Source organism: Periophthalmus magnuspinnatus, chromosome 3 (genome assembly GCF_009829125.3).
Source record: "Periophthalmus magnuspinnatus isolate fPerMag1 chromosome 3, fPerMag1.2.pri, whole genome shotgun sequence".
NCBI lineage: Eukaryota > Metazoa > Chordata > Actinopteri > Gobiiformes > Gobiidae > Periophthalmus > Periophthalmus magnuspinnatus.
The window spans coordinates 1579234-1701129 of record NC_047128.1 but is presented as its reverse complement, the minus strand read 5'-3'; the positions used below and the strand labels follow the sequence as shown (position 1 = coordinate 1701129).

Genomic DNA, 121896 nt, shown 5'->3' with positions numbered 1-121896 from the left:
CAAATGAAGCTCACCGAGGCTGGAGCAGGTACAGCGGACGATTTGGAGCAAAGTTTCATATTTAGAATTCCAACTGCGAGTATCATAGCAACCAAAGAGCCAATCAGGAGCGAGGCTGTTGAAGGTAACGCCCCTTCCCATCCACACCACTGGTTTAGCAATAAGTGTGCACTTAACAACCCTGTCAATCAAACCTGTTGACCTCGGGTAAAGAAGGACCTGATGTGTCTGTTATTAATGTTCATATCTTGATTTACAGACACGATAGTGAAATAAAAACCCCAGGATCATGTAGAGGGTTAATACGAACATTTAAGACCAGAATTACTTTTTGTTTGGAATGCTCTTCGTATTGGGAAAGTGTCCATTTCTATTTACAGTCTATGATTCTGACTCTGTAGTTTGATCATTGTATTTTGTGTTTCCTTTTCTGACACGTTCGCACATTTTTGATTTCCAGTTCAAGGCCTTTTCAAACCCGTTGGTGCAGTTCTCATAGTCCTCAATGGCCTGAGCGATCTCCTCTTCTGTCGTCATCACAAACTGACCTGCAACACAAACCAGAATTCCACTTTTATTTGGGAGAGACGACCTGAGATCAAACTCATTCACATATCAGCTCTGTGGACAGCGGTATCCGGCTAGTTCTAGTAACATTTTACATTTTACAGGAGGACGTATTTGTGTGTCAATGTTAATGCTAATGCTAATTTCTGGTTTCTGTCTTTTCTGGTCGTGGTTCTGCCTTCCACTTCCTGACTGGAGACATTTCATCACCAACCGAACCAACAGAGGGGAGAGAGGCTTTTCTGTTGTGTTCACCTGGCTCCCCCTGGTGGCTGCTGTGATGCTGCAGGACACACAGGAGGGACACTTTTGTCTTGAGGGCTGTCCCTCCCCTGACTCAGATCTGCTGACCTCACCTGACCAGTCCTTCTGTTAAACTGCACTGACACACAAGGGAGACTCAGACTCATCCATCTGTTTGTCCATCCGTCTGTCCATCTGTCCATCATTCTTGCTTTATCTGTCATGTTCTGTAGTTTGGTGTACTGAAAAACTTCAACTCCAAAAATCCATTTGCAAAGAAAAAGAAAAAGGTTTATTCTGTGTAGAATGTGTCTCTGGACAGACGCGTCTCTGGACACAGCCTGACCGTCCCTCCGTGTCTTTTCCTGCGCCTCTAAGTTTGAGTTTATACTGGACTTTGAAAGCTGCGTGAGGCCTGGACTCTGGCACAGACCTAATGCATTTAAGACGGATAGATTACACAATGGCGTTAAACTCATTTATCTCCATGGCGACAGGCCAGATGGCACCACCAGACCCAGGTCCAGCCTGCTGCCCACGAGTGGACAGATAAACACAACATCACGGACACTGTTACAACTCACTGAACGCAGTGGGGTGACAGTGGCTCAGTCGGTAGAGCGTTTGCCAACTGATCTGAAGGTTGGTGGTTCCACAGATGAATGCTGCCATTGTGTCCTTGGGCAAGACACTTAACCCCCCTCGCCCCCAGTGTCTGTGTGCACTGGTGTGTGAGTGTGTGAGTGTTTCCTTGATGTAAAGAGCTTTGAGCCTAGAAGATGGAAAAGTGGTGTATATTTAAAAAAACATGATCTTACCTTTGTGTACGATGGGCTCTCCAGTCGGCTCTGAGGCCACCAGCACAAAACGACAAACTTCAGCGCCCTCAAAAACAGAAACATCAACAAATGTCTCATGAACCTGGACTAAACCAGGACTAAACCAGGACTAAACCTGGACTAAACCTGCACTAAACCTGGACTAAACCTACACTAAACCTGGACTAAACCTGGACTAAACCTGGACTAAACCTGGACTAAACCTGGACTAAACCTGCACTAAACCTGGACTAAACCTGCACTAAACCTGGACTAAACCTGGACTAAACCTGGACTAAACCTGGACTAAACCTGCACTAAACCTGGACTAAACCTGGACTAAACCTGGACTAAACCTGCACTAAACCTGGACTAAACCTGGACTAAACCTGGACTAAACCTGCACTAAACCTGGACTAAACCTGGACTAAACCTGGACTAAACCTGCAATAAACCTGGACTAAGCCTGGACTAAACCTGGACTAAACCTGGACTAAACCTGGACTAAACCTGGACTAAACCTGGACTAAACCTGCACTAAACCTGGACTAAACCTGGACTAAACCTGGACTAAACCTGCACTAAACCTGGACTAAACCTGGACTAAACCTGGACTAAACCTGCACTAAACCTGGACTAAACCTGGACTAAACCTGGACTAAACCTGCACTAAACCTGGACTAAACCTGGACTAAACCTGGACTAAACCTGCACTAAACCTGGACTAAACCTGGACTAAACCTGCAATAAACCTGGACTAAACCTGGACTAAACCTGGACTAAACCTGGACTAAACCTGCACTAAACCTGGACTAAACCTGGACTAAACCTGGACTAAACCTGCACTAAACCTGGACTAAACCTGGACTAAACCTGCACTAAACCTGGACTAAACCTGGACTAAACCTGCACTAAACCTGGACTAAGCCTGGACTAAACCTGGACTAAACCTGGACTAAACCTGGACTAAACCTGGACTAAACCTGCACTAAACCTGGACTAAACCTGGACTAAACCTGCACTAAACCTGGACTAAACCTGGACTAAACCTGGACTAAACCTGGACTAAACCTGCACTAAACCTGGACTAAACCTGGACTAAACCTGCACTAAACCTGGACTAAACCTGCACTAAACCTGGACTAAACCTGGACTAAACCTGGACTAAACCTGGACTAAACCTGGACTAAACCTGCACTAAACCTGGACTAAACCTGGACTAAACCTGGACTAAACCTGGACTTTGGTACAAACTGTGCTCTACAGACAAACCCGCCTCACCACATTTAAAGATAAATAAAACTGAAGCTGGTCATGTGACTTTCCCCTTAACCGCGTCACAGTTTCAGTTTTGAACCTTGAGGTTTTTTGAACCAGAAAAGTTTCCGTCTCTAACGGTTAAACTCACGACTGTCACCACAGCCCTCACTTTAAGTTCAGCTGATTCTGCTCTTTTAAATGGATTTATAAACCAGTTCTATTGATGCTCAGATACGTTAAAGATTTACATTGAAAATTAAAAATAAAATAAATCACATTGCTCTGGAAAACAACGTTTGACAGATAATTTATGAATAAAATAAGTGAGTGAAGATCTCTCCTAGTTTTCTGTAAACACCATTATATTTTTAGTTGGTTGATCGTTTATGACAATCAAAGCATCAGGACTGTCCACAGGGGAGCTGATCAGCTCAGAGAGCTGCACACGACAAAACAGATTTGACTGAAGGAAAAGGAAATGGATTTGGCAAAAGTCCCAAAATAAGGTATTTGATGTGGATGAATTGTGCTGCACAATAAAGTTGTTTTGCTTTGCCTCACCTGATTTTGTACTTTTACACAGTCTCCATCACAGAACAGCACTGCCGTGTGTGGCGCCACCTGCTGTGGACCTGAGACAAAGAGAGACACAACAACATAATGAACATTCTTGTCCAGTGAGTGTGGCAGGGGAAACATAAACTTATGATCCACGATTTTCAAGTGAACAGCTCCTTTTTCCTTTAGTTCAGTAGAAGATTGACAACTACAGGACTGAAATGATCCAAATGATTCGAGAAATGAAGGTGTGTGGAGTTTAAAAACACAGTGGAGCACTTCCTGTATCACCACATGATGACATCACAAGGTGGAACAGAGTGTTTTTAGTTTGAGAGAAGAAAAAAATCAGCCTAAATACAGTGATGTGATGCCACGAGATCAACACAAACTTCACAAAACACATTTCATAAACGAGTGGTAAATGAGCAGCAAACTAATAAATAAATACATAGAAAAATCACCAATGATCATTCAATTTGTAAAACTACTAGAATATGAAGTACACTAACAACAATAAAACAACAATAACAGCAACAAAAACAATAACAACAACAAAACAACAACAGCAACAACAATAACAACCAGAAAAACAACAATAACAGCAACAAAAACAATAACAACAACAAAACAACAACAAAACAGCAACAACAATAACAACCAGAAAAACAACAACAACAAAACAACAATAACAGCAACAAAAACAATAACAGCAACAAAAACAATAACAACAACAAAACAACAACAGCAATAACAATAACAACCAGAAAAACAACAATAACAGCAACAAAAACAATAACAACAAAACAACAACAGCAACAGCAACAAAACAACAGCAACAAAACAACAACAGCAACAACAATAACAACCAGAAAAACAACAATAACAGCAAAAACAACAACAAAACAACAATAACAGCAACAATAACAACAAAACAACAACAGCAACATCAACAAAACAGCAACAACAGCAAAACAATAACAACAACCAGAAAAACAACAATAACAGCAAAAACAACAACAAAACAACAATAACAGGCACAAAAACAATAACAACAACAAAACAACAACATCAATAAAACAACAACAGCAACAAAAATAACAACCAGAAAAACAACAATAACAGCAATAACAACAAAACAACAACAGCAACAAAAACAATGACAACAAAAACAACAATAACAGCATCAGCAATAATAATAATAATTATAAAATAATAATCATCACACAGACAGATAGAATGGAAAAAAAAGATATAACTGCACAACAACAGAGATTAGAAACAAATTTGAAACATTTTTAATTAGACAAGATCACCAATGTAACAACAACAACAATGACAACAACATTAATAATAATAATAATAAATATAACTTAAATAAAAATAAAAATAAACTCGAAACAAGAGAGATATTAGGCAAGGCAAGGCAAGTTTATTTGTACAGCACAATTCGTACACAAGGTAATTCAAAGTGCTTTACAGAAAAAGAAAGACATTAAAATCACACAAAAATAATCACAAATAATCATCATAAAATTACCATTAAAGGAGAAGAGGCAGAATAAAAACCTTTCAGTCGTCTGCACAGATAAACAGAACCATTTTGAGCCTGGATTTAAACATTGTCAAACTCGAGGCCTGTCTCACATCTTCAGGAAGAATGTTCCAGGTTTTAGCTGCATAAAACTGAAACGCTGATTCTCCATGTTTAGTCCTGACTCTGGGACCAGCAGGAGGCCGGTCCCTGAAGTCCTCAGAGTGTGAGATGGTTCATGTGGCTCTAACATGTCGGAGATGAACTTTGGACCTCGGCCATGGAGAGACTTATACACAAGCAGAGCTGCTTTAAAGTCTATTCTTTGAGCTACAGGAGCCAGAGACCTGAGCACAGGACACATGTGCTCGTACTTCCTGGTTCTAGTCCTGACCCGAGCAGCAGTGTTCTGGATGTTCTGTTCTGTCTTAAGGCTCGTTTAGAGAGGCCAGTGAGCAGGACGTTACAGTCGTCTAACCTACTGGACACAAATGCATGGATAAGTCTCACTAAGTCTGGCTTTGACAGTAAACCTTTGATTTTTGACATGTTTTTTAGATGTAAAATGCTGCAGATGTTATTGATTTGATGTGGCTGTTAAAGTTCAAGTCTGACTCCATTATTACCTCTAGATTTCTCGTCTGATTTGAAGGTTTTAGAGAGAGAGACTGGAGGTGACGCTGACACTTTCTCTATGTTTCTGTGGCCAAAGATGATGACTTGAGTCTTGTCTGAGTTTATCTGGAGAAAGTTGTTTTTCCTCCACACACTGATCTGTTGATGCAGTGAATCCACTGGTCCATATTCACCTGCTGCAGTGAGACATAGATCTGACTCGTCTGCAGAGTTGTGTGTGACACATTATTGCTGTGTATTAACTGGCCTAACTGCAGCATGTAGAGATTGAACAGCAGGGGTCCCAGGATTGAACCCTGGGGCACCCCACAAGTCAGGGACATTTTATCTGATATACATTTTCCAATTTCAACAAAGTACTCCCTGTTTTCTAAATAGGACTTGAACCAGTTTAGTGCCGTACCACAGATGCCCTCCCAGTCCTCCAGTCTCTGTAAGGGGATCCCATGATCCACAGTGTCAAAAGCAGCACTCAGATCTAACAGGATCAACACTGAGACTTTGTCTGCATCAGTGTTCAGGCGGATGTCATTTGTCACCTTGATAAGAGCAGTCTCAGTGCTGTGGTGGGTCTGAAACCTGAAAACATCAAAGGAGTTGTTCATTTCGAGGAAGTTAATAAACTGTTGGTAAACAACTTTTTCAAGGACTTTGACTAAAAATGGCAGATTTGAGATTGGTCGATAATTGTTCAATATTGTGGCATCAAGACTGCTCTTTTTTAGGAGAGACTTGATAACCGCAGTTTTCAAAGCTCTTGGGAATGTTCCAGATTGAAGTGACATATTAACTATGTGAGTGAGCGATGACAGCAAACTGAGCACAGACTTTAGAAATTTAGTGGGTAACACTTCGAGGCAGCACGTAGACGAACTCAGACTGGTGACAATCTCTTGGACAGTTTTGTCAGTTACAGGTGTAAAGTGAGTCAGCTCTAAGTGTCTAGGTGGGTGCTGGGTTGTTATTTGTGTTGTGGAATTTATGGCATTTTTAATGCCCTGAACCTTGTCATTAAAGAACACTGCAAACTCATTGCACTTAGATGTGGAAATTAGTCTCTAACGGCAGTGGAGCTGGAGGGTTTGTTAATCTGTTTACCGTTGCAAACAGGATATTAGACACACTTGAACCGTTAAATCTGAGCGTTGGAAACCTTTGGAGGATTGTGACCTTTGAAATGTTTGCTGCTTCCTTTTTGACACTCAGGCCACAGTGGGTTCTCAGGCCAGGATATATATATATATATATATATATATATATATATATATATATATATATATATATATATATATATATATATATATATATAACATTAAAGATTTGGCCTGTAACATGTAGCAAAGCATGAATATGCAAAGCTCATTGTGTAAATTGTTTTCCAAATGCATTAATTAACTTAATAATTAATTTATGAGATTTCAGTTAAATAAACACAGAAGAAAAACAAGGTTTAAAAACAAGGTTTAGCCTCACGTATTTTAATATAATTTGGTCATGTTCGGTGGGCTGGATTAACAAGCCCAAAGGGCCGTGTGTGGCCCCCGGGCCGTAGTTTGCCCATGTCTGGTCTATATGAGTCCGCTCCAGTTTCACTGCTGCCTCAGGCTTCAAAATATTTAGAATTATTCATTCCTCTGCTAAATGTCTCTTCTATGGAACCAGGACCTAACATGGGGAATCATTTCAGTTTTCTGCAGGTAAAACCCGGATCATTCTTCCTGAAGATGTGAGACACACCTCGACTTTGACAATGTTTAAATCCAGATTCAAACGGTTCTGTTTATGTGTGACTGAAATGGTTTTATTCTGCCTCTTCTCTTTTAATGTTCATTTTATGATGATTATTTATGTTTTGTCCATCCTTCCATTTCCACGTGTGAGCCAAGACCCACAACATCCAGACCTAAGATACTATTTATGTTTTGAGTTTTTTTTAAATTGTCATTTTCATGTACTTCTTATTCTGTAAAGCACTTTGTACAGAACAATTGGACCACAAAGTAATTCAAATAAACTTTCCTTGCTTGAAAGGGTTTATTTTGTATGGATAGTGACTCAAGTCTGAGTTGATTTCAGGCCATGACTTGCATTTCCCCACCTCTTCCGAGAAGACTGAGTGCATAAAAAGGCTGGTGCAGATGATGAGAGCAGACAGACTCGACACACCCTCTGGACTACGATGATGATCAAAGCTTTTCTTCTGCTCGTGGGGCTGTCAGCTGGTGAGGAATGGACTTTTATGCTGTTGTTGTTGCTTTTAAAAATATATATATATATATTTACTAAATACAAAAATGGCTGCCATATTTGAACTAACTTAATTCTGTTAGCTAATTCTGAATGTAAAAAAAACCTGCTTTTTTGTTCAAATACATATTTGTTGATTTTTATGCAGTGAGTTCTTCTGTGCTCGATCAGTCAGAACAATATAATGTATGTAATGTATTTTTAGATACAATGTATTTTGATTTAAGTCCAGACATAATGTTGATTTTGTCACATCACTGATGTCAGTTTTTTAGATGTGTGATTTCAAATTCACGTAATTTATTAATATTTAGTGAATTTACTTTTAAGTGTGTTTTCGTCTGCAGCCTACTCACTGAAATGCTACGTGTGTGTTGGGGACAAGGACTGCACTAAAACCTTGGACTGTGGCTCAGTCCCCATGGCCGATCGATGCTTCAGTGGTGACAAGGAAGGTAAAAAAAAACCAAAAAAACACAAGGAGCTCAAACTCCATCTGATCTGATGCATTCTGAACTCTTAAAGCCACAGAGGTGTGTGAGTTTTTATTTGGCCCGAGCCCATTCAGGGCGTAGGGCCGATCGCAACGATGAGTCTTCAGTCTGTCTGCACCTGTCTGTCTGCACTGGTGTGTGAGTGTGCATGTGAGTGTGCATGAGTGTGTATGTGAATGTGTATAAGTGTGTATGTGAGTGTGTATGTGAGTGTGCATATGAGTGTGTATGTGAGTGTGCATGTGAGTGTGCATGTGAGTGTGCATGTGAGTGTGTATGAGTGTGTATGTGAGTGTGCATGGGGGTGTGTATGGGGGTGTGTATGTGTGTGTATGTGAGTGTGTGTGTGCGTGCATGTGTGTATGGGTGTGTATGTGAGTGTGTGTGTGCGTGCATGTGTGTATGTGGGTGTGCATGTGAGTGTGCATGTGAGTGTGTATGTGAGTGTGCATGTGAGTGTGCATGTGAGTGTGTATGTGAGTGTGTATGTGAGTGTGTATGTGAGTGTGCATGTGAGTGTGCATGTGAGTGTGTATGTGAGTGTGTATGTGAGTGTGCATGTGAGTGTGTATGTGGGTGTGTATGTGAGTGTGTATGTGAGTGTGTATGTGAGTGTGCATGTGAGTGTGCATGTGAGTGTGTATGTGGGTGTGTATGTGAGTGTGCATGTGAGTGTGTATGTGAGTGTGTGCATGTGAGTGTGCATGTGAGTGTGAGTGTGCATGTGAGTGTGCATGAGTGTGCATGTGAGTGTGCATGTGAGTGTGCATGTGAGTGTGCATGTGAGTGTGTGAGAGTGACTCACTGAAAAACTGTTGGCTAATGCTAATGCTAATGCTAATGCTAATGCTAGCTCATGAGTAATGTTATTTGAGAGGGACGTGTTTAACAGCACAAATCAGCTCATCTGTTGTAGATCCAGATAAGTACAGTTCTTTATCCTCAGATTGTGTTAAAAAGCTCAGATTAAAGTCTAACAGTCTAACACATTCTCCCCAGGGAATGTGGACGACATCATTTCAAATTTGTGACTGAACTCAAATGAATTGTTTTGTTGTTCCTCAGGAGTTTACGCAAGAGGCTGTATTCCCAACGCTCTGTGTAAGAGCCCCTTGAGCTGTTGTGAGGGCGACTTGTGCAATGGGAGCGCCCCCACTGCTCCCACTGTGGTACTGCTGCTCCTCTCCTCCGCCGTTTTCTCCCTGTTCCTCTGAAGGTTCATGGCTTCTCATCGATTTAAAAAGCATGTTTTAAATTCCTCTGCATTAAGTGAACGCCTTAATGAGACGTCCGAGCAACAGCCTAATAAAAGATTTGCTTTGGTCTTTTGCTGTAAACAATTTAATGTCACTGTTGCTTCATTTAAATGCAATAAAAACATTTTTTTTTTAATTCAAATAGCTATAACATTATATGGTTTAGAAAAAAAATAATAAAGAAAATATCCACATACAAAATCAGGACTTATACAAGATGTGTGGAGTATATGTTAGCATACTGCATACTATTGTGTACAACGACAGAGTGTATATATAAATGGACATCGCTAACCTGCTAGCTACTGCGATCCAAACAGGAAGTGATCATGGTGCACTTCCTGCTCCATCGACTCTGGCTCCAATTCACTTTCTGTGTAAAAACTGTCCCCTCTCTCTGTCCCTGCGTCTGTCAGACTCGTCATTTTGGTCTTAAATGTTCGTATTAAACCGCTCTACATGATCCTGGGGTTTTTATGTCACTATTTTGTGTATTGTTTACGTTGGTTGCTATGATACGCGCAGCCGGAATTCCAAATATGCAACTCTGCTCCAAATTCTCCTCTATTCCTGCTCCAGCCTCGATGAGCTTCATGTGGAGCTGAAGCTGTGGTGACGTCACACTCACGTCTTTAAACAGTCTGTGGTGTAAATGTGTGGCTAAAGGGACAAAAAAAAGCTTTACTCACCAACTTGAAGTGTCCCTGATAAAATGTAAACGACTGTGGTCCACTCTGTAACACAAAAAATAAATGTTTGGATTGTTTAAACTTTGATTTTCAAGTTTGCAACGTAGTGCTGTGGTTCAGATGACATCACCACATTCGACAGGCCAAACATATTTAACACAACGACACATAATCATAAACATTAAAGAGGCAGAATAAACCCCTCTCAGTCACAGCAGATAAACAAGAACAGAGTCTGGATTTAAGCACTGTCAAAGTCGAGGTCTGAGTCACATCTACAAGAAGAATGAGCCAGATTTAAACAGAACAAAACTCAAACACTCATTCACCTGGTCTAGTCCTGGTTTAGTCCTGGTTTAGTCCTGGTTTAGTCCTGGTTTAGTCCTAGTTTAGTCCTGTTTAAGTCCTGGTTTAGTTCTGGTTTAGTCCTGGTTTAGTCCTGTTTAAGTCCTGGTTTAGTTCTGGTTTAGTCCTGGTTTAGTCCTGGTTTAGTCCTGGTCTAGTCCTGGTCTAGTCCTGGTTTAGTCCTGGTTTAGCCCTGGTTTAGTCCTGGTTTAGTCCTGGTTTAGTCCAGGTTTAGTCCTGTTTAAGTCCTGGTTTAGTTCTGGTTTAGTCCTGGTTTAGTCCTAGTTTAGTCCTGTTTAAGTCCTGGTTTAGTCCTGGTTTAGTCCTGGTTTAGCCCTGGTTTAGTCCTGGTTTAGTCCTAGTTTAGTCCTGCTTTGATTCACCAGGTTTAGTCCTAGTTTAATCCTGGTTTAGTTCTGGTTTAGTCTTGATTTAGTCCTGGTTTAGTCCTGGTTTAGTCCTGTTTAAGTCCTGGTTTAGTTCTGGTTTAGTCCTGGTTTAGTCCTGATTTAGTCCTGGTTTAGTCCTGGTTTAGTTCTGGTTTAGTCCTGGTTCAGTCCTGGTTTAGTTCTGGTTTAGTCCTGGTTTAGTTCTGGTTTAGTCCTGGTTTAGTCCTGTTTAAGTCCTGGTTTAGTTCTGGTGTAGTCCTGGTTTAGTCCTGATTTAGTCCTGGTTTAGTCCGGGTTTAGTCCTGGTTCAGTCCTGGTTTAGTCCTGGTTTAGTTCTGGTTTAGTCCTGGACTTATGTACTTGTACTTCCTGGTTCTAGTGAGGACCTGATCTGTGTTGAAGTACCTCAGTACTTCATGTACCATAAGTCTTCAGAGTCACATCTTGAGTAGCTGTATTCAGGTGCAGATACTCTTTCATTTGGTGTTATTCTGAATACTTTTACTTTTCTTTTTGTTTGTATAATTTATATTTCCGGTGGTGTATTGTGGTGAGGCAGGTGTGGTTTTAACTTCTCCAAACAGTGATGGAAAATGCAGAACAAACAGTGAAACATGAAGCTGTTTCTCAGGCTTTTGTTGTGTATATTCACCATAATATAACGCAACTCTGTAAAAGTACTCAAAGTATTGTCCCATCACTGAATATAGAGATGGAGTGTTTTGGTTTATTTTTTTCTCATGGCTGATGCCAATGCCGACACATTAGATCTACCAATATGTTGGACCAATTTTGATCATTTTCCCCAAAAATGTGTGATTTGAAATGAAAAGTAGCTTCAATAATGTTGTATGTTTTTGTCTGCTCTGCACAAGTGAGTTTAATAAGGAAAGAGTCTCAAAAGAAGGGTATTAAAGAGGGGTATTTACTTTTATGGGGTATTATTCCTGAAGCACCTTAACATGGTGGAGGGGTTTGAGCACCGGAATGATCCTGGGAGCCATGTTGTCGGGGACTTTGTGCCGCCGGTAGAGTCACCCATGACAAACAAGTTCTAGGGGACGGGTCAGACTAAGAGCGTTTCAGATGCCCGTTATATTGAGTGAAAGCGCCAGGTCAGCTGTGTGGTGGATAATGACAGTGACACCTGGACGGGCGTGACCGGGAAGAACGACCTCCCTGATCTGAACCCGAGTGCTGTTCTCTTATTGGACTTCTGTGCTAGCCAGTCTGTCCATAACAAACACCATGTTCGAACACAAGGGTGTCCATCAGTGGATGTGGCACCAGGTCAGGTCAGAAGCCGAAGATCTGCTTTGTTGTCGTGCGATCTGACCTCCGGCCGCCCGTCTTGGACACTCGGGTGAAGAGAGGGGCTGAGCTGTCAGCCGATCAAGGAGGAAGCTGGACACACCGGGCAGGCTCACAATGTGTTTGGGCAGGCCCAAACACATTGTGAGGGTCTGTTGAGAACGTCTGTTGGAGCCCTCTGTCAGGGGTTCTTCAACCAGCACCTCGGGGAGAACTTCTCCCTGAGAGGCTGGGAACATGGATTTGGAGTGGGCCATGTTCTCCGTCTCTGTTGTCAATGCAACCGCTCATAGCTGTCCTAAGGTCTGAGGAGCTTGTCGCTGCGTCAACCCCTGAACCCGGTGGTCGCCAACGAAAGTAAGGGATGCCGTCAGGCTGAAGCAGCCCAATAGTCAAACCTCAGATTCAGGAGGAGCAGTGTGGTTTTCGTCCCGGTCGTGGAACACTGGACCAGCTCTATACTCTCCATCGGGTCCTCGAGGGCTCATGGGAGTTTGCCACAGTCCACATGTGTTTTGTGGATCTGGAGAAGGCATTCGACCGTGTCCCTCGTAGTGTCCTGTGGGGGGCGCTGTGGGAGTATGGGGTCCGGGGCTCTTTGCTAAGGGCTGTCCGGTCCCTGTATGACCGGAGCAGGAGCTGTGTTCGCATTGCCGGCAGTAAGTCAGACCTGTTCCCAGTGCATGTTGGACTCCGCCAGGGCTGCCCTTTGTCACCGGTTCTGTTCATTATATTTATGGACAGAATTTCTAGGCGCAGTCAGGGGCCGGAGGGGGCCTGGTTCGGAAACCACAGGATTTCATCTCTGCTGTTTGCAGATGATGTTGTCCTGATGGCTTCTTCGAGTCAGGACCTGCAGCACTGGGGCGATTTGCAGCCGAGTGTGAAGTGGCTGGGATGAGAATCAGCTCCTCCAAATCCGAGGCCATGGTTCTCGACCGGAAAAAGGTGGTTTGCTCTCTCCGGGTGGGTGGTGAGTCTCTGCCCCAAGTGGAGGAGTTCAAGTATCTCGGGGTCTTGTTCACGAGTGAGGGAAGAATGGAGTGGGAGATTGACAGGCGGATCGGTGCAGCGTCTGCAGTGATGCGGTCGCTGTATCGGTCCGTTGTGGTAAAGAAGGAGCTGAGCCGGAAGGCGAAGCTCTTGATTTACCGGTCAATCTACGTTCCTACCCTCACCTATGGTCATGAGCTCTGGGTAATGACCGAAAGGACAAGGTCGCATCTATAAGCAGGTGAAATGGGCTTCCTCCGCAGAGTGGCCGGGCGCACCCTTAGGGATAGGGTGAGGAGCTCAGTCACTCAGTCAGCTCGGAGTAGAGCCGCTGCTCCTACATGTCGAGAGGAACCAGCTGAGGTGGCTCGGGCATCTGCTCAGGATGCCTCCTGGACGCCTCCCTAGGGAGGTGTTCTGGGCATGTCCCACCGGGAGGAGGCCCCGGGGAAGACCCAGGACACACTGGAGGGACTATGTCTCTCTGGCCTGGGAACGCCTTGGGGTCCCACCGGAGGAGCTGGAGGACGTGTCCGGGGTGAGGGAAGTTTGGGAGTCCCTGCTTAGACTGATGCCCCCGCGACCCGGCCCCGGATAAGAGGAAAACAATGGATGGATGGATGTATTAAAGAGGGGGTATTTACTTCTATGGGGTATTAACTGTAACACGTAACATATTTAGATTTTTATTAAATTTTTTGTTTTATAAGTTTTACTTTCATTTTTGTCACTCCAAGTCCAAAGCCCCGCCCCCTTCACAGCGCTATCACATCACAATCAGCGTTAATGAAACTACTGCACATCACACCAGGTTTGTGAAGCTGTAGTGTGTTGTTTTGTGTCATGTTTTTGTATATTTATGGAGGATTGTCATGTGGGAGCGTGGGTGACGTAGGCTTGTGGGCGGAGCCTTGGACAAATCTTAGAGCTAACCATAAGGAAAATTTGAATAGGGCCCGGGAGAGATCTCTAGATTACTCAAACATGCATGGATGACTCTAAAACTTCTGCACACGTGTTTTTAATGAGGAACAGCGTTAGAACATGGTACAAAGCTCCAAAAAGTTGATTTTGCAGGATATTTTCTCCTTAATATAAAGTTTGGCTGATAGATAATTTCCAAATGAGACATGACCTTCGGACTTTACCTGGAGGAACCGCCTGAAGGTGCTGAGCGCTCGGCTGCAGGCTGATGTCCAGGTACAACACTGAAGTATTTGTGGAAATTTTGGACTAAATAAAAATACAAAAACATCAGAAACATATTTAAACAAAGACTAAGACTAAGTGACAAACAAACTTATATCGTTTTTAACCTTTGCACAGAACATGAGGTTAATCCAGCTCTGATATATTAACAAAAGTGATTTAAAGAGCCATTTTCAGCAGTCTGTGATTCATGGTCCTGTTTAAGAGTTGGAGTTTCCACAAAAAGGTGGAGCTAACTGAAAAACTGTTGGCTAATGCTTGCTAGCTTGTGACTGACTAATGTTATTTGAAAGGGACTTCTGGAGAATTGTTGTTTGGGAGCATGAGTGACATAAGCCGTGTCCTAAATCAACTGCTGCACCCATCGAAGGACCCGGCCAACAAAGGGTGCTCCTCCGTGGACCACAAAGGCCACGCCACAGAACGTACGTCAACCTCTGTCTGCGCGCTTACGTTACGTCGCTTCTTTTAGCTTTATATTCAAATTTTAACAGTTGAGGTGAGGTAAACCAGTATTTGCATTTAAAAGTGTATTCCGTAGCGGCCGTGGACTCCATTTTCTCCCATAGAAGACGTGACGCGCGGTGCATGATGGGATATAGAAGGGCGCGAAGTCTGCTCGGATGCACACTTCGTTTACGCCGATCTCCATGGAAACGCAGGGCACATCTGTTGGCCGTCGAATTGGGACGCGGCTATAGGCTACAGCTAACCGTAAAGAGGGTTTGAAAAGGGGCCGGGAGAGATCTCTAGATTACTCAAACATGCATGGATGATCTAAAACTTCTTCACACATGTTTTTGATGAAAGAACAACGTTAGAACAAGACAGAAAGCTCCAAGAAGTCGATGTTGCAGAAACTTTCCTCTCTAATATTTTCCTTTCCGTTGTGAAAAAATAATAAAGGACTTACTCCGTAGCCCAGGGCGTCTCCTCCGTGAATGACCGCTACGCTCGCTCCGTCACGCTCAAACCTGGAGATCTCCGACGCTCGGATCTCCTGGTACACGGGGGCGGCCATCTTGTTTTCCCCGGGGAGGTTTAACCAAATCTGCAGCCCCCACACCGGCTCGTCTGAGGTGGGCACCCGGGCGTGGACCAGGCCTCGACCCGCCGTCACCCACTGGAACAGAACACGGACAAACTATCACCAACTCTACGACTCTGGGAACACAGGTTTTAAAGGCACACTGTGTAACTTTTCTTTTGGAAGGCTGGACTCCATGAATACTGTGTTGCTTTGCTTCAAAAGTTCCAGAGTACGGCGTTAAAGTTCATTATAAGTGTTTTTTTTGGGTTAAAATACACTGGAAAAGACGTTTTAACTCTAAGCGGGGTCGCCTCATCACAGATCTAACCTGTAACATGGTTTTTTCCTTGTCTCCATGGAGATAAACAGCACAAGGAAGACAATTTTCGTAAACATTTATTAAAGAAAATACTTATATAACTATTGATACTTTGAAGCTGATGTCATTAACATTCCCTGGAGGTGTGACGCTAACTAGAGGTACTGCTCTGTCTGAGGCTTAGATAATCTGAGCTTTAGAACTGACTTATCTGAACTACAACAGATGAGCTGATTTGTGCTGTTAAAAAAGTCTCTCTCAAATAGCATCACAATCACAAGCTAGCAAGTATTAGCATTAGCCAACAGTTTTTCAGGTAATCACTCTCACATTTTTGTTGAAAATCAAACTCCTAAACAGGATAATTTTATATTTTTTGTCAAACCTTTTTGGTAGTGTTTGCTAATGTGAGCATTGTGTCACCATGGTAACTGCTGAACAGTGTCCCTGTTTCATAACGGATCAATTCAAAATGTTATTAATTGTTTTTAAATGTGTGTGCTCTAAATGTCACAGTTCTGCCTGTTTTCATGTTTATCCTCAGTCCACGTCGTTTCCCAGCCTGTTCCACTCCTTCTTTTCCTACCTTCCTGTTTTTCCCTGCAGCTGTCGTTCATTTGCTCATCAGCTCAGCTCAGCCCATATGCACTCGCTCTGTTCAGTCAGACCCTGTTAGGATGTTGATCAGTCAAGAAAGACACTCAAGCTCTTCATTTGAAACACTTTCGTTTGCATTTCTGCGACTCCGTTTGAAGGACCTGTTTCCGAGTTTGTTTCCCCAAAGACATTTTAGTTCATATGAAATAAGATGTTCATTCCTCAGTTGTTCATTTCCTGATTTGTCATATTAAGACTGACCGGTTTGAAGGACACGCTCTGTTGGATTTACTAAGACTTATGTTTGACTGAACTCTGTGTTGCATTTGAGTCCAGTTTACTATATATGGGTCGTCTTTATTTGAGGGACTTACTCCACCCAGAGCCCTGAGGTCAGAGGTCAGCTAACCAAGACCAGAGTTGACGGAGCCTTTTCTGTGTCTAGACTATGGATACATTTTGTTCACAGTGACTGATATTGTCATTTTCTCATAGTCTCATTTCCACGATGGCGCCACGTACGGTCGCCCTGGTGATTTGGTGCTCCATCCTCACCTCCTCCATCACTGTGTGGTTCACTGGGGCCAGGGACAGAGACTGCAGCACATTGTGTCTCTGCTGAGAAGGTGATTGGCTGCTCCTTCCATCTCTACAGGACCTGTCTCCAGGACTCGGGGGGAGCAGGCCGTAGAGCAGCTGACACTTCACCCTGGACATGGACTATTTGAGCCACTTCCCTCTGGCAGGAGGCTACGGTCCATTGGGACTAGAACCTCTCATCATAAGAACAGTTTGTTCCCCTCTGCAGTTTGTCTCATGACACTTTATAATATCTGCACTAAACTGGACACTTTATAACACCGGTCACTTTAATAAGTCATGTCTGTTGTTCTGATGCTGCTGTTTTTATATTTTCTATCTTTAAGTATTTTAATTGATTTTTAAGCATATCTTTTTAACTTTGTGCATGCCCTTATTTGTATTTGTATTTGTTCAGTGTGTTTTATGTTTTATGTTGCACTTTATCACCGAAGTAAGTTCCTAGTTTGTGAACTGTGTTCACAGACTATGGCAATAAAAGGATTCTGATTCTGATTCTGATTCTGATTCTGATCTTACTCCTTACAAACTAGTAGACAAATGGTGCATGATGTATAAAAAACAAACAAATCAAATTAAAATATTTTATTTCACAATTTCAGAATTTATAACAAATCTTGAATAAAAATAAACTATTTACATATTTATGTATTAGAAAAGGACCTTGTCTGGAGGAGGGGTGGTGGAAATGACACAAATGAAGGACAGGAGAAAGGAGGCTCTGTTTCCTCCCCTGTAGAAGGTTTTATTTTATTTTTATTTAACCTTTATTTTACCAGGTAGGTCGGCTGAGAATCTTGTGATCTACTGAATCAAAGGCTTTAGCCAAGTCCACAAAGACAGACACACAATATTCTTTTTTATCTATGGCACTTATGATGTCATTTAAAACCCTAAGTGTCGCAGAGATACACCCATGGCCAGTTCTAAACCCAGACTGCACGTCCGTAAAGATGCTGTGGGTTTCGAGATATTGTGTAAGCTGTTGATTGATTTAGTTTTTCAGTGACTTTGGAAAGGCAAAGCAGGATGGAGATAGGCCTGTAGCAGTTAAGGTCTAGACTATCACCCCCTTTGAAGAGTGGAGTGATTGCTGCTGACTTCCACTCCAGGGGTAACTCATCGGGTTGTAGTGAGAGGTTAAACAGGTGAGTAATAGGTGCCGCGATGATGGGCGCTGCTAACCGCAGAAAGAAGGGATCCAATGTATCCAGCCCAGCTGCTTTATGAGTGTCCAACTCAAGAAGCTCCCTGAGCACATCATTCTCTTGTAGGAGTTGGAATGTAAAAGGAGGGACGGTTGAAGGGAGGGAGTTATGATTATGATTGACAACGCTTTTAAATTTGACAAATTGACAGCGTGGTCAGAGCAAGCTTTTTTCAGCTACGTCTTTTAACAAAAGTTAAGCAATTTTTAAATCGCAACGACCTTGAGAAAACAATTCATGCTTTTATCAGCTCTAGAATAGATTATTGTAATTCACTTTATGTTGGTGTCTCTCAGTCGTCCCTGAGTTGCCTCCAACTTGTGCAAAATGCTGCAGCACGATTTTTAACCAACACATCCAGACGCCAACACATCACCCCAGTCCTTTATTCACTCCATTGACTTCCTGTTTCTTTTAGAGTTGATTTTAAAATTTTACTTTTTGTTTTTAAAGTTCTTAATGGCCTCGCCCCGCCCTATCTGGCTGAACTGTTGGTCCGAAATCCAAACCGGGCCTTGAGGTCATCTAATCAACTCCTTTTGGAAGTTCCAAAAACTAAATCCAAACACTGGGGTGATCTTCTCTGTGGCTGGGCCCAAACTCTGGACAAACTGCCTCCTGATGTGCGCACCATTACTGACTTCGGTCTTTTTAAATCCAGGCTTAAAACATATTTATTCAGACTGGCTTTAACACTTAGTAATGTTGTGACACATTATCATTATTTATAATTTGTTGTATTAATGTATTTTATTCTATTTTATTCTCCTATTTTACAGTTTTAATATGATTTTAACTTGTTTTAATTTGATTTTACTGGAAAGCACTTTGGTCACCTTGAGTGTTGTAAAGTGCTCTATAAATAAATGTTGATTGATTGATGATTAGGTAATAAGTCAGAGGAACTGACCAAAGCAGTGGGCGTGGCAGTACTGAAGGCATGACCAGCTTGGATGAAATGTTTGAGCATATTTACCATGGTGGCCTTGTCTGAAACTATAATCTCCTCGGATTTAATTGCAACTGGCAAATGTGCAGATGAATTTTTATTTTCCATAGTTTTAACTGTCTGCCAGAATTTTCTAGGGTTTGAGCTACATTTTAGGAATTGATTTTTATAGTATTGTCGTGATTCCTGTTTTGCTGTCCTTGTGTTCTAGTCTGGGTGGAGTCCTGACTCCTCCTGCGCGCACCTGCTTCCCATCAACGCAATCAACACCACCTGCCGTGGATAAGAGGGGCCAGGACCAGTCACTCGGCGCCGGAACGTCCGCGCGCTCCACGTGAATATGCTCATGGCTTAACACTTTTTGATCTTTTGCATTCCCTTGTCTCATTGGAACTTTTTTACTCTGCTCCAGAAATCCACCCAAGAACCAGCTCCGGATCTCTCCAGTCCGTGCACCTCTGTCCTGGTATGGTCTTGTGTTCCCTCTGTTTCGTCGTGCACTTGTGTTTCTCCACACTCACGGACCTGCACCTACGCTCCCCAGCTACTCTGGACTATGAACTATGATTTATGAACTATTACCTCTGTGATCACTTAGTGTGAATAAAGACATTGTTAAACTTTGAGTCTCGCACCTTTGGTCCCTACGCCTCACTGGTTACGACAAATATTCAGATTTTGCCTTTCTGATTGTGTGCAACGATTCCTGGCTGATCTGAAGGACTGCCAGTCAATAAGGGTCTTGGATGCCCTAGCTTTGTGCCAGAGTGTGTTTGAGATGGATCAGCTCAGTCAGCTCAGAGCTGATCCAGGGGCTGAAACGATTTTTAATTCTGACCATTTTTAAGGGGCATGTCTGTTCAGGATAGAGATGAATGTGTTTTTGAAATGAGACCATGCATTCTCAACAGACAGAATAAGGTTAATTCTGTGCCATTTTTCTTCTGCCGGATCATGCAAGAAGGCTCGCTCATTAAAGTTTTTAAGGTGCCACCTCAGTCTACACAGTATGGTCCAAATTTTCCAAATTTATATAAACAGAACTGTTTTCATGTAATAATTTAAGAATCTGAGATTTTACATATTCCTTCAAATGAGATGGCACCTTCTGCAGGAGAGGAAGCAGAGACAAAAGAAAGTGCTGATCCTCAGACTGAGCAGGAGGAGGAGGAGGGGGAGGTGGAGGAGGCCGGTCCCGGAGTGCCGCCAGTAGGTCTCGTATCTGGTGGGCGACGACTCCAGGAACCTCTTCTTTGCTCTCCTCTTTGTTAGGCCTGTAAAACAAAAAGTGTTATGAGAATGATGTTTAAACAATATGTACATTTAATGGAAAATTGAAGACTGAAGTTGCACATTGAACTTCAAAACAACCTCATACAGTTTTATAAATCCTGACTACAGCTTAATGCCTTTACACACCTGTGGGTGCAGCAGAAGAGCCTGCCCTGAAGAAGCAGCAGCAGACACATGTAGGAGGTGGAGTCTCTGGCAGGTGATTCTCAACTGTTTCTGTCATGTTTCTGCCACCTCTGCTGCTGTGACCTGTTGCTCCTCTTCTTCATCCAGCGGTGGCTCCTCCTGCTCCTCTTTTCCACCCAGCGGCGGTTTCTCCACCTCTGCTGCTGCGACCTGCTCCTCTACTCCATCCGGCGGCGGTTTCTCCACCTCTGCTGCTGTGACTGGCTCCTCGTCTCCACCCAGCGGCAGCCCCTCCATCTACGCTGCTGTTACTGGCTCCTCTGCTCCACCTGGCAGTGGCGCCTGTTCCACCCCTGATGGCGTGCCGTCCATCAGTGTGGATGAGGTGCGTATTGAGCTCAGGAGGCTCCACGGTCGGAAACCTGCTGATCCTGATGGAATATCACCTCGGCTGCTGAGAGAATGTGCGTCGGAGTTGGCTGTGCCTCTTCACACCATCTTCAACAAGAGTCTTCGAACTGGATGTGTCCCTGCCTTGTTGAAGACCTCATGCCTTGTCCCAGTGCCCAAGGTGACAAGGCCTGCAGGGATGAAGGACTACAGACCAGTTGCCCTAACATCAGTTATAATGAAGACTTTTGAGAGGCTGCTACTCCGGCAGCTCAAACCTCAGGTGGAGGGGGCGCTGGACCCCCTTCAGTTTGCCTATCAGGACAGCATGGGAGTGGACTATGCAATCCTGTATATGGTCCATAGGGCGCTCTCCTTTCTGGATGGAGCTGGTGGCTATGTGAGGTTGATGTTTTTTGACTTCACAAGTGCCTTTGATACAATCCAGCCTCAGCTGCTGAAGGGGAAGCTCGAGAGGATGGGAGTGGATCCTGTTTTTGTTCGATGGATCCACAACTATCTGACTCTCAGGTCACAGTATGTCCGGCTGGGTGACTGTGTATCTGGGATACTGACGAGCAACACCAGTGCACCACAGGGAACTGTACTATCGCCCTTTCTCTTCACACTTTACACTGCTGACTTTGCCTATACATTTGCAGCTTGTCATGTCCAGAAGTACTCGGACGACACCGCTATTGTGGCGTGTGTAAAGGGAAGAGACGAGAGTGAGTACAGGGAGCTCATCACCAGATTCACCTCCTGGAGCAGGGAAAATGGTCTTATGTTGAACACCTCAAAGACCAAGGAGATGATCATTGACTTTGGTAGGAAGCCCGTCCACCAACCAGTGATCATTGATGGAGAGAGGATCGAGGTGGTTGACACCTATAAGTACTTGGGTGTGCACCCTGACCATAAACTGGACTGGTCAGAGCAGGCTCGGGCTCTGTATAGGAAAGGACAGAGTAGGCTGTTTTTCCTAAGAAAGCTTAGGTCCTTTGATGTGTGTGCCGACATGTTGTTCCTCTTTTATCAGTCTGTTGTGGCAAGTGCTGTCTTCTTTGGTGTTGTCTGTTGGGGTGGCAGTATAACCACAAGGGACTGCAGTCGTTTGGACAGACTGATAAAGACGTGTTCATCTGTGATCAGGAGGAGGGTGGACTCTGTGGGAGCTGTGGTTGAGAAGAGGATGAGGGCTTTAATGCAGGGCATCCTGGACAATTCCAGGCATCCCTTGCATGACATTATGTCTGCATGGAGAAGCTCACGGAGTAACAGGTTCCTCTCACTGAGCTGCAGGACAGTGCGCTTTTCGAGGTCGTTTGTCCCTTCAGCTATCAGGCTGTTTAACAGATCTGCCTGATATGAACCTCTTCTATATGATGAGCACTTTATACTATTGATAGTAATATTTTATTGTTTTTACTGTTATTATTGTGTGTGTTTGTGCAAGTGTGTGTTTGCTGCCGGACACCTGAATTTCTCCCTTGGAGATTAATAAAGTTTCTATCTATCTATCTATCTATCTATGATAATAAAGAAATATTCCACAGCAGTTCTATTTTTGCTTTGTATATTTTATTGTACACTGAATTATCATTACTCAGTTCCTACTCTTATTATTGCAACAAAGCATAGACAACAAAACAGACAGGTTGTATGTACATCATTTTCCAATGTCTGACTGAACTAAACACACCTCCTGCATGTGACGGCCCTGCTCCTCCTGCTCCTCTTGCTCCTCCTGCTCCTCCTGCTGCTGCTTCTTCAGGTTCTTCAGGACGGTCCCCTGGGGCCTGCATCTCCTCGACCCTCGGCGTGTTCCTGCTCGTCTCACGAGGGGAAATGAAGGGGTCGAGGAATGTCAGGACCCCAGAAAACTGCCACTTTTTGGCTGACCCTGCTGCTGACCCACTCCTCTTTTCTTTCTCCTTTCTCCTCTCCTTCATATAGGTGTCCTTCAGACTCTTCCACCGCTTCTTCCATATGTCCACTGAATAAATACATAAACTCATCAGCTACAAACAAGTGCCAACAGCAACTTAATGATGCTGCACGGGCCTAAAGGGCAAATATTTTACTGCTCTGAAGTTGTGATAACTTACCAGACACACTGAGCTCCTCACTGATCGTCCTCCAGGTGAGGTCCTTTTTCTGCCGGTCTTTGTAGTCTGCCAGCGTCACATTATAAAGCAAACGGCAACAACAAGTCTGTCGTCCATTGTTGGTGTGGCTCCCGGTGTTCCGAATGACCTGTCGACGTCACTGGTCTCTGATTGGTTGAAGCTGCGCGTCCAGAGCGTCCAGGCGTCAAGACGCCACAAAAGTTCATATATTTGAACACAAGACGCGCCGTGGCCAAGACGCACGTCCACTATTGACTTTGCATGTAAACCCGACGCTCCTGACGCCCCGGTGTGAACGCACCGTCAGACTAGACAGAAAACCCACCTCTTCTCCCTGGTATTTAACACTAGACAACACACACACAGGTGTTTTATTGTTCTTTTCCTGTGTACCGTGTTGTATGTTTGCTTTGTGTTGACTTTTATGTGAAGCGCTTTGGTCAGCCGGAGTTGTTTTAAATGTGCTTTAAAAATAAACTTGAATTGAACATTTGGCCATAGACATCCATATAGAACACCCCCAGTGTGACCTCACTGCAAAGTATCAACTGCGTGAGGAGCTTTGGCCCTTGTTCACTGTGGTCTGTGGACTTGTCTGTGGGGTTTCCACTGTGTCTCATCTGCTGTTGTCTCCAGTTTCAGCCTTAACAGCCTGTAATGGCCCTCCTATTGTTCTTTGTTTCTTTTTGTTTGTTTGTTCTTTTTTTGAGGAAAGACAATCCTTCCTTTAACAGGAATGAGGGCCTGAGACATAATATCTCACCGATCTATAGATCCATCCTGAGACCCAAAGCAAACAAAAAACAAAGAACAAGAGGTGGCCTTACAGGTTGAATCGGGCCTTTAAGGCTGAAACTGGACAAAAGCTGTTTACAGTTTCAGTGTCGTTAGCGCCTCCTTCACACAGATATAAGGCAGTGTCCAGCTGAAGAGGAGACTACTCACATCTCAGGGGTCAGGGGTAGTCCATGGGACTGGACTGTGGTCTCTCCACTGAGGACGAGTCAGACTGATTTAGTTTTTGCCCTGTGGTTTGTGGATTATGGACATGCGTGATTATGAACTGTAATTATTTTGAACTGAACTAAATCCTAAAAAAGAAATGAACTGAACTCTCAGACAAAGTCAAAGTATTTGACAAGGGACTGCCTTTCTTTCTGTTATTTAAAAAGGTTTTATTTTGTTATTCAATTTTATTTAATTAAAGAATACCTCAAATACCTAATTTTGGGACTTTTTTCCAAATCCATTTCCTTTTCCTTCAGTCAAATCTGTTTTGTCGTGTGCAGCTCTCTGAGCTGATCAGCTCCCCTGTGGACAGTCCTGATGCTTTGATCGTCATAAACGATCAACCAACTAAAAATATAATGGTGTTTACAGAAAACTAGGAGAGATCTTCACTCACTTATTTTATTCATAAATTATCTGTCAAACGTTGTTTTCCAGAGCAATGTGATTTATTTTATTTTTAATTTTCAATGTAAATCTTTAACGTATCTGAGCATCAATAGAACTGGTTTATAAATCCATTTAAAAGAGCAGAATCAGCTGAACTTGTCTGTGGTGACAGTCGTGAGTTTAACCGTTAGAGACGGAAACTTTTCTGGTTCAAAAAACCTCAAGGTTCAAAACTGAAACTGTGACGCGGTTAAGGGGAAAGTCACATGACCAGCTTCAGTTTTATTTATCTTTAAATGTGGTGAGGCGGGTTTGTCTGTAGAGCACAGTTTGTACCAAAGTCATTCAAAGAGGTTTACAGAATCAGAACGACATTAAAATCACAATACAACAAATCGAAACATAAATAATCATCATAAAAGTAACATTAAAAGAGAAAAGACAGAATAAAACTCTTTCAGTCACAGCAGATAAACAGTCTCACATCTTCAGGAAGATTATTCCAGGTTTTAACTGCACAAAACTCAAACACTGATTCACCAGGTTTAGTCCTGGTTTAGTCCTGGTTTAGTCCTGGTTTAGTCCTGGTTTAGTCCTGGTTTAGTCCTGGTTTAGACCTTGACCTCTGAGCCACAGGAGCCACAGACCTGAGCCACAGGACACACGTGTGAAGTACTTCCTGGTTCTAGTCCTGACCCGAGCAGCAGTGTTCTGGATGTTCTGTTCTGTGTTAAGGCTCGTTTGGAGAGGCCAGTGATCAGGACGTTACAGTCGTCTAATCTACTGGAGACAAATGCAGGATAAGTCTCTCTAAGTCTGGCTTTGACAGTTTACCTTTGATTTTTTTAGATGTAAAAAGCTGCAGATGTTACTGATTTGATGTGTCTGTTAAAGTTCAAGTCTGAGTCCATTATTACCTCTAGATTTCTCGTCTGATTTGAAGGTTTTAGAGAGAGAGACTGGAGGTGACGCTGACACTTTCTCTATGTTTCTGTGGGACAAAGATGATGACTTGAGTCTTGTCTGAGTTTATCTGGAGAAAGTTGTTTTTCCTCCACACACTGATCTGTTGATGCAGTGAGTGAATCCACTGGTCCATATTCACCTGCTGCAGTGAGACATAGATCTGACTCGTCTGCAGAGTTGTGGTAGGACACATTATTGCTGCATATTAAATAATAAGTGAAAAACAGGGGTCCCAGAATTGACCCCTGGGGCACCCCACAGGTCAGGGACATTTTCTAATTTCAACAAAGTACTCCCTGTTTTCTAGATAAGACTTGAACCAGTTTAGTGCCGTACGACAGATGCCCTCCCAGTCCTCTAGTGCCACGATCCACAGTGTCAAAGGAAACACTCAGATCTAACAGGATCAACACTGAGACTTTGCCTGCGTCAATATGACAAAACATTTACACTCGTCTCTCTGTATTCAGACCAGGTCTATTTATAAAAACATACATTTAAACAGGCCTTTCAATCAAAAAACAGATCCAGAGCATTTCTTTAAATATAAACACTGTAATATTTCCCAAAGTCAGGGTGAGATACCTGCACATCTCCAGGCTCCAACCGTCCTATGTTTCCAAAGCAGTCCTCGTCCTCAGTCGCCCCCTCCCAGATGTACGTCACCTGGGACAGTGTAAAAACAGAACATGTTAGTGAGTACATTAAACAAAATCCCAGAGTGCTACAATAAAAGAACATTAAAATACTAATCGCTAAATAAAAAGGTCTTTAAATTTAGCTTTAAAAAAGTCCAGTTGCGGCGCAGCTGAAGAGAAGACTCGATTTCCTGAGCTTCATTAGGATTCTCTTCTGAACGTATTGCAGTTTTTGAATGTCCTCGGCAGGTATCCCAACAAAAAGTCCAACCTCGAGGAGATAAAGGCGTGGACGAGTTTCTCTGCGTCTGGGAGGTTTAGAAGGGGGCGGAGTTTGGAGATGTTCCGTAGATGGTGAAGCGATGATTTACACAGGAGTTTTATGTGATGACTGAGAATCCAACCGAACCCCCAGGTTAGAGACTGAAGAGGTGACATAACCAAGGGGCAGCATGTAGATGGTAAGAAGTATAATGTTGTTACCTTCTCAAAAACACAGAACTGTTCCACCTCGTGATGTCATCAATTGGTAGTTTTCAAGTGAACAGCTCCTTTTACCTTTAGTTCAGTAGAAATAAGTGGCAATTCCATGACTGAAATGATTGTAGAAATGAAGATGTGTGGAGTTTAAAAACACAGTGGAGCACTTCCTGTATCACCACATGATGACATCACAAGGTGGAACAGAGTGTTTTGTGTTTGAGAGAAGAACTCGGCCTAAATATGCACGTTTTTGTTTTTTTGTTTTTTGTATGTGTGTGTTAAACATGTGTGGATGAAACAAAACAGAAGTGTTGAAGGTAACGCAAAGGGCAAAGGGCGAGCACTTAGCAACGCTGTCAATCAAACCTGTTGCTAACGCTAGCGGCGATGAGCTCGGGGAGAGGAGGCGTCTGGTCTGTTATTAATGTTCATATCTTGATTTGCAAACACTTCAGGATCGTGTAGAGCGGGTTACCACGAACACGCTCACTTCCTGTTTGGAACGCGGCGGCGGTTAGCGGGTTAGCTATGTCCAGTTATATAAACAGTCTGTGGTGGCGCTACAGCTGATTGAAAACAGAGACTTTCCGAGCACTCGAGCCTGGAATGCAGAACAGCACAGGATTATTTAAGAGTTTGTGGTTTCGGCTGTGAGCTAAACCTTCACTAGAAACATTTAGATGATTTTAACTAAAGGTAAAAGGAGCTGTTGACTTGAAAACTACCACTTCGTGACATCACAAGGTGGAACAGAGCGTTTTGAGCTTTGGAAATTCAGACAAACTAATAATAAAGGGTGACTTAAACACCTGTGAATGAACAAAACACAACTCCACGTCTGTTTTTGTGAAGGTGACAACATAATAACGTGACATAATCCAGCTCTATTAGTGAAGTATGTGGGGTAACCCGTCGTGTTTTATCGTCTTTGTACTCACCGTCTCCACGCCTCTGTGCGGATGCTCTGAAATGACGCCCGGTTTTCTGATGGTGAATTCCTCAAACTTCACAAACGGATCCAGACACCCCAGCTGCAAATGGAGACCACCAAGGACACGGTTTATTCAGTCTCAAACTCAAATTATCTAGAGGCTTTGTTAAAATCTTCTCAAACGTCATCGCTGTTTTCAAAATATATGAAGAAATATGCCAATTCTTGCTGACATACATCGTTATTTGTTGAATCTTTTGTGACGGGAGTAAACGGCGCGATTGCCACACTAACTTTAAACTGTGATATTGTCCTGCGGGCCACAAAATATCATCTCGCGGGCCGCAATTTGCCACTGGGCCGCATGTTTGAGACTCCTGTTCTAGAGCGAGTGAGCGTTCAAGCGGCTCTATACTTTACAGATTCCTCATGAGAAATACATCAGATATTTATAGTCCACTTTACGAACATGTGAGTCTGATTGTCGAGTTCATGTGGGCGTGATTGACAGGTGGATTAGCCAATCAGGGACACGCGTCACACGTCCGCCGTCCTTATTGGAAAGAATTCACCTTATTCCGGAAATTGTCTTGGACAGCACAATAAGATAAATTTTAAAAGTGCTGTACCTGAGAAAACGTGAAAAACAGAAGTATTTCCACAGGAGTTTAGATGTTTTCTCGTCTGTTTTTACGTTTCCCGTGACGCCGCCGTCGCCGTCGCCATCGGAGTTGTTTTATTTTACGTGGAGCTGCTGATCTTGACGGTAAAAAAGTTCTATCGGGACAGAGTCGTTTAAAGCCTCCAGAAAATGTTTGAGCCAAATCTGCATATTTTATATCAGAGTTTAGCGGCGAAACTTTTCCCAAATAACCGGAAATGGCAGCGCGAAGAAAGCGCCGTTTACTGGCGTTTAGAGGTAAAAGGGGCGGAGTAAAGTCAATAAAGGAAATAAATATCACACGAGGCTGAAAAACATGGAGGATTTCTGCAGAATCTGTTAATCTGACGTGAGAGAAATGTGATTTTATTTGTAAATCAAAGGCGACCAATGAGCTGCTTCGTTTCACATGTGTTTTTGAAATGGACGCATCTGATTGGACGATTCCGTTTGACCAAGTTTGAGACACGACGGACTAAAAAACAGTAGGTTTTGCCAGGTTAGCATGTTCTGGGTTAAAAACTGGAGAACGTGCAAACTCCGAACACAGAAAGACACAGGCAGCCGGGGAATTGAACCTGGAACGTTCTGGTTGTGGGGCGAGAAGCGCGAGCCGTAGCCTCTCAGTCACTTCGCAGACACGGCGTTGTACGTGAAACAGTCAAATATACGACCAATTTGGGTTTCTGTCAGACTGAAACATCACCACAACCCAAAGCTTTGACCGGAATCTCACAGCTACATGAAATAAAGTCACATCAGGAAACTTTCTCTTACCTCGGCCCCGTTCACGACGTGGCTCATCGAATCGGCGTCTTCGCTTTCGACAGAAGAGCGTCGTAATCTCTGAACACGTCGGATTTTCATTTTTATCTGAAACCTGCCACGAAAAGTCCTGAAGTCTGACGTCGGCGGTGAAGCTGTGAGCTCCTCGTCCTGTTCAACCACTTTTACCTGTAATTCCACTTTCACAACCGTCTGATCGGAGCGTTTACACGGACACGATCCGAGCTGCTCGCCTGAGGAGGTGGTCCCTGTGACGCTCAAGGACACGGACTTTGGAATCGTCTTGGTTTTTAGCCGATTTTTGACATAAACCAGTTAATTGGTGAAATAAATCAAACTTTAAAAAATACATTTACCAAAACTGACGTGAATGTGATTAATTTGAGTGATTTGATGCAGATTTGGTTTTGGAGGGTTGTTTTCTGTTGTGACCATAGACTTTTTATATAAATGGATGTAGCTAACGAGCTAGCCCCCGTGTTCCAAACAGGAAGTGGTCATGGTGCACTTCCTGCTCCATCGACTCTGGCTCCGATTCACTTTCTATTGAAAAAAGGTGTTCGCTCTCTCTGTAACTGCTGCTGTCAGACTAAACCAGGACTGAACCAGGACTAAACCAGGACTGAACCAGGACTGAACCAGGTCTAAACCAGGACTGAACCAGGACTGAACCAGGACTGAACCAGGACTGAACCAGGTCTAAACCAGGACTGAACCAGGACAGGCAGACTGCAGGTCTAACACATTCATTTGCAGATAAAGGTCACCCGGGACAGGGGAGGGGTCATCCAGGACAGGTAAGTACAGGTATTTAACTTTAGTTGTATAAACTCTGCTATGGAGTTGGAACCGGATCTAATTTTTTCAAAGAACCAAATCTTTTTCAAATTTTTATGTATTTTCCACTGATTAACTCGACAGAACCAACACAAGAACCACAAGCGTCACATTTAGGATCATAATTTATAGATTCTGATATAATTCTGCATAATTCCAAAGATTAAAGTCCGTCATTTTGAAACAGTTTAAACACATCTGAGTCTTGGTCCTTTCTCTGTGATCAGTTTGTATTTAAATAAGTTTCACATTGGCTTCTGTCGTATAAATAAATATTAAAAAAAGTTAGTGTTTTGAACGGCTCTTTGAAATGAAAGATTCGGATCCCACAAAGGAGCCGAAAGTCCCGTGGCTACAGTCTTCAGAGGGATCAGGTCCCGTCTGGTCCGATCGGAGGCGGAAGGACGGACTAGAGCCAGAGGAGTCCGTGCATCTGGAGAACGTACTCCTCAGTCTTGGATCTGGCGCCCCCCTCTGGACTCGCGTCGTCTGGACGATCTCGGTGTTTTTGTCGGAGCTGATGCCGAATGTGTTTAGCGATTCTGTGACTCGCCGCTTGTCCTCCAGCCAAGTTCACAGCATGAGGCCCGATCTGGAGGACGCAAAAGAGACAAAAGAGAGGAAGAGGTGGAGGAACGAGAGGAACGAGAGGAACGTAAAGTTAGAATCAGAAAAACATTTGGTACAACGCCAAGATGGACCGTATACAGGGCTGGTTGCCGTGGTAACTGCCCCAATCAAACGATCATTTCTGAAATGGGACGAAACTAAAGTAAACTCCGCCCACGACCACATTTTAAATAGAGCTGGTAAACTGGGCGGGGCCTGGAGGACGAACGAGGAGGAAGAGGAGGAGGGGTGGGGTCTGGAGATAAAAGGAGAAGTGTGATTGGTCCAACAGGTGTCCACACTTGAAACTCCGCCCCCTCAGCCAGGAGTTTGTATCAGAAACACCTGGTTGTAGGGCAGCCATGTGTGATGTCACCCACTACTTGCAATCGCAGTGGCCACTAGAGGCAGCGCACGCTCAGTTTTTTGGCTGTTTAAGACCAGAAAGCTGCACATTTACCTGATATTTTGCATTAAAATGATCAAAAACACACTTGGAACAGAAGATAACACTTTGAAAACACCAAGTTGATTAGTTCCAATTTAAGAGGAAAGTTTTTCGAGCCGATATCGAAAATAAAAAGTCACATTTACAGAAGAGAAATGAAACTTTCCTGAAGCTTAAGGAGGAAGTTAAGCTGAAGCAGAACAAGTATAAAACACATAAACAAGTGAACACCATGGACCTCCTTTCTCTTTCCTCTCTTCCCCTCTTCTCTCTCTCTTTTCTCTCCCTACATTCCTTCACTCTTTCTTTCCTCCTCCTCTTTCCTCTCCTCTTCCTCCCTTCTCTCTCTTTCTCCCCATTGTTTTACCTCCTTCGTCTCCCACTAATCCTCCCATTTGTCTTTCTCTTCTCTCTCTTCCTTTCTCTCCCTCTCTCTGTCTCTTGTTCTCTCTCTCTCTATCCATCTCCTCCTTCTCTTGCTCTCTTTTTCTCTTTCTCCCCTTTCCATCCCTCCATAACTCCTCTCCCTCCTTCTCCTCCTCTCTTCTTTTGTGCTTTTATCTTCTCTCCCTCCTCTCTGTCTTCCCCTCATCTCTCTCTTTCTTTTCTCTCCCTACATTCCTTTACCCTCTTTCTTTCCTCCCCCTCGCTTCATCTTCCCTCTTCCTCATCTTTCGTCTCTCTTTCTCTCCATTCTTTTACCTCCTTCCCCTGCCACTAATCCTCCCATTTGTCTCCTGTTCTTTCTCTCTCACTCCTTCTCTCTCCTTCTCTTCCTCTTTCTCCTCATTCTTCTCTTTCTCTCTCTCTCTCCTCCTTCTCTCTCCCTTTCTTTCCATCTCTCCATAACTGCTTAACTGCTCTCCTTCTTTCTCCTCCTCTCTTCTTTCTTTCCTCTGCTTTTATCTTTTATCTTCTCTCCCTCCTCTCTCTCTCTTTTCTCTCCCTACATTCCTTTACCCTCTTTCTTTCCTCCCTTCTCCTCATCTTCCCTCTATTCCTCCTCTAATCTTCCTCCCTCCTCTTTGTTTCTCCCCATTGTTTTCCCTCCTCTCTCTCTCTCTCCCTCCCTCCTTCCTCTCCTCTGTTAGACTAGTTCACATGTTTAACACAAACAAACCTGCAGATTTAGGCTGAGTTCTTCTCTCAAACTGAAAACACTCTGTTCCACCTTGTGATGTCATCATGTGGTGATACAGGAAGTGCTCCGCTGTGTTTTTAAACTCCACACACACACACACGCACACACCCCCCCACACACCCCCACACGCACACACACACACACACACGCACACACCTTCATTTCCAGAATCATTTGGATCATTTCTGTCCTGGAATAACTGTCAATCTCTACCTGAACTAACGGTAAAAGGAGCTGTTCACTTGAAAATCACTACCACCTGATGACATCACAAGGTGGAACAGAGCGTTTTGAGCTTTGGAGATGAAATAAAACACAACTCCAGGTCTTGGTTTTTGAGGACGAAACAGTGTTGGATGAATGAATCTTCACTCTGGACGTCTGGCTCTTTTTTTTTTTTACAATTTTTTTATTTTTTTATTCTGCAAATGGCAAATAAACTGAAACTGATTGAGCGTTCCCTGTTTTAAAACATCTCTGTAGGATATATATATATATATTTATATATATATATATATTTGAATTGTGTATAAGACGTCCCACCTGCAGAGCCGTGTACTGTCCCATCAGATACAGAGGACAGCCCTCGGCCCACTGCAGACTCTCAGAGACACAGGGCCAGCCGTCCAGCACCTGCCACAGAAAAATAAAAAATAAACACAATTAATTAATAAATGGTTCAATAAATCCACCTCACTGATGTAAGTCACTTGAAAAAACTTATTTTTTACACTAAAGTTTGTGTCACTCGTTTAAATTTACAGTTTGTTCATTTGAGCAAAAAAAAAATGGAATTTAACTTTAAACTAATGCTCGACTGTCATCCAGCTCCTGAACTGCCATCTACTGGACACATTCTGTCATTACACCAGTGTCTAAACCAGGACTGAACCAGGACTGAACCAGGACTAAACCGGGACTAAACCGGGACTGAACCGGGACTGAACCGGGACTAAACCAGGTCTAAAACAGGACTAAACCAGGACTAAACCAGGACTAAACCAGGACTGAACCTAAACCGGGACTGAACCGGGACTGAACCGGGACTAAACCGGGACTAAACCAGGACTGATTCAGGACTGAACCAGGACTAAACCAGGTCTAAAACAGGACTAAAAGGACTAACAGGACTAAACCAGGACTGAACCAGGACTGAACCAGGACCAAACCACAGTAATATCTCCATGTGGCAGACGCTCCTCTTGAAAAGTGACACAATGAACCTTTAATTCCAGTTCTCCTCCTCTGACCTGAAGGGGGAACTCTCTGATGACGTCCCGCAGCAGAGGGTCTTCTTTGACGTCCAGTTTGCAGCCGGTGGCGAGCCAGATCACATGACCCCTCCACTGCCCCCCGGTGGAGAGGCAGAGCGACCACGCCTGAGTCCTGTAGCACCACCTGGCCTCGTTCACCTGGAGAAGAAGACAGGCTCGAGTCAGACAGACGGGAGGACAGACAGGAGAGACAGAGACAGGAGAGACAGACAGGAGAGACAGAGACAGGAGAGACAGACAGGAGAGACAGACAGGAGAGACAGACAGGAGAGAGAGACAGACAGGAGAGAGACAGACAGGAGAGAGAGACAGGAGAGACAGACAGGAGGAGGAGACAGACAGGAGAGACAGACAGGAGGAGGAGACAGACAGACAGGAGGAGACAGACAGACAGGAGAGAGACAGACAGGAGAGAGAGACAGACAGGAGAGAGAGACAGGGGAGAGACAAACAGGAGAGAGACAGACAGGAGGAGGAGACAGACAGGAGGGAGAGAGAGACAGGAGAAGGTGACAGACAGGAGAGGGAGACAGACAGGAGAGGGAGACAGACAGGAGAGGGAGAGACAGACAGGAGAGAGACAGACAGGAGGAGGAGACAGACAGATGAGGAAGACAGACAGGAGAGGGAGACAGGGGAGAGACAGACAGGAGAGAGACAGACAGGAGGAGGAGACAGACAGGAGGAGGAGACAGACAGGAGGGAGAGAGAGACAGGAGAAGGTGACAGACAGGAGAGGGAGACAGACAGGAGAGGGAGACAGACAGGAGAGGGAGAGACAGACAGGAGAGAGACAGACAGATGGAGGAGACAGACAGATGAGGAAGACAGACAGGAGAGGGAGACAGGGGAGAGACAGACAGGAGAGAGACAGACAGGAGGAGGAGACAGACAGGAGGAGGAGACAGACAGGAGGGAGAGAGAGACAGGAGAAGGTGACAGACAGGAGAGGGAGACAGACAGGAGAGGGAGACAGACAGGAGAGAGACAGACAGGAGGAGGAGACAGACAGATGAGGAAGACAGACAGGAGAGGGAGACAGGGGAGAGACAGACAGGAGAGAGACAGACAGGAGGAGGAGACAGACAGGAGGAGGAGACAGACAGGAGAGAGAGACAGGAGGGAGACAGACAGGAGAGAGAGACAGGATAAGGTGACAGACAGGATAGAGAGACAGACAGGAGGAGGAGACAGACAGATGAGGGAGACACACAGGAGAGGGAGAGACAGACATGTCGTCTGTTGCAGTTACTCCTTCATTTTGTGGTACTTAGAATATTGATACTTTGCAGTGACATCATGCTGAGGCGGGTTCTGCATATATTTCTATGGTGGAATGTTCAGCTGTTACCATGGAGACACACTGTACACACTAGGAAACACTGTCTTTAAACACAAAAATGTTTTAAGCTCATCTGAAAACTCAAGAAAAGATACAAAAATGATTTAACCTCGCAGTATGTCCTGAGCTCCACCCTCCCCTCCTGGATGAAGGGCTGTAGGTGGGTGTAGGCCTCGGGCGTGACGGCGCCCCCTTTCCTCGCCTGTCGGATCATGGCCAGTCGTCTGTGGAGGCTTTTCTCGTTGTAAAACTGATGGAGAAAAGCTCTGCCGTCCATCTGGATGCCGTGCTCCACGTGGGCGTAGCGTCCCACCAGGCTCTCCACATCACCCACGTCGAACTGCTTCAACTACAACGGCAAATATATGAAACAAGACACATGGAGTTATGTAGGAAAGAAAAACAATGAAACAATTTAACTAAATATGTTTTATATTCCACATTTAAATCCTCAGAATGTCGTCTCTTTACTTTGTGAAGCTCAAACCCTCGTCCTTCAAGTCTGGAGTAATTTTAAGTTTATTTTTATTCACTAAGTTCATATGTGTTGTTCATAGTTTTGATGCTTCAATGAATCTACAGAGTGAATAATCCTGGAAATAAACAAGAAACAGAAATATAAAAGTGAGTCCAGACATGACTGGTCGTGTTTAAGCAATAAAAAAAAACCACAGTTGAATAAATGCGACATGTGGCTGAACTGACACACAACGGCCACTGAGAGGTGCTGCAGCCAAACCTGAACCTCCCTCAGGATCGACTGACTGTCTGTCTGTCTGTCTGTCTGTCTGTCTGTCTGTCTGTCTATCTATCTATCTATCTATCTATCTATCTGTCTGTCTATCTCTTTATCTATCTGTCTTCTCTAACAATTTATTTATCTCTCTTTATCTCTGTCTCTCTCTGGATCTATCTACCCCTCCCCTCCCTTCCTTTCTTTCTTTCTTCCTTTCTTTCTTTCTATCCATCTATCAATCTACCTCTTTATCTTTCTGTCTCTTTCTATATCTCTATTTCTATCTGTCTGTCTACCTTGCTCATTATCTCTCTACCTCTCACTCTTTCTCTCTCACTCTTTCTCTTTCTTTTCTCTATCTATCATCCCTTCATCCCTCCCTCCTTCTATCGCTCTATCTATTTATTTCTCTCTATAAATATCTATCTCTGTCCTCCCTTTCTTTCTATCAATCCATGTCTTTATCTTTCTGTCTGTCTCTTTTTCTCTCGCTTTCTATCTGTCTATTTATCTCATTATCTGTCTTTCCCTCTCTTTTTTATCTCTATCTGTCTACCTAGCTCATTATCTCTGTCTATCTCTCTCTCTATTTCTCTATCTATCTATCTGACTGTCTCTTCTATATCTCTGTTCCCTCCCTCCCTCTCTCTATCTATCATCTCTCTCTCTCTCTTTCTCTCTCCCTGCCTCTCTCACTTTCCCTCGCTCTCTTCTTAGCTATCTTTCTGTCTCTCCCTCTGCCTCCCTTCCTCTCTCTACATCTCTCCCTGTCTCTCTTCCATCTGTCTCTCCCACTCTCTCTCCTTCTCTCTCTTCTATCTGTCTCTCCCTCCTCCCTCTTTCTCTCTTCTATCTGTCTCTCCCTCCTCCCTCTTTCTCTCTTCTATCTGTCTCTCCCTCCTCCCTCTTTCTCTCTTCATTCTCTCTGTCTCTCCATCTACAGGTCAAACACAGAGCCTCGTTGTGTCTTGAGAGTTTTTTTTAAGTAAAATTAAGTTGTGTTCCTGTTATCTCTCTCTCCCCCTCTCTTCCTCTCTTCCTCCCTTCCTTCCTTCCCTCTCTCTCTCTCTCTCTCTCTGTCAATCTCTTTCTCTCTTTATCTCATGTGTATTTCCTGAGTTATTCCTGTTACCTGCAGGTACTTCCTCATGACCCAGGTGACGTGGCTGGCCCCCTGCTGGAGAGCGATGGACACTACATGTGCACTGGTCAGACCTCCCCCCACGACCATGACCCTCTGACCCTCGGCGCACACGACACACGGACCTGCGACGACACACAAACGACACATATGACCCTCTGACCCTCAGCACACACGACACACGGACCTGCGACGACACACAAACCACATGTATGACCCTCTGACCCTCAGCACACACGACACACGGACCTGCGACGACACACAAACCACATGTATGACCCTCTGAATATTTTCTTAAAGTTGTTCTATATTTTCTTAAAGTTATGTAATACTCGCTACAGTTGGAAAGAAATCACCTTTAACTGGATCCTTTGAACGGTACTTGTGTGCAACTGTCAAATTGAGACATGGCAAAAAGGGGCGTTACCTTGAACAGCCTCGCTTCTGATTGGCTCTTTGGTTGCTATGATACTCATGGTTAGAATTACAAATATGAAACTTGGCTCCAAATTCGCCGCTATAGCTGCTTTAGCATCAATGAGCGTCATTTGGAGCCAAACGCTGTGGGTGACGTCGCACTCACTCAGTCCACTTCTTTAAACAATCTGTGGTTATAGGTCAGATCTGTGGAGAGGCTACCCTGCTCACAGAATGCATGTTTTCCAAGGATTTTTTTACAAATTAAAAATGTAATAAAAACCCGACAAGAAAGTTTAATACCATAGTGCAGAACATTTCAAGCAAACTTTGTCTCGTGCTTGTTCCTACGCTAAAAAAGTTACACAGTGCTGCTTTAACCTTCCCACACACTCACCTTGTGTTTGTGACGTCTGACTCAGAGGCAGGTGATGCATTAGCTTGACGGTGTGCTGTAGCGCCCCCTCTGGGTAACTCTCTCCGATCGCAGACACCCAGGACGGGATATTGGCCATCTGCGCTCGCGTCGGTCCCGTTGCCATGACGACGCGGCGGGCCCTGAGCTCGGCGCCGTCCTGGAGTCCGACCCGGAAGTACTGGACCCTCCTCCGAGCCCATGGTGGCTGCTCCTGCTCCATCACCGGGACGATAGACTCCACTGTGCCTTTTACGAGCAGAGAGTCGAGGTGATAACGTTCCACCTGAAAATTAACATGTAACATTTTAAAGCTCCTGCGTTACACAAAATGGACTCTTGTGAACTTTGAGTCATGTTATAATGTTGTTAGCGCATCAAAAACAGACCTGGAGTTGTGTTTTGATTCATTCACACATGTTTGAGTCACACTTTATTATTAGTCTGTTACATCTACAAAGGTCAAAATGCGACGTTCCACCTTGTGATGTCATCAAGTGGGAGTTTGTCAAGTGAACAGCTCCTTTTACCTTTAGTTCAGTAGAGATTTGCAAGGATTTCCACGACTGAAATGATCCAAATGATTCTAGAAATGAAGATGTGTGGAGTTTAAAAACACAGTGGAGCACTTCCTGTATCACCACATGATGACATCACAAGGTGGAACAGAGTGTTTTCAGTTTGAGAGAAGAACTCAGCGTAAATCTGCAGGTTTGTGTGTTAAACATGTGTGAATGAAACAAAACACAACTCCAGGTCTGTGACGAGGAAACAACATTAAAGCACATCAGGAAACAGCATCATATGGGCCCTTTAAAATAGTGTAATATGGGCCGTTTAAGGTAATATGGGCCGTTTACATAACAGGTAATACATCAAAATTACAACAAAAAATCTAATATTAAATGTGCCACATGCCTTTCAAAACATGCATGTTACAGTTTAGTTTAGTGACCTACGTCTGGTGGTCCTTGAAATTCATAGAACTGGGGTTACATTCTTAGTGTTTGTTTTATGCAATGGCGGATTTTAAAACTCTTAAGTTATTTTATTTTAGATGTGAATGTGAGTTTTCAATTACTTGCATCGACTCACATGCAGCACACACATTTTTTTTTGGTTTTACAAAAAAAAAAAGTGAACAATTATTTCAACTTATCTGTTTTCTGTTGATCCAAATTAAAATGTAAATGTAAACTTTAAAGCATTTATGGCACGTTTGAACTGATGCTCTTACTAAAACACAGTTAAGTTCATTATGTTTAAAATTTTACTAAAAATAAAAGAAAGAAAAATTGTCCAGTTTGTCCATTTTTTAGGTTTGAAATTTTACTTCCTGGTTGGAAATGATGACATCACACTAGGGGTTTCCATAACTGTTACCTAGCAACCATCTGGTACACCACGCCCAAACTCCCCTAACGTCACAGAGATTATGATTTGACAAATACAAATATAAGAAAACACATTTATTTTGTGTAGATCATGTTTAAAGAGCCAGAAAAAAATGTGTTTCTTGAGTAAATTCTGCCAGTGTGATGTCATCAGTGTGATGTCATCAGTGTGATGTCATCAGTGTGGGACGCTCTACTTCCTGTAATTTTCAACATTTATTTTTATTTTTTTTACTTTTCTTCTCAAACTGTTTCTTGATTTGTGCAAAATTATAATTTACATTTACAACAAGTTTTAACCTCCAACTTAAGAAGAAATTTAAGAATCGTTAAAACTTGTCACAGACTTTAAGAGAAACATTTCTGCCACCTGCTGGTCTCCATGAACATGACATTTCTCCACCTGAAATGTTCCGCTGTAAGGCTTTAACTTCTTCTTCTGTCTTACATTTATATGTTTACAGGTATTTGTATTAAATCACTGAAAAAAACAACAACAAAAAAAACAAAACAGACGAGGTTCTGCCAAATGCAAACTTCATAGTCACAGTCCTTCTGTCCACAGATCTGACTTGTAACTTGGTCTACAGGCGTCACCATGGTGATAGGCATGTTTAATCCTGTATTATGGAATATTCCCAGTAAAGTAATAACTCCTCCACAGATACAAAGCACAAAATAGCAACCCCCCCCCCCCTCAAGAAAAGTTACATAGTGCAGCTTTAAATAAAATATATATATATATATATATATATATATATATATATATATATATATATATATATATATATATATATATATATATATATACTGATGTAATAACTTGAATATTTGTTATATTAGTTCATCTTTCATTCATTTGTTCAATCCAATCCAATCCACTTTATTTATATAGCACATTTCATAAACAAATTGTTTCCAAAGTGCTGCACAGAGACAAAGTGACATAAAAAAAATAAAATCAATAAAATCAATAAAACACATAAAAATAAATAAAAGAAAAGAAAAACACAGAGGACCACACAACTCACGCGGTGTTAAAAGCCAGAGCATAAAAGTGGGTCTTAAGACGAGACTTAAAACACTCTACACTGGGAGCTGTTTGAACGTGGGGGGGCAGGGCGTTCCACAGTTTAGGTCCAACCACAGAAAAGGCCCTGTCCCCTCTGGTTTTAAGTCTGGTCTTAGGGACCACGAGCTGGAGCTGGCCCTCAGACCTCAGAGCGCGCACCGGGATGTAAATTTTGATGAGGTCCGAGATGTAATCTGGGGCCAGACCATTCAAAGCTTTAAAAACAAACAATAAAATCTTAAAATCAACTCTAAAATTAACAGGAAGCCAGTGCAAAGACGCAAGAATTGGTGAGATATGATCGTGTTTTTTGGTTCCTGTTAAAAGTCGTGCAGCAGAGTTTTGGACTAACTGCAGTTCATCTTGAGAATGTATGTTATTTCCTATTATAAATAGAGTAAAATTTCCATTTTGTAAGTTTATAAAATAGTTAAATATGCATTTGCATGGTGTTACAACATTTAAATATGAAGAATTCATGATTGATAAAAAGCTTTAAAAATACCCCATAATAAACATGTTACTTGATTTGAGTGTACGTGATGACGTGATGACGTGATGCACGATGCAAAGAACGTTCGAGAAGCGCGAAAAAATCTGACTGCAGCTCGGACGAGAAAACAGAAACATTATTGAAAGCCGCTTTTCAGCTACTCTGAAGATTTTTTTCCCCTTGCTCTGGAGGACCGCTGAGGACTCGAGGAGAACTCGCGGGACTTACCGCACAGCCTGGGGTGAGTTTTCACGGAGTCTTCCGAGAACCGTGCTAAAAAAAAAAAAGCTAAGCTAAAGCTAGCGCCGTTTTTCTGCTACTTCACTTCAGAGTCAGTTGGACAGAGACGGTGTGTCCACGGACGATTCTGCACTCACCTGTGAGGACGACAGACAGGAGAGCACATTCTGTGTCCCATCTTCATAAATCTTTTTTCCATACGAATGTGAAAGTGAACAACAGACTGTAGGATTATTCCACGTATTTTTCTATTGGATTTTACCTTGAGCTCCAACGCGCGCCATCGAAAAACTGCAAGAGCATAATATCAAATCAGTGCATCGTGTTCTGACTTTATAGTGTTGGGGGAGAAATTTAATGTTTGTTGAAATGTATTTGATTCCTTACAATTTTTTAAGAATAAGAAAAGCCTAAAACGGATTTACTGTGTGTTTCTCATTTGTACACTGCAAAAGCAAACACTGTAAAAATATTAACAAAGTTACGAAAATATTTAAATGTACATTGCATCTTGGTTTCTCGTCATAATAATTATATTCCTTCGAGTTATTTGTTAAATTTAAAAGCTAGAATCATACTTCTACCCTAGACAAAGTTTTATACATTGAGATGTCTCTTTTACCATTGGTTTAACTTGAGGTTACAGGAGTCCTATATAATTTGGTTATTCCTTTCAAAATAACGAGCAGCTTGGTAAAAGGGTTACACTGAAAACTATACTACTGTAGTATACTACAGTATACTATGGTCCTATATTAAGCAAAATTGAGTTTTTAGCCACATTATAAAACTGTTACCTCCGCCTGTTTCATTCACACGCATCCACACAGCTCAAAACGCTCTGTTCCACCTTGTGATGTCATCATGTGGTAGTTTTCAAGTTAGTTCACAGCTCCTTTTAGCTTTAGTTCAGTAGAAACGGGCAATTCCGAGGCTGAAATGATCCAAATGATTCTATAAATGAAGGTGTGTAGAGTTTAAAAACACAGTGGAGCACTTCCTGTATCACCACATGATGACATCACAAGGTGGAACTGAGTGTTTTCTATTTCAGAGAAGAATAACTCAGCCTGCAGTTTTGTGTTAAACATGTGTGAATGAAACAAAACACAACTCCAGGTCTGTCTGTGATGTTAGAACAGAGATTTAAAAATACAAAAATTAAAAATACTAAAAAGGCAGGGTAGCCTCTCCACAGATCTGACCCACTATTGTCTCTGTGATGATTTATGGCAGTGAAAAACAGATATGAATTAGTATTATTATTAAAAACCAGATTACATAACACACAAACATGCCAACCTGCTGCACACGGCACACTCCCGCGGTTGAACTTTGACCTGGTGGTGGAAAAAGTCCAGGCTGAGTCGTGTCCCGGGGAGACTGAAGCCCGGGGTCGTCTTCAGGCTGGACGACGCCCTCAAACGCCGCCGCTCCTTCTTCCCGAGCCTCATGTCGTTGAAATAGGCGTTTTGGTCCAGAATGTAAACGTGATCGGGGAGCGCGTGCAGCTCCGAGGAACGCCCCGACTCCGCCACGAAGTCCTGGAACGCCGTCTGCGCTCGGGAATCACACGGAAATCAGTTAAAATGTAGAGATTTGAGCAGAAAGATTTTTATTCTGGGGAGATTTGTAATATCTGTTGTGTTGTGACACATTTAAAAAGGTTTATAAGAGTAAAGACCACAGACTGTTTATACAAATGGACAGAGCTAACCTGCTAGCTGCTGCGTTACAAACAGGAAGTGATCATGGGCACACTTCCTGCTCCATCGGCTCTGGCTCCAATTCACTTTCTATTGAAAAACTGTGTCCTCTCTCTGTCTCTGCTGCTTCAGACTCATTTTGGTCTTAAATGTTCATATTAACCCTCTAAATGATCCTGAGGTTCATTCTCTTTTTTTTTTCTTTTTTTTTTTTTAATTAGAGTTTATTTAAAAAAAAAATTGTGATTTTGAGGGGTTTTTTTTTTCATTTTCATTTTTTTGTTAGTTATTTTTGAATTTATTTTTTCATTTTTGTTATTTTTAGGTTTTTGGTTTTTTTTTTTTTTTTTTTTGTTTAATTTTTTTATTTTGAGTTTGTTTTTTGAAAACCGTGTCCCCTCTCTCTCTCTGTCTCTGCTGCTTCAGACTCATTTTGGTCTTAAATGTTCGTATTAACCCTCTACATGATCCTGGGGTTTTTATTTCACTATTGTGTCTGTAAATCAAGATATGAACATTAATAACAGACAAATCAGGTCCTTCTTTCCCCGAGGTCGCTCCTGTTACTTAAGTACATTTTGCAGTGGGTACTTTTACGTTACTTTTCAATTCAATTTTTCAATTTTTTTTTTTCAATTTAATATTTTATTTCATTCATTAAAACAAAACAAATCAATGCAGCATATCTGCATACAGTATTTCAGCGTTTGTACAATTATAATAGATGAATGAAAGGGCACATAAAGAAGCAAAAGCTCATAATATCTGCCCCTTATCAACTCTGACTCTTATTCCTTCCAGTGTGTTGCACTGTTACATTATACAAAATCAAACTTAGATGCGCGGCTACTTTACAAAACAAAAAAAAACAAACAAAAAAAACCCACAAAATCATCCTGTCACATAGCAGTTATATACTTTCTTAATAATGATCATTTCAAGCTTTTCTTAAACATACAAATGGACTTGGATTCTTTAATATTACTTTCAAGACTGTTCCAAAGACTGACTCCCTTGATTGAAACACATCTTTCCTTTAGTTTTGTTCTAAACCCTGGCTTAGAAAATAAATCAGTTCCTCTTAATTGATATCTACGTTCTCTCTTAATTTATTTTGCAACTTCTCTGGTAATACTTTTAGATGAGCTTTGTACATGGTTTTGAGAATGCTGTATTCCACCAATTCGTTAAATTTCAACATTTCTAACTGAATAAAAATCTGATTTGTATGTGCTCTATAAACACTTCCATTGATAATTCTAATAGCTTCTGTAAAAGAAAAACTGTTTCAATGTGTGTTTTACAAGCACTTCCCCACACTTCAGTATGTCAAATATGGAACAATCAATGTGTTATACAATAAGAACAATGCATCTTTGAGAGACTCTTTCACCTTGTGTAATACAGCTATGGTTTGTGATACTTTGGATCTTACTTGCTCTATGTGGGATTTCCACGTCAGCTGCTCATCAATAATAACTCCTAAAAAACAAAACGTACTTGTTCTTTCTATCTCTAATCCTTGTGTGAATAATCTTACCTCTAAATCTTTCTTTTTACAACTAAAGACCATAAATTTAGTTTTACTAATGTTTATAGATAGCTTGTTAGCATTGAACCATTTTAATATTTTTTGAAACTCATCTTCTACATTTTTTATAACCTCATTTATGTTTTTTCCTGAGTAAAATAATGTGGTATCATCAGCAAACAAGATACAATTTAGTAATTTTGATACAGACATAATACAGACTTTTACTTCATTACATCTGAGAGGAGTATTTGTACTTCACTTGAGTAGATTTCACAGTGAGTTCTTTTTTACTTGTACTTCCCTGAGTGCAGTATCTGGCCTTGCTGAAGGGCTCAGTGTGTACTTTTCACTTGTACTTGTACTTGTACTTGTCTGAGTGCAGTACCTGAGTGCAGTACCTGACCTTGCTGAAGGGGTCGCTGTGCACCAGAGTGTGGGAGCGGAGGTGAGGGATGTTGAGAGCCACAAACTGCCCCTCCCACAGAGCGGCCCAGCGACCGTACGAGTCCACCACCGAGAGCCTCATCCTGGGACGGGGCGAGGCGTCTGTGCGGCCTGGAGCCTCTGGAGCCTCTGGAGCCTCTGGAGCCTCTGGAGCCTCTGGAGCCTCTGGAGCCTCTGGAGCCTCTGGACCTGGAGCCTCTGGAGCCTCTGGACCTGGAGCCTCTGGACCTGGAGCCTCTGGAGCCTCTGGAGCCTCTGGACCTGGAGCCTCTGGACCTCGAGCCTCTGGACCTGGAGCCTCTGGACCTGGAGCCTCCACCGCGCCCCCTGTAAGTACGATATGAAAACAACCAGTCAAACGTTTGGACCACAGACTGTGTAAAGAAGTGACTGAGTGAGTGTGATGTCACCCACAGATTCAGCTCCATAGCAACCAAAGAGCCAATCAAGAGTGAGGCTGTTGATTCTTGATTTACAGACACAATAGTGAAATAAAAACCCCAGGATCATGTAGAGCGGATCAATATGAACATTTAAGAGCAAAATGAGTCTGAAGCAGCAGAGACAGAGAGAGGACACAGTTTTTCAATGTAAAGTGAATTGGAGCCAGAAGTGAAGGGTGAATACTTGGATCATTTGCATATAAAATCTAAAAAAAAACATTTAGTTGAGTTATTTCACTTTTTTTTCTTCACTACATAATTCCATATGTCTCATTTCATATATTTTACATCTTCTGTGTGTAAATAAAAGTAGAAAGTGGTAAAAATAAAGAAAAAATAACCTTGTGGCTGCTCGTGTACATTTGATCTAACTCGCTAACATTTCAGAAAGTGACGCTTTAGTTTGAAAAAATAAAAAAAATTAAATTCTTTGTCATCTTTTACTCATAAATAAACTGGTTGTGTTCATGTCTCTGTATTAACACATGTGGAGCTCATCAGAATCAGCCAAACGAGCCGTGACTGTGGCGTTTGAAACTCCGCCTTCTCCACCCCAAACCCTGAATAAACAACAGCTGAGGTGAGTTTCAGAACAGCAGGGTCGACAGGGGGCGCTAAAGAGTCCAACGCAACCTCATTTTAAAAGGAAATGAAAAATTTGACAAAACGTTTAAAGTGAAGACGTTTGGCTGCTCGTCCAACTACATTGAAGCTAACGCGCCTGAAGCTAATGCGCCTGAAGCTAACACACCTGAAGCTAACACACCTGAAGCTAGCACGCCCTTCATTTAAGGCTTTATGTGGATATAAAATAATAATAATAATAATAATTTGGGTGTTTTAAAAGTGCCATATCACACAAACGTGGCTCTTACAGCTTTAAGTCATGTTCTAACACTGTCCCCTCCTCAAAAACAGACCTGGAGTTGTGTTTTGTTTCATTTACACATGTTTGACTAACAGTTTATTATTAGTCTGTGACATCTACAAAGCTCAAAATGTGACCTTCCACCTTGTGATGTCATCAAGTGGTAGTTTTCAAGTGAACAGCTCCTTTTACCTTTAGTTCAGTAGATATTGGAAATTGCAGGACTGAAATGATCCAAATGATTCTAAACCAGAACTGAAGCACTTCCTGTATCGCCACACGATGACATCACAAGGTGGAACAGAGTGTTTTTTTTCAGTTTGAGAGAAGAACTCAGCCTAAATCTTCATGTTCGTTTGAGTGTTAAACATGTGTGAACGACTTATTTCTCCAGTACGTCTTCAGCAACAATTTTTTTATAGCTGAAAAATAACAGTACAATACGCCTCTCCGCAGATCTGACCTGTTACTTGCCTTCATCTTGCTGACTGCTTGTCTCCATAGCGACAGACATCCTCGCCAAGGCAATAACACACACCTCCATGTAGAAAATCAACCAAAAAAAAAGTCATCTCCGCGGAAACAAGCAATTGTAAGTTTAAAAACACAGTGGAGCACTTCCTGTATCACCACATGATGACATCACAAGGTGGAACAGAGTGTTTTCAGTTCGAGAGAAGAACTCACACTAAATCTGCAGGTTTGTTTGTGTGTGTGAAACAAAAACACAACTCCAGGTCTGTTTGTGACGAGGAAACGACATTAGAACATTACATCCTGTTTAATTAAATAAAAATAAAACTCTGTGTTTCTGAAGTGTAGTCTGGACCTGGTGTCGTCCGGCTCCTCCTCCGGCTCTTTGTCTTGTAGAGTCTGAACCCCGGTTCTAAACCCGGGGGACACTGCGGCGGCGTGGGGCCAGTGCGAGGGCAGGAGTCTGGGCCGGTCAGCAGAGTGGACAGGGTCAGAGCGTGAGGCCCCGACCCGATGATCAGCACGTCCAACATCTGCAACAGAAAAAAACAAAACAACCGAGAAATGAAGCAGGAGTTTGGAGTCTTGGTCTAGTCCTGGTCTAGTCCTGGTCTAGTCTTGATTTAGTCCTGGTTTAGTCCTGGTTTAGTCCTGGTTTAGTCCAGTTTTAGTCCTGGTTTAGTCCTGGTTTAGTCCAGTTTTAGTCCTGGTTCAGTCCAGTTTTAGTCCAGTTTTAGTCCAGTTTTAGTCCTGGTTTAGTCCTGATTTAGTCCTGCTTTAGTCCTGGTTTAGTCCTGATTTAGTCCTATTTGGTCCTGATTTGGTATTAGTTTGGTCCTGCTTTAGTCCTGCTTTAGTCCTGGTTTAGTCCTGCTTTAGTCCTGCTTTAGTCCTGCTTTAGTCCTGATTTAGTCCTAGTTTGGTCCTGGTTTAGTCCTGGTTTAATTCTCATTTAGTCCTGGTTTAGTCGTGGTTTAGTCGTGGTTTAGTCCTGATTTAGTCCTGATTTGGTATTAGTTTGGTCCTGGTTTAGTCCTTATTTAGTCCTGGTTTAGTTCTAGTTTAGTCCATGTTTAGTCCTGGATTGGTCTTAGTTTAGTCCTGGTTTAGTCCTGGTCCAGTCCTGGTTTAGTTCTGGTTTAGTCCTGGTTTAGTCCTGGTCCAGTTCTTTTCCAGTCCTGGTTTAGTCCTGCTTTAGTCCTGATCCGGTCCTGGTTTTGTTCATTCAAATTCACAGCTGAAACCAGAAGTTACATAATTTCTCCTCATTGTCTGACGTAAAATCAGACTAAATGTTTCCTGTTTTAGGTCAATTAGGATTAACTCAATTATTTTCTATTTGCCAAATGACAAAATAACGAGAGAAACATTTTTATTTTTTATTTAAAAGTCAGACGTTTACATCCAGTAACATTACAATGGACTGAAACTAGTGGGAAAACTCAGGTGATGATGTCATGTCTTTGGAAGCTTCTGATTGGTTGATTAGAGACTCACCTGTGGATGTGTTTAAAGACACACCTGAAACACACGGATTTAATCAGTCACGTCGAGGGGAAGTCAAAAGAAATGAGCCCAAATATCAGGAAGAGAAATGAAAACGGGCTCCAGTCTGGTTCTTTTAAAGTTTAAACTGTGCAAATAAGACACATGTTTATAATGTTCCTCTTTTAAATGTGCAATATGTAACTTTTCTGCTGCAGTTTGTCGTCGTCATGTCAGCACATGGACATGTCACTCAGAAAAGAGGAGGTATTTACTTCTACTTTTAGTTTAAGGGGTAAAAATATTAGTTGAACTTTGTAGTCGTTTGTTTAAGTTCGTTAATGGGCACAGGTCTGATGCCCAGTAGGACGTTTAAGTCGGATATGATCTGGTTGGTTATGAGTAAGTCCTGGTCTAGTCCTGTTTTAGTCCTGGTTCAGTCCTGGTTTAGTCCCGGTCCAGTCCTGGTCCAGTCCCGGTCCAGTCCTGGCCTTACCTCAGGGTCAGTGCTCGTCTCTTGTTGAAGTGCAGTTTCTTGGACCATATCTCACTGTGGTCAACACCAGGGACAAATCCAGGACTAAACCAGGTCTAAAACAGGACCTGAACTGGGACTTCCTGAGGATTACACATGGACTTCACTGGGACTACGCCAGTCCCCAACAGAACTGAACAAAGACTGAACCAGGACTAAACCAGAGACTAAACCAGGACTGTGGCCACACCGTCTTGTGTAACTTGAGCAGAGGGACACATTTAGCTTCACAGGCTAAACCGTAAATAGCCCCGGGGTGTGTGTGTGTGTGTGTGTGTGGGGTGTGTGTGTGTGTATATTTAGTAACAGACCCCACCAGTCTTCAAACACTCAGAGATAACATGTCCCACCTTGTGATGTCATCATGTGGTGATACAGGAAGTGACAAAATGTGTCTCGTTTCTATCCATGAAGCTGGGATATATAATCATAACACTCTTTCACGTTTTAGATTTGGTGTTTTATGGGGAAAAAAAAGGTTTTACTCCCGACTGACGCGCTGATAACGTTACATCATTGTAAAAAGTGAGACTGTTGTGGTGTCGTCTGAAGAACCTCTGACCAAACCCTGGCTCAAGGTCTGGAGACGGGCGACCGAACACTGACGGACACGATTCCCACGATGTCGAATCCAAAACTGTATAAAGTGACTCATAAAAAAGTGACTCATACACGTTTAGAACCACAGAGGCATTTAGAGGATTTAAGAAACACACGACCAGACTGGACCTGCCTCCTCATTCAGAGAAGAAAAAACATGACTGGTTCAGTCCTGATTTAGTCCTGATTTAGTCCTGATTTAGTCCTGGTGTAGTCCTGGTTCGGGCCTGGTTTAGTCCTGGTTTAGTCCTGGTTCGGGCCTGGTTTAGTCCTGGTTTAGTCCTGGTTTAGTCCTGGTTCAGTCCTGGTTCAGGCCTGGTTCAGGCCTGGTTCAGGCCTGGTTCAGGCCTGGTTCAGGCCTGGTTTAGTCCTGGTTTAGTCCTGGTTCGGGCCTGGTTTAGTCCTGGTTTAGTCCTGGTTTAGTCCTGGTTCAGTCCTGGTTCAGTCCTGGTTCAGTCCTGGTTCAGGCCTGGTTTAGTCCTGGTTTAGTCCTGGGTTAGTCCTGGGTTAGTCCTGGTTTAGGCCTGGTTCAGGCCTGGTTTAGTCCTGGTTCAGGCCTGGTTTAGTCCTGGTTTAGTCCTGGTTTAGTCCTGGTTCAGTCCTGGTTCAGTCCTGGTTCAGTCCTGGTTCAGGCCTGGTTCAGTCCTGGTTCAGTCCTGGTTTAGTCCTGGTTTAGTCCTGGTTCAGTCCTGGTTCAGTCCTGGTTTAGTCCTGGTTCAGTCCTGGTTTAGTCCTGGTTCAGTCCTGGTTCAGGCCTGGTTCAGTCCTGGTTCAGTCCTGGTTTAGTCCTGGTTTAGTCCTGGTTTAGTCCTGGTTCAGTCCTGGTTTAGTCCTGGTTTAACCCTGGTTCAGTCCTGGTTTAGTCCTGTTTTTTTAAATAACTTATCTAAATATGTTTTATATTTTTATTCCAGTCCGTTGTTTTGTTTCCTTCTCGTCCAGGTCTGACCCAGAGTCAAATAAAAAATCACTGAACTGAACAAAAAGTTAAACCAGATCAACAAAAGCGTCGTAAATGACGCCGTTTCCCCATCAGTGAAAATAACCGTTGACATGGCGACACGTGAGTCCTGATTGATATCTGTGCGGTGAACGGACAAAGAGGAAGTACTTTCCAACTTCCTGTTTCTGCTTCTAGGTAAAGGACTCTCTCCGCTTCAACAGCCGCTTGTTTACTACGACGGGACGCCTGTTACCACGGCGACACAACGCACACGTTAGCAAACACTGGCAAATAAGTTTTAGGAAAGTCCGAAAACTCCAAAATATTTTCAGTCAGTGATTTATCTGAGTGAGAGTGACAAACCGAAAAACCTACTCAAACAGGAAGTGGTCATGTGCACACTTCCTGCTCCATCGACTCTGGCTCCAATTCACTTTCTATTGAAAAACTGTGGGTCCTCTCTTTGTCTCTCTCGTCATTTTGGTCTTAAATGTTCGTATTAACCCGTTTACATGATCCTGGGGTTATTATTTCACTTTTGTGTCTGTAAATCAGGATAGGGGCGTTACCTTCAGCAGCCTTGCTCCTGATTGGCTCTTTGGTTGCTATGATACTCGGCTCCAAATTAGCCGTTATAACTGCTCTGCCTCGTTGAGCCTCACTTGCGGCTGAACGCTGTGGGTGATGTCACACTCACTCAGTCGACTGCTTCATACAGTCGATGCTTCAGACATAGCAGTGCCTCCTGTTAGCTTCACCCACCCAGGGAGTATCCACGAGGTTCTTTAGGGCAGGATGTCATGACGAGTGTGTTTATGGTGTAAATAAAATGGCGGACTCCTGCTGTGGTGCAATAGAGTGAGCAGCTTAAATGAGGTTTAAAACAACACCTGAGGTAAAAGGGGTGACACAGGTCGGTGGTTCGATTCCTCTCAGCATAAAAAACACAATATAAAATGTGTCTGTAATTTAACATCTGCATCGCAAAAGAACTGGTCTAGTCCTGGTCTAGTCCTGGTCTAGACTTGGTTTAGTCCTGGTTCAGTCCTGGTTTCAGTCCTGGTTCAGTCCTGGTTCCAGTCCTAGTTCAGTCCTGGTTCAGTCCTGGTTCAGTCCTGGTTCAGTCCTGGTTCAGTCCTGGTTCAGTCCTGGTCTAGTCCTGGTTCAGTCCTGGTCTAGTCCTGGTTCAGTCCTGGTCCAGTCCTGGTCTAGTCCTGGTCTAGTCCTGGTCTAGTCCTGGTTTAGTCCTGGTTTAGTCCTGGTTTAGTCCTGGTTCAGTCCTGGTTCAGTCCTGGTTCAGTCCTAGTTCAGTCCTGGTTCAGTCCTGGTTTCAGTCCTGGTTTCAGTCCTGGTTCAGTCCTGGTTCAGTCCTGGTTCAGTCCTGGTTCAGTCCTGGTTCAGTCCTGGTTCAGTCCTGGTCCAGTCCTGGTCCAGTCCTGGTCCAGTCCTGGTTTAGTCCTGGTTCAGTCCTGGTCTAGTCCTGGTTCAGTCCTGGTCTAGTCCTGGTCTAGTCCTGGTTCAGTCCTGGTTCAGTCCTGGTTCAGTCCTGGTCTAGTCCTGGTCTAGTCCTGGTCTAGTCCTGGTTCAGTCCTGGTCTAGTCCTGGTCCAGTCCTGGTCCAGTCCTGGTTCAGTCCTGGTCCAGTCCTGGTCCAGTCCTGGTCCAGTCCTGGTTCAGTCCTGGTCTAGTCCTGGTTCAGTCCTGGTCTAGTCCTGGTCTAGTCCTGGTTTCAGATCCATTGACTCACAGGTTGACGGTGTGATTCCAGCTCCCACAGACACATCCTGTTGTTGTGTCCTTGAGCAGCGCACTCTGTGTGTGTGCACTGGAGTCTGTGGGTGAGTTTTTCCTTCTCGGAGGGAAAACACAATATAAAAACTATAACTCAACATCTGCATCTCAAAATAAAAATACAAATTCAAAGCGTATTATCAGAGTGAGTATTTATTTTGATGTGTCTTATCGTATTTCAAACATCTGAACCTTCGCTTCCTTTTTTCTAGTTTGACCAGTTCCTCTTCATCGGGGAAAAAGCAGAACTTCTCACGCTTTTATATTCCAGTCATTTGAACTTGAAGTGTTAAAGACGACATCATGGAGGTAAGTCCAGCTCCTTTAGTCCAGTTTGAATCGTCGCTTTGGTTTAGTTTCGTCATAATCTTGTCGTATTGTGTGTGTTTTGTGTGTGTTTGTGTGTGTTTGTGTGTGTGAATGCAGCTTATCACTATATCGGAAATGCGTGTCATATTTTAACCTGTGTAAATCCGTTTTTTCGTGGCTTTCAGACGCACAAACATAACGAACATAACACATTCTGTATCTAAGAACGATTTAATAAGAGAATATACCGTAAATTTCGGATTATAAGCCGCTACTTTTTTTCCACGCTTTGAACCCTGCGGCTTTTACAGCAGTGCGGCTTATATATGGAATTTTACTGGATAACGGCCCCTGGGGGGCGCTCTCTAGCTGTAAACGTAAAAGTGAGACAGACGTGGGGAAAGATTCTGCTCTGAAGAATTCACTAGTTTTGATTTTGAACGATCATTTTGCGCATCATGAAATGGATATGATGCAGTTTTTAAGATAAAGAAACAGAAAGGAAACAGAGCAGGGGTCGGCCTTTAACACGCAAAGAGCCATTTGGACCCACTTTCCACATAAAATAAAACACTGGGAGCCGCAAATACTTTTTGACATCTAAAATGAAGATAACACTGTATAATAACAATAATGTAACGGAATAATGTAGGTTTTACTTTCACGGACAAGCCTTCTACACGTGGCAGATAAATATGGCAAAAACAACTTAAGTGCATTAAAAAAATACAACTCACCAAACCGCTGCATCAATGCATCCTGCGCTGATTATGTGATTCTGTCTACTCTACTCCGCAGTTTCTTTAAAAAAACAACAACAAAAAAACTCGTAGCGTATCGTTTAATCCCAGGTGCTTATTCTCCATGTGCCAAAGCAGTTTTGAAGGTTTCATTGCCTTATTTGCTTTTCCCGTATGTTACGCAGAGCGGACTGTGCGTGAGAGTCACCTGTAGCGACAAACCCAGATTTTAAGTAGGCATTGTCTGTTAAATTTATCTTTCTTTTTCTTGGAGGTCGTAGTCTCTTCTTCTGGCTCCTCAGTTGTCCTTTTCCCCTTTGTTAAAAAGCTCCCCAAAGACTTTTGTTTTGGCTCATTTTCACTCGCTTGTGGCTCTACTTTTGTGCGTCGTGTCTGATGTGTTATACGTGATACGTCACCGCGGAGACAAGAGCAGATAATAAACTTGCTACTACATCAAATAGATTTCTGTGGCGATTTCCAGCAGGATTTTCATGATACATCTACGGACGAGCTTATTAGTGTGTCATTAGGGACGGGCCAAAGTTGCTCCTGACCCCTGTGCGCACAGCGTCTGAAAATCAGGGCTCTTTACGCAGGACTGTGAGCTGTGTCTGTGTTAGTTCCCAAGCCACGCAGAGCCGCAGTATGAGGCGGAAAGAGGCGCATACGGCTCCGGAGCCGCGAGTTGCCGACCCCTGAAATAGAGCCACTGCACGTAAGCTCGACATCAATGAATCCAACTTGGTCAATGTAAAAAGACGACAAAAGTTTTCAGAGGAAATAAAAGCAGATTTTCCGTGTTGGTGCAGCTTTATTTTCTAAACCTGCAGATGTGTTCATCCCGTGTTGTTGTCGTGTTGGTGCCAATTTTCAGGCACAGTTTAAAAAAAAGCGTGTCAGTGCACCGTCTTTCTGTGTAAATGTCTCATGTTACAATATGAAAACCTGCGGCTTACATTCAGGTGCGGCTTATATATGTACAAAATTGATTTTCTCTTCAAATTTAGCTGGTGCGGCTTATATCAAGGTGCGCTCTGTAGTCCGAAATTTACGGTAATTATAAATGTATTACTCTGTTCTAATGTCGTTTCCTCGTCACACACAGACCTGGAGTTGTGCTTTTTTCTTTGTTTCATTCGCACACGTTTAACACACAAACCTGCAGATTTAAGGCTAAGTTCTTCTCTCAAACTGAAATCACTGTTCCACCTTTACTTTACTTTACTTCATTTTATTTAAAAGGACAATGTGCAGTTACATTGTGCCATGTTCTTTAAGTTGTCTGGGAGCCTGTTCCATTCTTTAATGGCTTTGTAGGAAAAGGCTGATTGGGAAAAAGCAGACTTTCTTGTGGGAACATCACAGTCACCCCTTGAGACAGACCTGTGCTCTGTTAGTGAGTTGAGCACGTGGCTGTACAAAAGTTTTCAAGGGGGTGGGACAGCGTCATGAAGGATTTTATGCACCAGGCGGATATCAGAGTATCTGATCAAATTGTCAAAGCTTAAAATTTTATATTTGTCTAATATATTGCAGTGGTGGTATTTTTATCAAGAATTTTGAGAGCCTGATTGTGCAAAGATCTTATTGGAGTCTCGGTCGCTTTGGCTTGAGACCAGGACGACATGCAGTACAGGATGTGAGAGATTATCATTGCATTGAAGTAAGATCTTGCAGCTTCCAATGACGAGTTCCTAATATAACGGACGTTTGTGACATTATATTTCAACAAGGAGCTGTTAACGTGAAAACTACCACTTGATGACATCACAAGGTGGAACAGAGCATTTTGAATGAAACAAAACACAACTCCAGGTCTGTTTTTGAAGCGGTAACAGCATTACAACATGGATTAAAGCTACAAGAGTCAGTTTTACGTTACTATAGGACCTTTAAAAACTGTAGCTCACATCAGGACATTAACAAAGGTAAAGCTCCTAAAAAGTTTAAAGTTGAACAGTATTTATTCTGCTGGAACACGTGTTTGTGTCATGTCCGAGGAGTTTGAGTTCAGCTCCGATTTCACACCAACAATCTTCACTTCTTTTATCTTCAACGAGGAACCAAACGTCTCACGGCTCTGGCTTATTTTGTCTCCGTTTGTAAAAAGGTAAGTGTAATCTTTGTTTTCTTTTGTGTTTTGTAACAGTGTTAGCAACAGGCTGATAAAACTATAGCTAATAACCACAGAAGTGTAAACAAATCTGGAAGAATCCAAGATGGCGTCGTGTTGTTTTCAGTGGCACGTGCTCACCGGCACATGGGCCCAAAAATAACACTTCCTTATTACGGGTTAGCTCCTCCCACTGCGTAATCTCATTTTGTGTACTCGTTTTTGTTTTTTTGTTTTTTTCTGTTATTGTATTTTAAACGTGACCCATGAAAAAGAGCCCAAGTGTCTCATCACATTCCCCGATCTATTTTTCTTCCATAAAAAAGCATTTTATGGAGCTAAATTATTCCCTGATTGTGAGAAAGATGGACTGATGTGGGCGGAGTTGTGTTTTAGTTTTTCTTTTTCCTCGGGTTATGCAGAAATCAGTGAGCCTCTGTCCGTGTGAAGGGTCATGTGCGTTAGCGATAGCTGCTAGAGAGCGGGGTTTAGTCCTGGTTCAGTCCATGGCCTCACTCCTGATTGGCTCTTTGGTTGCTATGATACTCTATGAGCTTCATTTGAGCTGAAGCTGTGGTGACGTCGCACTCACTCAGTCACTTCTTTACAGTCTGTGGTTGTTGTTTTTTTTTTTTTCAGGAGGCTCTTAGGTTCTGCAGAGGTCAGATATTGTCCACTTCTCTTTTACACGGTGTTGACTTTGGAGTGATTTGTGTTTGTTAATAAGAGACAATACTGTATAAAGTCATGTTTCAAATGTGTACGCTTCACATAATGAGCCCAAATCTATAAATGACATTGGATTTCCAAAAGGTCAGAGGATTAAATCAGCTCATATTTTGAACGTATTTCACTCACAGATATTTACACGTTCCTGGGATCAAATAGTTGGTGAAATGTCTTGTATAATTGTTGCATTTGAAATAAAAGTCATTGTTTCCAATCCACTGTGTATGAAGGAGTTTTATTTTGAAAAGCACAACAGACTTTGACGGTAAAAAAGACGCTGTAAATCCATCATCAGGAGTGAATTGTAAAAACAAAAATATGATGATACGACTCATCGTTCAGTTTATGAAAGATGGACTTTTTTTTCGAGGGGGTCAGTGTTATTATTTCTGCTCACTGTAAATACACGGCTTTGTTCAGGCACGTTTTGTTTAAATGAGTCTAGTCTGTGCTCTGTGGGTCCAGTCTGTGCTCTGTGGGTCCAGTCTGCGCTCTGTGGGTCCAGTCTGCGCTCTGTGGGTCCAGTCTGCGCTCTGTGGGTCCAGTCTGCGCTCTAAGGGTCCAGTCTGCGCTCTGTGGGTCCAGTCTGCGCTCTATGGGTCCTCTTTATTTGAGGTACTTACTGCAGCCCTATCCTCCACCCACATCCCTGAGGTCAGAGGTCAGCTGACCAAAGCCAGACTCAAGCCCAGAGGTGACAGAACCTTTTCAAGACTATGTAACAGCGCCCCCTGCCTGTCAGATCCTCTCAGTCTTTAACACAGTTTAAGACCAGACTGAAAACCCACCTGTTCTCCCTGGTATTTAACACTGGACACATATACAGCTGTTTTATTGTTTCTTTTCCTATGTATCGTGTTAACTGTAGATTTGTTTTGTGTTGACTTTTATGTTTTTTTAAATGTACAACTTAAATAAAGTTGAATGTTCCTGAAAGTTTGTTGTATATTAACTCTATTTTTTCTTATAGTGTAGTTAAATAATAGTTATTTACTATAGTCACTGCCACGTTTCCAAACCCAGTGGACTGTGACATCTGATGAAAATAAAAGGTAATTTTATGAATGTGGTAAAACTAAACAGACCCGTGTTACTTACGGTACATGATGTTACCAAACGGCCGGTGGATTCACGTGTGTGGTAACAAATCAGGGGAATAACACATACATGGTTATTTGGATTTAACACAGTTCAAGTTATTTCTACAGCACATTTAGAAGAACGTCAGATGACCACATAAAAGTAAAATAAATAAATACATAAAAATTAAATAAAAATAAATAAATACATAAAAATTAAATAAAAATAAATACATGAAAAATTAAATAAATAAATAAATAATAAATAAATAAATAAATACAAATTTAATAAAAATAAATATATAAAGATTAAATAAAAATAAATAATACATATATAAAAATAAAATAATAAATTAATAAATAAATAAAATAATATACAGATAACATGATACATAAGAAAACTACAATAATTTTGGTATATATAAAAAAAATTAAATAGGACAACTCAAAAACAATCCTGTATTAGTGGTTTGTGAAATAAAAAAAGACTTTAAAAAAAGTTGCCCAAAAGTTGCAATAAAAAAGCGTTGAATAAGATGAGCACTACTATCAGAGATGAGTTACTGTTTTAAATCCAAACAGACGAAAGAAACTGTGACTATTCCAGGACGTTAGAAAGAATTACAAAAAAAACATTTGGTGGGAAAAATGAAAAATGTTTCTAACTGTTCAAAATCAGGAACAGGGTTGAGCCAGGACTTTGTGGAACCAAACCAGGACCAATCAGGACCCAACCAGACTCATTTGAGATTATTTATCCAGACCAAGGTTTAGTTTGTTTTCATCCCTGACACTTTGGAGCTCACTAGCGCCTCACAGTGGTCATGTGATCTTGCTGCGACTGATTTAAACAGGGTTTGGTGCTGTGTTCCTGTCGGTGGAGGCAGGACGACAGCGCCATCTGCAGTCCGACTTCTTCAGGACAGTATGTGGTGTGTGAGTGAAAAGGCTCCACCAGAACCACATCATGGACTGAGACGGAGCAAACGTCACTGGGACAGAGGATTTTAAACCGGGACGAGGGGCCTTTCTACTCTCACACCTGCGACACTGTCCTGAAGAAGTCGGACTGCAGATGGCGCTGTCGTCCTGCCTCCACCGGTAGAAACACAGCAGCAAAACCTGTTTAAATCAGCTGATTGAACACAGACATGTCAAACTCAGGGATGAAAACAAACTAAACCTTGGTCTGGAAAAATTAAAACCAACCAGACTCATCCAGGACTAAACCAAGACCGAACTGGGACTGAACCTGGACTTAACCACAGCTAATGTTCGTGTAAATTGCAGGATTTGCCAGTGGGTGGAGGGGTCTTCATAGTCCACCAGGAAACCGAAGGAAAGCACCAATATGAGGTGAAGAGTGTCATCAAAAATCGGACGAAACCTCAAGAGAAGTTCTTCCTCAGGTAAAGTTGATGTTTTTTTGTGTTTTATTCAAATATTTAAACATCAAAAGGTCAAAAGTTAAAAAGTTACGGGTTGGTAGGGGTTCTGGTTCTTTTCCCCCCTTAAAGTTCATATTAAATCAAACTAAAACGACAGCTCCCATCATGCAGCTCAACAGGTTTGATTGACAGGACCCTCCCTGTAAAACCAGCAGTGTTGGCGGGAAGACCTTGCTGCTGGTTGGCTCTTTGGTTGCTATGATACTTGCGGTCAGAATTCCAAATATGGAAATCAGCTCCAGATTAGCCGCTATAGCTGCTCTAGCCTCGATGAGCCACAAACACACAGGTTCTCACTTTCAAGTTACCAACAGAAGATAAAATTTACGCAAACGTGAGCAAAAGATCTGTTTAGCGAGAGTCGTGACTGAGGAGGCGACGAAGCTGTTCCTCTTCACCTTATTCCACAAGTTTCCGTGGGCGCCGTCATCATTTTTTGGGTTGTATCGTTTTCCGTGGGGTCGATCGTGACAGGAAATACGTTCTACAGAGACAGAGACGTTTTGAAGCCTCCAGAGAGTTGGGCATCGCTGATGTTTCCCGCAAATCAACGAACTTTTATATCAGATTGTAGCGGCAAAACTAACCGGAAGTGCCACCACAAAGAAAGCACAGTTTGGAGCTTTTAGAGGCAAAAAACACTCTCCTCTCTTGTGGTTTTATTAATAATGTTTTTGTTATTTTGTTTTTTCAGGACAGGAGACAGGCTGATGATGGTGAACAACACTGAGATCCAGGATGTTCCTCCAGAGCAGTTGGCAGAGATCCTGACCCAGGGGAGCCCCATGCTGGTGAGATCCCGCCCCGTTTCTACTCAAAGGATTCTATTTAACATCTGCGCATTAGTGTGATTAGTGCTGTCGAGGAAAATGTCTGTAAAATACAATCAAAACATAAAAGAGCAGTGTCCCAGCTGGTTTACAAGCCTTAAACACTGATGTCCAAGAGGTTCCCCAAGTACAACTGGCTCTGAGCAGCAGCCACAGAAAATCAACAATGAAACAGAAACAGACAAGCAAATGGTGAAGTGTCCCACAGCGCCCCCTGTCCTCAGACCCTCCTCCTGCAGGAACCACTGTCCCACAGCGCCCCCTGTCCTCAGACCCTCCTCCTGCAGGAACCACTGTCCCACAGCGCCCCCTGTCCTTAGAAAACACTGAAAAACACTGGGAAAAAGAGAAACATTGAAGAGAACCACAGTGAAGGAGAGATCCACTTCCATGGACTAAACCAGGACTAAACCGGGACTAAAACTAGGACTAAACCGGGATTAAACTGGGACTAAACCAGGACTAAAACTAGGACTAAACCAGGATTAAACCAGGACTGAATCAGGACTAAAGCAGGACTAAACCAGGACTAAACCAGGACTAAACCAGGACTAAACAAGGACTGAACCAGACCAAACCAGGACTAAGTCAGGACTAAACCAGGACTAAGCCAGGACTAAACCAGGTCTAAACAAGGTGTAAACCAGGACTTAACCAGGACTAAACCAAGACCAAATCAGGTCTAAACGAGGTCTAAACGAGGTCTAAACGAGGTCTAAACGAGGTCTAAACCAGGACTAAACCAGGACTTAACCTGGACTTAACCTGGACTAAACCAGGACTAAACCAGGACTAAAATAATCTGTCTTTTGTCTTTGTGGTCAGACGGTGCATAAGACGATCAGAAAGAAGGAGCCTGTGGAGGAGAAACCTTCAGATGGCGACGTGTTGGTCCCATGCTCCAAAGAGAAGCGTCTGCTGTGGTTCAACCAGGAGATGAGGAGGAAGGACGACCAAGAACAAAACGAGGTCTTACCCAAAGGAGAAGGTAAGCGATACGGCAGGCTCGTAACCCAGATGCCCTCCCTTAATAAAAACGTAAGCTTGTTCCCTCATGAAAAAAACATTTGTGGAGTTATTTCTGTTTTGTTAAATTTCAATAATCAAACTGATCCTGTGTCTGAAACATTTGGAGGACAAACAAAAGCCTGGGATCTTTGTGAAGCTGAGACTGTGTCGTTTTAAACTGTGTCGTCTCATTTACTCTAATGATAAAAGTCTGATTTACTCTTATTATAAGGAGGGAACAAGCTCGGCAAAGAGGAACAAGAGATTTCGAATCACGCCTTAATTTTGGTTTGGGAATATGAGATTGAGTAGAGCTGGAGTCTGGAGGGATTCAATTCTATTCAACTTATTTTTGTAAAGCCTGAACATGAGAATTATTTAATATGAGAATTTAACCAACAGGAAGTTAGAAAATCAACAATGAAACAGAAACAGACAAAAAAATTAATCAACAGAAAACAAACAAGCGTCCTAGAGCGCCCCCTGTCCTTAAACCCTCCTTCTCAGCAAGAAAAAATAAAAAAAAAGTGGGAAAAAGAAGGGCATCTGAAACAGGGAACAGCATGTGAAGAGTAATGAACAAACTCCAGGTGAACTGAAGAGTGAAGCTGTTTGAGGGAAAATAAGACAAAACAGAGGATAGTCTCAGGTCACCATACTTCCAGCATAGCTCCCCCTAGGCAGCTTAACTGAAACTGCAGGTTTTATTTCTGCTCCTCACTGTCCTGAACATGAGCTCATTCAAAGAGGAACGTTTTAAGCCTGGTCTTAAATGTAGAGACTGTGGAGCCTCTTTAACATGGACAGGAGCTGAGTCCATGACACAGGAGCTCGGTCAGTGTCCGACTGACATTAGACTGAACATTTGTTGGGTTTTGACAGTTCCCACATCAAAACTTAAACATATTTCACTAAAAATGTTTAGTTTTAATGGCAAATTTAATGGCAAAATCCAGCATCTTTGTTCTAATCAGGTAAAGCATCAGTACAAACACAACCCAGCATATACCTCTATACTGCTTCAAATAAAATACAAAACATAACTGTAACTTGCTCGCTGTTTGTGCAGGTGAAGAGGAGGTGTGCACAGAGGAGGCTGAGGAGAGCGACCTCCTGGTGGTGTCGATGAAGAACACCACCATCTCTGTGATGACGGGGAGGAGCTGTGACTCCACAGAGCCGTGCCCCGAGTGCAGCCACAAGGAGTGTCTCTACGATGACGTCGTCATGGTGGCCGAGTCCAGCTCCATCACGCGAGGTCAGTCCACGGCTCGGGGAAAACACGGAGAGTCTCGTCTAACTATAGCAGATTATCATTAACGTACATGTTAGCATACACAGATGAGGTGTATGCAGAATGTTCTTCTATGGGCATTATAAAAGTGACCTACAGTGACCCTGAGTTGACCTCTGACACTGAGACTCTAGGGACCATACAGCTGCTTAAACGTGTCTCGAGTTGGACTAGTGGCCACTCATTGGTACTACAACGACAAATGAAACATCTCAGCCTCAAAATGAACTTTCATACACGTGTTTCACTTTGGGTTAATTATTCATATTAACTTCTGCTAATATATATACGGCTCATTTGCATATTGTTGTTAATATTATTATTATTATTATTGTTGTTGTTGTTATTGTATTATTATTACTTTATTATTGTTACGGATGCACAGATACCACTTTTTCCCAAAGGAGTATGAGTACTTCACTTTGAGTACTCGCTGATGCTCGCCCTGATACCAGACCTTATCTTCACAGGGTTCATTACAGCAGTAAATCTAATTCATTTAAATGGATTTTTATCAAAGCTAAAGCCACTTTTTCATATTAGAAAACTGATCTGAGGCAGTTTTATTTCTACTGAAGTCACTGTAGTTTCATATAATACAAATATAATTTATTTAGATCAGCTCCTGGATTTGATATTTACTCTGCTTCGAGCTAACTGCTAACGAGCTAACTGCTAACTGCTAACTGAGAGTGTGTGTTCCCTCGGTCTCTTTGTCCCACATGTTCAGGCTGTTTGTCTTTTAAAGCTCTGGACTCGCTCTGTTCAGTCGATACATTTGTCAGTTTTAATAAATCACATGAACAAGCAAATAATCACCAGAGCCACATAGCAACATTAGCTACGTTAGCATGCTCCTATTATAAACACTGCGCTGATATTTGCAGCACATCGGCAGCACACTGGAGAGTGTGAGCACTGGCATCTGGTACTGGACCAATACTCGATGCTGGTATCGGTATCAGCGCCTCTCCAACTTTTATAGCTACAGTCGTGAAAACAAACAACTGAATGGAACGTGCCAAAACTTTTATTGTAGTGAAAGTTTTATAGAGTCACTCTTAGTCTTTATATGAGCCGTCCTTTGTCTTTATCTGAGCCGTCCTTTGTCTTTATCTGAGCCGTCCTTTGTCTTTATATGAGCCGTCCTTTGTCTTTATCTGAGCCGTCCTTTGTCTTTATATGAGCCGTCCTTTGTCTTTATATGAGCCGTCCTTTGTCTTTATATGAGCCGTCCTTTGTCTTTATATGAGCCGTCTTTTGTCTTTATATGAGCCGTCCTTTGTCCTATAGGGCAGTAGTCCCCAACTTTTTTATCACCGCGGACCGGCCAACGCTTGAAAATTTTACCGTGGACCGGGGGGGGGGGGGGGGGGGGGGGTTTACTCATTTAGCTAATTTGTGGGTTAAAAACCCTTAGCATTCCGGGTCATTTTGGTGAAATTGCCTTTGTTCTGACCTCTCCAAATTAAAATAATCACCACTATTGAACCCTCAGTAGTAAATGCACAAGTTTGTGTCTTTGTAAAGGTCACACCCTATAGTTTTACCCACAGGTGTCAGAATCACTGTGAGTTTGTCTGCTGAGCATTTATACACTTTGGGGCGCGGATTGGCATTAGCTAATGCTAATGATTACACATGATACACATTTGACCCACAATAGCAGAATAAACCACGTTTACCGATCAGGAACAGCATCCAGTCCATCAGCACATCAGGTCCTCTGCTCTTGAGTCCATCATTAGATCTTCACTCGGCTCCACGAACCGCTCCGGGTCCAGATGCCTCTAGTTTAACTTGTACAAACATCCACAGTGTCCTCGGTCGTGTACTTCCTTTGTTTTGTCCGTTTCGTCATGTTTAAAACGCAAAACTGCTACGTAAAATTACGCAATACGCGCGCGGGCCGTTGGAACACTAAGTGGTTAAGTTGTTGTCGCTCAAGTGACGGAAATGTAACCGAGAGAATCCGGTCATTTTTCAAAATAAACGATTGTTCAGACTCAGATAATAAATACAACGGAAATAATTAATTATTTCTTGGACGGCCGGTGGCCCGGTACCAATTGATCCACGGACCGGTACCGGTCCACGGCCCGGTGGTTGGGGACCACTGCTATAGAGGATTAAACATGTTCTCACGGTTTACCTATTTTTCACATGTGTTTTTTCTCAGTTTTGTGTTGTTTCTTGTGTTATTCTGAGACTGTTTTCTTGTTTTCAGTTCCCGGAGGAAGCGGCTCTTTCCGGCATCAAAAATGCAACGAGGTCAAAGTGGAGAATGTGACGAGTCGTCTGTTCCTCAACAGCCTGTGCCACGAGAAGCAGGTCTACATGTCCCCCCATCCAGGTGTGACCCCCCACCCCACCCAGGTGTGACCCCCACCCAGGTGTGACCCCCCCCCCCATCCAGGTGTGACCCCCCCATCCAGGTGTGACTGCTGTGGGGATTTAACTGAATATGACAAAATTAATATATACCAACCATAGACTGTTTATATAAATGGACATAGCTAACCTGCTAGCTGTCGTGCTCCAAACAGGAAGTGATCATGGTGCGCTTCCTGCTCCATCAACTCTGGCTCCAATTCACTTTCTGTGTAAAAACTGTCCCCTCTCTCTGTCTCTGCTGCTTCAGACTCGTCATTTTGGTCTTAAATGTTCGTATTAACCCTCTACATGATCCTGGGGTTTTTATTTCACTATTGTGTCTGTAAATCAAAATATGAACATTAATAACAGACAAATCAGGTGCCTTCTTTCTCAGAGGTCGCTCTTGCTAGCGTTAGCAACAGGTTTGATTGACAGCGTTGCTAAGTGTCTGGAATATACTACAGTGTTCCCTTGTTTATCATTTATTTTTCCCACACTGGCATTAACATTTTCTCACATTTCTCTCTCGTTTAAACTCTCTCAAAGTTCAAACCTTCGTAGGCGTCTTTGTCGGTGCAGAACGTTTCATCGACATTGTGGGTTTTGTCGGTGGAGAAAACAAATTGCAAAAGTACAGCACTTCAGAGTCACACTGAGATCCAACGTTTATGTAAATTTGTCTGAACACATTCTGTACTGGACAGGAGACACGGCACGGAGGAGACTGATGGACAATGGTCTACAGTCCAACAGCCAATCAGGACGCACGACACAATGGTCTACAGTCCAACAGCCAATCAGGACGCACAACACAATGGTCTACAGTCCAACAGCCAATCAGGATGCACGACACAATGGTCTACAGTCTAACAGCCAATCAGGACACGGGGGAGACTGAGGATTTGAACATCATTTATTAAAATTTTTTTTTTTGTTATTAGTAATTTAACTTACCGTATTTTCCGCACTATAAGACCTAAAAGCCTTTAATTTTCTCAAAAACCCACAGTGCGCCTTATAATCCGATGCGCCTTATATATGGATCAATATTGGTCAATTATGACACCCGTAGTCAGGAGGCGTCGCTGAAGTAATAGCGGTAATAACCCTTTAAGGACTGAGCACACTCTGGGCCAGTACAGCTCACCTAGACCTAGACTTTTATTATTTTTTAGCCATAAAAATCATGTTAAACGAAGTATCAGCATTTGCTGCATTTTTTCCACACAACTACTTCTATTTTACACATCCATCCGTATTTTTTCTTTTACGCGTCGAATAAATGACTGGGAAAATCCCCGCAGCCCCGCGCTCTCATTCATCACCTTCAGGACAACAGAGGCAGATTTACCGTAATGATGGTAAAATATTTAGATAGCCCCGTGTCTCCGCTTTGAGACGCCGTTTGAATTTACATGAGAGCACGACTGGGCGCGGAGTTACGCTGCTGGAAAGTCCGCAACCCGCTCTATCTGCAACGACAGGATCCGACCCTATAGGGATAACGGGGAGACAGCGCGACATACGCCACAATCTGCCAATGGATCGCGGATGCCTGGGCTGATATATCAGTCTCAACTGTGGTCCGAGTTTCACGAAGGCAGGAATTGTCACTGAACTGTTAAGACAACAGCAGCGACACGGATAATGGCGATTTTGACGAGACGGAATCGTGCACTTTGAATGAGCTCGACCAACTGTTCAACTCAGACATTGAAGAGGAAGAACTCGACGGATTTGTGAATGAGGAATGAGCTGAAAAAGTGAGGCTTTACGTGTTTCTTTCACGTGTTTACAACTAAACAAGGCTGGGAGATATTGTGAATATGGACATTAACGTTTGAACAACGTTGAGTTATTGTTATTGCGTTGCACTATTTCGAGAGTTACTATATTGTGAATGCATTAACTTGTTTTGTGAGTTTGACTGACTTATCTGACTGTTTTGTTGACGTTCCCTTCAGCGCAGCTCCATCTCGTGGATGCGTAACACAACCTCAGATACTACAGTAGTTTATATTCTATGCGCCTTATAATGCGGTGCGCCCTATATATGAAATTTGTTTTAAAATAGGCCATTCATTGAAGGTGCGCCTTATATTCCGATGCGCCTTATAGTGCGGAAAATACGGTACTTATTTTTCTCCGTATATCTCACTTCATATATTTGATGTGTTCCGTTTGTATATTAAATGTAGAAAGTGGTAAAAATGCATTGACTGCTCATGTAATGATATTTGTTTTCAGACCTGATCACCATCTACTACTACAAGTCTGACCGGTATGGGCCCAGCTCTGAGGTGAAGCTCCGGGGGATGCCCGTGGTGCTCAACTTCAGCGGATCCAACTGCTTCCTCAAATGCAGCCAAGACGAAGAAAACCGAGTCCAGCTCTGTGTCGAGGTAACGCAAACATTACAAAAAGCCATGTTAAAAAGTCTGCACCATTCTGGGAAAAAAATCAGTGGCGAGCCGTGCATTTGACCCAGGGGCCTTCAGTGACGTCCCCCAAACCAATAAGCAGCACTGCATTTACAATTAAGAGCAGGAAACTAAGATCACAGATACTGTCAAAAATGAAAAATAAAAATGCGACTTAAAGATGTCAAACAAAATGGCATGAAAATGACGCTAAACAAGTCTGTCCAATAAACTGCACAATGTCGTGGTTTCATGTAAGACATTGACCAGACAATAACAAACTATTCTTTGAAAATAAAGTAAAAGGATCATTTGTATTTTTGACAATAGGCTATACAACAACAAATAACTGAAAATGTGACGCAACTGAGACTGAACGAACTTTAGTGCAGTTTTAACTGAGGTGACTTCAGTGCTCCATGTTATTATTAACATCATAAATTCACTTTTCCACAGTGGAGCTCCGTCTCCCTGCGCGCTCCTGAGCTGCAGGTCCACTCCAGTGTCTCCAAACATTTTTAAACACACTTTAAATACCCAGCCGGACAACAGCAGTACAATTTGCAATGTTTCTCAGAAGCTGTGAGCCACAGGGACCGTTCATAGTTGCTCGTCTGGTAATGACGGACAAACCCTTTTCCTCGCTGGGACAGGTTAGCTAGCGTAGGGGTTGTCCGAACTCTTCTCATAATATTCAGCTTTTCGGGAAAGGTCCATCTTCTTCCATGGCGTGGAAAGTATATCTGCAGCCTGATCAATCTGTTCTCCTCCTTTGCCCGGGTTATACATACAGGACACGGATCTCCAGGTTTAGTTTGACATTCTGCAAACTGCCGCCTTTCACGCTGTAGCAGCTTATTATCCAATCACAGGACACGTGCATGTCCATTTTGCGTAGGAACTTCTAGCTAGGCCTGAAATGCAGAATCGAGATCTGTCTGTTGAAACTGACTGTGTCTGTGTCTACTTCCAGTGGACTCTGCTCTGATTATTCTTTAAATTTAAAGGCTTTAAATGTACTTTAAACCAGCAGAGAAGGCCCTGCTGGCCCTGATGGACCTCCACTGTAAAACATGTATAACAATTATCACTTTTCTGATTAGGTTTACGCTTTACATTTTAATAATATGATTCTGTTCAAAGTTCACATTCTAAACGTGTCCAGAAAAACTGACAAAAAGACTGAAACCTGAACTGGTAAAAACTGATACAACAAGAACAGGGGCGGAGCCAGATAGTTTTGGTTGGAGGGGATGGGTCAGGGCGCTCACCCCATTTTCGTCTTAAATGTTCGTATTAACCCTCTACATGATCCTGGGTTTTTTATTTCACTATTGTGTCTGTAAATCACGATATGAACATTAATAACAGACAAATCAGGTCCTTCTTTCCCCGAGGTCGCTCCTGTTAGCGTTAGCAACAGGTTTGATTGACATGGCTTATGTCTCTTATTTGATCTTATTTGATTAGATATTACGTTTTAAGTCGTTTATTAAGTCGTCTGAGGTTTATTCACAAACATCTTTTCTTTACGATCGACCCACAGGAGGAAATTAGGACTAGTCAGGTCTGTGGAGATCACATACTGCCCCCTGTCTGTGAAAAACACTTATTTCTTTAATGGCATTTACACTCGGGGCGTCTCTGGTATTAAAATGTCGAATTTGACCCATGTGACTCAAAGTTCCACTGTACAATGAGGCTCATTCCTCGGTGCTGGATTTGCTCAGATTAATGAGTCGTTCTAAATGCTCTGAAAAGATAAAATTAAAATATTTAGAGACAAAAGACTTAGGATTTTTTTTCAACTGTCTGTATTAGCATCCTGGCTAGCCCTATTGTTCTCTTTGTTTCCTTTGTTTGCTTTGGGTCTGAGGATGGATGTCTAAGGCCCTCATTCCTGTTCAAGGAAGAAAAACATTTCTGAAGCACAAAAAATGCTTCTTTAACTCCCCTCTAAATTCCTTTTCTAAGATCTGTACGTTTGTGTTGTAGATTTGTGAAAAACAGAAGCTGAAGAACATCTCGAGGAGAGATCGTCAGGCTCTGGCCTTTGTTTTCTACATGAAAAGTGAACGCACCGGGGAGACCACGTTTGAGTCGGCGCTTCACACCGGCTGGTTCATCCAGAACTCTGACGTCAACTCTGTGGAGATGGCGACGATGGAGATAGACGAGAGACAGAAAAGACAATTCATCATTATTATAAAAAAATGAGGAGGGGACGGACTGGAACTTTTTTGGGGGGCCATGACTGACAGGGGGCCAATTTTAAAATGTTGTATCTGTATCTACCTGATAAATAAAAATAAATAAACAAATTATACTATTGCAGCTTAGTTTTATATGAGCCATTCATAAAAAATTGTAAATGGCGAGTTTCATTCACGTACACGATCAGTTTAAAGTTTGAACTTACCCTCACGTTCATGCTTTTATTTATTTATTTTTTTCTTTGTACTACTTTCTACATTTTATATACACAAAGAAGACATCAAATACATGAAGGAAGGTATATAAAATTATGTAATAAAGAAGAAAATAAATAACTAAATATTTTTTGACAAAGCAAAGGGTGGCTACTTTGAGGATTTAAATATACAAATAAATATTAATGTTTTTATTATCAGTTATTTAGTTTTTTTGCGATATAATTCCATATATCTTGTTTTATTTATTTGATGTCTTCTGTGTGTATATAAAATGTAGAAAGTGTAAAAAAACAACAACACACACACAGAATAAGAGGGTGTGTCTAAACGTTTGACTGGTCGTGCAGTTTTTTAATGTGCAGATTTTTGACAGAGTGAGTTCAATGTCCTTGATCAGTTTCAGCAATTGTGTTTTTTTTTTCTTTTAAATGTTGACATGAAAATTGTGAAGAAACAATTAAAAAAAAGTACAAAAAAGTATTAAAAAAATTAAAAAGAGGAAAAAAGGCACATTTAAGTAAAATTAAGGCGACTCCTGTTCCATTATTATTCCACAATAGTATAGTCCGTTTTAGAGATTCTCCTTCCAGTACACGCACCTTCAGTGACCTGTGTTTCTCGAGGAAATAGGCCGAGCCCACACCCAAGAAACCAGCAGATAAACTTTATGTGATAAGGAGGTAGGCGACTCCGAAGAGAACACAATGCACACTCATACGTTGTAAAAAAAAACAAAACAGCAAGACCACGAAAGGTGAACCGCAATATAGTGACGGACAAATGTAATCGCTCAGCTCAAGCAGCGTGTGGATTCGTCTACTCTTTAGTTTAGTCTTTCACTGAATGTCTCACACGTGGACAAATCTGTGCGTTATATCTCCACATCTTTCTTGACCCATGTGACTTTAAGCTCATTTGCATAAACTCAGCCTTTAGTCCTGAGCCTCGAGTCACTCACAGGTTAAACCTTTAAGAAGCAGGCGGTGCATTTCTTTCATCAAATCCATTTTACCTTTAACCGGTCGGCTCTCCTTGGATTTATTCACGCTTCAGTTTCCTTCTCAGCGACAGACGTGTAGTATTATGGCCTGGTTTTTGAGACAGATTTTACAGGAGACTCGAGGTGAGACCTGATCAACTTTCACACTGTCAGATTAATAATTACTAAAACATTATTTCAGCGATGGAGAACATGTTTGACAATATTTGTGGGTAATTGTGATAGTTAAGAACTTGTTAATCGTTGTTTACCTTTAGAAAATGCCACACTTTTGTTTGTTCTGTGAGTGCCACTTTTTTCAGGTGCTTTATCCGTTGCCTTGTCCAGGTTGATATATCTCTGTATTAATCATAAAACGTGATGTCCTGGCTCAGGGGCAAAGGAGAAACAGTGCTCAAAAGTAAGATTTAATTTACAGAAGGGGTAAATAAGATTAATATTTACAAAAACAAAGGTACGAGGTTATGAGGATGTTAATGTACTTCAAGAATCAAACAAATGTGATTGATTAGATTAGATAATGTTTTTTTTTTTATGTGAAATTGTATATGCCGAGAGCAAACAGACGAACAAAACAAACATAAAAAGTCTTAAAAAGTCGTCATCAGGGGAGTGAAGGGGTCTGTTGTCCCAGGCCCCAGAATTGGACCCTTTTCCAGTTCATTTACAGCTGAAACCAGGAGTTTGAACACAAGTTTTTTTTTAAAAAATACAATTTTTCATTAGTTTTTTTTTTTTCAAAATCAGACGTTTACATACATTTAATCAGTATTTGGGAGCCTTGCCTTTAAACTGTATGACTTGGGATAAATGTTTTGGATATCGTTCCACAATCTTCTCATAATAGTTCAGTTACACCAGTTCTGTCAGACTGAATCAGCCAAAATTCCTGCCAAATTCGTAGCCCGTATCGCTCGCACACGTCGTTTCAGGTCTGTTCATACATTTTCAGTAGGACTGAGATCAGGGCTTTGTGATGGACACTCCAAAACATCGACTTTGTTATCTTTAAGCCACTTTGTCACCAGTCTGGCACCTTACTTCAGGTCATTGTCCATTTGGAAGACCCATATGTGCCCAAGCTTTAACTTCCTGGCTGATGTCTTGAGATGTTGCTTCATTATTTCGACATAATGTTCTTTCCTGGTGCACTTCACATTCTTTCCTCATGATGCATTTATTGCATCATGAGGAAAGAATGTGAAGTGCACCAGTCTCTCCTGCATAAAAACAACCCCACAACACGATGCTGCCAATCTCGCATTTCACAGCTGGGATGGTGTTCTCAGGTTTGCAACTTTCACCCTTTTTGTCCAAACAGTTCAACTTCAGTTTGTCCCTGTGCATTTGCAAACAATAATCTGTCTTTTTTCATATTTCTTTTGGAGTCATGTCTTCTTCCTGCAGAGTGTCCTTTTTTCTGTTTCTTTTGGAGTCATGTCTTCTTCCTGCAGTGTCCTTTTTTCTGTTTCTTTTGGAGTCATGTCTTCTTCCTGCAGAGTGTCCTTTTTTCTGTTTCTTTTGGAGTCATGTCTTCTTCCTGCAGTTTCCTTTTTTCTGTTTCTTTTGGAGTCATGTTTTCTTCCTGCAGAGTGTCCTTTTTTCTGTTTCTTTTGGAGTCATGTTTTCTTCCTGCAGAGTGTCCTTTTTTCTGTTTCTTTTGGAGTCATGTCTTCTTCCTGCAGAGTGTCCTTTTTTCTGTTTCTTTTGGAGTCATGTCTTCTTCCTGCAGTTTCCTTTTTTCTGTTTCTTTTGGAGTCATGTCTTCTTCCTGCAGTGTCCTTTTTTCTGTTTCTTTTGGAGTCATGTCTTCTTCCTGCAGTTTCCTTTTTTCTGTTTCTTTTGGAGTCATGTCTTCTTCCTGCAGTGTCCTTTTTTCTGTTTCTTTTGGAGTCATGTCTTCTTCCTGCAGAGTGTCCTTTTTTCTGTTCCTTTTGGAGTCATGTCTTCTTCCTGCAGAGTGTCCTTTCAGTCCATGTCCTCAGTCCTCGTTTCACTGTGGATAATGACACACTCTTACAGCTTCAGCAGCTCAGGTCTTTTGCTTTTGTTCTTGGGTTGATCTGCACATTTCAGACCAAAGCGTGGCACCTTCAGGCATCTGGAAACTGCACCAAGGATGAACCAGACTGCTGCAAGTTCATAATTTTCTTCCTGACATCTTGGCTGATTTCATTTGATTTTTGCATTTTACCATCGACTGTAAATGTAAATGGACATAGCTAACCTGCTAGTCATTGCTCCAATAAACTCAAAGGTCGTCAATAAACCAATCAGAAGCTTCCAAAGACATGACATCATCATCATCTAGGTTCTCCCAAATTGTTAAAACGCATTGTAATCTTTCTGTATGTAAACTTCTGTCTGTGAAAAAAGTGATGAAAAATTGTACTTTAAAAAAATCTTCTCTCATTATTCTGACATTTAACAAATAGAAATAATTCTGTTAATCCCAATTGACTTAAAACAGACAAAGTTTAGTTTGATTTCATGTCAGACAGTGAGAAAAAAAGGTGTATGTTGGTGCAGGTGGGACCAAAAAGTGCAGAACTCGGGGCAAGTTTACAATGTTTATTTACAGAATGTGAAACGTCAGACAAGTACAGGTGAGACCGGTGAGGGGCGAGGTGCCGGGTGTGAGCCAAAGTCCGGGAATGCGTCGTGGAGAGCAGGGACAGGAACAGGGAGTAACCGGTACGTGGGAGACAGGAACAGGGACGGAGCCAGGGGCGACGGAGGCAGGGAGCGGGAACCAGAGCGGGAGGCTAGGTGTTAGCCGGGGTGCAGGACGAGACAAGGTGGTGGAGACAAGACGGACAATACCGGAGCAGGAACACGGGGTCAGGAGCAGAGCCAGATGCAGAGGAGCTGGGACGGTCCAGGGAAAAGGAATCTGAGGGTAGCAAAAATCCAATCAGCATCAAAAAGGCAACACGAGAGTACAAAAGACGAGCAGGAATAATCACGTTTGACACGCGGACGATCTGGCACCGACTGTCTGGTCCTGGCTCCTCTTATCCAGGTGGGGTTGATTGCGCTGATGGGATGCAGGTGCGTGCGGGAGGAGCCAGGAACTCCGCCCAGCTCCAGGTTCAGGCAGGTGGGGGAAGGGAAAAGCACACAGGGAGACACACAGGAGACAGAAAATGCGTGCATCATGACAAGTGTAAACTTCTGACATGGGCCTCCCTCTAATGTTTAACAGTTCAAACCGTTTTTTTTTATCTGGGGCGCTAAATTTCTACCAACAGGCTGAGCTTCTGTAATTTTACACCTACTTTTGTAAACTCTTTTCTCAGGAAGTTCGTGGTTGGAAGAGCTGCTTATCGGAATGCTGCTTGGACTTCCGGGTGGACTGTTCCTGGGACATTTAAACGACCTTCTTCTTGAGTACTGGACGCTCCATCGAACATCTCTACAAACTCTTCTGTACTTTCTAACGGGGGTTTTATGCATGGATATTGACATCGTATCTTCAGCCACGGCGTTCACGGTCGGATCACAGTTTATACAGTTTTGCGACTCCAGGAATGTTCAGACTTTGAATCTCGTTGGTTTGGTTTGTGTCGTAGCTGCAGCTGGAACCGGAGCCATTTTGGGGACGATAATGTTTTCTTATCCTTGGATTTGGGGTGTATTGTTCGTTCTTCTTAAGGTCCTCTTAAGTCGCTGGGGCTTGTCCGCTGATCCGTCAGAATCCCTCGCGTGCAGACTGTCTGGTGTGTGGACGTTCAACGTGTTCGGAGGAATCTGTATTTGTCTTTTCTACGCCGGCATTTCAAGTTATAAAGAAATATTCAAATACCGAACCTACGTCAACGAGCACATTCACTGTTTGATCATTATGTACGCAACATCGCTGAAATACGCACTCACTTTAATCGTGCTGGAAAAAATGTTTTGTTTTATAAGGTTTACAGTTCTTTTAAAAATAATATTACCACCTCAGTGTTTTGTCAGTTGTGTTGGAGTTTCAGGGTTTTCTTCAAACTCGTTGGTGGTTTGCGTAGCTTCTGCATCTTGGGGTGTTGTAGTTCTTTGTGCTTTAATGTTCGCTGTACCAAAGTTGAGTGTTGGGGCTTCTATCGGGGCAGTTATGGGGGTGTTGGGGGCATTTAGGGTTTCTGTCGCAGCAGCAGGGGCAGTAGTGGGAAGAGGTGAAGAGACGAGGATTTGGGGGGTGACAATCGGGGCGACCGCCGGGTCACTGCTGATGTCATGTTTATATTAGACCAAAATGTACTTTTTCTGAGACAGCTGCAACAGGACTAAACCAGAACTAAACCAGGACTAAACCAGGACTAAACCAGGACTAAACCAGGACTAAACCAGGACTAAACCAGAACTAAACCAGGACTGAACCAGGACTGAACCAGGACTAAACCAGGACTAAACCAGGACTAAAGCAGGACTGAACCAGGACTAAACCAGAACTAAACCAGGACTAAACCAGGACTAAACCAGGACTAAACCAGGACTAAACCAGAACTAAACCAGGACTAAACCAGACCTAAACCAGGACTAAACCAGACCTAAACCAGGACTAAACCAGAACTAAACCAGGACTGAACCAGGACTAAACCAGGACTGAACCAGGACTAAACCAGGACTAAACCAGGACTAAAACAGGACTAAACCAGGACTAAACCAGGACTAAACCAGGACTAAATCAGAACAAAACCAGGACTGAACCAGGACTAAACCAGGACTAAACCAGGACTAAAACAGGACTAAACCAGGACTAAAACAGGACTAAACCAGGACTGAACCAGGACTAAACCAGAACTAAACCAGGACTAAACCAGGACTAAACCAGGTGAATCAGTGTTTGAGTTTTGTTCAGTTTAAATCTGGCTCATTCTTCCCGCAGATGTGACTCAGGCCTCGACTTTGACAAAGTTTAAATCCAGACTCTGTTCTGTTTATCTGCTGTGACTGAGAGGGGTTTATTCTGCACTTTTCTGTTTTAATGTCACTTTTATGATGATTATTAATGTTTTGATTTGTTGTTTTGTGATTTTAATGTATTTCTTATTCTGTGAAGCTCGAGAGTAAAGTTTTTGTAACTTCTAATGCTACAAAACGCTATGAAAACATTTGTCATTATAACTAGTGTTTAAAAAATCTGATCCGATACTGATACTTGGTCTTAGTACTCACCGATACCGATACCGATACCACCGAGCGTGAAGAAGTAAACTAAGGATACTCAGTTTTGTTACAGCACAAGAGCAAGAATAACTGTAGTAAAAGTCTGTCCAAAGAACATCTACAAAATAAATGAGATTTGGAGACTGAAGTGTCAGAGTCACATGGAAAATGGACTTGATGATGAGGTTTGTTGATTTAAGCATTTTTACTTTCACTTTCACTTTGTACGACAGAAGGTGAATAAAAACATCAGTGAGGCCTGGAAAAAAAAACTCATCCTCGAAACACGTGGCTCATTCTGCAGAATAAACAAAGTCTGTGGTAGCGCTGTCGTGGTGTTAGCGCTGTTGTTGTCGTATTAGCGCTGTAGTTGTCATGTTAGCGCTGTAGTTGTCATGTTAGCGCTGTAGTTGTCCTGTTAGCACTGTAGTTGTCTTGTTAGCGCTGTAGTTGTCATGTTAGCGCTGTAGTTGTCCTGTTAGCACTGTAGTTGTCATCTTAGCACTGTTGTTGTGGTGTTAGCACTGCAGTTGTCGTGTTAGCGCGGTAGTTTTCTTGTTAGCACTGTAGTTGTCTTGTTAGCACTATTGTTGTCGTGTTAATGCTGTTAATGCTGTGTTAGCGCTGTTATCGTGCTGCACTCTCCGTAGTTATTTTACTAAGTTAGCGTCCACACCAAAGGCTAAACGAAGCTACCAAAGAGCTAACACAGACATCTTTTCTGTCATTATTAGCGTGTTTTAAGTGTCTGCGGAGCCTCCACCGTCTGCATTTACCCTGCTCTGGGTGTTAGCGTTAGCATTAGCCACAGCTCTTGCATCTTTGTGCCCTCATTCTGGAAAATACAGAGTGGTATCGGATCGGTGATTTGGTCGGAGTACTCGTCGATACCGATACCTGAAAAAATTAGCAAACCTAATTAAAACTGTGAATAATGTTAATTTTAGAACAGGGAAGGTACATTTTGAAGTAATAATTAATTTTAACAACAAATACAATGATATCTTTATCTGTTGGGATAAAGTTGAAATGAATAGATTTTATTTTACACATTTTAAATAGAATTACAGTTGGTATCACTAAAGATAAAGCAGCTGTATTATATATTTTTCTAAATATTAAAAGAACTGATCCTGACTTATTACCAATGCATTTAAAATAGAGTTTGTTGTATGAGAACCATTCAGGAGACAACTGCGTGGAACAGAAGATGTTATTGGGTGAGAACTATGTGGAAACAACTGCTTGTGATCCCTCTTTCCTACAGCATCACATTATTTGAGTGTCCACCGAGTTAAAATCTTAAAATCCAGTTTCATTGGCGCCGTCGAAGCCTTTGTTGGAGTGTCCGTCGTAGTTGTTCTCATACGGGTTTTCCACAACACTGGACTCTTTAGACCTCCTAAAAACAGATAAAAACATGTTAGCTTCATTAGCCAAAGCCACATTTCCTTGCTCAGACTTTAATCTAAACAAGGAAAAAAAAGCACCAGGGGCGGCGTTGGATATTTTTGGTTGGTGGAGTTATGGGGGGGCCAGGTTCTTCAATGAGGTTCCACACTTAACATGTTGATTTAATCTTTTATAGATGTGACTGCGCCCCCTTCCTCCACTATGTTTGCTATGCTGTTTTATGCAAGTTTAAATGTAGTTACCCCCCCCCGTAGTGATTTATAAAACTCACTATAGAATTATTTTTTATTGTATTCTCATTTTGAAGATTCATTTGTGGTTGCCTTTTGAACATTTTTACCTGAGATTGGATGTGCTAAAAATTGGATTGGATGGGCAAAAATCTTTGGGGAAGCTGTGGGGGTACATTGGCTATTCTAGGGGAGGCTAGTGCCCCCTCAAGTCCCGCCCTGGCACCGCCCCTGGACAGCAGCCATTAGGGGCCTAAACATTCTTCTTCTTCTTCTTCTTCTTCTTCTTCTTCTTCTTCTTCTTCTTCTTCTTCTTCTTCTTCTTCTTCTTCTTCTTCTTCTTCTTCTTCTTCTTCTTCTTCTTCTTCTTCTTCTTCTTCTTCTTCTTCTTCTTCCATATTTATTTATTATTATCATTTGTTAAGTGTCTTTGAGTGTCCAAAAAACACTATACGAGTCCAATGTATTATTATTATTATTATTATTAAGTTCTGTTTTACATGTTTTAAGACAATAAAAATCAGGCACACAGAAAAGCTAACCACAACTAGCATGCTAAATTGCACTTCCTGATTTCAATAAACCACTTTCTAATTCGCAGACTCATTCTGACGTCAGGAGCTGCTTGTACGATACGTCTGTACTGGGACAGGACACATTTAGCAGGTACAGGGCGTGGCTTACTTCTTGCGGTCTCTGATGCCGGAGAAAACCAGGTAGACGCCGGTGAGAGCTACAAGTCCCATGACCACCCCGAACACGACGAGCCACACCTCCACGGGCTGCTCAGTGGGCGGGGATAATGTCGGAGGCACGCCCACAAACTCCAGAGTGCTGTCGCTGAGCTGGAACGCGTCGTTGATCCTCCCACGAGACAATCTAGAGGTGAAGAGTGCAAGGACAAAAGAGGTTTATTAGCACAGAAACATTGCAGGTGTGACATCACGCTGGAGGTGTTCTACATGTATGTCTATGGTGGAATGTTCAGCAGTTACCATGGACCTGATCATTTCTATCAGTGACCAGACCCAAGAACTCACAGTGTCACAACATAAATCTGAATTTAGCAATATTTATTCTACCCACCCCCTTCTGTGTTAAATATGATGTCATCTGTGTTAAATATGAAGTCATCTGTATTAAATATGATGTCATCTGTGTTAAATATGATGTCAGTCAGTCAGACAGTTTTTCCTATTGTTTACATTATACTTTGCCATGAAATATCCAATATACTTCCCCCCATCTGTATTAAATATGATTGGCCAATAGAATGCTGTGATGTCATCTGAAACAGTGTGATGTCACCATTTCCAACCAGGAAGTAAAATTTGAAACCTAATAAAATGGCCAAATTGGGAACAGAATTATACAAATTCTGAGCTAAATCTTAAATATAAGTGTGTTTTAGTCATGAAGCCTTTACCTGATCGCTTCCTCTACTTCTTCTTTGGGGTAAAACTGGTTTATTCCGGTTCCTTTTTTCACAGCGACGTAGAAAGAAATCCTGGGAGTCTGGTCAAAAACTTGGACATCGTCTGATCTGTATCAATATAACAAAATAAGTAATCATAGAGAAACATTGTAATGTAATGTAAGATAATGTAATGTAAGGTAAAGTAAAGTCATGTAAGGTAATGTAGGGTAAGATAATATAATGTAAGGTAAGATAAGGTAACGTAAGGTAATGTAAGGTAAGATAACGTAAGGTAATGTAAGGTAAAGTAAAGTCATGTAAGGTAAGGTAATGTAGGGTAAGATAATATAATTTAAGGTAATGTAAGGCAACGTGAGGTAATGTAAGGTAAGATAAGGTAATGTAAGGTAAAGTAAAGTCATGTAAGGTAAGATAATGTAAGGTAAGATGAGGTAACGTAAGGTAATGTAAGGTAAAGTAAAGTAAAGGCATGTAATTTAAGGTAATGTAAGGCAACGCGAGGTAAGGTAAGGCAGGGTAAGGTAATGTAAGATAATATAATGTAAGAGCAACTTTTTTCTTTAGGGGATGGTTCAACTTGAGTAATATGATTTCTGATATTTACATTACCGATATTATGATCCCAAAACTCCACAGATCTGTTCAAATCCAAAGTGAGGACCAAAATCTCATACTTATTAAGTTAAATTCAAGTTTACACATTCACTTTTCACTTTGTAACAATAAAAACAAAATATATTAATCTGGGATATAAACCTCTCTGATATTACTGACATCTATCTCTGTTAAGAATGATGCTCTGAACATGTGAAAGTCCATACGTGATCATAATGGTGGTGTTCTTCTTGAGCTCGTAGTACTGTCTCAGGGCGTAGGCGATGTTTGCTTTAAACAGGAACAGCTCATTGTCGTTCCAGGGATACTGAAACATAAAGAGGGAGGAGTTAGTGAATATAAATGATCCAATACACGACCAGGCAAAAGTTTATACCATAGACTGTGTAAAGAAGTGACTGAGTGAGTGTGACGTCACCACAGCGTTCAGCTCCAAATGAAGCTCATCGAGGCTAAAGCAGCTATAGCGGCTAATCTGGAGACGAGTTAAGTATCATAGCAACCAAAGAGCCAATCAGGAGCAAGACTAACAAAGGTAACACTTCCTGTTTGGGGCGTGGTGGCTAGCAGGTTAGCTCTGTCCATACATACAGTCTATGGTTTGGACACACGTTTACATTTCTGTTTTTCATGATTATTTCCACTATAGATTCTCACTGAAGCATCAAAACTATGAACGACACAAAAATAAACTCAAAATATAACTCCAAACATGTTTTACATTTTTTTTAAATGGCCATATATCTTACTTCATGTATATTTGACGTCTTCTGTGTGTATATAAAATGTAGAAATTAACAGACATCCAAACTTTTGACTGGTTGTGTAGAACATTCATTTTATTAAGTTATAAAAAAATATGTAACTGCTTTGCCTGAAATACTTTCTATTCTAGTGAAACCTCTTCAGGAAAAAAAAACAGGTAGCGGACGTATACAAAAGAGTAACGTAGAGTATCTTTAAGTCATAAAAATGATAACAAATTCAAAACAAACTTACCGCATTGTCGCCCAGCGCAGCTCGCAGACTGATCCTCACTTTTATGCCATTTTCTGAATCTGGGAAAAAAGTTTCATTATGTTTAATATGGAACACAAACCAACAGACTTCTGCACAAACCAACAGACTTTCGCACAAACCAAAATATTTCTGTGCTAACCAAAAGACTTTCGCAAAAACCAAAAGACTTTCATAGAAACCAAAAGACTTCCGTGCAAACCAACAGACTTCTGCTCTGTTTAATATGTAAACTGTTAATGGAATCTCCAAAACATACAAGTCAAGTCAGGTCTAGTCAAATTTATATATAAAGCACATTTAAAAACAACCACCGCTGCCCAAAGTGCAATCTTATAAAACAAAACATGCAAAAAATACAATAGAACACAACAAATACAAAACAACACAAGAGTCCTGCTCAGCTCATGTTCAAACCCAGTGCAAACAAATACGTTTTCAACAAAGATTTAAAGATATCTAAAGTTTGGGTTGTTCTAATACTCAGAGAAGACTGTTCCAGAGTTTAAGATCAGCTACAGCAAAAGCCCCGCCCCCTCGAGTTGTTAGCTGAGACCTTGGAACGTCCAAAACCATCTGGTGCTGATCTCAACGTTCTACTGGGAACATGGACAGACGGAAGCTCAGAAAGAGACAGGGAAGAGCGAAGGAGACCCATTTAAAAACATCAAAAACTTCAAACATGATCAGACTTTCTGGCCCGACTACGATCTGTAAATAATCTTATTACGTCAGCGTCCGGCGCCAAATTAAGCTCATCAAGGCGTGAATTTGAATAACCATAAACTAGGTCAACCAATCTACAGTCTGACAGTTAAACAGCAAATTCTACCATCGACCTCTGACCTGTTGGGGCCTCAATTTAAACTACAGTGATTCCACAACACTGAGACACTCACAGGGGTCTATGACGGGGTTCCAGCCCACAGTTCGGCCGTTTTTCTTGTTGTCGTTTTGGAGCCACACGTACAGTTTTTGGAAGTAGTCAAGGAGCGGCTGAGCGTCCATCCTCGTGTGTCCAGAGATGGTGTCCAAGGCTCGGGTCCAAGACTGCGACCGCCCCAGCTCCAGCATGTTCCTAAAACAAGAGGTTAGCGTTATTAAGCACAGGTCGGTACAGTCGCCAAAGACTGTACTCGAGTATTAAAAACTTTACTTCACAATAATATTACTCAAGTAGAAGTACAAAGTAGTAAGTGCAAGAAATTACTCAAGTAAAGAGGAACTTAAAGGGCTCGTATTCCACTATTTTCTGATCTCTATTCTAATGTTTACCCTGCAGATTTAGGCTGAGTTCTTCTCTCAAACTGAAAACACTCTGTTCCACCTTGTGATGTCATCAAGTGGTAATACAGGAAGTGCTCCATTGTGTTTTTAAACTCCACATGCCTTCATTTCTAGAATCATTTGGATCATTTCAGCGCTGGAATTGTCAATCTTCTACAGAACTAAAGGTAAAAGGAGCTGTTAAAATGGTTGAAAACTACGACCTCATGACATCACAAGGTGGAACAGAGCATTCTGAGCTTTGGGTGTGTACCTGAGCTTCTCCCCCGCTACAGTGGAGTTGGTGATGTCGCACGAGGACAGGTCTCCCGAGTGTCCGGCGGCGTCGCACAGAGCCTTCTGAAACTGGAACTGATAAATCGTCCTGGTGAAATATCTGCAACAAAATATGGCACTTTTAAGATTTTTGAAACGAAGAAACAGCACCACAGTCGTACAAGGGACTTTTGTGTACTGTGCAAAAATACAAAACATACTGATATTTTGCAGCTGATGTCATCAACTTCCCCTGGAGGTGTCACACTGCTAACTAGAGGCACTGCTCTGTCTGAAGCTCTGGCACTTACTTTATATGAGCTTTGTTTTAATCAGACCATGAAGAACTGAACTCCAACAGATGAGCTGATTTATGCTGTTAAACATGTCCCTGTCAAATAACATTACAGTCACAAGCTAGCTAGCATTAGCATTAGCATTAGCATTAGCATTAGCCATTAGCTAGTCTTGAGTTTTCAGATGATCTCAAAACATTTTGGCAGTGTTCGCTCATGTGTGCGTTGTGTCTCCATGGTAACTGCTGAATGTTCCGCCATAGAGATACATGTAGAACATCCCCAGCGTGATGTCACTGCAAAGTATCAGTTGCTGGGTTTCAGATGACATGACAACATTCTATTGAGAGCCATCTTTAATCGTTCATTTTCAAGACGCCATTTTGCTGAACTACTCCCGTTTTCACCTCCAATGTGACACGCCCCCTGTGACACGCCCCCTGCGACACGCCCCCTGCGACACGCCCCCTGTGACACGCCCCCTGTGACACGCCCCCTGTGACACGCCCCCTGTGACGTACACACTTCATTTTCCAATTTTATTTTCTTAATCGGTGATACTGTTGTTTACAGTTTTACCTGATGAAGGAGTAGTCTCCGGACACGTGGAACAGGGCGGGGGGGTCACAGTACGTCTCATCATGAGGCACTGGCTCCACTACTCCCACCATCTCCCTCCTGAACAACACAGAACACTGAGTTCAGTAAACACGACTGTTACACACGACTGGTCAAAGGTTTGGACACGTTTCATTTCTGTTCCGTTCTTTCCATGATTATTTCCACTGAAGTATCAAAACTGTGAATGACACATCCCTTAAAAAGTAAACATGAGGACCTTTTTGGACTTTAATCCACCTTGAAGGACTAAATGAGCTGAAGTTCCAAATACAATTGTGTTTGTGTTTTAAGTTCATATCCTTTTTCTGGGGCTTTCACCGGTTGGTTTATGTGTTTTATGGACTCATTTGTCTACAGATATGTTCTCAAGTCATTGTTAATTTCACTTGCAAAAAAATAAAAATAAAAGGTGAATATGTTATGTTAGGTGAATATGTATGTCCTCTTTAATACCCCGTAGAGTCAAATACCTCTCTTCAGGATCCTATGTGACTGCTGAGTTCTGAGTTCTTACTTCATGTCCCACCAGGTCTTCATCCACTGGTTTTTGGGGATGGTCTCGGCGAAGACCTGCCACCTCCACTCCTCCAGCTGATACGTGAACGGCAGCGTGGCCACGATGGTCAGAGCCTGCTTCAACAGGAAGTTTATCTCCGTCTCTGGTTCAGAAAAGAAGAAGCAGATGTTTAAAAACTTTGTTTTTTAACATCTGCTTTTAACCATGTTACAGTCGTTTCTTCTCATTGAGCTGGAGTTGGATTTGGAGTGACAAGATGCTGTTTTGTTCAGTTTTACCTGTGTCGTAGGTGTGGTCGTGTTTTACCTGTGTCGTAGGTGTGGTCGTGTTTTACCTGTGTCGTAGGTGTGGTCGTGTTTTACCTGTGTCGTAGGTGTGGTCGTGTTTTACCTGTGTCGTAGGTGTGGGCGTGTTTTACCTGTGTCGTAGGTGTGGTCGTGTTTTACCTGTGTCGTAGGTGTGGTCGTGTTTTACCTGTGTCGTAGGTGTGGGCGTGTTTTACCTGTGTCGTAGGTGTGGTCGTGTTTTACCTGTGTCGTAGGTGTGGTCGTGTTTTACCTGTGTCGTAGGTGTGGTCGTGTTTTACCTGTGTCGTAGGTGTGGTCGTGTTTTACCTGTGTCGTAGGTGTGGGCGTGTTTTACCTGTGTCGTAGGTGTGGTCGTGTTTTACCTGTGTCGTAGGTGTGGGCGTGTTTTACCTGTGTCGTAGGTGTGGGCGTGTTTTACCTGTGTCGTAGGTGTGGTCGTGTTTTACCTGTGTCGTAGGTGTGGTCGTGTTTTACCTGTGTCGTAGGTGTGGTCGTGTTTTACCTGTGTCGTAGGCGAAGTCGTGTTTTACCTGTGTCGTAGGCGTGGTCGTGTTTTACCTGTGTCGTAGGTGTGGTCGTGTTTTACCTGTGTCGTAAGTGTGGGCGTGTTTTACCTGCGTCGTAGGTGTGGGCGTGTTTTAACTGTGTCGTAGGTGTGGGCGTGTTTTAACTGTGTCGTAGGCGAGGTCGTGTTTTACCTGTGTCGTAGGTGTGGTCGTGTTTTACCTGTGTCGTAGGTGTGGTCGTGTTTTACCTGTGTCGTAGGCGAAGTCGTGCGGCAGCAGTCCCAGACTCTGCAGGTGAGAGGGCGTGGCTGCAGACAGAGACATGATCTCGCCCACCGCCTCGTGGAAGCCCTCGTTGGCCCCGTCCCGCAGCAGGTAGGTCAGGTTGCGGTAGGCCATCTGGTACTGGTTATGCCCCATCTCGTGGTGTACGGTCAGGAAGTCGTCCATGGTGATTTTAGTGCACATTTTAATCCTGAAAAAAGAGGCGACAAAAACATGAGTCCAGGTGTGTGGAGGCCAACAGCCTCACACGGGCCCCCGCTAATATAAATCAAGAGGAAAAGGATCAAATACTAAGACCCCAAGACCCTGGGCCCCCAAGACCTTGGTCCACCAAGACTCTGGGCCCCCCAGTTGAAACCCCTGGGCGGAGCTAAAGCAAAAACAAAAGGCAAAAATATAGTAATAAATAAGAGTGAGATGAGTAAGATTAAGAGTAAATAATCAATCAATCAATAAAAATTGATCTGAGCACTTTCTACAACTTTTTAAAGCTAATACATAGACACACCTACATACATACACACACACCCCCCCACACACATACATACACACACATACATACACACACACATACACAAACATTTAAGCATCTACAAACATTTCACATCGGCTCAGTACAGTTTAACTGATGTGTGTCTTGTGTAAAATAAAAAACCCCAGGTCAGATTAATTGGTTAATCTGCTCTGTAGAAATGAATCATAAAAACTATGAGTTTGTCGTCACCAAATATAACGAAAAACTCATTAATCACTTTTGTTTTGCAGATTTCACATATTAAAATCATACTATATTTTATCTATTTCACTACATCCATAAATCTCTTAGTTTTTGTTTCCTCCTGCCCCACATCACCTCCCTCTGCTCCACAAATGTGACGCTCTGCTGCCCCCGTGTGGACAAACACATGTGCATGATTTCTGTGTCGCCTGTAGTACTCAGTTGTGTTACTTAAGTAAAAGTACAGATACAGGGCAAAAAAAAATAAAAATACTCATGTAAAAGTATCACATGAAAAAATCTACTTGTGTAAAAGTATTTAAGTACCTGTTTAAAAATGTACCTGAAGAATAAAAAATAAAAGTATTTCACATGATGAAGCATCAAATGTGGTGATTTTGTGCTGAATGTTTTGGGTTTTTTTTTCACAGAAACAATTAAATTAATCGTTTTTTCTGTTTTTATTTGTATATTTTTGTTTTGCTCAAATGTTAAAATTAAACCCAGACTTTTCAGCAGGTCTCACACAATAATAAAAAAATAATTTTACTTTTCAGTCCAGTTAAAAAATGTAGTGGAGAAAGTACAGATACTGCTCTCAAATGTACTCAAGTAAAAGTAAAAAGTACCACTGTTAAATGTACTTAAGTAAAGTACAAATACCTCAAATATATAATATATTCACTCTTTCTCCTCTGCATCATATTCTCACTGTACCTAAATGTAACTCTGTGCTGCCCCCCTGTGGACACAGAGACGTGTACATGTCTGTGCTGCCCCCCTGTGGACACAGAGGCGTGTACATGTCTGTGCTGCCCCCCTGTGGACACAGAGGTCCTTTACATGTCTCACCTGAAGTCCTTCCTGTTGCCCATGTCCCAGGCCGTGGGGTGACACACGACTCTGCGTCCGTCCTCAGGCTTCAGAAACATCGACTCGGTCCAGAAATTATCGAACATTTGGTACAAACCCACCGACATGAAGAACTTCTCTGCCTCCTCAAAGAACTGGAGCTCTCTCCAGCCCTGAGGAAACAGAGGAAACACATTTAAAACTCACACGACCAGGTCAAAGTCTGGACACGTTTCATTTGTGTTTCTTCTTTATTTTATTCACACTGTAGATTCACTAAAGCAGGGGTCGGCAACTTCGCTTGGCTTCGGGCCAATTTTTTTCAGCGTCCACAGGTGGCGGGCCAGATGGTAAAGGTATTGGCTTACATATATTTATAAATACATAAATATGAATTACATGCATTTTAACTCACCTAAAACAGCCAATTAAAAAATCCTCGGGCAACAGCTTTTGCTCCTTTTATTATGGTTTTGGTAAGAATTATGCCTTTGTTGAACATGGTAATATGGATACTAAAGGCGCACAGTATCGGGTAGAGCTATGAAAAACTTTTCACTTTAAGGTTTTACCTCATTTATTCAGGTCTTTGTCTCATGATATTAATTGAAACTAATACTTTTGTGGTTAAAATGTGCGGATTTAAACAAGGATAAAATCTTTCTAAGACGGTTACTTGAACCAGGAAGCTGCGTAATTATTGCTTATCGTCAAATCTCTCCATCAAAATTCTTTTCTCACGCTGTCTTCTTGTGACCATCACTGCGATTTAGCTCTGCCTCGAAGGTTAAACTACGACAGGCTTTTAGTCGTGCGTAATACCGCACTAACGGCTTCCTTACTCCGCATTTGGTGCCGTAATGACCTGCACCTTTACGCACGACTGTGGGAGAGCTGTAGGACTTGGATGATGCCAAGTGCAGCAAGGATCATGATAAAATCACAACGTAAATGAAAAATGTTTAAAATTGACATGGCTAAATGGATTTATGTTGTGTCAAACATGAGCAAAGGTCGGGAACAATAAAACCTGACATGCGGACAAAAAGCAAGTCCCCACCCCGGTTAAAAGAAATCTTCAAACTGAGTATTTTGACAGTTTTGTGATTAAGTGATTTATTTTAATAAAATAGGGAATTTTGAATAACTAACCCCAGAAGTGCAAGAAGGCTGTAGCGTAACGGGTACACATTCCTTGAGCTGCGCGCAGTCTGCACACTTGCCTCACCAGATGTTCAAAAACAGTTAACCACGATTTTGACTGGTGAAGGTGTATGTACACACCAGTTCATTGTTTGCTTTTAATGTTGTGTTACATGCACATCATGGGCAGTGGAATGCTCGTAGCAGTGCCCACATAACTTGGTATTTGTCGTAACGGTGGGTGTAGCGGACCAAAGGATGCAGACTCGGGGAATATTTACAGTATTTATTAAAGAAATGACAAATGGTGCAGTTCGAGGGTTGATCCGGCGTTGAGCAGGAGGTGAGGCACGGGCCAGGATCCAGGAGCGGAACGTGGAGCGCAGCGGAGATGACGATGCGGGCAGCACCAGGGCAGGACGCAGAGTGCTAACCAGGGTCCGGGGTCGCGGAATGCAGAGATAAAACAGACAGTACCAGGGCTGGGAAGCAGGGTGGAAGCAGGGTCGGAGCTGAGCCGGGAGCGCTGGAGCTGAGACGGTCCAGCAAGCTGGGTGGAGACGCACATACGATCCGGCACCGAACGGGATGAGGCTGAAACGAAGATGAACCGGCACTGAACAGGGTGTAGAAACGCAGATGATCTCGCCCTGAGTGTCTGGTCCTGCCTCCTCTTATACACAGCAGGTGGAGGTGATTGCGCTGATGAGCTGCAGGTGCGCGCAGGAGGAGCCAGGAGCTCAGCCCAGCTCGGCAGGTGAGGGAGGGAACGAGCAGGACAGGAGGAAAAACGTGGAGCAGACGGAGCGGATCATGACAGTATTAAAGAATCAATGCCGGAAGAAAGTCCAAAATCCTCTGGCGGGCCAAAATAAATTGGCAAAGGGCCAACATTTTCCCGCGGGCCGGACGTTGCCGACCACTGCACTAAAGCATCAAAACTATAAATGACACATGTGAATGTAATAAACAAAAACTCAAAATAACTCCAAACTTGTTCTAGATTTTAAATCCTGTTTTATACTTTTGTCATTTCTTTGTGTGTATAAAATATAAAGAGAAGTAAAACTGTGTGTGTATATATGTGTGTTGTGTGTGTGATTGTTTTTTTTTAATAACTGTAATTAACCTTGTTTTACATTTCTGTATAAAAAGCACTTTGTAAATAAAGTTTGATTTGATTTGAAAAAAGCCGTTTTAGTAGCGCGGATGTTTCACTAATGGATTAAAATGACCTGATTTTCCACTTATTGGATCAGTGTTTGATGGTCAAATCTGAGATTAGTCAATATGAGACACAGAGACCAAAGCTAACGAATAAAAAAGTGTTTTTTAAGACAAGAGATCATCAAGCGACGTCGCTCCGTTAGCTTTAGCAACAGGTGTGATTGACACAAAATGGCGTCTTCTCCTCTAATGATCCAGAGCGTTACCTGTTCCACCATGGTTTTGCTGACGTCGATGTCCGGGCGGTCGGGGTAAGGGATGGACAGAGGATAGAGGTTTGTCCAGAATCGTCCCCACATGTCGCCTGTAAAACAAAAACAACGTGTTAGTAGTATTCACATGCATGAGTTTGAGAGACGATCGAACCCCAAAGCGTCGTAAAGTGACTCACATTCACTGCTAAAGGTCCAGTATTGTTTCATTCACACATGTTTGAGTCACACTTTATTCTGTCTGTTACATCTCCAAAGCTCAAAATGCTCTGTTCCACCTTGTGATGTCATGAAGGTCACAGAGCCAAAGAGAGGCAGAGTTCGGGGAGGCCATGGAGGAGGACTATCGGACGGCCTCAAAGAGATTCTGGCAAACCGTCCGACGCCTCAGGAGGAGGAAGCAGTGCTTCACCAACACTGTTTACAGTGCGGGTGGAGAGCTGCTGACCTCGACTGGGGATGTTGTCGGGCGGTGGAAGGAATACTTTGAGGATCTCCTCAATCCCACTGTCACGTCTTCCGAGGAGGAAGCAGAGACTGGGGACCCAGGGGCGGACTCGTCCATCACCCTGGCTGAAGTCACTGAGGTGGTTGGCAAGCTCCTCGGTGGCAAGGCTCCGGGGGTGGACGAGATCCGTCCTGAGTACCTCAAGTCTCTGGATGTTGTGGGGCTGTCTTGGCTGACACGTCTCTGCAACATCGCGTGGCGGTCGGGGACAGTACCTGTGGAATGGCAGACCGGGGTGGTGGTCCCTCTGTATAAGAAGGGGGACCGGAGGGTGTGTTCCAATTACAGGGGAATCACACTCCTCAGCCTTCCCGGTAAGGTCTATTCCAGGGACTGGAGAGGAGAATCCGACCGATAGTTTAACCTCAGATTCAGGCTCGGGCATCTGCTCAGGATGCCTCCTGGATGCCTCCCTAGGGAGGTGTTCTGGGCATGTCCCCCAGGAGGAGGCCCCAGGGAAGACCCAGGACACTCTGGAGGGACTATGTCTCTCTCTGGCCTGGGAACGCCTTGGGGTCCCACCGGAGGAGCTGGAGGACGTGTCTGGGGTGAGGGAAGTCTGGGAGTCCCTGCTTAGACTGAGCCCCCGCGACCCGGCCCCGGATGAGAGGAAGAAAATGGATGGATGGATTTTGAATCTGTACATGACTTTATGAGCTGATCTCTGTGAAAGTCACTCTTTAAATTATCCTATTTACTTTTATTAAAATATTAAATACTCAGACAATCTCAGCCTGCAGAGACCTGAGAGTGACGTCCCGAGTCGATGGGGGCCAGGGGGCCTTAAGGGTATGTTTAATTTTACAAATTAACTTTCCGATTTGATAAAAAATACAAAACAAAATATATTTATCTGGGAATATTTAAACCGTAGGATGATATTGAAATTTTGTGGCACAACAATCACAGCCAAAATTATCAATTGATGATTATAAAACGATAATTACTGAAGGTGCTGACAGTTTTAAAATATGACAGATATGAATAATTACAATTTTTATGTTAGGAAATATTTATATAATTGTACTTTAATCAGTGATAAAAACTACCATAAATCCATAGAACATTCTGGATGAGCAGGGCCATCGACAAAAAAATTAGGGCCCGGGGCAAGAAGCTGCACAGGGGCCCCCCTCTAATACAAATTAATAGGAAGAGGGTCCAATTCTGCCCTAAGACCCTGGGGCCTGGGACAACAGACTCTTTGTCCCCTCTGTCCACTCTGCTGTGGATAAATAACGTTTTTCTGCACATTCTGCAGATATAAGGGGGATTATTTTGTAGTGAGGGGCTGTACCGAGCAGATGGGCGGGCAGGGGGCCGTCAGCGTGGATGTGCCCGGGATACGCCTCCATCAGTTTGGCCCTGACGTAGGCGTGGAGCTCTTTGTACAGAGGCAGGATCTGGGGGGAAAAGAGAGTTTGAGGAGTGTGACATCACCCACGGCGTCGGGCTCCAAATGAAGCTCGTCGAGGCTAGCGGTTATAGCGGCGACTCTGGCTCCAATTCACTTTCTATTGAAAAACTGTGGCCCCTCTCTCGTTGTTTTGGTCTTAAATGTTCGTATTAACCCGTTCAACATGATCCTGGGGTAAATTTTTTTAGTTATGTTGAGTTTATTTTTTAGGGGGTTTTGATTTTTTTGTGTTTGTTATTTTGAGAGGTTTTTTTTATTATATATTTTTTTGTTGTTTTTGCTGTAGATTATTTTCTTAATTTTTTTGTTATTTTGAGTTGTTTTTTTGTTTTTTTTTAGTTATTTTGCGTTTTTGTTTTGTTTTTTGTTTTGGTTTTTTATTATTTTGAGAGGGGTTTTTTAAGTTATTTTGATTTTAATTTTTTTTATTTTAAATTTTTTTGTTATTTTGAGTTGTTTTTTGTTTGTTTGTTGTTTTCGTTTTTTTTTAGTTATTTTGAGTTTTTATTTTGTTTTTTGTTTTGTTTTTTATTATTTTGAGAGGGTTTTTTAAGTTATTTTAATTTTATTTTTTTTGTTGTTTTGATTTTTTTTTTTTTTTTTTAGATTATTTTCTTTTTAATTTTTTTAGTTATTTAGATTTTTTTGTTTTGTTTATTTGTCGGGCTCCTTCTTTCCCTGAGTTCGCTCCTGTTATCGTTAGCAACAGGTTTGATTGACAGCGTTGGATTGGCTCTTTGGTTGCTATGATTATCAAGGCCAAAATAATTGCGATTAACAACTATATAACAATAATTTAACGATAAAAAAGTTGCTGAAAATGTTATGAATATTAATAATTATAATGTTTATGCTTTGAAATATTCATATAATTATACTTTTATCAGTGAAAACAACTACAATCTACCATAGAATATTCTGGATGAGCAGGGGCGTAAAGGGACGTTACCTCCAACAGCCTCGCTCCTGATTGGCTCTTCGGTTGCTATGATACCTGTCTCCAGATTAGCCGCTATAACTGCTAGCCTCCCACGGTCTGCGGTCTGGACTCGTGCGTATAGATTACAGGATGTTTGTATTTCGTTTCAGACCTGGTGGTATATTTTGCGGACGTCGTGCATCAGTTCTTCTCTGGTGTACGTGTACGGAGGCTCCTCCTCGATGGTTTCGTAGTTGTATCTCCAGTACGCGCCGTAGTCCTCGAAACCTGCAAAAACGAGCAGGGAAAATGAATCTGAACTGAAGAAAAACATGTACTTCAGGTTGGTCACGTGCATTTTATGGATTAAAGGAACAATACATGTTCAGTCCTGGTTTAGTCCAGGTTTAGTCCATGTTTAGTCCTGGTTTAGTCCTGGTTTAGTCCTGGTTCAGTCCTGGTTTAGTCCTGGTTTAGTCCTGGTTTAGTCCAGGTTTAGTCCATGTTTAGTCCATGTTTAGTCCTGGTTTAGTCCTGGTTTAGTCCTGGTTCAGTCCTGGTTTAGTCCTGGTTTAGTCCATGTTTAGTCCTGGTTCAGTCCATGTTTAGTCCTGGTTCAGTCCTGGTTCAGTCCTGGTTTAGTCCTGGTTCAGTCCTGGTTTAGTCCATGTTTAGTCCTGGTTTAGTCCTGGTTTAGTCCTGGTTTAGTCCTGGTTTAGTCCATGTTTAGTCCTGGTTCAGTCCTGGTTCAGTCCTGGTTCAGTCCTGGTTTAGTCCTGGTTTAGTCCTGGTTTAGTCCATGTTTAGTCCTGGTTCAGTCCTGGTTCAGTCCTGGTTCAGTCCTGGTTAAGTCCTGGTTCAGTCCTGGTTTAGTCCTGGTTCAGTCCTGTTTTAGTCCATGTTTAGTCCTGGTTTAGTCCATGTTTAGTCCTGGTTTAGTCCTGGTTTAGTCCTGGTCTAGTCCTGGTTTAGTCCTGGTTTAGTCCTGGTTTAGTCCTGGTTTAGTCCTGGTTTAGTCCTGGTTTAGTCCAGGTTTAGTCCATGTTTAGTCCATGTTTAGTCCTGGTTTAGTCCTGGTTTAGTCCTGGTTTAGTCCATGTTTAGTCCATGTTTAGTCCTGGTTCAGTCCTGGTTTAGTCCTGGTTTAGTCCATGTTTAGTCCTGGTTCAGTCCATGTTTAGTCCTGGTTCAGTCCATGTTTAGTCCTGGTTCAGTCCTGGTTCAGTCCTGGTTTAGTCCTGGTTCAGTCCTGGTTTAGTCCATGTTTAGTCCTGGTTTAGTCCTGGTTTAGTCCTGGTTTAGTCCTGGTTTAGTCCATGTTTAGTCCTGGTTCAGTCCTGGTTCAGTCCTGGTTCAGTCCTGGTTTAGTCCTGGTTTAGTCCTGGTTTAGTCCATGTTTAGTCCTGGTTCAGTCCTGGTTCAGTCCTGGTTCAGTCCTGGTTAAGTCCTGGTTCAGTCCTGGTTTAGTCCTGGTTCAGTCCTGTTTTAGTCCATGTTTAGTCCTGGTTTAGTCCTGGTTTAGTCCATGTTTAGTCCTGGTTTAGTCCTGGTTTAGTCCTGGTCTAGTCCTGGTTTAGTCCTGGTTTAGTCCTGGTTTAGTCCTGGTTTAGTCCTGGTTTAGTCCTGGTCTAGTCCTGGTTTAGTCCTGGTTTAGTCCTGGTTTAGTCCATGTTTAGTCCTGGTTTAGTCCTGGTTTAGTCCTGGTCTAGTCCTGGTTTAGTCCTGGTTTAGTCCTGGTTTAGTCCTGGTTCAGTCCTGGTTCAGTCCTGGTTTAGTCCTGGTTTAGTCCTGGTTAAGTCCTGGTTTAGTCCTGGTTTAGTCCGTGTTTAGTCCGTGTTTAGTCCTGGTTTAGTCCTGGTTTAGTCCATGTTTAGTCCTGGTTCAGTCCTGGTTTAGTCCTGGTTCAGTCCTGGTTCAGTCCTGGTTTAGTCCTGGTTCAGTCCTGGTTTAGTCCATGTTTAGTCCTGGTTCAGTCCTGGTTCAGTCCTGGTTCAGTCCTGGTTTAGTCCTGGTTTAGTCCTGGTTTAGTCCTGGTTTAGTCCTGGTTTAGTCCTGGTTAAGTCCTGGTTCAGTCCTTCTTACCGTTGAGTTTGGCGGCCTCGTTCTTCAGGTCCACGTAGTCTTCGTACAGCGGCCTCATCCTCTTGCCCACTTCCTGTCTCCAGCCCTCCCAGACGTGGAGACGCTCGTAATAATCTCGACTGTTGGCCATGACGTGCTCCAGACCTGAGGACGGACAGAGACACGGCGGGTACAACCAGATCGTACGCTCAACTATAACCTGGTTCTACGTCGACATTTTAACCGTGTTCCTAAAGGTCACGACTTTAAATGTCCCATCACAGCCACCGTCCCGCCAAAGGTTACATCTAGAATTAACCATGGACAAAAACACAGATGATGAATGATTAAAGTTGTACAAATACGAATAATTTTAATTTTAACAGAGAATTTTATGGATGATCAGGGCCGTCAACTGAAATTTAGAGGCCCTAGTGCAACAAGCCTCACATGGGCCCCCTGTGATACAAATGAACAGGAAGAGGGACCAAGTCTGGGCCCCTAAGACCCTGGGCCCCCGGACAACAGACCCTTTGTCCCCCGTCGACTCTCCTGTGGATAAGTTGTTTTTTCTGCATCTTTCAGGTGATATAACGGCGATTATCTTTGTTGCCGATTATCACGATTATATAAAATGTCCCACGAACGAATATTGTCGACACTTTTTTAATCACGATAAACGATATTATTGATTCTCTGGAGACTTTATAACTCGTCTGTGTAGAACCAACATCACTATCCCCACGAAGAACAGAGCCCCCTCCCCGTCCCGTCTGTGGACCCCCCCCCGTGTGGGCCCCTCCCCGTGTGGGCCCCTCCCCGTGTGGGCCCCTCCCCGTGTGGGCCCCTCCCCGTGTGGGCCCCTCCCCTCAGAGTGCTGAGTCGTACCTGGCTCCAGCGTCTGGCAGTTAAAAGGGTCGTCCTGGAGACACACGGTGGCCGTGCTGTAGATCGTACTCATGTCATTCATGACCTTCCCCAACTGAAGACACAACGGCAACATTAAACACACACACAACACACACAACACAAAACACACACAACACACAAAACACACAAAATATACAAGAGAAAAGAGAAAAGAAACAGGAACAGCAGGAATAACAGTATTTAAATAACAAAAACAATATTAAACACACAAAACACAAAACATGAGGAAATCAGGAGAAAGAAACATGAACAGAGGTGTAATAAACATGTAATAAAGTCATAAACTGTAACAACTAAAAGTGAGTGATAGGGCAAAAAAATTAAAATAAAGTCAATAAATAAAATAAAATTAAATGAAATTTAAAAAAAAATCAAGAATTAAATTTGTTCACATATGTATTTTTCCATTTTCTTTAAGAGCCGGTTAAGTCGTCTGCTGAGTGTTTCTGTGTGAAATAATCTCCACATGAAGCAGTAATAACGATGAAATAAAGTCAGGAATTATGTCATAAAAATATAAATAAATAAAATTATGTAACAGTTTAACAAACATCAATCAGGACATTCCCACACGACAAACTACAAAATAAAAGGCCCATATTACACTGTTTTTGGATCTATGTTTCTTCAACACAAACAGACCTGGAGTTGTGTTTTGTTTCAATCTTCTCTCAAACTGAAAACACTCTGTTCCACCTTGTGATGTCATCATGTGGTGACACAGGAAGTGCTCCAGTGTGTTTTTAAACTCCACACATCTTCATTTATAGAATCATTTGGATTAATTTCAGCTCTGGATTTGCCAATTTTCTGCTGAACTAAAGGTAAAAGGAGCTTGAAAACTGCCACTTGATGACATCACAAGGTGGAACAGAGCATTTTGAGCTTTGGAGATGAAACAGAAACATGTGAGAATGAAACAAAACACAACTCCAGGTCTGTTTTTGATGCTCTAACAACATTAAAACATGGATTAAAGCTACAAGAGTCAGTTTTGTGTAACATACGACCTTTAAACGACTCACTTTAAAAATAAATGACTAAAATAATCATCCACGGCCTTTTCACAGAACGTAACGGAAATATTAAACATCCAACTGGAACGATATAAAGACCAGATTATCAGATTATCCCCACGGAGAACTAATAAAAAGACAATAAAAAGTAATAAAATAATGATAATAGTAATATTTAAACATAAAGCACGACCTTCGCTCATTATGTAACAAAAACAACGTCATTAAACAGAACAGGAGAACAAGAGAACAGGAGAACAGGAGAACAGGGGAACGGGAGAACAGGAGAACGGGGGAACAGGAGAACAGGGGAACAGGAGAACAGGGGAACAGGAGAACGGGAGAACAGGAGAACAGGGGAACGGGAGAACAGGGGAACAGGAGAACGGGAGAACAGGAGAACGGGAGAACAGGAGAACAGGGGAACAGGAGAACAGGAGAACAGGGGAACAGGAGAACAGGGGAACAGGAGAACGGGAGAACAGGGGAACGGGGGAACAGGAGAACAGGGGAACAGGAGAACAGGGGAACAGGAGAACGGGAGAACAGGAGAACAGGGGAACGGGAGAACGGGAGAACAGGAGAACAGGGGAACGGGAGAACAGGGGAACGGGGGAACAGGAGAACAGGGGAACAGGAGAACAGGGGAACAGGAGAACGGGAGAACAGGAGAACAGGGGAACGGGAGAACAGGGGAACAGGAGAACAGGAGAACAGGGGAACAGGAGAACAGGGGAACAGGAGAACAGGGGAACGGGAGAACAGGGGAACGGGAGAACAGGGGAACAGGAGAACAGGGGAACGGGAGAACAGGGGAACGGGAGAACAGGAGAACAGGGGAACGGGAGAACAGGGGAACGGGAGAACAGGAGAACAGGGGAACGGGAGAACAGGAGAACCCAATTTACACACTCCAGGAATTAAACCAGATCCAGCTGTGAGCAGAGAGTCACGATAATGATCATTTTTACTTTTTTTGTGATCAAATTTTTATTGTTTACATAATAACAACAGAACACCAAAAAAACGCGATTACCCCCCCCCCCCCCCCAAAAAAAAATAATTAATAAATAAATAAATAAAAATAAATAGATAAATAAATAAATAAATAAATAAAATATAAATAAATAAAAATTTAATAAAAGATCATTTTTACTGGTATCATTTTTGATTTACCTTTTATTTGAATAATCCTAGAATAACGTTAGAATATTTTAGTGTCGTCAGGTTTGTAATTTTCACGTTTTTATTTTATGTCATGTCGTACTTCATCACCAGTGTTTCAAAGTTGTGTGTATAAAAGTATAAAAGTATAAAAGTATCTGTCCGTACATGAGCCTGTTTGTCTGGAGACAGGACGCCTGAGCCTTTGTCCTGGAGCGAGATGAGCTGGAGTTTGATTTCTCGGTCTTTGATTTGGTTGATGGGATAGTTTTCCGACTCTGCCGACATTTTGGCGTAGAATTCTCCCCAAATGGCTCCTTGTTCAGACTGGAATAAAGAAACAGCAACAGATTAAGAAACACAAAAATAGTCATTTTAAAGAAATCTTTCGAGAATAAATAAATAAATAAATAAATACACATATAAATAAATAAAATAAATACACATATAAATAAAATAAATAAATAAATAAATAAATACATATAAAAAATAAATAAATACATTAAAAATACAAAATAAACAAACAACAAATAAATAAATACACATATAAATTAATACATAAAAAATAACTACATAAAAAATACAAAAAAATATAAATAAAGGAATACAAAAAAATAATAAATACATCAAAAAATATATAAATAAAAAAAAAAGTTAAATGTTAAAAAAAAAAATTTTAAAAACTACACCACAACATTTGAAATAATGACGGGAAACCTGACAGAACACATTTTACGCATTTATCTCGTGGCTTTCATTCAAATTTAAAGATGCTTTTGGAAACTTTGAGACAAGTATTTCACGTTTTCCTACCTAAAATAAAGTCCACAACAGCAACGGGAAGGAAACATAAGAAAATAAACAAATTAAGGCACGTGTATGCTAAGCTAGAGCAAGAACAGTTTACCTATGACGCAACAATTCAGGCAAAATTCAAGCGGAGCATTTTTTGAGTTCTCGGTGAAGACTACGTTGGATTATTAATGAAATAATTGTGAAATACGACTCCGGGTGAGTAGGGTTAGCAGGATAATGTGGTGAAAGAATAGTTTTTTTTTGAGATTGCAAACTGAAAACGTAACACAAAAAGTAGAATAGAAGGTTTTTCCTCGTGGTAATTCTGAAGATCGTTTTATTTATTGACTTATTGGACTCATTGGACAGACTCTTACCAGTTTGTCGGAGTTTTCCTGTGAGATATCGGTGTTGTAGGCCCATGACGCCAGTGAATAGTTGTACATCAGACCTGAGGCTTGTTCGTCGAACGTCTTCAGAAACTCCCTGGCTTTGCTCTCCAGGTCGGTCTGGGCGCGTCCCGAGGAGCAGCAGAGGCCCGCCAGGATCGTGATCGTCAGCGAGAGGTACATTTTAGCGTCGGCGTGTCCATCCGCGCTCTGGCAGAAGGAAACGCCGGAGTGTCTGAAGAACCTCGGAGTCGCCTTGGCCTTTGGACCGTCATAACTTCAGGGTGTGTTTCCATTTACAGAAAGATACGAGGAAACGATGAGCGTCCGAGCTGATAATACACAAACTAGAGTCGTTTTCCCGAGAGAGGTTCAATTCTGAGATGAAAGACGGAGCGACAAATGTATTTAAAAAACGTAAAAATCGCACGAATGCCTCGCCTCGCCCGCAGTGTTTGTATAAAAATGTGACGAGTTAACATTTACCCGACACATTTGAATGAGCCCTGGTTATTATTTAATGGGAAATCACAGGGAAAACCAGGTTCCACAGAGCGACAGCAGTGACTATACAGCAGAATGATGTTGTGTCCTTGGGCAAGACACTTCACGCACCTTGCCTCCAGTTTGAATGTATGAACGAGTGTGTTTTTGTTATACAGTTTGTCCATAACGTCTCTTTACAATTAAATAAACGTATCCCAGATGTGTAAATCAGACTTGTTCTATTGGACTCGGTTGTTTCCAAAGTGTTTTTTTTTTAATTTATTTTTTTTTACCTCATTTAATCGACCTCATCGTGAAGGAAGCAATCGCAGACCAGGTAGAGAGATGAAAGAAGTTTATCTGATCGGATGAATGAGGATTACAGACACGTGCGTTACATTTCAAGGGAGTTTTTCCACGACTTACAGCCCGAGAAAAGTACTTTTTACTTTTCTTATAAGGATTTAAACTCATTTTGCAAACTGTCTGGTCATAAATGCTCATAAATAAGTGTCTGTCACTACATCGTGGTTCATCTTTCGATCTTTTGCGGTCTTGTTGTTTCAGGTATTTTTTTTTGTAGACCATTTTGTCGTGCGTCCTGATTGGCTGTTGGACTGTAGACCATTTTGTCGTGCGTCCTGATTGGCTGTTGGACTGTAGACCATTGTGTCGTGCGTCCTGATTGGCTGTTGGACTGTAGACCGTTGTGTCGTGCGTCCTGATTGGCTGTTGGACTGTAGACCATTGTGTCGTGCGTCCTGATTGGCTGTTGGACTGTAGACCATTGTGTCGTGCGTCCTGATTGGCTGTTGGACTGTAGACCATTGTCCATCAGTCTCCTCCGTGCCGTGTCTCCTGTCCAGTACAGAATGTGTTCAGACAAATTTACATAAACGTTGGATCTCAGTGTGACTCTGAAGTGCTGTACGTTTGCGATTTGTTTCCTCCACCGACAAAACCCACAATGTCGATGAAACGTTCTGCACCGACAAAGACGCCTACGAAGGTTTGAACTTTGAGAGAGTTTAAACGAGAGAGAAATGTGAGAAAATGTTAATGCCAGTGTGAGAAAAGTGTATAAAGTGTGTGGTGAGGGGTTTTACAGACAAAAAACAGAGAGAATAATGTAAAAAATAAAGCAGACACGTCGCGGATTTTGCCTGTTGTGGGTTATTTTTAGAACATAACCCCCGCGATAAACGAGGGACCACTGTGCACCGTTAACTGTTCACAGGAAGGTGGAATACGTCACTAAAAAGATGCTTGTGTCATGTGACCAAAGTCGCGTTTTTACAGAGAAACACGTTCACCTCAATGTTTAAGACACATAGTTTCCAACACAAGGTTCAAGAGTAAAACAAATAAAACAAAAATCACATTATTTGGTTTCATCGCCTGTAGGAGTTGCACTTTGTAAACGTACAATTTTGACTTTTTATGTAGGACCTTGTGCACTTTTAATTAAGTTTTAAAATCATCTGCAGTTTTACAAGTCACAGTTTGATTAACGGTACATTTTTTCTCCTTTTTAAACCCGACGCCGCCCGCCTGCTTTGCCCGAGATCCACGTTTGATGGAAAAATACAAAAAATAAGATAAGAAATGTACATATAGTGATAATAAAATGTAAAAATAATAATGATAATGATGATAATAATAGTGATAAATATACTAAATCATGCCTGACAGACAAAAGGATTATATATACATGTAAAAAAAAAACAAAAAAAAAACATTATAACGTGAGCGTGTGCACTGCTGACCGTCGTGGCAGATTGATTTTGAGGAAGAACGAGAAAAGGTTTATGTTTTACCTCAGATGTTTATATAGTGCAACAGAACAAATCTAAATCATATTATATTCCTTATCAATTGACTTTGTGATTACATTTTTAAACTGTACAGATGCTCTGGAGATTTTAGCTGAAATATTGACTTTATATGTAAAATGCCAATAAATAAAAACATAACACAAGTTTATTTGTACAAAATTTATACACAAAGTAATTTAGTCGAACATTTATTATTAGAGAGTTATTTCATAGAGTTATATGGAATTATATGTGGAATTTAAACATCTTATTTCATATATTTGATGTCTTCTGTGTCTATATGAAATGTATAAAGTAGTAAAAACAAAAAACAATAAAATATAATAATAATAATACAAAATTAAAAAAAAAAACACTGAATGAGAGGGAGTGTCTAGACTTTTGCCTGGTTGTGTTTATATATATATTTATTTATTTATTTATTTTATTTAGTTGAACAATTATTATTAGAGAGCTTTTTCATAGAGTTATATGGAATTATGTAGCAAAGGGAAAAATATTATATTAGATGTGTATAAATGTATATAAAATGTAAAAAGTAGTACAAAATAAATTAAAAATAAAAAAAATAAACTAACTAACTAAATAAAAAACTAATAAAAAACTAATAAATACATCAAAAAATATAAATAAATAAATAAATAAATAAGACTGAATGAGAGGCGCGTCCAGACTTTTCCCTGGTCCAGACTTTTCCCTGGTCCAGACTTTTCCCTGGTCCAGACTTTTCCCTGGTCCAGACTTTTCCCTGGTCCAGACTTTTCCCTGGTCCAGACTTTTCCCTGGTCCAGACTTTTCCCTGGTCGTGTTTATTTCTCCACTTCAGTCCTGTCAGGAGCTTAACTCCTTTGCTCCTTTGTTGTTTCAGATAATTTCTAAAACAAACACGAGTCACGACCTGCACTTAGAGAAACAGGAAGCTGCCGTTTCAGGAGTTTAGACTCAGCTCCTGTTATCACTGAAGCTCAGGTCATAAAACACGATAAACAATCACAACCCAATCAGCGCCGGGCGAAGTCTGAGCATTTATTTATCACACGCACAAGATGATTTATACGACTGATTCAGATTTAAACGTCAATCATTCATCAAATATAAAGCCATTTTTAATTAACAACTTTTAAAGGGAAATATGTGTGTGTGTGTGTGCGTGTGTGTGTATAGTGTTTGGGGTTTTTTTTCAATTGAATATGAAGCTTAAACTTAAATAAAACATTTAATTTATGTCCTAATGGAAGATTTAATACGTTTTTCTACTTCCCTCTCCTCTTCAAGCTTAAATAAGAGCAAATTTGTGAAATGTGCTTTAAGTGTAGGTGATACATGAGCTCGAAATAAATAAATAAATAAAATTAATAAAAATAAAATAAATAAGTTAAATAAATAAATAAATAAGTAAATAAAATAAAATAAATAAATAAGTAAAATAAATAAATGAATACCGGTAAGTAAAATAAATAAACAAATAAATAAATAAAATAAACAATAATAAAATTTACTTGTGGTGCTCTATTTCTCTGGTTAAAATATTTCTGAGCAGCTACAAAACAGTTGCACTTGAAATAAGAACATTCATTTGTGTAACTAATGATTAATTAAACCAGGTAAACACAAATACCTCCCCCTAGTGGCAGACGTGTGCGTGTACATGAGTCGAGCGACGGCCCCTGATCGGTCACTGTCAGTCTGTGGAGCTGGACATTCACCGCGTCAGCAAAACCTCGGCCTGGTCCGGTCTCAGGTCCGTGTGGAGCCGGGGCCCGCGGCGATGAGCTAATGGTGGTTTAGTCCTGGTTTAGTCCTGGTTCTTCATCCTGGTTCTTTGTCCTGGTTTAGTCCTGGTTTAGTCCTGGTTTAGTCCTGGTTCTTCGTCCTGGTTTAGTCCTGGTTTAGTCCTGGTTTAGTCCCGGTTTAGTCCCGGTTTAGTCCCGGTTTAGTCCTGGTTCTTCGTCCTGGTTTAGTCCTGGTTTAGTCCTGGTTTAGTCCTGGTTTATTCCTGGTTTAGTCCTGGTTTAGTCCTGGTTCAGTCCTGGTTTAGTCCTGGTTTAGTCCTGGTTCTTCGTCCTGGTTCAGTCCGTGTTTAGTCCTGGTTCAGTCCTGGTTTAGTCTTGGTTTAGTCCTGGTTTAGTCCTGGTTTAGTCCTGGTTTCGTCCCGGTTTAGTCCTTGTTTAGTCCTGGTTCAGTCCTGGTTTAGTCCTGGTTTAGTCCTGGTTTAGTCCTGGTTTTTGTCTGGATTATTGTTCTCTGTGGAACATTGAACAAAATGACCTGATGAACTGATTGTAAAACTTCATTTAAACAGAAAGAACAAACAGTGGAGTTTGTTTTTAATCTTTATTTACAGCAGTTTGTATAAAACACATTTATAATTTCACTGTACAAAAGATAAACTAATATAATATGACTTGTGCTTTCTGACTGAATTTGAATGAAAAACACTTATTCTGTGTAGAAAATGTTGAAATAAGATCAGTGTAAATGTGCTCCTGTGGCGCCCCCACGTGGAGCAACAAGGAACTACTATAATATTCTTAAATCTTATTATCGTCACGCTGCTTTTCTCATGTACGACACAGACAAAAGGTGAATGTAACTGTTCAGCTGTTCTTTTAAATGAGTCTGATTTTCATCCAGCGAAGATAAAACTGATACAAAACAGTCCAGGGGTTTGAGAGACGTGAGAAATCAGAAGTTCATTAGATTATTTGAAAGGTGCAATTTCATAAAACACACGATTATGACATGAGTTTAAAAAAAAAGACAGAATTAGCCCCTGTAATCCCCCGTAGTCCTGCTGCAGTCCCCACAGAGCCTGATAGTCCCCACATAGTCCCCCTTAGTCCCTCATAGTCCCCACATAGTCCCCACAGAGCCTGATAGTCCCCACATAGTCCCTCATAGTCCCCACATAGTCCCCTCATAGTCCCCCATAGTCCCCACATAGTCCCCCATAGTCCCCACATAGTCCCCCATAGTCCCCACATAGTCCCCCATAGTCCCCACATAGTCCCCCATAGTCCCCACATAGTCCCCCATAGTCCCCTCATAGTCCCCACATAGTCCATCATAGTCCCCACATAGTCCCTCATAGTCCCCACATAGTCCCCCATAGTCCCTCATAGTCCCCACATAGTCCCTCATAGTCCCCCATAGTCCCCACATAGTCCCCACATAGTCCTCTCATAGTCCATCATAGTCCCCACATAGTCCCCACATAGTCCCCACATAGTCCCTCATAGTCCCCACATAGTCCCCACATAGTCCACTTGTAGTCCCCATACCCACACAAGCTCCACACAAGCAGTGAAAATAAAATAACATTTGAGCTTCAAGGACTAAAATCTGGTCCCTCATAAACATGTTTACATCTTTATACAGTTTCACAACAGTGAGGAGGGACAGAATGTTGCAGAAGCATTGAACAGTGACATCATCAAATCACTGTTGCCATAGTAATTAACAATGAAAAAGATCATTTGAATGGAGGAAAGTCCTCAAAATGGCGCCTCTAAACAGGAAGATGAAACCCATGACTTCAGGACAGTCCAGAAACTGAAGATGGAGAAGCCTATAAAAATATAAATAAAAAACAGACATTAGTCCTGGTTCAGTCCCGGGTCAGTCCTGGTTCAGTCCTGGTTTAGTCCTGGTTTAGTCCCGGTTTAGTCCCGGTTTAGTCCTGGTTTAGTCCTGGTTCTTCATCCTGGTTCTTTGTCCTGGTTTAGTCCTGGTTTAGTCCTGGTTTAGTTCTGGTTCAGTCCTGGTTTAGTCCTGGTTTAGTCCTAGTTTAGTCCTGGTTTAGTCCTGGTTTAGTTCTGGTTTAGTCCTGGTTCTTCATCCTGGTTCTTCGTCCTGGTTTAGTCCTGGTTTAGTCCTGGTTTAGTTCTGGTTTTGTCCTGGTTTAGTCCTGGTTTAGTCCTAGTTTAGTCCTGGTTTCGTCCTGGTTTAGTCCTTGTTTAGTCCTGGTTCAGTCCTGGTTCAGTCCTGGTTTAGTCCTGGTTTAGTACTGGTTTAGTCCTGGTTTAGTCCTGGTTTAGTCCTGGTTTAGTCCTGGTTTAGTCCCGGTTTAGTCCCGGTTTAGTCCCGGTTCAGTCCTGGTTTAGTCCTGGTTTAGTCCCGGTTTAGTCCCGGTTTAGTCCCGGTTCAGTCCCGGTTTAGTCCTGGTTTAGTCCTGGTTTTGTCCTAGTTTAGTCCTGGTTTCGTCCTGGTTCAGTCCTGGTTTAGTCCTGGTTTAGTCCTGGTTTAGTCCTGGTTTAGTCCCGGTTCAGTCCCGGTTTAGTCTTGGTTTAGTCCTGGTTTAGTCCTAGTTTAGTCCTGGTTTTTGTCTGGATTATTGTTCTCTGTGGAACATTGAACAAAATGACCTGATGAACTGATTGTAAAACTTCATTTAAACAGAAAGAACAAACAGTGGAGTTTGTTTTTAATCTTTATTTACAGCAGTTTGTATAAAACACATTTATAATTTCACTGTACAAAAGATAAACTAATATAATATGACTTGTGCTTTCTGACTGAATTTGAGTGAAAAACACTTATTCTGTGTAGAAAATGTTGAAATAAGATCAGTGTAAATGTGCTCCTGTGGCGCCCCCACGTGGAGCAACAAGGAACTACTATAATATTCTTAAATCTTATTATCGTCACGCTGCTTTTCTCATGTACGACACAGACAAAAGGTGAATGTAACTGTTCAGCTGTTCTTTTAAATGAGTCTGATTTTCATCCAGCGAAGATAAAACTGATACAAAACAGTCCAGGGGTTTGAGAGACGTGAGAAATCAGAAGTTCATTAGATTATTTGAAAGGTGCAATTTCATAAAACACACGATTATGACATGAGTTTAAAAAAAAAGACAGAATTAGCCCCTGTAATCCCCCGTAGTCCTGCTGCAGTCCCCACAGAGCCTGATAGTCCCCACATAGTCCCCCTTAGTCCCTCATAGTCCCCACATAGTCCCCACAGAGCCTGATAGTCCCCACATAGTCCCTCATAGTCCCCACATAGTCCCCTCATAGTCCCCCATAGTCCCCACATAGTCCCCCATAGTCCCCACATAGTCCCCCATAGTCCCCACATAGTCCCCCATAGTCCCCACATAGTCCCCCATAGTCCCCACATAGTCCCCCATAGTCCCCTCATAGTCCCCACATAGTCCATCATAGTCCCCACATAGTCCCTCATAGTCCCCACATAGTCCCCCATAGTCCCTCATAGTCCCCACATAGTCCCTCATAGTCCCCCATAGTCCCCACATAGTCCCCACATAGTCCTCTCATAGTCCATCATAGTCCCCACATAGTCCCCACATAGTCCCCACATAGTCCCTCATAGTCCCCACATAGTCCCCACATAGTCCACTTGTAGTCCCCATACCCACACAAGCTCCACACAAGCAGTGAAAATAAAATAACATTTGAGCTTCAAGGACTAAAATCTGGTCCCTCATAAACATGTTTACATCTTTATACAGTTTCACAACAGTGAGGAGGGACAGAATGTTGCAGAAGCATTGAACAGTGACATCATCAAATCACTGTTGCCATAGTAATTAACAATGAAAAAGATCATTTGAATGGAGGAAAGTCCTCAAAATGGCGCCTCTAAACAGGAAGATGAAACCCATGACTTCAGGACAGTCCAGAAACTGAAGATGGAGAAGCCTATAAAAATATAAATAAAAAACAGACATTAGTCCTGGTTCAGTCCCGGGTCAGTCCTGGTTTAGTCCTGGTTCAGTCCTGGTCTTACCTCAGGTCTTGATGTTGACATATGGACTCGGTTCAGATTCTGAAACACATTTGACTGATTATTCTGTGTCAGATGCCCTCCCACATGTAAATAGACTTTGTCTTTTTATAAAACCACTTTGTTTTATATCCACAGTTTGACTGAATGGAAATGATTTTGTACAAATCTGAACACAAGACACTTTTCTAATGTTCTGTCTAACGTAAATGTGTGTGTGTGTATGTATATATATATATATATATATATATATATATATATAATATTCTGCCATCATGTGACACATGGACCTCGCTGTATGTGACGTCCTCTGGGCGGCCATTTTGTTCTTCTGGGGGATAAAAACATGATTATTGATCGTCGTTGTGATTAAATGATTTGGCATTATTATCCTCAAAGTTCTGTTTTACTGAAGTCAGATTTAACTTAACTCTGCTCTGTTTTTTAAACTTTATTAACAAATATAAATAAATATTTAAATATAGAATTTTCACAGCCACAGCCGATAATACACTCCCTCTGGATCATCAGAGCAACTGCATTAAAACAAACATTTGAATGAAGAATTTCACTTAAGATCAGATCAGATGAAGTCAGACCTGTTCTCCATCTTCTCCGAAGAACCAGGAGAACCAAGAGAACCACAACCACACCCAGGAGCACCCCGAAAGCAAACACCCGGATGGGCCACAGCCAGGGGGGCACAGAGGGCACAGAGGGCACAGAGGGCACAGAGGGCACAGAGGGCACAGAGGGCAGTGGGGCTGGGGTGGAGGTGTCTGGAGCTGCAGATACAGCAGAGGGCAGAGGAGAACAGGCTGTGGAGATGTTCGGCTCCAGTCGCTCTGAAACAAAACACAACATCAGATCTTCACCTGGAGTCTGCCATTTTGTTCCTTTACAGACAAATGAATATGTTTGCTCCATGTTTGTGTCTTTTACCTCCTCTCCTCAGTCACATGTAAAAGAGGAGGTTAAGTGTCTCTAGTTGTTCACCAGAACCACACAAGTTCAGAAATCTCATCTGAAAGTGTGTTAGCCGCTAGCTCAGATGATACTTTTATGATAATCATGACCTAAAATAAGACATTTAAAGATTTAAACACTCGACCACATTTAGGTCAAAGCCTCATTTTAAGTGTTGACGTTGGTTCCAGCCGACGCCTCTGGATTATTCAGAATTGACTCTTTTTGTGGACTAATGCTAACGGCTAAAGGAAGCACAGACACTGGCTCCGGTGTTTCAAAATCTTCCTGGACTAGTCGAGTTGCTAAGTGGATGATAGCATTAGCATCAAACGCTGCGTCTTACATGTCTCTGATTTAAAGTGCTAATGACAGGTTTTCATGTTTTTCTAATTGTCTCTGTGCAGAACTGAACCAGAGGGACAGTCGACCATTTGCTCTGTAGTGAAATGTGCAATGCGTCAGTGCTAATGCTAATGCTAATGCTAATTTCAGAGCCTAATAAATATTTAAATAACGGCACTGACTGAAATAATCCAAATTTAAAAATAATTGGGTCATTCTTACAACATATTTTTTTTTTTGTGATCAAATTTTTTTTATTGTTTACATAATAACAGCAAAAACACAATCCCCCTCCCCCCCCAAAAAAAAACAAAAAAACAAAAAAAAAAACAAAAAAAAAACAAAAAAACAAAACAAAACACACATCCCGAGCTCATGGTGATATCCTACCCCCCCTCCCTGGGCTCCATATGTACAAGATTGAAAAAAAAAACAACAACAAACAAAACAATATGTATATGCATGCACATTATATGTGTATTCCTATACCCCATACATTACTATACTTATATTTACATATACACTTACACACACACACATATATATATATATATATATATACATATATACATATACATACACACATATACACATACATATATATATATATATATATATATATATATACACATACACATATACATACATACATATATATACACATATTACATACACATATACATACATACATACACACAGACTTGATTATTTAAGATTATTTAAGATTATCCAGCTCCAATAAGGTTTTACTCCATAATGAGATAGTTTTTGTTTTGGCTCCATGCATTTTAGCTACTGATAGTTCCATGTTGATGATGTAGCGAAAAGTATTGATCCAGTGACTCAGAGTCAAGTTATTAGATGTTTGCCAGCGAAGGGCCAGCAGTTTTTTCGCTGCTGTCAACCCTGCCAGTAAAATCTTTTTGTGAAAAAAGGACCAATTTGATAACATCGAAAGTTTTTGCTGTTATTATGTAAACAATAAAAAAAATTTGATCACAAAAAAATTCTTACAACATATTTTATTCTGTTGTTGTAACATTTACTGTTCTAATAGGACAGAGGTGCCCAAACTGTTTTTATCGAGGGCCACAGACCAGTGATCAGTGCAGTGCGGTGCTTTATACACAACTTTAACAGAGCGGCTGTATAAAAATAAGACTTGAAACACACTCATTTTAGGTCTGTGTCACACTGCACTGTGAGGTTTGAGGTTAAAGTCGTAGAAATAGTTTAATTTGCTGTTAAAAGTTTTGCTTATGATCCATTGGGCCGGTTCAGCAGGAGGCCTGAGGGCCACATTTGGCCCCGGGCCATAGTTTGGACACGCCTGTAATAGGAGTTAGCATTAGCATTAGCATTAGCACTGAGACACAAACATGTCTCTGTCTAAACACAGAAGTGTCTCTGGTGAAATATTCATTTTATTTGTGTAGAGTTTAACGTGCTGTCAGTGACATCCACCTGCAGCTCCCTGTCCACTGTCTGACCCTAACCTCTGACCCCTGACCCCTAACCCAGGGGCTTAGGGGTTAGTGATTTTAGCTCCACTCTGCTAAAACCTCATGGACGTTACATCACAGAGGAGATGGTGGAGCGTCTGTGCCTCTGGAGCTGATCCTGTTGTGCACAGAGAAACTCTGACTTGGTTTGGTGGATAGAACCTGTGCTAAATATTTATCAGAGTTTTACATCAGTTAAGTCTCAGTTTGTGAAACGAAATAGTTGAAACATTTAAAAACCCAGGAAGTATCGTTGAGTTCTACAGCAGAATCCCTCCACCTCAGGGGCGTCAAACACATTTTCACCGAGGGCCACATCAGCAAAATGGCTGCTCTAAAAGGACCAGATATAAAATAAATGTAACTAATACTTTTGTACTTGTTAAATAATTGCAAAGGACGAAGTTAAATCTGTCAACGGGACAAATCTTGTAGGAGTGAAGACGTTTCTCTGCTCATCCAAGTCTCTTCTTCAGTTCTGGTCAGTTGCTGGTGGACACTGCCTTTAAATCTGTCTGAGGGGAGGGGCTAACTACACTAAAACTGTCAACAGCTGTTGTCTCCAGTTTCAGCTGAAACTACCCTATTCAGCCTTAACGACCCTGATATTGTTCTCATTGTTCTGGGTCTGAGGATGGAGTTGTAGATGAGGGACAGATTATGTCTCAGGCCTCCACTCCTGGTTAAGGAAGGATTGTCTTTCCTAACAAAAATATCTTCTTTAACTCCTCTCTCAAACCTTTTCTTTTCTCTGGCTCAGATCTGAACCGGCGTGAGAGTTCCTCTGTTTACAGTTTCAGCGTTGTTAGCCCCACCCCTCAGACAGATATAAGGCAGTGTCCAACAGTAATCTGACCAGAACTGAAGAAGTGGCTTGGACGAGCAGAGAAACGTCTTCACTCCAACAATGATTTGTCCAGTTGCCAGATTTAAACTTTGTCTTTTGCTATGGATCAGAACTGGACGACTGAGGGGTTACACAGACTTGTTAATTAATTGTTTGTTGTTTGTAATTGTTGTTTGTTGTTGTATGTATTACTTAATCAAGTTACAAATATTGCCTACGCATTTGCCTAGATGTAAAATAATGGCCATGTAGCTGCGTATCTTCTGATAAAATGACATTTTAAGACCATCATACCTTTAAATTTACCTTTTCGAGGGTCACATAAAATTATGTGTAGGGCCACATTTGGCCCGCAGGCCAATTGTGTAATTTATTTGAGAGAGACTAGAAATCTAATTTGAGTGACAGAGCTTCAGACAGAGCAGTGCCTAGAGTTAGCATCACACCCTCAGTGAATGTTGATGAGATCAACTGTAAAGTATCAATATGTCGTCAACACAGAACAGATGAAGCACTGACAGAGTCTGATCATAACTATTGTGTCATTTAGACACGATTTGTCTTTGTTTACATTATGGTTGCTAAGTAACAGTTATGAAATCATCTACAGCCCATGAAAAAGCAGGAAGTGAAATTATAAACTGTGAAAAAAGAAAAAAATAGTCAAACTGTTCAGTAAAATCATAAATGTAATGATGTTAACTGTGTTTTAGTGAAATGTGTATTCTAACCTGTCATATGCACTTTAAAGTTCTGCCAAATGTAAAACTTGTCATATACAAATAATAACGGCTTTTTGAGACTATTTAAAAAAAAAATCACATCAGTTCATTTACTCTGACAGAGACACTGAACTTTGGGCCAGTTTTTGTTCCGTGTGGATAATTACAGATCTGAGCCATAAACCAGGTCCACATCTGTGTTTGTGTTTGATTCTAAGCAGCAGCAGATCCTGCACCACCCGTATGTGTCCTACAGGTGGCGTTGGTCCATACCTGTGACAGTGATGTGAACAGGATGAGAAGAAGCTCCGTCTGCAGTCTCACACCAGTACTGACCACTGTCCGCCAAAACTGAGAGTCCACTGATCCGACACACTGACCCGTCGATCCAGCCCCAGACGTCTCCACAACGAGTCTGTTTTTCTCTTGTGGTGTTTCTGAAAACAGACCAGGATCCAGACCTGAGTCCAGACCTGAGTCCAGACCCGGAGCCAGAGTCCTCACAGCTCAGAGACACAGTGTTAAACTTCTCAAAGACACACTGATCTGGCTGCACCTTCAGAGACACTGTGGAAGAGCAGACGACAGGTCAGACACACAACTCACGAAAACAGATTTAATGTGTTCAGCTCTACGCCCTGTATTCTTATATATATGAATATATGAGGTACGAGCCTCCTGTTGGATAATTACTCCAGGGACGATTATGTTTCAGCTGCAAAAAGTTATTTAACCCCGACTGGGGCAATGAGCTGCTTCTCATTTCTTAAACATGTGGAAAGACACATCCTGTGGTCGTGGAAAAGATGTTCGTCTGTTTGATAAAGATCAAATCATCGGCATCGAGCAGAGAAAACATCTGAGGAGATTGAAGAAATGACTAAAATTGAGTGAAGAACTGTCCAACACATTATTAAAAACTGAAGGACAGTGGGGACCCGTCGACTTCGAGATCATCATCAACGTTTGGTGAAATCAAATCTAAGAAAAACAACAGTAGAACTCAGGGCTTTAATAGTGAAAGAGCATTTCCACAGACACAATGTGACGTGATCTCCAGGGATTGAGACTGAACAGCTGTGCAGCTTTAAGAAAACCACTCATCAGTGAATCTAACTGGAAAAAGCATAAAGACTGGACTGTGGAGCCATGGAAGAAGGTCATGTGGTCTGAGGAGTCCAGATTTACTCTGTTCCAGAGAGAAGGGCACATCAGGGGAAGAAGAGAGGCAGATGAAGAGATGCACCGTCAGGCCCAGGGCCGACTGTACGAGTCTGTGGGGCCAGTGCTGTGATCTGGACCTGCTGCAGTTGGTCCGGTCGAGGTTCAGCAGAATGAGGTCAGCTGACACCTGAATATACTGAATGACCAGGTTATTCCATCAGTGGATTTTTGGGCATATTCCAAGACGACAATGCCAGGATTCATCGGGCTCAGATTGTGACAGAGTGGATCAGGAGCAGGAGACGTCATTTTCACACATGTCCACCACAGAGTCCAGACCTTAACCCCAGTGAGAATCTTTGTGCTGGAGAAGCTTTGAGCAGCGTCAGACTCGACCAGCATCAATGAAACAGGAGAAACATTAATGCAACAACTGGATGGAAATAAATCTGTGACGTGAAGAAGAGAAATCGAAACAACGACACAGAGAATGTGACGTGATCAAAGATAAAGAACGACCAGATATTAGAGTGTGGGACTTTTTTTTTTTTTTTGTACATGAAGTTGTTTCTCACCTCATCCAGTCTCTGCTGCACAAACGTGTCATTAAACTCTGAAATCTGTGATTAACATGGTTACATTTTTCTGTCTAACGCTCAAAGCTGAGCCTGAGTTCCCCTGAGCCTGAGCCTGACTGATGGTAAATTCACTTCTCCTGCCTCACACATCCAGAGTCTGTTTGCAGCTCTAGGTTCATCAGGACAAACCTTATTTTCCTACAGTTTGGCGTCACAGTGAGATGTTCACACAGCTCATCTGTTAAGTGCATGTCCTTTTTATTAAAGAGATAAAGTTTGTCAGATGCATGACAGACTGAAACCTCTGCTATGGGAGTGTGTCTGTTTAGTCCTGACAAAGTTACAATAGTGAATTGGCACAAAACAGATCTACACTTTACATTTCAATTCAACTTCAACACTTTACATTTCATATTCAAACCTTTTAGTTTAATATGAACTAAACTGAATTTAAGTTTGGTCACAATTACTAGTCAATGTAAATGTCAAAGGCAGGAGTGTTTGACTGTTTTATTTCACAGTTAGTGACTCTGACCACAGGCTGGTGTGAAAACCTGAGCACATTTGATGTATTTTTGGAGGTGATAAAAGTTTGTGGTGTAGCATACTGCTGGGCACTGTTCAGACTGTAGATGCAGCACTAGAGCAGAGCAGGAAAAGGTTTCATATACGAAAGCTTCTGTTAAAACACAAACCACAGGCCCAGAGACGCCATGTTGTGTTTTTTACACTGTGTCAAAGGTAATCTGCTGGTGTGTCGTACTCTAAACACAGATAATAATACATATATGGCCATATCTCTGGATGCTGCAGTGGATCTTTATTTCCATCGTGCTGTTCTTCGTGTGTGGCATTGTGTGTGTGACTTTTATGTGTTGCATTTGTATGTTTCAGGCAGAAGTCACAGTAAATGTACAGAGGCCTAACCTCAGTCACATGTGGAACTCATGGGGGTTGGAGGGAACAGGAGGAAGCAGCTGGAAGTTTTATAAGAAACATGAGCTTATTGTTGACCTTGTTTGTAAATGGATTATTTAACATTCATCAAAGATTGGCCAACCATGGCCTGGGAAGAGAAGTTATAAAGTTTAAGTCAAATATATTTGAGGAGACGATATTAAACATTATAGAGAGACTGATGACTGTCCTGTTTCTGCTTTGAGTGTGTGTGAATGTGATGCTGCGGAGTTTATGTAAGTCTGAGTTTATGTAAGTCTGAGTTTATCTGAGCCTGAGTTTATGTAAGTCTGAGTTTACTTGAGTGTGACTTTACCTGATCGTGAGTCCACTGAGCAGAACAAAGACGACAACAACACTACAGAGAAACAGAACACAGGATAAATACAGGAACATGTGCACAATACATAAATAAAACAAATCTGTCACGGTTCCTGCTCTGCTCTCCCCGTGTCCTCGTCTTCCCCCCTCCCTCACCTGTCTGTCTCCGGAGCTGGGCGGAATCCGGACTCCTCCTGCGCGCACCTGCTCCCCATCAGCGCAATCAACGCCACCTGCCGTGGATAAGAGGGGTCCGGACGAGTCACTCGGCGCCGGAACGTCCGCGTGTTTCACGTGATTATGATCATGGCTTAGTACTTTGTTTCTTGCTTGTCTATTTTTGTCTCATTGGAACCTTTTGCCCTGCTCCAGATCTCCGCCCTAGAACCAGCTCCGGACTCCCCCAGCACCCGCACCTCCGCCCTGGTATGGTCTTGTGTCTTCACTGTCGTGCACTTTGTCTCTCTGCGCTCACGGACCTGCACCCACGCTCCCCAGCTGGATTTACGAACTATGTTATTTCGGACACTATGCTATGAAGCAGCCTCGTTCCCCGGCCTTGTGGATAAATGAACTTTGGTTTCTATGAACACTTATTGTGAATAAAGACATTGTAAAAGTTCGTGAGTCTCGCAGCTTTGGTCCCTACGCCCCGCTGGTTACGACAAAATCATAATAAAACATAAATACACACAGACCTGATGGATCTTGTTCTGTTCAGACTTTTATATTTGTATATTTATAACTTAGAAATTTAAATTTTACACATTTTAAAAAATGATAAATTATAAATATTAGATTTTGTAAATATCATTTGAAAATGAACCTTCCTACGATCGACTCAAGTTGAATAATGGACAGTGATTCTCGTTCATCAGATTCTAGTCAAATGTAAAAGTGTTTTTTTAAATGTTCTTAAATAATCGTTCAGATCCGAGCGTTAGAGCACATGTGTCAAACTCAAGGCCCTGGGGCCAAATGTGGCCCGTGACAAGGTAAATTAAAAGGTCTGACTTTCTTAAAATGTTAGTTTATCAGGAGATACACAGTTACACAGACATTTTTTCATATCTCTGCAAATCCATATGTAACATTTGTAACTTGAATAAGTAATAAATATAGAAATGGTTCATTAACAAGATTAAAAAGTAGTTGCATTTATTTGACATTACATTTGGTTATATTTAGTTACATTTATACTGTCTTATAATTACATCTGGCCCCTTGAGAGCGACCATTTTGTTGATGTGGCCCTCGGTGAAAATGAGTTTGACGCCACAGCGTTAGAGCGTATGATCTTTGACTGTTCCATTTGACTCTGAGGTGAACAGGACCAGCTCGTGTCTGGGGATAAACTGTTTTTAAAGAACATTTACTCACATGAAAAGTAAAGAGCCGCCATCATCCTCTGTCTCTGCTCCTCTGTCTCTGCTCTTGTCTTCTGCCTCATAAAACCTTTTGACATTTCCTTTGTAATTCTTCACTGATCAAAAAACACCAACACCTTCCAAACAATGATGTGGGGGGCGGGGCTAACAGACGTGTGACATGCAGAGTGATGTGGGGGCGGGGCTAACAGACGTGTGACATGCAGAGTGATGTGGGGGCGGGGCTAACAGATGCTAATATCACACAGTTTTTCTGTCTCTATGACGATTCACACAACAGTAAAAGTGTGTGTGTGTAAAGTGTGTCCCTGTGACTGGGACGAACATGTGACCAGTGCCATTCAACGAACTGCAAGATTTAGATTTTAAATGTCATAAACATGATCTGTGTCCCCACAGACGTAAACACGTTCAGATCAAATACAACTTTACAAAACAATACAACTAATTTATTCTTAAGCCCGATTGTAATTGTACAATTTTGAGGAAAATGGCAAAAATCAAGCAGTAAACAATAATGTATAGACAAGAAAGTGATATCAAAAATAGAGTTCAGTGAACTCTAAGTCTGAGTGAAAAAATATTGAATTAGATTATATTAGCCTTTATTGTCTCCCTTAGGAGAAATGGTAAATGGTCTCATTTTTCTATAGGGCTTTTCTACCTTCAAGGCACTTTACAACAAAGAACCACTCACCCAATGATGTTTATGTCAAGAGCAGGATTTGAACCACCAACCTTCAGATCAGTGGACAAACACTCTACCAACTGAGCTACTGTCACCCCAGAAATTTGTCTTGGGACAAAAACAAACAGACAAACAAACAAACAAACAAACAAACAAACATATCACATAACATACAGTATAACATACAGCACACACACAGTGGACACATCAATTAATGCATTAATGCAGTTCATCAGAAAAAAACAACCATTCAACATTTGATAATATTACACTGCCTTCCCATAATTAGCATACTTTGCACATTCCCTGGGGCCTAAAGGTGTAAAGATGAGTATTGCACATTCCCTGTGTACATACATACATATATTCATACACACATGAATATTGCACATTGCCTGAAGCCTATAACTGTCTGATACCCACATACATATACACACACACACACACACACACATATACACATATATACACACACACATATACACATATATACATATATATATACATATACATACATACATATATATATATATATATATATATATATATATATATACATATATACATATATATATATATATATATATATATATACACACACATATATATATATATATTTACACATACATATACACACACACATATATATATATATATATATATATATATATATATATATATATATATATATATATATATATATATATATATATATATATATATATATATATATATAAATACACTCACCTGAAGGATTATTAGGAACACCATACTAATACGGTGTTTGACCTTTCACCTTCAGAACTGCCTTAATTCTACGTGGCATTGATTCAACAAGGTGCTGATTCATTCTTTATAAATGTTGGTCCATATTGAGGAGCATCTTGCAGTTGATGGAGATTTGTGGGATGCACATCCAGGGCACGAAGCTCCTGTTCTACCACATCCCAAAGATGCTCTATCGGGTTGAGATCTGGTGACTGTGGGGCCATTGTAGTTCAGTGAACTCATTGTCATGTTCAAGAAACCAATTTGAAATAATTGGAGCTTTATGACATGGAGCATTATCCTGCTGGAAGTAGAGGAGGAGGATGGGTACATGGTGGTCATGAAGGGATGGACATGGTCAGAAACAATGTTCAGGTAGCCCGTGGCACTAAGGGACCTAAAGTGTGCCAAGAAAACATCCCCCACACCATTACACCACCACCACCAGCCTGCACAGTGGTAACAAGGCATGATGGATCCATGTTCTCATTCTGTTTATGCCAAATTCTGACTCTACCATTTGAATGTCTCAACAGAAATCGAGACTCATCAGACCAGGCAACATTTTTCCAGTCTTCAACTGTCCAATTTTGGTGAGCTGGTGCAAATTGTAGCCTCTTTTTCCTATTTGTAGTGGAGATGAGTGGTACCCGGTGGGGTCTTCTGCTGTTGTAGCCCATCCGCCTCAAGGTTGTGCATGTTGTGGCTTCACAAATGCTTTGCTGCATTCCTCGGTTGTAACGAGTGGTTATTTCAGTCAACGTTGCTCTTCTATCAGCTTGAATCACTCGGCCCATTCTCCTCTGACCTCTAGCATCAACAAGGCATTTTCGCCCACAGGACTGCCACATACTGGATGTTTTTCCCTTTTCACACCATTCTTTGTAAACCCTAGAAATGGTTGTGCGTGAAAATCCCAGTAACTGAGCAGATTGTGAAATACTCAGACCGACCCGTCTGGCACCAACAACCATGCCACGCTCAAAATTGCTTACATCACCTTTCTTTCCCATTCTGACATTCAGTTTGGAGTTCAGGAGATTGTCTTGACCAGGACCACACCCCTAAATGCACTGAAGCAACTGCCATGTGATTGGTTGATTAGATAATTGCATGAATCTGATGCTGTGGAGTTTAGTCCTGGTTTAGTCCTGGTTCTTCGTCCTGGTTTAGTCCTGGTTTACTTCTGGTTCAGTCCGTGTTTAGTCCTGGTTCAGTCCTGGTTTAGTCCTGGTTTAGTCCTGGTTTAGTCCCGGTTTAGTCCCGGTTTAGTCCCGGTTCAGTCCTGGTTCAGTCCTGGTTTAGTCCTGGTTTAGTCCTGGTTTAGTCCTGGTTTGGTCCTGGTTCTTCGTCCTGGTTTAGTCCTGGTTTAGTCCCGGTTTAGTCCCGGTTTAGTCCCGGTTCAGTCCCGGTTCAGTCCTGGTTTAGTCCCGGTTTAGTCCTGGTTTAGTCCTGGTTTTTGTCTGGATTATTGTTCTCTGTGGAACATTGAACAAAATGACCTGATGAACTGATTGTAAAACTTCATTTAAACAGAAAGAACAAACAGTGGAGTTTGTTTTTAATCTTTATTTACAGCAGTTTGTATAAAACACATTTATAATTTCACTGTACAAAAGATAAACTAATATAATATGACTTGTGCTTTCTGACTGAATTTGAAAGAAAAACACTTATTCTGTGTAGAAAATGTTGAAATAAGATCAGTGTAAATGTGCTCCTGTGGCGCCCCCACGTGGAGCAACAAGGAACTACTATAATATTCTTACATCTTATTATCGTCACGCTGCTTTTCTCATGTACGACACAGACAAAAGGTGAATGTAACTGTTCAGCTGTTCTTTTAAATGAGTCTGATTTTCATCCAGCGAAGATAAAACTGATACAAAACAGTCCACACACACAGTCCACACACACAGTCCACACACACAGTCCACACACACAGTCCACACACACAGTCCACACACACAGTCCACACACACAGTCCACACACACAGTCCACACACACAGTCCACACACACAGTCCACACACACAGTCCACACACACAGTCCACACACACAGTCCACACACACAGTCCACACACACAGTCCACACACACAGTCCACACACACAGTCCACACACACAGTCCACAACACACAGTCCACACACACAGTCCACACACACAGACCCACACACACAGTCCACACACACAGTCCACACACACAGTCCACACACACAGTCCACACACACAGTCCACACACACAGTCCACACACACAGTCCACACACACAGTCCACACACACAGTCCACACACACAGTCCACACACACAGTCCACACACACAGTCCACACACACAGTCCACACACACAGTCCACACACACAGTCCACACACACAGTCCACACACACAGTCCACACACACAGTCCACACACACAGTCCACACACACAGTCCACACACACAGTCCACACACACAGTCCACACACACAGTCCACACACACAGTCCACACACACAGTCCACACACACAGTCCACACACACAGTCCACACACACAGTCCACACACACAGTCCACACACACAGTCCACACACACAGTCCACACACACAGTCCACACACACAGTCCACACACACAGTCCACACACACAGTCCACACACACAGTCCACACACACAGTCCACACACACAGTCCACACACACAGTCCACACACACAGTCCACACACACAGTCCACACACACAGTCCACACACACAGTCCACACACACAGTCCACACACACAGTCCACACACCACAGTCCACACACACAGTCCACACACACAGTCCACACACACAGTCCACACACACAGTCCACACACACAGTCCACACACACAGTCCACACACACAGTCCACACACACAGTCCACACACACAGTCCACACACACAGTCCACACACACAGTCCACACACAACAGTCCACACACACAGTCCACACACACAGTCCACACACACAGTCCACACACACAGTCCACACACACAGTCCACACACACAGTCCACACACACAGTCCACACACACAGTCCACACACACGTCCACACACACAGTCCACACACACAGTCCACACACACAGTCCACACACACAGTCCACACACACAGTCCACACACACAGTCCACACACACAGTCCACACACACAGTCCACACACACAGTCCACACACACAGTCCACACACACAGTCCACACACACAGTCCACACACACAGTCCACACACACAACACACAACACACACACACAACACACTAGTCCACACTACAGTCCACACACACAGTCCACACACACAGTCCACACACACAGTCCACACACAGTCCACACACAGTCCACACACACAGTCCACACACACAGTCCACACACACAGTCCACACACACAGTCCACACACACAGTCCACACACACAGTCCACACACACAGTCCACACACACAGTCCACACACACAGTCCACACACACAGTCCACACACACAGTCCACACACACAGTCCACACACACAGTCCACACACACAGTCCACACACACAGTCCACACACACAGTCCACACACACAGTCCACACACACAGTCCACACACACAGTCCACACACACAGTCCACACACACAGTCCACACACACAGTCCACACACACAGTCCACACACACAGTCCACACACACAGTCCACACACACAGTCCACACACACAGTCCACACACACAGTCCACACACACAGTCCACACACACAGTCCACACACACAGTCCACACACACAGTCCACACACACAGTCCACACACACAGTCCACACACACAGTCCACACACACAGTCCACACACACAGTCCACACACACAGTCCACACACACAGTCCACACACACAGTCCACACACACAGTCCACACACACAGTCCACACACACAGTCCACACACACAGTCCACACACACAGTCCACACACACAGTCCACACACACAGTCCACACACACAGTCCACACACACAGTCCACACACACAGTCCACACACACAGTCCACACACACAGTCCACACACACAGTCCACACACACAGTCCACACACACAGTCCACACACACAGTCCACACACACAGTCCACACACACAGTCCACACACACAGTCCACACACACAGTCCACACACACAGTCCACACACACAGTCCACACACACAGTCCACACACACAGTCCACACACACAGTCCACACACACAGTCCACACACACAGTCCACACACACAGTCCACACACACAGTCCACACACACAGTCCACACACACAGTCCACACACACAGTCCACACACACAGTCCACACACACAGTCCACACACACAGTCCACACACACAGTCCACACACACAGTCCACACACACAGTCCACACACACAGTCCACACACACAGTCCACACACACAGTCCACACACACAGTCCACACACACAGTCCACACACACAGTCCACACACACAGTCCACACACAGTCCACACACAGTCCACACACAGTCCACACACAGTCCACACACAGTCCACACGTAGTCCCCACACCCACACAAGCTCCACACAAGCAGTGAAAATAAAATAACATTTGAGCTTCAAGGACTAAAATCTGGTCCCTCATAAACATGTTTACATCTTTATACAGTTTCACAACAGTGAGGAGGGACAGAATGTTGCAGAAGCGTTGAACAGTGACATCATCAAATCACTGTTGCCATAGTAATTAACAATGAAAAAGATCATTTGAATGGAGAAAAGTCCTCAAAATGGCGCCTCTAAACAGGAAGATGAAACCCATGACTTCAGGACAGTCCAGAAACTGAAGATGGAGGAGCCTATAAAAAACAAAAAACAAAACAGACATTAGTCCTGGTTTAGTCCTGGTTTAGTCCTGGTTTAGTCCTGGTTTAGTCCTGGTTTAGTCCTGGTTTAGTCCTGGTTTAGTCCTGGTTTAGTCCTGGTTTAGTCCTGGTTTAGTCCTGGTTTAGTCCTGGTTTAGTCCTGGTTTAGTCCTGGTTTAGTCCTGGTTTAGTCCTGGTTTAGTCCTGGTTTAGTCCTGGTCTTACCTCAGGTCTTGATGTTGACATATGGACTCGGTTCAGATTCTGAAACACATTTGACACATTTGACTGATTATTCTGTGTCAGATGCCCTCCCACATGTAAATAGACCAGACTTTGTCTTTTTATAAAACCACTTTGTTTTATATCCACAAATATCCATTCCACTGAATGGAAATGATTTTGTACAAATCTGAACACAAGACACTTTTCTAATGTTCTGTCTAACGTAAATGTGTGTGTGTGTATGTATATATATATATATATATATATATATATATATATATATATATATATATATATATATATATATATATATATATATATATATATATATATATATATATATATATATATATATATATATATATATATATATAATATTCTGCCATCATGTGACACATGGACCTCGCTGTATGTGACGTCCTCTGGGCGGCCATTTTGTTCTTCTGGGGGATAAAAACATGATTATTGATCGTCGTTGTGATTAAATGATTTGGCATTATTATCCTCAAAGTTCTGTTTTACTGAAGTCAGATTTAACTTAACTCTGCTCTGTTTTATTATTAACTATTAACAAATATAAATAAATATTTAAAATATAGAATTTTCACAGCCACAGCCGATAATACGCTCCCTCTGGATCATCAGAGCAACAGCATTAAAACAAACATTTGAATGAAGAAATTCACTTAAGATCAGATCAGATGAAGTCAGACCTGTTCTCCATCTTCTCTGAAGAACCAGGAGAACCAAGAGAACCACGACCACACCCAGGAGCACCCCGAAAGCAAACACCCGGATGGGCCACAGCCAGGGGGGCACAGAGGGCACAGAGGGCACAGAGGGCACAGAGGGCACAGAGGGCACAGAGGGCACAGAGGGCACAGAGGGCACAGAGGGCAGTGGGGCTGGGGTGGAGGTGTCTGGAGCTGCAGATACAGCAGAGGGCAGAGGAGAACAGGCTGTGGAGATGTTCGGCTCCAGTCGCTCTGAAACAAAACACAACATCAGATCTTCACCTGGAGTCTGGCATTTTGGTTTTAGGATCTGGGCATTACAGGTGAGTGCATCTGAGAGTCAAATCAAATGTTCCTTTACAGACAAATGAACATGTTTGCTCCATGTTTGTGTCTTTTACCTCCTCTCCTCAGTCACATGTAAAAGAGGAGGTTAAGTGTCTCTAGTTGTTCACCAGAACCACACAAGTTCAGAAATCTCATCTGAAAGTGTGTTAGCCGCTAGCTCAGATGCTACTTTTATGCTAATATGACCTAAAATAAGACATCTAAAGATTTAAACACTCAACACTTAAAACGAGGCTTTGACCTAAATGTGGTCGACGTTGGTTCCAGCCGACGCCTCTGGATTATTCAGAATTGACTCTTTTTGTGGACTAATGCTAACGGCTAAAGGAAACATACAGGGACTGGCTCTGATGTTCCAAAATCTTCCTGGACTAGTCGAGTTGCTAAGTGAATGATAGCATTAGCATTGAACGCTGCGTCTTACATGTCTCTGATTTAAAGTGCTAATGACAGGTTTTCATGTTTTTCTAATTGTCTCTGTGCAGAACTGAACCAGAGGGACAGTCGACCATTTGCTCTGTAGTGAAATGTGCAACGTGTCAATGCTAATGCTAATGCTAATGCTAATTTCAGAGCCTAATAAATATTTAAATAACGACATTGACTGAAATAATCCAAATTTAAAAATAATTGGGTCATTCTTACAACATATTTTATTTTGTTGTTGTAACATTTACTGTTCTAATAGGACAGAGGTGCCGTTTTTATCGAGGGCCACAGACCAGTGATCAGTGCAGTGCGGTGCTTTATACACAACTTTAACAGAGCGGCTGTGTAAAAATAAGACTTGAAACACACTCATTTTAGGTCTGTGTCACACTGCACTGTGAGGTTTGAGGTTAAAGTCGTAGAAATAGTTTAATTTGCTGTTAAAAGTTTTGCTTATGATCCTGATGGATTCAAAATATATATTCAAGTTATATGATGTTATCTCACTGTTCATTTTAAAGGTACTGTAGGTACTGTACTGTA

The 121896-nt window shown here is 42.2% G+C and overlaps 6 protein-coding genes across 6 annotated transcripts; 3 read left to right on the top strand and 3 right to left on the bottom strand.

The window, feature by feature from the left end:
- Window positions 1-381: 381 nt before the first annotated feature.
- Window positions 382-29134, bottom strand: pir (pirin). The gene is made up of 8 exons (XM_055232543.1): window positions 29045-29134; window positions 27614-27706; window positions 26140-26220; window positions 15463-15672; window positions 10252-10347; window positions 3450-3512; window positions 1629-1695; window positions 382-548 (listed from the first exon to the last, which is right to left on the bottom strand). Exons 1-8 carry the CDS (start codon window positions 29132-29134, stop codon window positions 382-384), a joined length of 867 nt encoding a protein of 288 aa, XP_055088518.1.
- Window positions 7747-10249, top strand: LOC117391666 (ly-6/neurotoxin-like protein 1). Its single transcript, XM_033989534.2, has 3 exons — window positions 7747-7838; window positions 8211-8318; window positions 9423-10249. The coding sequence occupies exons 1-3, from the start codon at window positions 7796-7798 to the stop codon at window positions 9569-9571; spliced, it is 300 nt and encodes a 99-aa protein (XP_033845425.1). The 5' UTR covers window positions 7747-7795; the 3' UTR covers window positions 9572-10249.
- A 1054-nt stretch (window positions 29135-30188) lies between the features above and the next one.
- Window positions 30189-48227, bottom strand: zgc:113276 (uncharacterized protein LOC553748 homolog). The gene is made up of 10 exons (XM_055232573.1): window positions 48063-48227; window positions 46437-46614; window positions 44256-44623; window positions 41953-42168; window positions 37396-37699; window positions 36573-36706; window positions 34814-35053; window positions 33339-33500; window positions 32632-32721; window positions 30189-30482 (listed from the first exon to the last, which is right to left on the bottom strand). The coding sequence occupies exons 1-10, from the start codon at window positions 48108-48110 to the stop codon at window positions 30300-30302; spliced, it is 1923 nt and encodes a 640-aa protein (XP_055088548.1). The 5' UTR covers window positions 48111-48227; the 3' UTR covers window positions 30189-30299.
- A 3501-nt stretch (window positions 48228-51728) lies between these two features.
- Window positions 51729-68044, top strand: il1fma (interleukin-1 family member A). The gene is made up of 8 exons (XM_033986912.2): window positions 51729-51743; window positions 57698-57816; window positions 58550-58646; window positions 59511-59673; window positions 60763-60951; window positions 63215-63340; window positions 65611-65765; window positions 67779-68044. The coding sequence occupies exons 1-8, from the start codon at window positions 51738-51740 to the stop codon at window positions 67998-68000; spliced, it is 1077 nt and encodes a 358-aa protein (XP_033842803.1). The 5' UTR covers window positions 51729-51737; the 3' UTR covers window positions 68001-68044.
- A 1195-nt stretch (window positions 68045-69239) lies between these two features.
- LOC117393687 (uncharacterized) lies at window positions 69240-73962 on the top strand. The gene is made up of 2 exons (XM_033991678.2): window positions 69240-69338; window positions 72515-73962. The coding sequence occupies exons 1-2, from the start codon at window positions 69299-69301 to the stop codon at window positions 73444-73446; spliced, it is 972 nt and encodes a 323-aa protein (XP_033847569.1). The 5' UTR covers window positions 69240-69298; the 3' UTR covers window positions 73447-73962.
- A 1391-nt stretch (window positions 73963-75353) lies between these two features.
- On the bottom strand, window positions 75354-96745 carry ace2 (angiotensin I converting enzyme 2). The gene is made up of 18 exons (XM_033991677.2): window positions 96494-96745; window positions 95490-95648; window positions 93100-93193; window positions 92233-92376; window positions 90323-90438; window positions 89112-89217; window positions 87301-87398; window positions 84725-84897; window positions 83118-83344; window positions 82053-82197; window positions 81497-81595; window positions 80620-80742; window positions 79979-80157; window positions 79062-79120; window positions 78269-78369; window positions 77436-77552; window positions 76694-76888; window positions 75354-75768 (listed from the first exon to the last, which is right to left on the bottom strand). The coding sequence occupies exons 1-18, from the start codon at window positions 96686-96688 to the stop codon at window positions 75669-75671; spliced, it is 2430 nt and encodes an 809-aa protein (XP_033847568.1). The 5' UTR covers window positions 96689-96745; the 3' UTR covers window positions 75354-75668.
- Between the last annotated feature and the right edge of the window lie 25151 nt (window positions 96746-121896).

What these genes read in the sequence shown, in the direction of transcription:
- pir (XM_055232543.1), bottom strand. Translation starts at nt 29,134, where the DNA reads ATGAAAATCCGACGTGTTCAGAGATTACGACGCTCTTCTGTCGAAAGC. An exon ending in ACACATTTACACCACAGACT is followed by an intron (nt 3,513 to 10,251) that starts GTTTAAAGACGT and finishes TCAGGTCCACAG; the next exon opens with CAGGTGGCGCCACACACGGC. An exon ending in AGAGCCCATCGTACACAAAG is followed by an intron (nt 549 to 1,628) that starts GTAAGATCATGT and finishes TTTGTGTTGCAG; the next exon opens with GTCAGTTTGTGATGACGACA.
- ace2 (XM_033991677.2), bottom strand. Translation starts at nt 96,688, where the DNA reads ATGTACCTCTCGCTGACGATCACGATCCTGGCGGGCCTCTGCTGCTCC. An exon ending in AAGACCTGGTGGGACATGAA is followed by an intron (nt 81,596 to 82,052) that starts GTAAGAACTCAG and finishes TGTGTTGTTCAG; the next exon opens with GAGGGAGATGGTGGGAGTAG. An exon ending in CTGCGCTGGGCGACAATGCG is followed by an intron (nt 78,370 to 79,061) that starts GTAAGTTTGTTT and finishes TTTATGTTTCAG; the next exon opens with TATCCCTGGAACGACAATGA.
- il1fma (XM_033986912.2), top strand. An exon ending in CCCAGGGGAGCCCCATGCTG is followed by an intron (nt 58,647 to 59,510) that starts GTGAGATCCCGC and finishes CTTTGTGGTCAG; the next exon opens with ACGGTGCATAAGACGATCAG. An exon ending in GAGTCCAGCTCTGTGTCGAG is followed by an intron (nt 65,766 to 67,778) that starts GTAACGCAAACA and finishes TTTGTGTTGTAG; the next exon opens with ATTTGTGAAAAACAGAAGCT.
- LOC117393687 (XM_033991678.2), top strand. Translation starts at nt 69,299, where the DNA reads ATGGCCTGGTTTTTGAGACAGATTTTACAGGAGACTCGAG. An exon ending in GATTTTACAGGAGACTCGAG is followed by an intron (nt 69,339 to 72,514) that starts GTGAGACCTGAT and finishes CTCTTTTCTCAG; the next exon opens with GAAGTTCGTGGTTGGAAGAG.
- zgc:113276 (XM_055232573.1), bottom strand. Translation starts at nt 48,110, where the DNA reads ATGGTCCAAGAAACTGCACTTCAACAAGAGACGAGCACTGACCCTGAG. An exon ending in TGGACTTTTTCCACCACCAG is followed by an intron (nt 37,700 to 41,952) that starts GTCAAAGTTCAA and finishes GTTAATTTTCAG; the next exon opens with GTGGAACGTTATCACCTCGA. An exon ending in TCAGACGTCACAAACACAAG is followed by an intron (nt 36,707 to 37,395) that starts GTGAGTGTGTGG and finishes GTGTCGTCGCAG; the next exon opens with GTCCGTGTGTCGTGTGCGCC.
- LOC117391666 (XM_033989534.2), top strand. Translation starts at nt 7,796, where the DNA reads ATGATGATCAAAGCTTTTCTTCTGCTCGTGGGGCTGTCAGCTG. An exon ending in GCTCGTGGGGCTGTCAGCTG is followed by an intron (nt 7,839 to 8,210) that starts GTGAGGAATGGA and finishes TTTCGTCTGCAG; the next exon opens with CCTACTCACTGAAATGCTAC. An exon ending in CTTCAGTGGTGACAAGGAAG is followed by an intron (nt 8,319 to 9,422) that starts GTAAAAAAAAAC and finishes GTTGTTCCTCAG; the next exon opens with GAGTTTACGCAAGAGGCTGT.